Below are 120,382 nucleotides of genomic sequence, written 5' to 3' on the forward strand. Positions count from 1 at the left end.
TAAAGCGTTATAACTCATTAATTATGGGTCAGATCAAACATCGGAAAACACTTTTCCGTATTAGTTTTTCACAAGGAATCATGTGTAATTATTGGGCGGTTGATAGTTACCACCCTGTATACAAAATTGTGCATCCATATGTATCTTAATTTGCAATTAGTGCTTTAAATTAAAATAGAAAGTCAAAATTTATTACAATGAAAAATTATATGATAATTTTCTGTCTGCTTTATTGCAAGAAATAGTTTTGGGGCAGTACATATTATGATGTCTGTGATATATATCTATAAAAGTGTTGAAGCAGTTGCTGATTATTTTCATCTAAAGTCATGTATGAAATCCTCATTTAGTAATCAACTCTGTTCATATTATTTATCACAATGTATAATTTTCAGCCTGAGAGGTATGAAATTCAGAATTTACATTAAAAGCCAATGCCAAATTGTAAATTTTGGTGACAGTCAATGTTCCCTCTTAGCTGCGCATTTGTGTATATGATGTATTGCCATTCTGTGCACAGAAAAAAACAGGTCTGTATATATAAAGTAAAAATGTAAAGGTAAAATTTGTTACAGATCAGAAACATTTTACTATATGCCATTTTTGGTGATGTCATGGAATGGTGTAAATAGCAAATGAAGAAAAGTGCCTGTTGTATGAGATTGTTTATTTTTCTAATAGCCTAAACAAAATCTTTCTTGAAATGAAACTAGTATGGTGCCTTTATATATGATGGGAAAATGTCTGAACATAACCTAATTTTTTTTTTGCACTCACTATGTTTATAAAAATTTTAAATATTAAAATGTCATAGAATAGTTTTGTGGTGTCTGAATATTATTCACACACCTAAATTTACCTAGCCAGTTGAAAAATTTAAATTTAATTTACGAGTACTTGCAGTAGTACCTTTATATATCCAACAGCGTAAAGTTTTGTGTTTTTGAAAACAAATCATTGTTGAAAATACTAAGCAGATTTGTCAGTGTACTTTAAATAAACAGCTACAAGATGCAAATAGAGTACATTGTAAATACAGATAGGATTTTTTAAAATTAAAATGAAAGCAGCATCCAAAAAAGTTTTGCCTTGCAAATATATAACTGACATGCAACTTTACAATGGTTTGGACATGCATAGAAAAATTACAAATTTAATTTTAAAAAACTTAACTTTTTTTTTAAAGATGCATGTCTTCATGCTCAAACATACAAAGGTATTTTTTTTCAAACGGCATTGTGATTACAATTTTTAAAATAACCAGACATGTGAAATGAAATGTTGAACACAGCTGTTCAGAATCTGAAATAAATTTTTGGTGTCAGTCTAATTAGCCCTCGTGTGCAGAAACTGGCAATTGTACAACGAAAAGATCAAATCATGTCTTCCATTTAGAATCTTATTTCTTAACGAAATGTCTTACATTTGTTACTTTCCAGTTATTGCCCTACTTTTAACCAAATCCTGTCAACAGGAGTCATGAAAATTTTCTGAAGTGATTAAGGACCTGTATAAATATCTAAGAATGAACACAAATATGAAAAACTTATAATTCTGCAAAGCATAAAAATCTAAGGGATTTTTGAACTATATAGTCTAAAGGTCATTTTACCCTTTATCTACTGACGGCATTTTAAAGTGTGAGTTTAGGTAATTTTTTATGCACTAACTAATTGTTCAAGTTCAAAAACAGTATTTTCTTTACTTTTTTTTCTTTAATTAGAACTAAAATGACTACCAAATAATTTACATAATTATTATTATACAGGGTATCCTGTAAAGTTCCGATTCAGCCTTTTTTTGTCTCATCAACTGTTAGTTGTAGAGGTATGGTTTCAGTTTAAAAAATGCTCAAAATGTGTTCAGAAATCGCTCTACCAATTTTGAAAATGAAAATACAGTGTGTCACAAAGTAAAAAAATCTAAATTTTTGTACTGTCCCCCTCTGTCTTCTAACTTTTAATTAAAAAGTTGTTGGCCTGTCTCTTCTGAGGCCTACTTACAGGGTCACTCTGTATTTATATTTACATTTTCATTTATTATTATTTTCCTCTTATTCCACTTTTCATAATGTGGTAGAGTAAAGGTTAAAGTGAAGCAAAATTTTTTGGATATTTTTCATGTGGTCTCAAAGAACTTCTCATGAGCAAACCAACTTTATTCAGATTTGGGAAACTTTTTTTCTTTAACTCGTTATCTACCACACTATTGAAAGTAGAATAAGAAGAAAATGATAAGAAACGAAAATATAGATATAATAATATATAATTTAGATAATGGTAAATTATATAATATCTAAAAATGGTGTTAGAACCTTTTTTGAATGTTGCTTTCATTGATATTTTATTCAAAAAAATACTCAGTCTTTATACCTATTAGATACACTATATGTACTTGGTAGGTGCAGCTGCTTTACTTTTCCCATCAACTAAATCAAAATTAATTTGAGATCTGTGTTCTCTACTAGAGATCGGAGGTTTAATGGTAAATATGAGTGAATGTGTGCATATTAAGAGTTGAGACCAATCTTGATATAATGGTGAATGAGATGATCAGCTCATATTAGTGAAACAAGGTTTATTAATGTGCTTAAAATGGAGAATTTTCCTCCAAGCATACATTGTATATATTGTAGTATTGAAATTTGGCTGAAAAGAGATAAACAATTAAATTCTTCAAAATCTTCATAGAAAATAATAAACAGTTGGTGGTGAAACAAGGCCATAACGAGAGGTGGGGTGAATGAAACGTAAGAAAATGACTGATATTTATGGAATAAAATGTTTAAATCTATTATTCTATCACTTTGATCACCCCCCCCCCTTCACCAGTTATCCCCCTCAAAAAGAAATTTCTGGCTAAAACCCTGGTAACTACCTCATATATATGATATACTTTTTCTTAAATGACCACATTTTTGTTTTTTGAAAAAGTTTGCTGTAGCCAATAACCAATACACACACCACACCAATAATATTCTACCATTATATGTATATAACTCCTAACTATGGGAATGATGAAAAGGATTTTTTCTTGTTCACCCAACAGTTTAATTATTTTCAAATTCTCACATTCTCATAGAAATGTCTTGTTTTTAATTTCAGAAATCAAAAGAAAATTACATTTTTATTCAAAATATCTGTAAAAGTGCATATTGGCTGAATTTTGACACAAAGGAATTTAAAAATTATTGAAATTCCTGTAATGTTGGTTTTGTACACATTTCAACCTTTACAGCGGCAATCTCGAGATATCTCGTCAAACTTGATCTACTTTATTTCTGTCACTTTGAAATATCTTGTGTTCTTAACACATTTTTATTTCCAATGTGGCAGTTACTATGCTGATCAGGAAAATTTTAACCCTTAAAAGGTTAATATATATATACAGGGTGAACTATGACTATATATAATCTGCCAAATGAAAGGGGGTGATAGACGAGCCCAAGTGGAACATAAAACACTGTAGCAACCCTGTCTTATCTCTAACTGTTTATGTTATGGTGGATGCAAGGATTTAATGGCGAGCTACAAGCACTAAAAGATTGGTGAAGTGTGAAATTGAATTGTTGCCAAAATCTACTAAAATGTCTGTGTCACCTAATAGGATTTTTTCTGCTCTTTCCAATTGTGCGTTTGGTTTGCATATAGGTCTTTCAGAAACTTCACAAATTTGAGTTTTTTTAAGACCTGATGTATTTCCCTTCCATAGTCCATTTATCCACCATAACTTGCAAACAGTTGGAGATAGGATAGGGTTGCCGTATAATGTTTTATGTTTCTCTTGGGCTTGTCTGTTACTCCCTTTTGTTTGGCATATTAGTCACAGTTTACCCTGTATAGAAGCGGACAAAATTACTGGTGATAATTTTTTTTACATTATCTTATTTGCAATAACTTTTACCTAAATTATATTAGCCTCTTTTAAAGTAATCCCCAAAACTTAATTTTTCATCAAAAGATCTGTTAAAATCTTAAGATCTTCCAGATTTACACAATACTTTTCATAGTTCCTAAAGTCAAAATTTTACCATTGCCAGAATCTTGTACTGTATTTTTGCATTGCACACAAAAATTTAAATATGTAAAAATATGTAAGTTACATTAAAAATAAAACTTGAAACTATAAGCTAATGAAGTTTCAATAATTAAGGCTAACAATAATTAAAAACTAATAAGGAGTTTCAATAGTTAAAACTCCTTATTAGTGAATGTAAAAGGGAAAAAAAATCAACTCATTTCATAGTTGAGTACACCGCCTATCAATCAAAACATAAGAAATGAGACGTGAATATAATAAACATACCATTTGACAGTTTTGAAATGAGATGCTAAAGTGTATATATACTTGGGATAGTTAAGAGGGACATGTGAGTAGGTTATGGAGGTACACTTACGTGTGGTTAGAAATCAAAAAATTTTATTTTTTGTATAGTAAATTTATTTTTCCTGTAACATATTTATTTCAGGTTTTTAGAATAAATTATGTTGCTTAGATTTTTTAGAGACCTTATGAAGTTGCAAAATTTAGGATGAACATTTTTAAAATCATATAGTTTGCTGAGACAGAAGTGATAGAAACTACAAGTTGTCATATCTATATTCTATACATGTATAAAGTTTCTGTGCTCCAGAAGAATTGCATTCAAATTATTTTATTTCTCATGCAGATTACCAAAGATATTGTCTCAAAATAAGATGTATTATTATTATATTTTTTTGTAATTTTTACTGATATGAAGTTATTTTCCACTTTAAATGTAGAGTACTATTGTGAAAATAGTCCTAAAAAAGGATTGCTACATCGGAATGAAAAATTAGACTTAATCATAATAATATTTAATAATAGCTGCTTGAAAGTTTCACAAAAATAAAATGTGTACAAGAATATTTTTAGCAATGAAAAATTTACGTCCAAGATAATTTCAGAAACCGTCATAGTATTTATGCAAGTTCTGTCCACCGTTTCTGCTGCATGGGAAAATGTTTGTCCTTCAGCAGCTTGAACTATCATGAACGTTTTATACAAATATGTAATATACTGTATTTTTTGGTCTTGTTAGTGTGATAACGTTCAATGTTATGTTTGTGAACTCTGTTAAGTGAAGTTTAATTCTTGTGAGTTTTGAAACAATAAAAAAAGTCTGTATTTTTAAATATTGTTCAGACTGAATCCTTGTGTTAGAAATCGAAAAAAAAAAACTGTTTGCAGTGGAATATGTATATACAAGTGGTGATATGCAAGCTAAATTGGAACTCAAAGTGAAGAGGGGTCATGGAAGTATTACGTAATCATCCATGGGGGGGGGGGGTGTTTCTGATTTGCTGACTTTTGATGGTAAGGGGGGGAGGGGGTTTGGATGATGTTTATGAAAATATGACATATTTTAATGCATTTTACTCTGTGCGCCAAAAATGAAAAAAATCTTTCGCTAGTTTGTGGGCATCTGAACTATATATAGTTTAAGAATGTTTGTTATATATATATATATATATATAAAACATTCTTCCCAATCATAAATTCCTTACAGAGCCATTTCAGCGATCTCTAAATGATTCACAGATCCTTCAAGTGCTCAGGAAATGTGTCCAGGCTGCTTAAGTGCTCTGGAAATGTGCAATGCATCACTCACACAAGTGATCCGTAATTATGCCATGGATCACTTAAGTAATCTGGGAATGTTCTGTGGGTAACTTGAGTGATGCAGAACCGCACTGGGGTGCCGTTTAAGTGCTCTAAAATTGTGACATGTCACTCACTAGATCTCTAAATGTGCCACGGATCGTTTAAGTGTTCTGGAACTGTGTTGTGGGTTACTTAAGTGATATTTGAATGTGCCATGGGTCATTTAAGTGATCTGTAAATGTGCCGTTTAGTTCATTTTTACAAAATTGGGTTTGAGGGGCAAGCCACATCAGATAACCTTCAGGGCTACATTTGGTATGCTGGTCAAGGGTTTACCATGCATGGCTAGAAGGGTGGGTCTCAATGAATTTCTTAGAGAGAAATTGAAATTAACAGAAATTGGTTATAACAACATATAAAGGTATTTTCTTTCGAAATTTTAATTTTTTTAAAAATATATTTTACATTTACATTGTTTACATTTTACATCCCTGTCCCTTCCCGTTATCAAACTTTGAACTAAAGCTGACTCTGCCCACTGGCAGTTGATTGACAGGATGGGGGTGAGGAGAAAAACATGTTATCAGGCAGAGCAAGCTGGGTTCGGAATGGCCAAAATGAGAGGGTTTACCGATATGAGACCACAAGATATTTTGGGATTGCCTCTGTAAGGGTTAAGCACAAATTTATTATAAGCATATTTGAGAATAAGTTTATTAGAATCTATATTGCAACTCAATTAGATGTCAGTATCTATTAAAATCATACCTCAGGATGATCACAATCATAAGCGTATGCAGAATTTTCTCAAGGGGAGGGTTTCAATTTTTTTTTCTTCTGGGGGGAGTTTCTTCCTGCAAAATAACACTATAATCTCGACTTGGAACTCTTCTCGGTTAGAACCCCCTTCCTTTGCGTACGCCAATGATCACAATTGCAGTTTTCAGACCTGCTAAAAAAACCTAATTTAGCCTAGACTAATTAGGTTGTACAATTTGGTTGTTATAGTAAAATTATTAGAAATATTGTTAGGGTTCGAACCATGTATTTCATAGATACTATGGAAATAGTGGTGAATATTGTGGAGGGGAAGGGAGCCTCAAGCCTATGGGCCGGATACAAGTTTACCCTTATACATTTGGTACATACAATTTCTGTGAATGAAAACTAGCCATTTCACTCATTTAACCCTTTATATCCTGATGGTAGTTTGAAGTACCAGATTAGAAAATTTGTTTTGAACTAATTTCAAAAACTTTTTTTTTTCTTTGATTAGAACTAAAATGACCAACCTAATAATTTACATGATAACTATTTATTATTATCATTACATTTATATTTTTAATTTATTATAATTTTATTCTTATTCTACTTTTTACAATGTCAGATATAAAGGGTTAAAGGATAAATTTAGTATTACTGTTCCTTTTTTAAACTTGTTTTGATGCTCAGCTGTAGGTTGCTGCAGTGTTTTACAACTTTTTTTACAAATACAAATACAACGCCACAACAGGCAAACCGCCCAACGAGGTGGATGACTTAAGAACACCATGGATCCCCGAGCCCCTACCTACTACTGCTACACCACACATGCACCCCCCCCCCCGCGGAACGCCCTAACGAATCGGTACATGCGGGAATGTGCGTGTACGTGTAGTGCAACCTGACGTAAAGTTTGTTTCTGTGTAATGCTTGTTATGTGTAGTGCTGCCATCTGCCCCCAGTTTTACTAACTATGAGTGAAGTGTTATGGTTGAATGATTTACCGTTGTAGGACTGTTGCTCTCTGTGGCGAGACTTTTTAACGGGGAGATCGGCTCGCATTTGCGCCTCGAAGTTGGGAACCACAGAAAACCAACTTCAGCCGACCACCACTGTGGGGTTCGAACCCGGATCCTCGCATCACGAGTCCGCCACTATAACCATTCGACCACCACAGCGGCAACTGCTCATTCCAGTTTTTTCTTGTTACCCTCCATCTCAACCAGGGCACCCTAACATCTAGGAATTAGATGTTGTACCCTTTCTTTACATATCAAGTTTATTTTTCAGTAAATTTATAGCATATAAAAATTTTGTAAATAAGGTGAGTCTCTGTATTTTCACGGGGTTTGTATCTGTTAGCCACACTCTGATGTAGTTGTAGTTTTTATGGGTAATGTGTTCTAAACAGGGCGGATAATATCAATTGCTCAATATTCACACATGTGATTTCTTGTGAAAAAACTATTTGAAGAACCTCTTTTTCCTAAAATCATTACTTTTTTGCAAAAAAATGTGGTGGTTTCTCTCCATTCTTGAGTCAAATCTTTTGAGGGAAGGTGCATTCAGTGCATATAGTGTTGACTGTGAGATCGTTTTCTTACTCCCGTTGTTTGATAGACCACACGTTTATCAATAAAACGGCAATATTTTTTGAGTAATTTTAAAATTGCATCGAAAGTGTTACAGTTAAAAAGCTTCCATGAAGAATGTAAAAATGGTAGCTTGATATGAAAGTGATTGGTGGAAACAATAGACTAATAAAAACAATTCAATCCGAAACTTTGAATCAAATTGACAATATGAGTTAGCATGTTCAAAATTATCGGTGGTTTTAGATTTTTTCTATCGATTATTCATCTAGTTGAATTTTCATACCAAATTATACATGTTGCAATGAAGATTTTTCATTTTCTTGTGACTGAAATTTTGTCTCTCATGAATCCGTGCTGTCTTGATAAATATATTTCCATTTTTTATAAAATATATTTTGATGACTTCGAAATTATTGCAGCCTACATGATTCATGCAGTACTTGGTCATTTTTTCAGATGAAGTTTCATTTAGAGGCGCATTTATAAGGGAATGGTTGTCCCGAGCCCGACTCAGCACAGATGGACTGGGTGCTCTCTCCACTTTGGGCACCACTAATTTTGCCCCCCTTTCGTAAGATGCACATCTGTTTTGTTTCTTCAATTTTTTTCCGAAAAATCGTGCTACCCCTTAGCTCTCAATTTCATAAATGAAAGCCATTTGTTCTGCTAAATATGGTTTCGAACATTGTTTCATAGATGAGATGCTGTAAAAATTTTAAACTGTATTTTTTAGACGACTTCATGACAATTTGTAGCTGTGATCGATATCAATCAACAAGCTAATTGTGTTAATCAATTATCTCTGATCAAAATCAAACACTCAAAATTAAAGTGGAATCTGGTTATTCAATAATTTCAAACTGGTTAAAATGCAATAAACTAACTATTAAACCAAAAAAAATGAATTCATTTATTTTCAATTATACTCAACTAAAAACAGAGAACCTATCATAATCCATTGTCATACAAATGACTGCCCACAGGAACATTGTGCTTGCAAACAAATTTCAGAAATGGGTGAATTTAATTATCTGGGCATTATTTTCAATAAAAACCTTAAATGGAAATCCCAAGTTGTAGTGATAAGTAGTAAATTAAAATTTATTCAACATCAGAATCCATACATTAAAAAATATTGTTTCCCCAGTCTTTCATCGATCAATTTATTTCGCTTGGTTACTGCCAGTTATACAATATGCTATCACAGCTTGGGGTGGACTACGAGACTAATTTTAACATGGTTAGAAGCTCTTTGCAAAAAGTAATCAATGTATCCCAAAAAATTTTCATGATCCAAGACTGCAATAATGGATTTAATACTCAGAAACTTTACCTTTATAAAACAATATTATTTATCCAGAAAAACCCTGCATGGTTCAAAATAAAACAAAAAGTGAGACAAACAAGACGAACAGGAATCCAATACGAAGTGATAAAACTATAATATAGAAACAGTTTTTATATATCGCACCTAAAGAATATAATCTAAATCATGATATGAAATCCGAAAAATGTATTAAAAAATTTAAATGATTACTAATTAATGATATCAATCAAATCTCTTGAGTAACAAATAGAATGCAATCTGTCTTCCTTATTCTTATTTTTTTGGGTGTCTTATATTTGACTGTATTTGTGTTTTTGTAATCTGATCAATTTTAATTTCAATGAGTACGAAAAGTTTATGGTTACAAATTAATAACATCAATTTCTCAAAGTGCAAGCATAGCATAATTTTTATGTACTCAAGTCAAGATATGAGTGCTGTTTTTCACTTGGTTGGTCTTTTGCCAAGTATTATGAATTAATGAACCCTGGAAGGATCGTATGGTCCCTTGGGTTAATATTGGAATGTAATGTGTGTTTGTGTATTTGTCTTTATGTGTTAACTAAATTTCAATTTCAAGTTAATTGTGTTGCAAAATTACAATCAAAATCCGTGATGCAACATGTAAATCTTCGAAAACTTCTAATTTGGGAGTATAAAAATCTCATCTCGAAATTGTTAGTTTAGTTTAGAACCGAGCACGTCCAGGCTCTGTCGCTTTTGCGATATAAGCTCATTGATCGTGTGTGGGCGTGCCGGAGAAAACTCAATCCGGCCAGGAAAGCACACCCGGTTTGGACCAACACCCCGCTAACCCCCAAGCAGTACAACCACACCCCCAAACTCCCCAATCCCCGGGCACATCACCGCTTGACAAAGTCGGCAGCACCGCGAGTGCAACTCCCCCTCTGTCCCGACACCCGCGACAAGGCCCCGAGCCCCCGCCGGTGCGGTCCACAGTGCCCCAACACCCCCACGCCCGGCGAAGGGAGACCCCCGACCACCCCCACCCACAAGAACCTCTATTGTGGATATGGGAGAACAATATGTTACAAGACGAGAACATCGCTCCTCATCAAGGAAAACATATGGAACGCCTCGCGACAAGGGCCTCAATCGGTGCGTTATTCTTGATTACGTATGAAGTTATTTTATTTGTCGACATGCAATCTTGTTATTGTTATTTCCTGCACCTCCGAACTGCCTGGTCTCCAGTCCTTCTTTTCACTTGAGGAGTTACATGTGGGTGCGACAGTCAAAGTTGCAATTTGCCAAAAGTCATGTGCAGAGAAATGTACGTGTGACACATCAAAAAATTGTTAGTTATTCATTTTAGTTAGTTTATTCATTTAAACGATACAAATCAAATGAACAGGGGCGGTCCTAATTAAATACATCAATTCTCGAACATCTATTTGTCTCTAATGCGTATGCGCTCTCAGAATGGACACCTATAGTGCGCGGCTGCGCGCTATATATAGACGTCAGTTTCTCTCGAATTATCCTTTATAAGCATAAGGGGATGGTAGGTACTCTAGGGCAGTACTATCTGCTCATGCTTATAAAAAATAATCCGAGAGAAACTGACGTCTAGCGCGCACTATAGATGACCATTCTGAGAGCACGTGCGCATTCGAGACAAATAGATGTTCGAGAATTGATGTATTTAATTAGGACCGGCTAGCAGCAACTGTTGGAGCCGTTGGTACGACGCTGAATCGGTGGCATCCGATACGTTCGTGGTACAAATCCCGCCAAGAAGAGAAAAAAAAGTGCCGTATTTTTTCCCCTCTTTTACCTTACATCTACGGATGATTCTTTGAATTTTCCTCTGTACATACGGAGGGAAAACGATGCTTACGAAGGTTTTTAACAGCTGGCTGATGCGAATATGTATTTATGAAAGAGGAAATTCAACTGCCCTGCGGGGAATCAAACCCACGTCCTCTCACCTTTGCCGGTTGAGCGCATTAGACAACAAAGGCAACAAATGTCTCAATCTTTCCTTAGAGCTCGTATACACTGCACGGGACCGTACATGGACGGTCGGATCTGATTGAGCACACAATTGCTGACATTGCCACCAGATGGCGGCTTATCCGAGGATGATGTCACTCTCCGCTATCCATACGAAGGTTTTTAACAGCTAGCTGATGCGAGCATATATTTAGGAAAGAGAGAAAATTCAACTGCCCTTGCGAGGAATCGAACCCACGTCAGTCTAGGGTGCTCACTCGGCATCGTAATTACAATCCTACTTTCTTGGTAACACAGGAAGCATTAGCACGCCAGTGATTGGTTGCTGCGAGCAAAAAAGCTAGCAAGACGTCACGAGAGGCGGAGTTTTCGCCGAAATCATTATTATTGTCTTCTCGATGCACGTGAACTGCATTTGATTGAATCAGAAACAAAAATGGAATTTTTTTGAAAATTTTTTGATTTTCCGATAACTAATGGTTTCAATTTTTCAGACCCGTCTGATTTTTCTGCCAAAAGAACTGTCAAACGATCTTTGTGTTTTTTACATCCTCCACATTTTTCTCCTTTAAAAGCAAGAGTTTGGTTAGGGAAAAACCGAAAAAATAAACCAGTCTCACATTACAATTAAACACATCTGCATCTATACTCTTCTATCATTGGTTTGGGAATATCATTCTTAAAATTTTCAGCAGTTTCTTGAGATGCAGATACGCTCTCTCCACCAAACTTTCCTAAAAACAATCCCATGGCGTTCTTTGAATCGGGTCAACTATCTACTGCTTGCACTAAAATCACCTTCATTGAGACTTGCGAAATTTTTTGCTTCTTGAATTATTGGTCCTGATAAAGGGATTGGGTGAGATCGAACGGATTTGAACCACAAAAAAGTTGCACCTTCTACATCGCTGAAGTCTGATTTCTTATGTGTTTTCTCTGCTTGGTTCATAAGAAGATTCAAATGCTGACAAAACATTTTTTCCTTATTTTTACCAAATGTTGAAATGGTGTTCCATCTTCTTTGGCGAGTTGACACTCTGAGTTTTCCTCTAATGCTATTTTTTTTTCAAAATTTCATCTTTTGATTTTAAAGTTAAAGTATAACGTTCGCGTGGAGCCATTGCGTGCACGGCCGTCGATACTCACGATGAAAACCGAATGATACACTGGTGTAAGAAATTAAGAGAATTTGCAGACTTGGTCGATTATCTCTAGAACTACTGTACCGATTTTAATGAAATTTGATATGTACATACATTGATACAATACAAAACAAATAACCATTCAATAATTATAATACACACGCATGATCGTGCGTAACACTCGTTGGAGTCGGAAGGTATGAAACAGCGGTTGCAGAATAAACAAAAAAATGGGTTAATAGGGGGTATGGTCCCCTCTTACAGATATGCAGGTCTCGCAGCGTGATTTCATACTTGAAATAAGGCAGTTTATCATTTCCTGTGGCAATTGGTCCCACTCTTTCAGCAACGCTGTTTTCATTCCCTGGATGGTTCCCGGAGGGGGGTTGCGATTTGCAATTGCCCTCCCCAGAGCGTCCCAAACATGCTCTATAGGGTTAAGGTCTGGAGATCTGGCTGGCCAATCCATCCGGCGAATATCCTCACTCTCTAGAAAATCACCGAGCAGAAGAGCTCTATGTGGCCTCGCGTTATCGTCCATTAAAATCAACTCAGAGCCAACGCCAACTGCACCCCTGAAAAGGCGAACATAGGGCTCCAAGACCTCATCCCTATACCTCACACCAGTCACAGTGCCTCTTTCAAAGACATGGAGAGGTGTGCGGCCATCCAACATGATGCCTGCCCAGACCATTAAACCTCCTCCGCCATAATGGTCGATTTCGCGGACATTGGAGGGTAGGTAGCGGGTCCCTGGTTCTCTCCATATGAACGTACGGCGAGAATCGGTGCTTAGGCTGAACCGGGACTCATCAGTGAAGAGAACGGTCCTCTATGCTCTCTGCACCATGATAAACGGATTCTCCTGTCCGTAGAAGTGAGCGGGACGCAAACAGCAGGTCTTCTTGAAAACAACCCTCTCTCATGAAGTCTTTTGGAAACAGGCACCCTTGATACACGGGTTCCTGTGGCTGCATACAAGTCACGAGAGAGCTGAGAAGCTGTAGCACTCCTGTTACGCCTCGCTATAATCGACAAATGGCGATCTTCTCTGTCCGTCGTGGCTCTTGGACGACTTTGCCCAGTCTTTCTCTCGATGGATCCGGTATCCTGGAACTGTTTCCATAAGTTACACACGACGCTGGGCGTTGAACTGAACTCTCTAAAATTCTGGACTTGAGATTGGCCTGCTTCTAGCCTCCCCACAATTTGCCACCTCATTCCATCATCTAAACGTTGGTGGTTACTCATTTTTACTGTTACAATTTGAAATTAACCGATTTCTGCAAAATAACACCAAGAAATTCGCCGAGGTGTGCTAGCGAACGAAATGCGTCTTAATTTACGCGCGCTTATAAATCCTGTTTCTCTACTGGCTCCGCCTACACACACGTGTACGCTTACGTATTTGACGTACAAGATTTGCATTTTTGTCTAGAAGCAATGGTTTTACATTCAGTTCAGTTCTGTTCATGAAATTCGATAAAATATGCAAATTCTCTTAATTTATTTCACCAGTGTATATTCAGCGTCTAACCACACAGGCTTTAGCTCTTTTTCTTTTGCTCCTTTTCCAAGTAATCATTCCAAGGACACAACTTTCTAAAACCAAGTTCCACCGAAAACATTCTCCGCAACAGACAATATCAAAACTCCCAATAGATGAAACTTTTATCCCTATTGGATGTTGACAATATCCACACCTTTTTTGAGCATGAAAAGAATGAAAGACATTTCCTATAAACATCACTAAAATGGTAAGCCGGTCAAGAGGTTTCAAACATTCATTCTTCACAAGCATGGCACCCTCTGCCCCAAACACATAAAAGGGACCCATCATAGAGAACAAAGAAACAAAAGATTGTCGAAATACCCACGAACAATGTCGAAAAATTCTTATAACTGGTAACACACGGGCAATTATAAAAACCAGTAAAGGGACAGAAATCGTAGTAGACTAATCTTAGTAGAGTTCTCCCTACATTGAAATTAGTATTGTGCCAACCAAGGGAATAATAGATGTCGCGTTATCCGGATAGTCGAATTATCGAGATTCCACACTATATTAAAACAAATAAATAAAAATTTAAAACTTACCTAAAAAGTCGTTTCGGAAAACGGAGGGCTAGTAGACAAAAAATAGCTAACTGACAGTATGAAAAACTTTCAATGAATATTCACAGCGTCGCAATGCAAATTCAAGGCCCCATCCCCACCCCAGTAGCATTCCATAGTCCTCCAACAAAACGCACCGACCGTGACGCAACGTTCCATCCGGCGAGTTGTCCCACCCACCACTGAGGTGAAAGTGTTAAACGGTCATATCTCAGAAAGTACGCAACGCAAGTCAAAGGTAAAGGTATCGTCAGATGCACATTGCAAAGGTGCATCCAATGATGTTACTTTGGTTTCAATATTTTTCACCGTCTTTGCACCATTCCCGCTGCCTTGATTCATAACAAATTGTTTTACGGGTATATCTAAAAAGTATGCAACGCAAGTCAATAAGCAATAGTATCGCCAGATGCACAGTGCAAGGGCAAATTAAATGATATCACTAATCACTCCGGTTTTATCGGTTTTAATATCTCTTCCTATCTGAGCACCAGGCCAACGTTGACCAGGCCCGCTGCACTGATTCGCAACAAATTGTTTTCCGCTATATATCGAGCAGTTCATAACGAAAATAGACAACATTGGTATCGTTTATTAGCTATGCTAAAGACAAATCCGATGAAAATGACATAGTCAGTACCAGGGTTGGGTTTTTGACGTCAAAAACTGGTTTTTGACATGACAAGCGTCAAAAACTGTCGAAAACCGTCAAAAACCTAAATGAATGCCTTTTGATAATGTTTTGAACATAATAGGTATACAACATGATGAAAAACTTACTTTTTGGCATATTACAATGTTTTATTTTTAAACATTAATTTATTACAATAATTAAAACAAAATATTAATTATAATTTGCAATTTTGAATTCTTCAACATAGGTAGGGGCTCGGGGATCTTTGATGCAGCCACCTCGTTGGGCAATTTGCCTGTTGTGGCTTTGTATTTGTATTGTATTTGTATTGTATTAAGAGTCTAGAACGTATAAAATATAATTTTATGGTTTATTTATCTAAGCTACTCATTACCTGTGTTCAATTTGCTAAGTGGATTAGAGCTGCTTATTCAAAATATGTATGATAGGGCATCAGGGTCAGGTTTTTGACCCCAGAAACTAACTCGGTATTAAAACTATCAAAATCTTACTGTCAATGATGTCAAATAGTTTTTGTTAACTTGATAGATATGTTAAATAACAAAATACTTATTTTTATTTAGATTAAAGGGTTTTATATTCAGAATTATAATTACTGAGGAAAAATATATATTTTGATATTTTAAATTTTCTGATCTGCCCAAAATTTTATTCCATATAAAATTTCTAACGCAGCATCTGTTAATGCACTAACTAAACTCATTTATTTTCTCCTAAAAATTTCTTAGATCAGGGTGATTAGATTCTTAGATTCACACAGCTTTAAAGAGTATTTTCAACCAAAGCAGAGCTGATAAGACTTGATACCCAAAGCATTTGTTTTGCATGTTTGAATACAGCTTCGATTGGAAAACCATTGCATTATAAATACTAGTAAATGTACCATATCATAGTGCAAAAGTAAGAATAAACCAAGTTTGACATATACAAGCTAGCATTGCCAAATTAAATGACATTTTAGTCCTACAATTTAGTATTTTGATCGCTAGATATATTTCAATGTTATGTGCAATAAGAATATTGTTTTAAGTATCAGTGGTTATCTAGATAATTTAATAATAACAGAAATCAACATTACATACATGATGTAATAAACTTTTTTAAACACTTATCTGTTGTAAAAAGAGTACAGCAGATAGTTTATATCAATGCATATATATATAAGCAGTTGAAGAAATTTTGGAAGGTCAAGAATCATGTTGAATCAAAGAATGTCAAATCGTTCCACAGTTTTCCCTTCAATGTTCATGTTATGCTTTATTCAAATTTTATAAGAAAAAAAAAACATATATTGTCCAAAATAATTCTGTCGGGAGTAGAAAATTATTTTAGAATCTTATTAAATATTTATTCTTTGTATAACATAGTCACTTTAAACATTACATGCAATTAACGTGTGCATTTTCATTGGGAATTTTTATATCGAAAAGCAATATTTGAGGTTTTTGACAGTTTTTGACAAAGGTTTTTGACAGAAGGTTTTTGACGTGACAGTTTAAACTGCGGTTTAAACCGTCAAAAACTGCCATGTGTCAAAAACCTGCCAACCCTGGTCAGTAACTACCACTCGATTCCAAGCGCAAAAAACGTATTCACGTCAAAACTTGCGGCCGTGTCTATGACACAGCCTACCTCAATTTTTTATCTCGCTAATCTCTGTGGCCCCCTCTTCCGCTTGATTTTCACCCGTTGCCCCCTTAGAATATGCCAGGGGCGCAAGGGGGAATCAATGGGTCCCAATAAGATCACTGGGTTAATGCATAAACATAGGCACGGAAGTATTTCGGGCCCGTGGGTGCTCAGATTAAGCTTTATGCAGGAAATAATCATTTGTGTGATTTATTTCTGGGGTGCTCAAATGTATTCTACAAAACTATGTAGGCGCTTGAGCACCGTCGGCTTCGACGCCACTGCGCATAGAGCACCGAGCAATTTTTGTCGTTTGACTGAAATGTGTTTTAGCTCCAGGAAGTCGCCAAAAGTGGAATCTTTGTAGTCTTTAGTTTAAACGGTGTAATTTTTACACCGTTGGCGATGGAAGATTTGGAGAAAATGTACAGGGTGTCCTCTTTTATCGGTAGATAATGTGCTAATTCTTAAACGTTAGTCTTAGCGGTAAATTCCAATCGAAAAAATGCTTCAAATATTGTCATGCATCATCATAGAAGGCATTAAAGTAAATAAAAAAAATTCTAAACGGTTGCGATTTCATTTTTTAGACCGATTTTGATTTCGGTAAGTTATATTCAATAAAAAGAAATCTTCACGTTTTCAGACACTTTTTCGTCTGAAACTGACCAAGTTATAAAACATTGAATGTTATGTAGTTTTCCCATCTCAAAACACCTTATTCAGCCAAGCTCTCCATGGGGTCATATAAAAATTCATATTTGGTAACTAATATGATTTTTACAAGAACTTTACAAGAACGAGCTTGGCCTGAGTCTGGTCCGGCCGTCCATGTACGGTCCCTTTCAGTGTACACGAGCTCCAAGGAAAGATTGAGCGATTCGGTGCCTCTGTAGTCTAGTGCGTTCACCCGGCAAGTGACAGGACGTGGGTTCGATTCCCCGCAGCGGCAGTTGCATTTTCTCTCTTTCCAAAATATATCTTCGCAACAGCCAGTTGTTAAAAAACCTTCGTAATATGATTTTCACCAGATTTCATTTGGTGAAATAACATTAGGCATTGTTTAGGTTCTCCAATTAATTGAATTAATCAAAATTATTTGTTTCTGAAATAATTTCGCTCATGACCCTCCATTTCTCAGTAAAAAGAGCGAACTTTTTCTGAGAGCTCCTCTCTGCACCCGTTCAACCAAGTCTATGTCACCCTTGTAGGCACGGTCTCCAAAACCTCACGGCATACTCCAGTCTAGAACGAACTAAGCCTCGGAAAGCGGAAGAAGGTTCTTCACTTGCATCTTGTCGTTTTTTTTAATCGGTTATTTTAGGCTAGTCACTGATTTCGAAACCACTTTCTATCATACTTTTGTTGCTTGTTTTCCTTCATAGAAACTCCTCCCAAATGGTACACGGGAGGAGAGTAACTAATGCCTCCGAGAATACAAAAACTACTACAGTATCCAAATAACGCGCAGGCTTCAGATACACCATCTATATTCCAAGTGGTTGTACAGTAATTAATTTTTAAAAAATTAACTTTTTATTTAGTCATTCTGTCCTAAAATACCCAATTAGAAAGTTGTCGCCCGGTCTCCTGAGCGCAACAAAAAAATTCCATGTTTTTAAGTGCAATATTCGCTAAGACGTTTGAGTTCTAAAGTCACTTGAAAATGAGGGAAAGAACGGTATATGATACGTGGAACGAGCTTGTCTATTAGTTTTTGTGGCTCTTCCTTCATTTTCAGCGATTTTCGAAAATCTTCCCACCGTCCCCCTCCTCCTTCCGTTAAAACATCCCATCAGTGCCGTCTTAACGCACGGGCCCACCTGGGCACGCAAGGGAGCCTCACAATAATGAGATCGGATTGAAATTTTCGAGAGTAAGCATGTAAACTTGCCTGGTAAGGCCTCAGAAAAATCACTTGGCCTGGAGCCCATGATGCTCTTACGACGGCCCTGTTTCCCCCCCCCCCCATCCCAAGGGGCAATATTTATCAAAGTGCAAAGTCCATACCTAATGAGTAGAGCCCGGAAGTTTAGGCGCTAAAAATAGTCGAAATAGGCAGGCAAAAGGCACTAAAAATACTTAAAATAGGCACTAAAAAAAGACTAGTTTTGGGTATTAAGGACCCAAAAACTAGTTGAAAAATTAATTGCATTTAATCCCTCTATCGCTTTAATTATTGTTTATAATAGACACTAAAATAACTGTATTATAATGCTAGTTAAACTAATTTCAAGCCAAAAATAAAATGTGAGACGATCCTCATTATTAGGTCAATTCCAGGGCCACAATTACCAGACGCGGAACCAGTAGAGAAAAGTATCTGTGGGACTCCTTCAAGTTGCGAATAATTCTCGTTTATTTGTTGTGTTAATGATCATTCATATAGTTGAAACATAGCTACTTTGTTCTAATGTAGTGAAAAATTAACTTTTTTTATATTACCACATATGCGGGACTACTTCAAGCGTGGGGGTCCTGTGTGGCTGTCACCGACCCCTGAGGGCGACTGGTAAATTTAATCGAATACTAAATATGTAAAGTATGTGTAAAATAAATAGCCATGATTATTTTGCAGTGCATTTATGGTGTAAAAAAACAAAATCAGCGGAACAACATGGGTCCCAGAGCTCTGTCTACTCCTACGCCACCTTGTGTGAGCCATGACGTCAATTGATGACCTCTTGGGACAGTCATTGGTCGGCTATACAATGCAGTCCAATGCCTGAGCGAGACATGTTCATGTGAAGCATGTGGAGAAACAACAATTTCTAATTTTCCTCTGTTTTTCTAACATGGGCTGCGTTCATCTGAAACTTTTTTGGTAACAAAATCATTCACGTCTAATACCATCCGTCAAAGCAAATTTAATGCATGGCAACCCCGATCTCTCAGATCACTTATTCTCGTTTAAATGGGGCTGGAAGGAGTGGGGTTGGGGCTTTCTGATGATAATGTTGGAAGGAGAGTTGGAAAATCTGAAAATAGCAATTATTTTGTCGTCAATGCTCAAAATATTCAAGCTTTATAGATTATGGCCTCTGAAATTCACTAATAAACTTAAAAATATGTTAAAATAGGCATTTATGGCAGGAAAACTTCAAAAAAGGAATTTTTACCAAAAAAAAGTTTGAAAATAGGCAAAAAAAAAGGCATTTATATTATATATTATATTATGGCATTTTGTGTGCCTGAACTTCCGGGCTCTACTAATGAGATATCTGACAGGAAATCGGAGAATGCGTTCTTGTTACAAATAAATAAATAATTATATTTAATCGATTACTACTTACCATCACACCCAATGAACGGAAATTATCAAATTTTCAGCTTCCATGTTCACGCGGGAAAAGAGAGAGAGAGACTGAAGATGGGAGAAAAAAACCGTACTGCGCCTGCGCAGATAGGGAAAGAGGAGTGACATCCCAGTCGAATCGGTAATTTTTGTCGTCTGTGTGTGTTGTAACCGAAAATCATTAGCTGGAGAATGCTGCTAATGTACGAGGTTCTCGTTCTTTCTGTGCAACGGATCAGTCTTGCGATTATTACAGACCATCTGCGCGCGACTTGTTTATCGCTCGTTTCGAGTCGCTTCCAGTAGACGACCGACAAACAAATGAATTTTAAATGGAACGTGTATGCTTTTTATCAATGCTTTTATTGCCATTAAAACATAATCGCACTACATTCTAATGAACATAATACCATGACCTTGACTTAGTACATACTCCATGTCAAATTTTCTTACGACTAGAATACTCTTTCATCCATATCTCATTGTAGCTAAAGTGGTGTATCTTGTTTCTTCTTCTGTAGTAGATTGCGTTGTCGTTTCCGTTGTAGATTTCGAGTCTTCGTTTGATGCGGCTTTTGATAAAAGTTGCAGAAGTTGTTGAGGTTGAATTGGCGATCCTCTCAATGCTGTTCCAGGCTGTAGACCACCTAGCATAAAACCTTTGAAGAAAGGAGTAAAAAATATATTTATACATACTAAATTATATCAATATTGAATTTTCATTTCACTAATACAGTAACACTGAAGGATCCAGGTTCGAATTTCGCTGAGGGACAGTGGTGGTCGGCTGAAGTTGGTTTTCTACGCTTTTCCAACTTAAAGGCGTGACGTGTCTCCGCAGAGAGCAGGCAGACCTTCAACGAGATACTTACATAACATGAAAATTTAAGCATGTGCCATCTTTATTTGGAAATATGGAACGCAGATGGCAGCGCTAACAAGAACACGAAACGAGTGCAACTTTAACAACAGAAATACGTTAGGGCGTGTAATGATCAACAGGTGTTCAAAAATCTGTATCAGTTTTGAGAATGAAAATACAGTGTTTAACAAAATAAAAAAATCTAAATTTTTATACGGTCCCCGTGTGGTCAAAAACTTAATTCGAAAGTTGCTACCCTATCTCTCCTGATGCCAACAAAAAGAAATTCCATGTTTTTAAGTGCAGTGCAATATTCACAGAGATATAGAGAGAAACGATGTCACTCTCCGCTGTTCATACGAAGTACGAAAGCCTGGATAACCAAGCGGATATCGAGTTGTATATAGTTCGGAAAGAAAATTCACATTCCTCTGTGGGGAATCGAACACTCGCCCCGGACAGTGAGAGATTGGTGATTCGATTCCCCACAGAGGAATGTGAATTTTCTTTCCGAACTATACAACTCGATCTCCGCTTGGTTATCCAGGCTTTCGTACTTCGTATTCACAAAGATATTCGAATTCGAAATACGGAGGAAATTTAGGAAAGAACCGCGTCAGATGCGGGTAAAACGGTTTTTATGCTGTTATCCGCATTCAACGCTGTTCTTTCCTAAATTTCCTTCTTTTTTCGAATTCGAATATCTCTGTGAATATTGCACTTGGAAACATAGTTTTTTGTTGTTGGCATCAGGAGAGGCAGAACAACAACTTTCTAATTGGAAGTTAAATCACGGGGAACCGTATGAAAATTTAGATATTTTTAATTTTGTTACACACTGTATTTTCACTCTCAAAACTGGTACAGGAAAATTTTTGAACGATGTTTAGCAATTTTTAAATTCGAATCATACCTCTACGACGGATGGAGGATGAGATGAAGGCCGTGCTAGCACTTACAGGACACCCTGTATACTACATAATATACTACAGGGTGCATAGCAAACAGGGGGGTATGGCATTTTACTGGTGAACCGTTGATCCTCGGGGTATACTTCCACTTAGAAAAAATTTCCAAATAACGTGTAGTATTCAGATTTGTCATTCATGTTTCAAGAGGTTGTATAGTTATTAAAATGAAAAAAATAACTTTTATATATACTCTCCATGTGCCCCTAAACCCAACTAAAAAATTGTTGCCCTGTCTCTCCTGATGCCAACAAAAAATTCCATGTTTCTAAGTGCAATATTCACTATGATATTCTCGAATTCGAAAAACGAAGGAAATTTGGGGGGGGGGAGCAAAAAACAGCGTTATATATATCTATCTATCTATATATATAAAATTGATTTTCTGTGTGTGTGTCTGTGTGTGTGTGTGTATGTATGTTCTCTATACAAATCTACAATTTTAGATCGATCGTCGCCAAATTTTGCATATATACCAAATGGGACCCGACTTGAACGATAGGCTACTTTAAAATTTCGTCAGACCAGGACAAATGCCCCAAATGGGCAAAAAACTGTCCGGCAACAATGGTTTTTGGGCCTCAACAATCATTTTCCGAACGTTTACTTTGGTTACCGTGGTTCCCTAGCAATGCGTTTCAGACGTGTATATGCCTTTACAACGGTTTGTCACTTCTTTAATCCTGTTAGTATATGTATGATAGTTTATGCCTTTATAATGGTTTGCCACATTTTCAATATAGTCTCAGTAATGAGGCTTTTTGAATAGAAGTCATAATCATCATCAGCATCGCTTTGAGAGTCAGGAAAAGGGTGATCCTCATAGAAATCAGTGCTAAAATTGTCGATTTTACTGTAGAAATGCGGAAATTAGTGGGATTTTCCGCCCCATCAATAATTTTAAAAATTGTATTGAATTCTCGATTTTTGAAATATTCAGTTCGCTTAGAGATATACGAAGCCCAGGAGATTAAATATGAAGTAATAAGCCAAACCTATACTTTTGAGTTGGATATTCGAGCAATATCACTGATTTCATTTATATCTTCTCAAGTATGAAAATTAATGTCTCCATATTGTTTCTTTTGATATTTATTTGCATAAATTCATATGGGTTAGGATATTTTAAAATTAGTTATGAGCCCGTGAAAAGTGCATCGAAAAAATTCCACAGCTTTAACTAAGGATTTTTTGAAGCTGGAACAGACAGATGGATAACTTGAAGTTAAGGAGGTGGGGGGGCGGGATCGAAATACCTAGCGCTCCTTAAAAAAAGAAAAAAATATATTGATTTCTACGTTTCTGTGTAAATCTAGATTTGTTTATTTCATGAATCGCGCAGGTCGCCATATTGGTTAACTTGGACACGGTTTGTATGCCCCTCAAGAAAAAGAGAGGGAGATATCACGTGATCCAAAAAAGCCTCATTGAAGAAAACCCGGGCAGCGCCGGGTATTATAGCTAGTATATATATATAAACGCGGATAAAACGGTTTTTCCGTTATACTTATCACTGTGTTGGCAAGTTTTTATTGGCTCAAAAGTTGTCATTTTTAGTGACTGCACCCAAATAGAATGAACTCAACCATTTTATTTTTTCACAATGAATAACAATTGCATTACTTAACAATTATTTTGAAAATTGAAAATTTTTTACAACTTTGAATTAAACTTACTTTTCGCAATTTGTAAACCACACCCCCAATCATTGGCGATATCTCAAATATCTCCATTAATATTACACAGTCACATTTAAGTTTTAATAATTGGCACGTTTAATTGGGGCTGTATAAAAAGTTAGTTTCTTTATTTTTTCATGTATACGATCCCATGGAAAATTTAATACATTTTAAATAATTGCACGTGATTTGAAAACTTTTTGTAATTGAAAGTATGTTTCTAAAGTCGGTAAATTTTCTTAATTATACTAAACACCTGCACTCATGGTGAGTATCAATTCTCGGCCCTGACTCACAAATTCTCATTCGCTATTTTTCAATAACTTCATGTGCAGTATTTGGCCATATCCCTAGGAAATGTCCTCTGCTCCTTGTCTTTAAAAGGGTATCGCAGATAGAAGCAGCCCCTGCTGCTCATTTATTTAGATATGGTCTATATATATCGTTTGCAGGTACCTCTTGCAGGTATGCTTTTGCAAAACCTCTGGGAAATCTCCACAGAATGATAATTCTTCACATCTACATGACCCACAATTCGTGTTATACAACTTTGTGTCAGAGCAATGGGCAAAAGTGCCTAAGCTCTTCCCACTTGACACACCAAAGAATGATGATGATGCTGTTCCTTAAGTCAACGGTTGCAGAGATATCCGTTGTGCAAACAGAAGCGCATTTATGGTTGTGCCGCCTTTGGGCTACACGAATTTGACGCCCTTCTCCCATTTTATTCTAATTTACTTGACAATTCTTTCCCGAATTCGTCATTCTCTGACATAACTCACTTGTCCTCTCTTTCTACTCCTGCAAGTATACCTGTGTCTTTAAGTGTCTTAAGGGCAGCTGCTAATCAAATGTACTAATTGCACTTCACTCAAAAAAAGAGTTTAAAAACGAAAAATTTGGAAAATGAATTTCAGTCATATATTTATGTCACAGCATAATATAATTCGTAAGTTATGAAAATAGCCTTTATCCTTAGTTTCAATAAAAAACAAAAATTGAAATGAGATTGAAAATACGGGGAAAATAACAGGACATTCTTGGAAATGAGCCTGGACCACTAAAATACAAAAATGTCCCTTTGGCCGGGGCGGCTTAAGAGAGGGTGCACCCAGGCGGCAGGTTGTAAGGGGTGGCAGCTTAGTCTTAGTTGGCACGAAATTTTTGAAAATTTCCAACAGCAAAAACTTCCATGACAATGCTTTTGAGGGTTTTGTAGCTCAGGTCGATAAGATATTCGCCCAAAGTACCAAAGAATGGTTAGAGGTGTCGCGAGTTAGATAGTACCAGATTCGTCCTTGTCAAGAACTTTTCTGACGCGGAGATACAATATAAACGGCGACAACATGGTCATAGAAAAAGATTGCTACCGTAGGGAGTCACACGCCAAAGGGATAGTGCACCGACATCTCTGTATATTCAAAAAAGACGAAATGTCTAACGCTGCCTCTCAGAATCGGCAATAAACTGTAGGTCCCGGTATAATTAGCCCTTAAGCACAGAAAATGACCGTGGTGCGACAAAAATGATCAAATGATCATAACGCTTTTGAGTCATACTTTGACGACGAAGGTCTTGGGATGACTTAATTGACAGGGACTTCGCGTATGGTGACACCACCCGGGCACCCATGAAGCAGAGGGGGGCTTCATGAAAACAAGATCTGATTAAAAACTTCGAGAGAAAGCATGGATATCGGTAGGCATTCATTTCTAATCAGGTTGGGGGTGCTCATGATACTCTTAAGACTGTCTTGGACCTAGGACCGTAATACCAGAAAGAAGAATGCAATGTCGGGCGGGGGGGGGGGGGCAATTGTGCAATGTGGCCCCCACCCAGTAATTTTTTCTGGAATGGTCAAATAAAGGCAAAGTAAAAATTCGGCTTCTTACTTGTCCGGCTCTGGAACACCAGGAAAGAATTTGAAATGATTTTATATAAGTTATATTAAAATATATAAGTGTTGTATAAGTTATTATTTTAATAAAAGTTGCCTTGTTATACTTCCTTTTTACGGGATGAGCAGGGCCGTAGTGTGCCTGCTCGGGGCCCCGGGGCAGACTTTTCATTGGGCCCCGTCTTGAAAGGGTTATTATTCAAAGCAAGTGTAAACTTTTGTAGGGCACTTTCATTCGGCTTGGGGCTCGGGAAGTGTCCCGGTTGTCCCGTCCTGGGCTATAGCCTGCTAAGCCCCCTCTGTAAATACGCCAGTTTTCATCATAGAAGTCGATTGCAATTATAAATACAGAATAAAAAATGATGCTTAGGCCGGAATTACACTATAAAAGTTTGATGAAAATTATTTTATAGAACTTGAAAAATGCAACAAATAAGCCTATATTGATTACATACGCCTATTGATTGCATTTTTCTAGTTTTATAAAAGAACCTTTTATACGTAGTGTATTCCCGGCCTTAAAAAGGAGATTTTCATGAAAAATATTCTTACCACGGGCCAAAGAACAAGGTACGGAGAAAGTCAACGCTGAAATAAGGAGAAACAACACGAATGCGTGTTCCATTTTTCAACCGAAAAATTGATGGCGAATATCAATTATGCTGTGCGAGGGATTCAGACACGATGTCCATTTTTATTTCCACGAGATGAGGAAGAGGATGAGGAGGCAACACTTAGTAGTAAAGAGTAAAAATGGTGGATTATTTGGTCACATTTTTAGATGAAATGAATCGAAAGGGAAAATGTGTTTGATGGAAATGTATTTCGTCTCCATTGTTATATAGAAATCTACAATTATACATGAACTGAGATTAGAAAAGTGAAAGAGCAGGTGTTTCTATTTTGTTACATGGAAACTAATTTTCTGAACATTACCGGGACCAGACTATTTGTTTAGTTTCTTTTGTGATGATTATTTCATTATTATAATTTTTATATGTATTTATTCGTTATATCATTTATGTCATTATTCATATAAATGATGTATTAAGCCGTTTCTTTCGCGTAGTATAACAAATATTAGGCTTATATCTAAATGTTTGATAATGATGTGATAATTATTTTATTCCCGGAATAGAACGGATAACGGGGGAGAACGGGGTAATGCCGAACACTTAAAGGAAATTTCTAATTACTCAATTATTTGCAATAGTTCATTAACAACTTTACTATAGGTAGATACCCCTGTTTCATTAGTACCTACTAAAAAACCACTTTACAGCTTTGACTTATAAGAGCTTATACTGTTCGGAATTATCCCGTGGGTCGGGGCAATACCGAACGGGGTCAAAGTAAGGAATGTCGGATAAATTACGTAGTTTTTTATGAAGTTGATTAAGTTAATCACTTAATTGATATAATAAACTCTAGAGTCAACTGTTCCTGTGAAAATATACACCTAAGGTGAGCTAAATAAATAAATAGCTAAATAGTGAGCTGATAAAGCTAGTAATTATTTTTAATCGATATGAATACTTTTATTATTTTAAAAATTTAAGTAACATTTGTATCTATGTTCTTAAAAAATTGAAAACATAACATCAACAGCAGAGTTGAAACTGGCTTACAACATCTCTACACCATTGAATTCTGAGTGCATCCACCTAACACTACCTATAGAACAAGGTCTCCGCACGAAGCTTGTGACGTCAATGAAGAAGGCAATTTCTTCTATTGTCATTGGATATACTGCAAAAAAGGTAAAGATATCGCATGCTTCGGCCCGCTATATCCAATAGCAATAGATAAAATGGCCTACTTCAGTGACGTCACGGGCTTCGGGCGGAGGCCTTGTTCTATAAGTGGTGTTGATCCACCCTGAACCTTCTTTGTTCTTACCGAATTCACCACACATAAGACAGATGTAGTTTGAGTTAGACCCTTCTCTTGAAGTGCCAGAAGGTTCCATGAAGGTCGTTAGATTGACGTCGTCTAACTCGGTGTCATTACATAATGGTTCATCAATATTATCTTCACCTGATGATGATTCAAAAAAGATACGTTTCTTCTGCACTTTTTCTTTTGAAGTCGTATTGGGTTTGATTTTAGAAACAGTTTTTCCTGGGTTTTTCTTTTCTTCTGGTTCGGCCTTGTTAACCTTTGAATTAGTCTTCCTTAATTTGCTTCTGCCTTTTAGTCCGAGATTCTCTCGTGGTTTACGTTTTTATTTTTATTTTTAGTAATTTCTTTTCCTTAATCTTTCAATGTAGTTCTTTTATTTTGAGCCTTATTTCTCTTTCTTCACGGGTTTTTTTTATTTGGTATCCGTGTAAAAAGCACTTAATGTTGCTGTTTTGAACCAGGTTTTACCACCTTCAAGTTAGGAGTGGGAGAAATTTGTTCAAATGTTTGTTCATTCCAGAAGCAGATGGTGTAGAAATTTCCTCCACATTCAGTAAAATTGATACACCAACTTCAAGTTTTTGATTAAGTGCATTTACACTATAAAGTAGTAGTATATAAGTAATCCATATTTCAGCGACAATGAAATAGTAATATTATTTTATTTATTCACAAAAATTTCCCATTACAGACCATTAAGGACAATACCGAACACCAGTTTACGGCAGGCTGCAACACTGATCGGACGGTTCTAGATTTAAATAGTACCCGAGGACAACAAGTGTTCGGAATTTTCCGGTGTTCGGTATAACCCCGCTCTCCCCTAGCCATTTTTTGGCCAGGTTCTAATCCACGTAGAAACGAAAGTTTCGATGTGTGCAAATACTATATTTGCTATACAGGGTGTCCTGTAAGTGCTAATGCGGCCTTTATCTCATCAACCGTGCGTCGTAGAGGTATGATCCCAATTTAAAAAATTGCTCATAAGGCGTTCAAAAATTACCCCGTACCAGTTTTGAGAGGGAAACAGAATAAAATATCTAAATTTTTATACGATCTCCTCGTCCTCTAACTTCCGGTTAGAAAGTTTTTGCCCAGTCTCTCCTGAGGCCAAAACAAAAAAATACAATGTTTCTAAGTGCACTATTTGCTGAGATATGTGTATTCAAAAATCGTAGAAAAGTTATGAAAGAACAGCAAAAAACTAACGGACACACAACACTCCTTTCCCTCATTTACGCTGTCCTTTTCTCTGATTTTTGAATTCGAATAAATCAGCGAATATTGCATTTAGAAACTTGAATTATTATTTTTTTCTTTTTATTTTTTTTGGGCTCAGGAGAGACAGGGACTTAATCAAAAACCCGAAGTTGGTGGATCAATACCATTGAATGTGGAAATTTCTACACCATCTGCTTCTGGAATGGCGTCATTTAAACGAATTTCTCCCACTCCTAACTTAGAGGGGGTACAACAGGGAACACCTTCTGATAATTTCTTTTAAATTGGACTCATACCTCTACGACGGACGGATGATGAGATAAAGACCACAGTAGTACTTACACACACACAGGACCCTGTAGATACAGTAACTACAAGAAATTCGCATCTGTGTACTCTGTAGACAGGAAATTAATGTACTTATGATCGTTTTTTTAATAGAAATACAGTAGAACCTCGATTATCGTGACCGGAGGGTGTTCGGAAAAGTGAAAAGTTCTGAAAATCTATTTCGAAACAAATTCGATGAAGCAAAGGTATAAATTGAATCAAGATGAATTCGTCAGACAGGTACGACATGTACAATTGTTTGGAAGTGAATTATTGTACAAAGAGTAAAGCTATCGAGTTGGGAGAAAAGAGGATTCACTTTCCAAGAAAATACCGACTGTTGAGCATCAGTGACTATAGAAAACTGGAAATGAGTTAGGTTGAAAAGGTGTTCGGTTGACCGAGTTGTTCGGAAAATTGATGTTCGGATAAACGAAGTTGTACTGTAGTGTACTTTAGCATATTTGTAATTGAATTCGGTACCTAATCTCATACAAAAAATCTCTTCTCTAAACGCTGAGACAGAATCGAATTTTTAATGGTTGAAGTTCCGATTTTACTTCGTTTAAAAAATATTGTTTTGATGGAATTAAAATTATTCACAAAGTAAAATTGTTATGTAAGTAAAATAAAGGTTTTTATCAACACGAGAGTTTGTTTTTTATGAATGTGAAGAGAGCAAGTTGTAATGGGCATTTTGGCCGACGTGATAATTATCAGATAAGATTAAGCCTAGACTTGTTAACTTCTCCAGTTATTCTCCTCGTGGTATGGCGAAAGAAAAAGACCACGATGAATGCGCCTTTACATGGCAATAAATGCGAATTTTTCAGGAAGCCCCTGGATCAACAGATTTATTGAAATGCCATGGTCACGATCACTTACGTACATTGCTGTTCATTTCTACGGTGGTCGGAAATTCCTATTGGAGTTATCGGATTCGAAATCATAAACGACGTCTAACCACAAACAAAAATTGTCTGGTGATAACCATCTTGGATTGGGAAATCGGATATTGCGCACTCGAAATCTAACTAAATAGTGTAATACCATGTGAATATAACTAATACCTTACACCGGAATTGAATGTGAACATGTTTTTCTATTATAAACCTAAATATTAGAAAAAAAAAGATAAAATTAGTATATCGCGAAGTTTGAGAAACCAATTGAGTGTTCACTAATTAGTTCCTGCAATTTATAACCTATTTATTACGGATGGCTTTTCCTCCATGTCTCTCAAGGAGGTAAGCCCAGGGCCGCAACTAGGGGAGGAGCAGGCGGGTCTCATGCCCCGGGCGCTAGACCCCGAGGGGGCGCAAATTTCATTCTTAAACCTCTCCAACATTACAAGGGGGCGTCAAAATGCGCGCTTTCCCCGTGTGACCAAGCATCTAGTTGCGGCCCTGGGTGAGCTAACTCGGTTAGAAGTGCTAACCGACTCTCTTAACCCTTTAAGCGGCTTTTAAAATTTTTCTGATCCACATTATAGCTGTCATATTGGAGAAATCACTAAACCTTCTTGAAATTGCTACCTATTTTCTAGAAGAATTTTTTCCCCGATTGCGACCTGATAAATGCTTCCATCCCCCGAATACTAAACAACACAATAAAAAATCAAGGAAAAAACAAACTATCGACTTCTGTTATATATGCTGTACGTAATGATACTGTACTACACCACGAAGGGAAAAGAAAAACGTCGTCTCTCTTCCCCTTTCTGTTATCAGACTTTGAACAAAAAGCTGACTCCGCCCGCTGGCAGTTGATTGACAGGACGAAAAGGGGGGGGGAAGAAAACATGCCATCAGAAAACTTACGCCGATATGTGAGCTCGGGGTTGCCGTTTTGACAGAGTTTTCAGATTCCGAGATATTTCGGGATTGCCGTTTTGAGAGGGTATTAATAATCCAAGATATCTCGGGTTTGCCGCCCGGCAGTCGAATTTTTAAGGAACGAGCTTCTCACTGTGCAGGTCTGGTTTTTCCGGATACACCCATCCCCCGGGAAAGCTTCGATATCTCTCTGAGATGAGAAGCGGGGTGTGTCCGGTCCTTCAATGTTCAATGTGCAGGTCTGGGTTCGAATCCCGGTTCGGGAATGGATGTCTACTAACGTAACACTAACAAATTCCCTGGATGGATCATGCTGATCCCTTGGGAATAACATAGTGAAGATCACGTAATTTAAAAAAAAGGGGTTAATCATTCCGTTTAGATGAGAGGATACACAGGATGAAAACCTTATATATAGTCCGTATCAGCCAGGGCCGTCTTAAGAGCATCATTGGTCCCATGGCCAAGTGATTTTTCTGAGGCCCTTTTTACCTGGTAAAATTCTCAAAAATTTCAACCGGTTCTCATATTTGTGAGGCCGCCATTCTCTTGAGGCCCCCTGGCCGTGCCCGGGTGGGCCCATGCGTTAAGACGGCACTGGCTTCAGCTTGAATAATTCGTGAACCATTGGTTATAAAAACATACTTTCTATTTGACAAAAGTATTTAAATAAATAACGTGCCATTTATTTTTTTATTTTTATTTTTTCTAGGAGTCGCATGTGCCGATGGGTGGTCGCAGTGGCGTCGGAGCCGGGGGTGCTGTGGGTGCTCGAGCACCCACGGAAGTTTGTAGAACGGGTTCGAGCACCCACAGAATTGATTCAAAAATCGAAATTTCAAAAGACGGGCACCCACAGGTTCGAAACACTTCCGACGCCCCTGGGTGGTCGTGGATGAGGTAGAGGGGGATAGTGATAGGGGTTTAATCATCGGCGATTCTATGGTTAGGGAACTTGGGAACCGAGTGTGTAGGGATTTTCGGGGTTTCGAGCGCTGTTGTCTTCCTGGGGGGAAGATTGGCAACGTTCGAGACGTTTTTCATCGCCGAAAGTTGCCCTTGCTGGTGATTCTGTGGGTGGGAACAAATCAGGTAGGAGCGAATATTACCGAGTCTCTGTCAGAGTACCGGGATTTACTATTATCCGCTAGGGAGGGTGGTTCAGATGTGGCAGTGATTCCAGTGCTGCCAAGGGGTAGTAGGGAATATAGGGATCCACCAATTCAATATAGGCCTGAAGGACATTTGCTCCTCACTTGGGGTCACGTTATTGGAGCTTCCCGCATTTACCGATAGGTGGCTTCGTTCGGATGGGATCCACCTAAATAAGAAGGGGGTCTGGGAGGTTTACGATAGTCTTAGGTCAGGTTTTTTACTCCCAGACCACGTAGTCGGGAATGCAGGTTAGTTAATGATAATCACAACAGTACTGACGGGGAATTACCCACCTCTGACTTGGATGGCTTCTCGATTGACACTAAATCACCGGGCAAATTAAAATGTGTGTTAATAAATGCCAGGAGCTTGGGTAATAAGAAAGATTTTTTAGAAACTATGATAGAACTATGGTTTAGCTTGGATCTTATAGCCATTACAGATTCTTGGGCAAACGATGGGGATGAATCTTTCTCACAAATCTCAGGATACGATACTTTTTTGAGAAATAGATCTGATAGGAAAGGGGGTGGAGTGTTGATATACGTGAAATCGTGTTTGAAGGCTAGAGAGTGTAACGTGCAGAGAAGTGATATTGAAACCATATGGGTTGAACTTGAGAACAAAAGACGTCATAAACTTATTGTTGGGGTTTGTTACAATCCACCGAATAGGGATCAAAACTACATCGCCAAATTGCATGATGAAATTTCCTACATGTGTAAGCGAAAGAAGGTTCTCATACTAGGGGATTTCAATTACCCAGGTATTGATTGGGAGAACCTTTCATCTGAAAATCAGTATGAAAGAGAATTTCTTAAGTTGGTGCTCGAAAATTTTTTGTATCAGAAGCCACTAGGGGTACTGCTATTTTGGATTTAGTTCTTACTAGTTCTGAGGATCTAGTTGAACATGTTTCGGTGGGAGAAGAGTTTTCTTCCAGTGATCATCAGATTTCACTGTAACTTTTCCTCGGGTAAGGTTGATAACAAAAGACTGGTTCCTTGTTTTCGGAGAACTAACTTTGATGTTTTGAGAAGAAGGTTAGCGGAAGTTTTCAAAGACCGGTTGGGATCAGTAGGGGTGGTAAGTCAATGGGAAGAATTTAGTACGAAGCTGTCCTCTGTTTTGCACGACGTCATACCCTTTGTTCGAAAAAAGCGTGTTTGTACATCACACCCTCTATGGTTCACGGATACCGTGCGGAACCTTTATCTTGAAAAGAAAAGAGCATTCAGGGAGTATAAAAGTGGACGAGGTGACATATCATTGTTTACTGATAAAAAAAGACTGTTGAAGAAAGATAAGGGATAGTAAAAAGGAAGTTGAATCTAGGTTGGCAGATAGGGGAAGTTTTCAGGAAGCTAGTTTTCAGGAAGGGGAAGTCATGTGTAACTAACCTCCTTTGCTTCTATGATTACGTGACTAAGGCTTTGGGTAAGAGCAAAAATGTCGACGTTGTTTACCTTGATTTCCAGAAGGCATTCGATCGGGTCCAACATGGCAAACTCTTCAAGCGTTTACACAAGATTGGAATAGGGGGCAACTTGCTGAATTGGATAGAATCGTGGTTAAGAGATAGGTCGCAACGAGTTATGGCATTTTCGAGTATAAGATGACATTAATATTTCATTGAAATATCTGGATTTATTGGCCAGCAACAAGTGCTGAACGATTGGCAAAGTTCAAAATTAAATTGTCGCCAAAATATTTTATCGCCAATTACGCAAACACCCTTCTAGCTACAATCGGTCAAATTTTCCAAATACTTGTCCATTCCACCAGCTTTCAAAAGAGCCTACAATAAAACATATCAGTGTTCTGGTCCAGGAGAAATTCAGCCTCTTTGCTTGTAATACATCACTGAAATCTTCGTTCGTCGAAGTAATTTTAATAGGTTTCGGCGAAAAATCGATTTTTCACTTCACCAATCTCACAGATATCCTGTAAATGTTGATGATCCTGTAATATTACCTTACATGATTTTTCTGCAAAATTTCTGCGAAAATATTGTCGCCAAAATCTGTAACCACCAATTCCGAATTTTCGTCGAATATCTACTTTGACAAACGTTGATTTCATTTCAGTGATGTATTACGAACAAAATTCTAAATTTCACCTGAACCTGAACACCGATATGGTTTATTATAGACTCTTTCTCTCGAAAGCTGGTACAATGCACAAGTTTTAGGTAAATTTGACCGATTGTAGCTAGAAGGGTGTGCGCAATTGGCGATGAAATATTTTGGTGACATTTCAATTTTGAACTTTGCCAATCGTTCAGCGCTTGTAGCTAGCCAGTAAATCCAGATATTTTAATGAAATTGATGTCATCTTGTAAAATTTCTTCTGTTCTTTCTAAATATGAGCTGCACCTCGTCCATATCCCTCTGTGGAACTCCTCTGCCACCCGGCTGCAAAACGTTATGTTCCGCCCCTAAAAGCCCCGTTCACATGTGCAATAAAACATTCCGGGAAGTTCCCGGTAACGGGGATTTTCGCTACAAACCATTCACATGACGTTTAGTCTATGCCGGTAATCCCCCTCTTCTTTCCGGAAGTCGTCACTGGTTACGTGGGTTTAACGGAAGTGGTTCATTCAAGATGGCTGACTAAGGAGCTTACAGTAGCATCGAACTTATATTATAATATAATATATAATATATATAATATAAGCTTATATATAATATAAGCTCGATGTACAGTAGTTTTCACGGCGCAAAGGATTATGGGAGAGAAGGTCGGTGTCGACCACCAATCCACCCCAAGAAAGATGGGCTTTTTTTGTGTGATGAGCTTCTCTCCCACCATTTTTTTCCCTACGAGGGGAAAAAAGTTGCCATACCGGTAATTATCACCAAAGCGATCCCCAATCTTACACATGTGAACGGGGCTAATGACAACCCTGGTGGAAGGACTGATTCCGGGATGAACCTAATTGTTTACCCGTCCGAAGCCGCACAACATTGTCTACCCCGCAAAATGTACTTTACCATACGTCCCGCTTTTTTTGGTCCAGAATTATTTCACTGTTCTTAATTATGACATAACTTATTCCACATTACAGCTTTTATTGATGAGCCATCTTGTAGTTTCCTTCTTTATAGGATTGAGTTTTGTAGCTAATAGAGTTGAACCTTGTTAACGCCAAAATACTTTCTCTAAGGTTCCCAGGGCGGAACTGGGGGAGTATGAAGAATTTCCTGTTGTTCCAGGCCCTGGACAAATGAGAACCCGAATTCTTTTATGCCTGCCTATCTGCCTTTATTTGACTGCTCCCGAAAAATTTCTGAGTATTTATAGGGGGTCTTAGCGGCCTACAGTCAAGGGCGGCAAGTTCGAGGTGGTGGCAAATTTGAGGAATGAGTGGATAAAAAAAACTAGTAAATGGGAGAAGGGCAGCAAAATTAGAGAGGGTGGTACAGCCCTCAGGTTTTAAAACTACAAATCTGCCTCTGGCTAGAGAGTGAGGGACTAAGTCAGTGAGCGGCAAAAACAGTTATCTAGACGGTCTGTGAGAATGGGAATGACCAATTATGTGAATGACAAGGAGAGTAAGTGTGTGAGCATGAGAGTGACGAAGAGAGTGAGTGTGTGAGCATGAGAGTGACCAAGAGAGTGAGTGTGTGAGCATGAAAGTGACCAAGAGAGTGAGTGTGTGAGCATGAGAGTGAGCGAAACAGTACGCAAGCATGTGAGTGACCAAAAGAGTAACTTAGAGACAAGAGCGTATTTATAGGGGTGGGGGCAATGGGGTTATAGGGATAGGAGGCGAATTGAAAGAATGAGTGATCAAGAAAATTAGACTAGAATTATTATTACAGTCGAATACCGTCATAAAGAACTCCAAGAGACCGGAGAAATCACTTCGTTATAATGAAGTTTTGTTATAAAGGAATTCCGGGTTTTTGCATTATTCGTATGTAAACTTATCTGGGAGATTAGAGAAGTGTTCGTTACAACGAGATTTTCACTATAACGGTATTCGTTAAAACGAAATTCGACAGTATTATCAAACTATAAGGGCGGCAAAATTCGTGTAGCCCACAGACGGTTAAACCCTAAATCTGCCTCTGGGTGGGGGAAACAAACTGCCCCATGGGATAGAGTCTATTCTTCTTTCTAAATTTTTCATCTAATCGTCCATTTTTTGTTTTTAAACAAAAGCTTAGGCTGCCGCCCGGGTGCACCGCACCCCTTGCACTCCCGCTTTAACCGTCCCTGGTTATAGTACTACCCTATTTCGACGTGTAGCGAAATAAGACAAACAGCGTTGCTTGACCGAAAATAAAGTGTTTGGACGTCATGTTTACCTGGTGACAAGTTCTTTCTATTGCAGCAGATTTAGAGAAGAACGTCATGCTTAAAAGATAAATAATTATCATTCCCTGCGGTTTTTTGACTTCAAGGAAAACACTATACTTTATTGCGCGTCACCAGGACTGACGCCAGTACTCAGAAGTACGTATTATCCACGACAGTGACAGCAATAAAAATCCCAGTATCACGAGAACTTCTAAACGCGTGTTTTGCCTGTATCTTTTATTTATTCACCTGATGTTCTATCGGCAAAATGATTAATCTAATACTTCGCCTTTTGAAAACGAGATTTTGTACCACGTTTATTTCTTCACAACGAAGCCGTTTTAGATCTTTTTGCGGTTAACATTTAAAATTAGATCATATATACCAGGATTTTAGATACGTCTCGTGCCAGAGGAAAAAACGAAAGTTCGTTCACAGCGAGAATCATAATCTAACAGTTTTAAAGCACTTTGACACGTAAACAAACTCGGGCGTTCTTTATTGTTAGTTGCATTACTAAACCTGAGCTAATATTAGCTTGAGTACACTCAAATTTAAAAAGCTGAGAAATATAGTAAATTGCAAAGTTTTTAAAACGTCTGAAATAAATTGTTATTTATATACAGGGTGATTCGAAACTTAACGTACAAACTTTTAGGGGAGGTAGAAAACACAAAAGCAAAACAGAATCACAAAACAAATTGTGAATAACTGTGGATGATAAGACCTTTGAGCACTTAACGTGTACACGTACTGTCCTCGTGTAAAGTATCGCTAAATAAAGAGTTTTTCCCACCCATTATTGGCTTGTCATTTCTGCATCTTCGTTTATGCTCCAGCTGATCAGGTTGGGGTTTCCGGTTATATATTCCCATGTGATTGTTTTGTTCTTGTGTTTTCTACCTCCCCTAAAAATTTTACGTTGAGTTTTGAATCACTCTATATAAACTCATGGTTTTTCCTGCCTAATTTTGGAGAAAAAAAAACGATTACCAAATCGCGACCCCGGGGTTTGATGGGTTGCCATAACTAACGTGGACATAATTATGACGAAAAAATGAGCCAACTTGACAATGATCCCGAATCATATCTTTTGGTATCGGACTTTGGCCAGGGATCATCGGCCACTTCGCGAACTGGCCGGCCAACATCCGAAATTCGGACATAGGCTGGGTCAATATTTAACGAAATTGGCCAATTTCGGACTTTCGCAGTAACATATACATATATTATGTTACTGCCAAAGCCCGAAGTTGGTCACTTCACGAAGTGGCCAGCCCAGTTGATCCGGCCAATGTCTGAAATTCGGGCTTTGGCCAGCCCCTATATGTCGATCCCTATACATCCCTACATATGGATCACTGAGATATCGATATTCAGATTTCTTTGATCGTTACGGTTGCCATAGCTAACCATAATAACTATGAATAGTTATGGCTAATTATAAATGTGGCCATAATTATCACAAAACAAATACGTAACGCGGCGATGATGACCCCGAATTATGGGGATGGATATAGGGATCGATGTGTAAGAACCGGCTAAAGCCCGAATTTCGGACATTGACCGGGTCAACTGGGCTGGCCATTTCGCGAAGTGGCCGACTTCGGGCTTTGGCAGTAACATATACAATAAAGAATCTAGAATAAAAATTGTGATCATAACATTGTCTACTGTTAATCAGTCCATAATCGTGCCATTGTCCTTATGTAAGGTAACTATGTAGGTAACTGTAAAAGAGGGCCCGTTTCTATGCAACGAAAATTAGTGACGATTTTATGTTACGGAAGTCGGTTACGATTTTGGGTTTTCATTTAACTCCTGAGCATATCGGAAACTGTTTGACCCATCGAGACCAATTTTGTGTATGCACCGAGAGGTATGTATATATCACCAGAGTGCTCCCAATACACAATCCGGGTACCCAGGGCTGGGCATTGGGCAGATACCTTCATGGAGAAGTCGACAAGTTTGATTTCGAAATTCGCGTTGATTAATCTCATTGTTTTCTTGCTTTTCATCGCGTATTGTGCTGTATTGCTGATTGTGGTGCACTCCAAATAGTGGTGCATTACTGATTGTGGTAGTGCATCGCGTGCTCTCTATTGCTTATTGTAATGCTGTGGTTATAGCGTATTGGGGTGCGTTGCGTACTATAGTGCTTTGCTTCTTGCCATGCATCGCGTATTGTGCTGTATTGCGTATTGTGCTGATATATCTTATTGTGGTGCATTGCTGATCGTGGTTCTTGCGTGTGCTTATGCATTACGCGTTGTAGTGCATCATATGCTGTATCGCTTATTAAACTACTTATTACTTATTGTGCTGTATTGCTTATTTTAATGCTTATGTGCATTATGCAGTGCTTATTGTGCATTGCTTATTGTGTTGTATGTTCATTGCGGTGCGTATTGTACTTCATCGCGTGCTGTATTGCTTATTATAATGCAGTTCTTATTGCGATGCGTTTCTTATTATGCTGTACTACTTCACCAAACACCAACTCTGGCCATATCGCTATATTGCAATTTACTGCCATTAGTGAGATGGGTTGGAAGTGAAGGCGCTGTCTATCGGTGGTCGCCTCGAGTTCGTTAGGCAAAATATCTTATCTATATCCTCCCTTGGGTTCGAACCCGGGACCCTGACAACAACCTTCACAATGGTAGACGAGCATCTTACCACCATGCCACTCGGGCACAATTGTTATGCTGTACTAACGATGGTGGTTCATTGCGTATTGTGCTGTATTGCTCATTGTGATTGCAAATAGTGGTGTATTGCTGATTGTAGTGCATTGCGTCTTGTCGTGCACCGCGTGCTGTATTGCTTATTGTGATGCAGTGTTTGTTGCGTATTGTGGTGCATTACGTTTTGTACTGTATTGCTCATTGTGGTGAGCTGCAAATATAGTGGGGCATTACTGATTGCAGCGCATCGTATGATGTATTGTTTATTGTAATGCCGTGCGTATTGCGTATTGTGGTGGGTGCATTGCGTATTGTGATGTATTGCTTATTGTGGCGCATCGCTTATTATGGCGTATTTCTGATTTTTTTTTTTTGGTGCATTGCGTATTGTTATGCATCACGAATTGCAGTGCATCGCTTGCTGTATTGCTTATCAAACTACTTATTGCTTATTGCATTGTGCTGTGTTGCTTATTTTAATGCAGCGTTTATTGCGCATTGTGGTGCATTGCTTATTGTGTTGTATTGCTCATTGCGGTGCGTTGCTTATTATACTGCATCGCATGCTGTATCGATTATTGTAATGCAGTGCTTATGGCGTATTTTGGTGTATTGCTTATTGTACTGCATCGTGTGTTGTATTGATTATCGTAATGCAGTGCTTATTGCTTATTGATTGAGCTGTATTGCTTATTGTAATGCAGTTCTTAAAGATGTTAAACTTGCGCACTAAGGCCTACATCAATATTGTCTTCTATTTTGGTCGCTTTTCACTGTAGGTCAAAACAGTCTTCAAAATTATTTTCTAACGTTTTGCTAGACTTCACTTGGAATATGCAGAGCAGTATAGGAAGATATATTTGCAACGAGACATTGATTTGATCGAAGGAGTAGAGAGACGTGTGTTGGATATGTAGGATAAAATCGATAGATTACCAAATGCCGCCTCGTCAGACTTCCTCTATACGGGGGGGATAAAAGTAAGTAATGATGGCTCATGAGTAAGAGCTGTATGGTGTATCAAGTTATTTGCCGTAATTAAGAACGATAAAATAATCTTTGACCCAAATGCGAGACAATTTTGTTTTTTAAGTGGGACGTATAGGCACGGACATTTTATTTGGTAAACAATGGTGTGCGGGGGGCTTTGTACTAAAAAATCACGTATATCCCAGCAACACCTAAGCGGAAGCCCTATCAGCCTTCCGCCAGGGTAGTCTTTAGAGGCGGCACATGAGGCTTTGCGCCCAAGTGGCAGTTAAGTTTGAGCCGCCCCTGATTACTAGGATGGCCTATAGCAGGGGTGGCCAACAACTCGCCCACGGGATGCATGCCCGTGAGGTAGTTTTGTGCGGCCCCGGACTAGGTAAAAATACCATTTATCGAATTGATTTTCTCATCATTATTTCAACTGCAGATTTCTTGATTACATTCTATTTACATTCATTATTTCTAGTGGCGAAATTAATTTGAATCGTCAGTTTTAAGAAGGGAACAAGTTCATAAATGAAGTTTTTGAGAAATCGAAAAAAAAACTGTATGAGAGCGATACATCAACTTCTTAAACCTTACGCTTTTTTTACGGTTCTATATCTGCCTCTATAGAGACTCGTTTTTTTTCTTACCACTCACGTGTTGAGCAAAAAGCTTGGAGATACTTTAAGAGTACAAAAAGTAATTGTCATTTTTGGTCTTTATTCCCATCTCAAAACTGACAACGATTTATTTATTATATTCTCTTTCACATCACACTGCTTTTTCGAACACACAAATTTCTCTTGAAGATTACTATGGGTATTTTCCCCCATTCCTTTCCGTCACCTCATTGTGTAAGTTGTGTGTTGCGGTCTCTGTATTTGAATCGGAATGCATGTTTGGTGTTCTGCTCACTGTGACGAAACTTTTCCAAAAACGCGACCCCAAGAGAGGCGCAAATGTCCTTCATGCCAGAGGTGAATGCTGGATTATACTCTTAAATGTCCTACTACCCCTTGACAGTACAGGAATCACTGCTACATCTGAATCCCCCTCCCAAGCAGATAATAGTAAGTCCCGATACTCTGACAGACTCACTAATATTCGCTCCTTTTTTACCTGGTTCGTTCCCACACACCAGAATTTCCTTCCAGGGAGTTTTCGCTTACGAAAAAAGTTTCGAACGTCCCTTATACCCCCCGGAAGACAGCGGCACTTGAAACCCCGGAAGTCCCTATGCACCCTGCTCCCCAGTTCCCTGACCATAGAATTCCCGATAATTACACGATAATCACTATCACCCTTTACTTGGGGTCTACAACCACTCATTCCCCATCTGAATTGTCATTTTTCGGAACGAGAGAAAGGAGCGTTTTCCGTTAGTTTATGCTGTTCTTTCCCAACTCCTCCCCGAGAGGTTGGAATTCAAATATCTCAGAGAGTATTATACTTAGAAACGTGTAATTTTTTTTTGGCTTCAGAAGAGCCAGGGCAACAACTTTCTAATTGGATTTTTGAGGACGGTGTCTGTTTAAAAGGTTAATTTTTTTTACGTTAACAACTATACAACCAATTGCAACATAAATCCCGAATTCGAGTTCTACACGTTATTTGGATATTTTTTCCAATTTGAAGTATGCCTCTAGGATTCACGGTTCGCCAGTGAAATGCGGCAAGGGGAATCGTGGAATTACCAGGGGTTTCCCATATAAATGGTTCCGAAAATTCATTTTTTGTTCAGGGTCCGAACTTATACGAAATAGGCCTTGCTGCCTGCATACGTCTAAGCTAAGGACACCAGAAGGGGGAAAACCTAGTTTGGTTCCTTTTCCTTTGTTGAGATGAATAATTTCACAACTTGTAGGAGACACCTTCTTCTGCAGCCGCTTAGATGGGCTAATGGTCTTTTGTGAGTGTCGTGACTGTATTTTATTGAATTCTATCAATATTGTTATTTTGAAAAGTTTTAAAAGCAAGATGTCATTCAAGTGAAAGATATTACGGCAAGTAAAAGAGATTATTTTTGAAAAAAAGAGTCATTATATTTGTGAGCCAACTGCTGTATTTGATCCTTCTCAGCCTAATAGCAGTTCACTGGCTTGATCACGGGTTTATTTCTATCAAGCTCAAGAATTCTTGGCTTCAAAAGGCAAGTCAACGTTGGCGCTAAGTGACATTTCTCTACCATTTGTCGCTATTTATTTTCAGGTCATCACGAGTTAAAATCGTGGACAGAAGCAAATCCAAGCACAAAAAAAGAGATAAAATTGAATCAAATATAGCTCCAAAAATCTAAAACGTTTACCCTTATCGTGTTTCTAAAAAGAAACAAAATAAAACACTTTTTCCGTAAGGAGAAAAGATGTCTTATTTTATCTTGTACTGCTGATACCACCCACTAATGTTTAAGTGTGTGACTTCAAGTTTATTCAGCATGCCACCCGTCTGAACTTTTTTTTTGGAATTGGAGAGATAGATCTGATCTTAGAGTGCTTATGGATATGGCTGTTCCGCTTTTGTTCTCTTCTGGAAACGAATAGGGCTTAATCCCCCGAACGTCGGTATTAATAACAAAAAAAAGGTAGTTTTTCTTTCATTTTGACCTACGGTAAACATCATACTCTCTCTCTAATTACCTATATAATAATGATAACGATACGTCATACGGTATCGCGTTGTCAAGCATTTGTTCACCTGCTACTTTAAGTCTGCTTCGTTGCCGCGATATTCAAATTAAATTGTTTTCAGCCATTCATTTTTCTTAATGACGTTTATCGTAAGGCTTGTTTTTCATCTTCAAAAATACGTTGAGATATTGTATTTGACGTTCTCATCAATTCAAAAATATTATCTGAACCAATGGTACAATCAGATTTTGAGTAAAAAATTACAGGTAACCAAGGATGCCTGAATGGCTGTCCACATTTGATTGTGAAAGACGGTGCATTCAGTCAACCATCGCTGAATGTCACACCTATTGTAGTCCAAATAGTAAACTATCTGGTTTGAAAGTGGAACCCATATCCTGGGGCAGGGCCCTTAGGCTGGGATTTTTCACACTATAAATTTACGTGTGTAGTGAATTTACAGTGTGAAAAACTAAGAAAATTCAAGGATTGTCTCTCTCTCGCGGGCTTAAATATATATGAAACAGCACCAAGCAAAGAGTCACGAAATTAGGACTAAATACATCAGTTTAAAAAACGGTAAACTAATAATAAAAAAAATTAGTTTTCGTTTTATTTATTTATTTATTCAATATATATTGCTTGCCGAGGCCTATACAAGGGAATGCGGTGGTGAAGTTTGACAGAGACGATTGGTGTTACGAAGGAAGTCAGAAACTGTTACACAATCAATAATGTTTGGTGGGAGGTTGTTCCAATCGGTTATTGTTCGAGGGAAAAAGCTAAATTTCAAATAATCAGTGGATGCAAAGATGGGTTTCAATTTATGGGAATGGTTAATTTTATTGGAAAAGTATGAAGCTGGAGTTAAAAAATTGGAAGTGTCGATATGAAAATGGCCATAAAGGATTTTGAAAAGGAAAGTTAATCGAGAGATATGTTTACGGGTGGAGAGCAGTTGACTAATGAGTTGGCCCTTGAGTTCAGTAACGGAGACGGAAGATGACCAACAGTTTAAAATGAAGTGGGCAGATTTATTTTGAATAGATTCTAGTTTGTCTATATTGGAGAGAGTATGGGGGGTCCCAGATTTCACAGGAATATGAGAGTACAGGAAGGATATAGGTTTGAAAGCAGAGATTTCTGATGTGAGAGAGAGAGACGGGTGGAGTTTTTAAGGTTTCGACGAAGAAAGAAGAGTTTTTGGAGACACTTATGAAAGACGTAATCAACGTCTTTTTGATTTGATCAACGTCTTTAATTTTAAACCAAAGAAAGCAGGTGTGAGGCATAAATATCGATATTGATATCCACATTGAAGCTTAAAACAATTAAAACATTTAGTGTTTGATTCATTACGTTGAAAAAAATAAATAAAACAAAGAGATATAATACATATATTTTACACCTAACTTGAAAAATAACAAGTGATCATAGAAATTCTGATACGCCTACGAACTTCAGAAAAATTTGGGAAACCATCTTAAAAATATCAACACAGCTGCTAATTAAATCACTTTTCAAATCGTATTTTATTTCAGTTTCCATCGTCATAAGAGAATAGTTTATTATGCCATCTACACAGGCATCCAAAAAGGATACAATGGAAAAATTCCGAGCTATTATAGAACCTCCTCCCATTCATTTTCTTAATCCTCTGAATGCTAACAAGTTTTCAGCAGAAGTGGTCGACTTGGAGATCAGCCCACCTCTAAACGTCGATGTGGTGCTAAATTTTTACAATTTCTAGTTAATTTTTAGTTTCTTTCCAAGGGAAAGGAATATCCATTCACCTGTTTTGCTTTTCCCCCTTTCTCATCGATGTCAGCTTCATCCCCCCCTCATCTGGCAAACTTAGAATAGCGGCTGCATGCTGCGACCAAATCTCTATTTTACCTCAACTGTATAGCAGAAAGGGTGTAGACTCATCGTGAGGTTCCAGGTATGATAGAGTACTTTTATCAAGATCTTGGCCTGTGTGTTCAACTGCTTAAATAGGGGAAGCCTTCCTTACTAACCGCAGTCAGTTTGTCTTCTTCAAGGGCCAGAACTCCCCATTTTTCCAAGTTAAGTCTGGCACGCCCCAGGTGTCGCGAGTTCGTTTACGCGGTTCGTCCTTGTCAGAAAACTTTCCTGACACAGGGGTACAACAAAAAACGGCGACTTGACCGCAGCAAAAAAAATGCTACCGCAGGGTGTTAGCGCACCAACCTCTCGATGAGTATAAAAAACAAGCTTGCCGTTCGGAATCGGCAATAATTTGTAGGTCCCGGTCTAATTTGCCCTCGTGTGCAAAAAATGACAGTGGTGTGACTCAAATGATCAAACCTATATCCTTCCTGAGTAGTAGGTCAAAACAATAAACAGTCAAAAACAATTTATCATCTTTGACAACAACAATTGAGTTCAAAACCTATCCAATAAACTGATAGGTTTGTGGATTTCTGTTTTTAATGTAGATTAACACTAATGTTTATGGAAATGTTGTAGAGCCGCACAAAAACCCACTACTTTCCTGTAATCTCATATGCCTGTGAAATCTGGGACCCCCCATACTCTCTCCAATATAGACAAACTAGAATCTATTCAAAATAAATCTGCCCACTTCATTTTAAACTGTTGGTCATCTTCCGTCTCCGTTACTGAACTCAAGGGCCAACTCAATAGTCAACTGCTCTCCACCCGTAAACATATCTCTCGATTAACTTTCCTTTTCAAAATCCTTTATGGCCATTTTCATATCGACACTTCCAATTTTTTAACTCCAGCTTCATACTTTTCCAATAAAATTAACCATTCCCATAAATTGAAACCCATCTTTGCATCCACTGATTGTTTGAAATTTAGCTTTTTCCCTCGAACAATAACCGATTGGAACAACCTCCCACCAAACATTATTGATTGTGCAACAGTTTCTGACTTCCTTTGTAACATCAATCGTCTCTGTCAAACTTCACCTTCGCATTCCCTTGTATAAGCTTTGGCCAAGCCATATATTGAATAAATAAATAAATAACTAAATAAATAATCTTATATAACGAATGACTATTTATAACAAGAAACAGCAACTCACCTGACACGTTTCTATGACGACACGATGGGCGTATGAAATGGCTGAGTTTCCCATGAAATAAACATTTTATAATGGTTATCAAAATATTATAATATAAATCAATCACAAGAGAATTGAAAACATCTCAGTTAGGACAGAAGACCTGGTCACAAGATGTCTGATTGAACGAAGTAGTTTCCCCACACTATCAGACCGACTGCAACTTTTCTAAGGAATCGCAGTTTTTTCAGCAGGAAAGTGGTTTGACAATGAGGTGGCCGTCAAAAACTCCTTTGAGGAGTTCCTTGAGGAGGGACTCCTCAAAGTTTGAGAACCGAAAGTCAACTTCTATGAAACTCACATAAATGGATTGATATCTAATCTACTCTATCAGATTAGATGCAATGGTGCCTACTTGGAATAAGTCGTTTTCCAGGGAGGGATTTATATGAAATTTCACTGCTGAATCCACAATTTCGAGTACAATAACCTAATACTGTAGTTAAAACTTTTGATTTACTGATATATACTGCATATAGCTTGAGCAATCGACGTAATTGTCACAAGAGTAATCAATGCATAGTTTAGATCAATAATGTGGAGAATTTTCTAATCTCATGTATCGATGAGCTTTTTGATAATATCCATCTGGAAGGAAATTATACTTCTTTTTATTGAGCGAAAAATGTGCAGTAGTGTTTTTTAGACTGAAATGAACACTTTAGTGGTAATGACATGGACAGTAAACATTGCAAAGCTGAAAATATGTGAAATTGCACATTCCGAAAAATCTACGGCACATCGAATTAATAACTATTTGGTGCATTGGAAAGAATAAATTTGTTTTTGCAAGTTAGGTTCTCAAATTTGTTCTTAAGAATCGTTAGGATCTTATGATCAGTTCTATAACTCGGTCATTTGTTCAATTTGTTGTCCTACATTCATTCATGCATTCTAACCAGAATCGACAGTTCAGGATCTAATTCCAAATGGCTGGAGAAAGGAACCATGCTCCAGCTGGAGAGAAAGCTTGCGAGTCAACCATTCTACTGTAACAACAGGCGGCTATGCAACTCAGTCAGGGATCGTATTTTGATACATGCAAGTACGGCTCTTTGGAGCTCTTATGTGCAATTTCTATTAACTTCGTTGTTAATTTAGCGCATCGACTTGCGGTTCGGACTGAAAAGTAAACTACTCTTTCACCTACTCCACTTCTCTTTGGTGCAATGTATTTTAAATAAAATAATATATTCTCTAAATATTAAAAATGAACTCCCTGTTGTTGTTGTCATGAATCCATAACTTTTTCAGTCGAGAATGTATTCGCCATAAATCCGTATAAAGTATCCACCATGTTAGGTTGCGTTATTCTAAGTTACTTCATGTTCATTCGTTTTATTCGCTTTGCCTTATCGGTCAGCTGCTAATACATTCATGTCCAAGCTGAGATTCGAGTCGAGATTTGTTAATCCAAAAGTTGATTTGAGGCTTTGAGTTTAATCTCTCAACTGCCACGCGGTTATAGGGTGATGATGCAAATTTGTCCCAACTGGATCACGGATGTCTTTATGCAACCGTTCTGACTGCTCTTTAAACTGTAGGTCTCGGTGTAGTAGACCCTTGCAGTTGAGGATGGCCGCGATGTGTCTGTGACTGGAAATTTTTCCATTCATTATCCAATAATTTAATCACACCGTGTCTATGAGCACACGTGATTTTGACAGACTTGCATCGCTCAAAAGAAAACACATGCGAGTATCACGAAGCTCAATATTGTTTGTTTAGTCAACACCATTTCTCATCGGCTACTCCTGCCACACAATTTTTATTTCTCTCTTTATTTTCTTTATGAAATTACGTGACGACCACAAACACTGGTTCACGAAATGAACAACACCATTAACAAGAGTGCGAAGGAGAAAAAAGCGACAGAATGAGGGAAAAGATTTCGCACTTGGGCAGTTCAAAGCATGGCACCTGCTCAAATATTGGAGAAATTCTTAGAAAATGAACTAAATGGAGCCGACGTCATCTAAGCCAGGCAGAGAGTTTTGATATCTAAAATCACTCGCTCCTTTAGTTCATGACATGCGTTGAGTTTGGAAACACTAATCTTGTCTGGAGCGGTGGGAAATTTTTAATCGCGAGCCGACGAGTGAAATGAGTGGTTAACACTTGAACGCGATAAACGTGTCAACGCACAAATCTTGAACGTGGTACATTATAAATTAAGTGTAAAATGGATTTCAACAGCCCTCTTGTTATTCTGGTGTTGCTTTTTACAAGTTCCATGGCTGGCGATTATGGTGATGTGAAAAGTGATGTTGATTATGCTGATGAATTTAATATGTTTGTTCAAACTTTCCTTGCCAATGTTTTAAGTTCGAATGAGTTCACTAAATCTGAAAAAGAGGATTTACATACAATAGTGAATACAGTAGGAACAGTTATAACTGCACCAAGGCGGCGAGGAACCGATTTACTTAGAAAAATGCAAATTTTCAATGTTGCGGTGGTAACTTCTATAGCAGAAACCATTGGTGCAGACAGTGATCAGAACCCGGAAAAAGCCAAAAGAAAGGCAAATGCAATCGCTAAGGCACTGAAATCCGCCTTCAATACCGTATCCAAAGATAACAGCAATAACCAACAACTAATTTCAGAAGTCCGAAACATGGTAAATATGTTTTCTCGCTTGGAAGAGCAAGAAAGTTTGGATTTGGATTTCTTAACCACGATGGCAACAAGAAGCCAAAATGAGGATGTTGGATCTCCTACCGAATCAAATTTTCCGCTTAAATCACCACAAAATCAACCGAATATTCCTTATATAAATTCACCGAATCTTTCGAGTGGTTTGAATGATGGTAACATTAATATGTTAAATATCCCTGTTGTAGGAGAACAGCCACCAATCTTGGAGCCCCAGGGAATGCCACCAGAAAGTATTTCAACGGTTCCTCTAGTTCAGAAACAAAATCCAATTTTGCCACAAGAAGACTCCATACAAACGAATTCAAATAAGGAGACAGTACCAACTACTCGTTCTCCTGGGAATATTAATTGGAACTTTGTTTTTTGCATCTATAATGAACTGTTCTCTTCCAGTGCATTCACCAACGTATTCACTAGCAATCTACCGTATGAAAGAGCTTTAACTTATATACGACGAATATCTGCGTCACTAGCAGGATCATTTTTCTTTGGTCGCATGACAGAGTATGATATTTCTAGTGCCTTCAGCAAAGCTCTCACGTTTCTCAACCCTGTCCCCACAACAGAAGAGTTTGCGTATATGTTCGGTCAGGAGCTGTCAAAAATGATAAGTAACCAAGGAATGTTTGAAAGAAGTAACCCATGCAGATTAGCTTCGTCTGTTGCAAAAGAAATCACAAAGAACTTAAACAATCCTCCTAATCAAAATACTGGTCAAAATATTCCTTTGTCTAAGTCATCGGATGTTGAAGAAAAGCCTCCATTGCCCAACTCATTGGTTATGGCCAAGCCTCCATTGTCCAACTCATTAGGAGTTATGGACAAGCCTCCATTGCCCAACTCATTAAGGGTTATGGACAAGCCTCCACTGCCTTATCTTGTTACTGTTCCTTCATTGAATGATGACTTTAAATTGCGAAGAAAATTAGATTTTGAGCGGAAACTAAGGACACGTCTTCTCTCTTCTGAAATATTCTACACTGCTTTTCCAAATGAAGTTAAGTACAACAAATTGACCGACTATGCCTTTGCTGTGGGAAGTTTCTTACCAGCTACTCCAGAATATAGAAGCTTAAATATTTCCCGTTTGTCCACGGCTCTCACAGATAGCTTACTGTCTGTCAAACCACCAGCAGTTGCTAATCAATACGCGACTGCTGTAGTTACTGTAATAAGTTCATTTATGGAGGACAAGGGCTTATTGAACGATACTAATGTAAACAAGCAAGCTTCACGAGTTGGAACCATTATTCTCAATGCTCTGTGTACTCAAATCACAACAAACTTTCAGATATGTGCAAGGAAACAACGGCTCAGAACACGGGTTGTTCCAAAATTTCCCAATATACCAGAACCTACACCTAACGTAGTTTCACCTTCTACAAACGTGAAAAATGATGAAGGTCCTACTGAATTGTCTTTTCCCAATAATATATATAAGTCAAGTACAGTGTTCGACAACATGGCAGGTGATAATAAAGAGCCGAAAAACCTGATTACTACAACTTTCTCTTCAAGTGATGCGAATGAGCAGACCTCCACGATAACTGATCCAACTACTCCAGACATTCAAAAAAGAAGCGAGACAGAGGATTTTACTGCAACTGAAACTTCGATTTATGAAACTGATAAAGATTACAGTTTTACATACAGACCAAACACAAGTATAATGCAAACGATCGGTACAAAAACTGACAGAGAAGACATTCCGACCACTGAACAATCTCAATCAAATGTTGACGTGAGCTCAGAACCAGTGAACACAGAATATACAACTATGGGGTATGATGGCAGTGAATTTACTGATGAATGTTCCCCTCTATCTACAGAGCCCAACGATATCACTGAAGCGACAACAACTATAGAAGAGCAAAAAGAAGATCTAATAACCCAACTGACAGAGGAAATTCATCGAGCTGAGCAAAGTGGAACAACTGAAGCATTAGTGCGGACTTTAACCGACTTTGTTACAGAATTATACACTAACTATGATGAGAGCACTTCGGAAACTGCATCAACAGAGACGACTACTGAAACAAGCGCTGCGGTTGCCAGCACACAAGAAGGTACAAGTACAGAGAATATTGGAGCAGAAACAGATGAGACAAGCACAGAGATTTCAACTACAGAATGTGACACAACTGATACTACTTTTTCAGAAGTTACTACTTCCATTTCGAAAGATTTAGCAACAACTACATTAGAAGATATCACTGATTTTTCGACAGAAAGTGGAAACAGCACTACAACGGATCCTCAAAGCATTTTTCGAGACAGCCCACCCGGGATGAGAAATAGGAAAAATGTAAGTCAGCTTCCTAAGCCACCAACTTGGCTCTTTGAAAGCGCATTAATTTACTCTCTAATGTCATCTGAAAACTTTATAGCTTTATTTAAACCAGAAACAAGAGTTGCAGATGCAAAATTTTACTCTTTTAAGATGGCAGAGTCAGTGGCATCTTTGCCACAGTTTAATTTCAAAGACAGCGTATTTTATTTTGGACACGCTTACTATTCTGCAGTTCAGAAAGTGCAACCGAATGCCACGACAGAAGCGTACGCTAAAGCCTTCGCCAATACTACGGCAGAAATAGTGCAAGAAAAAGACATATTGACTAAACAAAATCAAGTACCTTTGGCTATAGCTACGGGTAATACTATACACGACAGCCTTTCAGAAGAGAAACCCCTTAAAAAAAATAAAAAATCCGACATGGTTGGTGTAGATGACGGAACATCAACAACACTCGAAAATCTCTTATCAACACTGAGTAACGGCGATGCTAAAACGAAGAAAGAGCTACTCTCCAAAACACTTTCTGACATTGGGGAGGTAATTGGAAATAAAGATTTACAGCCTAGAACGTTATTAATAAAACTCTTAATGGAAACTGTGGTCGCAGCTGTTAACGTGATCGTTTCTGAAAAGATTCAATGATTAAATCCGAAACTATTTCTATCAGCTAGCTTTCAATTCTATCGTCGTTGGAATTAGCATTAAAGCCGTTTTCTAATTGCAGAAAATAAAAGGTTGATCTCTAGTCAAAGTCCCTAATAGTGAAGAGAAGTAACAAACAACCGATTCCGTGTATTTTGAATATTATAAGAATTTCTGAAAACGCACACAAACATTTAATTGCAGATAAAAAGTTTTACGAGTAATTAAAAAAAAAATGCACTTCTCATATAAGTGCTTTTTTCGCTTTTGTAAATTATTAAAGTTGTCAAACACATGCGACATTTATTTTATTGTTCATTATCTACTTGAATAAGAATAGGTATTGAACATCAGTCAATTTTAGCGTACGTGGCGTAATTTCAACCAAACTCAAATCTTTGACAAAAAAAAAACGTAAAATTAAACTAAATTATTCAAACTAACAATTAATCCTACACAAAACAATTAGTATGAAGTGTCTGCATATAAAATACGTATAGAAAATGAGCCAAAAACAACAAAATTTTGATATTGCTTCCCCATAAAATTTGAACTGTATATTTTTGATAACTTTGGCGGAAGAGAGAAAATTTAAAACAACGATATTCAATATGGCGTTGTAATTGTAGAAATTTAAAAACCAAAAATATGAACATAAATTCATATTTTGGATTTGATACATTCAACTTATAGAACGTGAAGATCCCAGATCGCTAAATATCTGAGAATTTTATGAAAAACGAAACGAATATAATTACCTGTAAATGAGGTTTTGAGGATAGATTCTTTTATTTGAATCCGTTGAGAGATACATGAAAATATAACTTTTCGAACAATAACAAATTTAATCTAGGTATGAGATTTATATATACATATATATGTTTTCATTTTATTTTTCTTGCTTATTATCGTCAGGGTGATAGTAAATGCATGTTTCCCGACTTATCAATTTAATATTTCATATTGATAATTCAGTCTCATTTAGATATTTGTGCATGACAAATTTATACGATTGAAAGTATAGATAAATAACAATATGTGTGGAATGATGATAGACTGTATATGTGTACGGTACATGCGTACGAAAATAGTATAAGCATGTCGATGATAGATGTCGATATACCTATACTGTAAATATATGTCTATAATCGGCGATATTTTTTTATGAACTGACAATATCCTACCTCTCTTTAGAAGGCTATTTCTATTTGAAAAATTGAAGTATGGATGTTGGCGCGGTAGGTGTGTGTTTCAATATAATCACGACGTATACCCCTCAGCCCGAAAAACATTTCGAAGTGCTTCTGTTGTAGTGGTTCCCAAACTTTTTGAAGCTCGACCCCCCCCCCCCCCATCTTTTGACAAGAATTTTATAGGCGACCTCTTCCCTTTTTTTCAAGTTCAGTTAAAATTTAATCGATAGATGGGGCTGCACCAATACTATTCATATGATACATACACGTATTCATAAACCTGTGTTTGACAACCAATGAAAGTTGAATGGTGATTGAAGGGCTGGCTTTGTATCATCAAAATCTGCAAGTACAGTACATGATTTCGTCAAACCTAATGACTAAAATTTTATAGGCTGGATGCAAGCATGAAAAAAATTATGATTTTTTTTTTTTTTCATTTACCGTGTGTGTGTTTTCAAGAAATTCAATTTTAATGGGAGTTTTCTTTTCCATACACCCTGTACTTTCTAATTTATTAGTTGTTCACTTTTTACTTTTGACTAGTGTGTGCGTACTTGGATAATAAAAATTTCAGCTAAAGTTAAGGCGTGTGTGTTTTAGATTTCCCATAGATTTATTTATGTTACGAAAGAAAATGAAATTAATTTATATTAAGATGTTTAAATTATGTGAAATTTTTCACGGCCTCCGTAGCTCATTTATGTGCCCCCCCCCCAGGGGGTCGCAATCCACAGTTTGGGAACGACTGCCTTAGATTCGAAATGCTTCGGTTTTCGGGAACCTTAGCTCGAAAAGCATTTCGATGAGGAGATGGTGATGGTTTTGCGTTTTTATCGACGTTCAGAGATTAATATCATCATCAGCGGATGGTTTTCGGCTGATATAGCTTTTTTTTCTTTCATCATTTCAAGACCTACACCAAAAATATATTTTGCCGATGCCCACGGGTCTTACAACCTGCAGCCGGGTCCGTCTATAAGGAATTCGTAGTGTGAAAAAAACCAAAAATTATAGGAATCATCCCGGGCCCTGTCAGTTTTGCCCTTGTAAGGGCCATGCCGATGCCAACCGCTAGGGTTGGAGGGACATCGAAAGACAAATCAAGATGGGAGGAGAAAGGGACCCACAAAACATTCCTTCATTCAAGAACATCGGCATGTGGTTTTATTTTTTAACTTCTTTCCTAAAAATTGATAAACACATTTTATACACAGAGTGCATAGCTACCAGCATGCACCGAATTTTACTGGTGAATCGTTGATCCTAGTGGCTTCATGTTCCAGTTCTACATGTTACTTGGATAGTTTTTCTAATTGGAACTATGCCTCTAGGACAGTGTTTTTCAACCGACGGGCCGTGAGTGATTCGCAGTTTCATTTTCTCATCAATTTCTCGTTAGTTGTGTGTATGACAAGGCCTTTCACTTACGCAAAAGGGATTTACTGGGCCGCGGGCTTCCAAAGTTTGAGAACCACTGCTCTAGGATCACCGGTTCGCCAGTAAAATGCGGTGCGTGCTGGCAGCTATGCACCCTGCATATAAAAAAAAAAGACGTGTTTTTGAAGGATTGAATCTAACTAAATATATATTTTATAATTGTATTCTTGGATTTGAATGTTACTGTTCACACTAAGTTGACTTTCTCTATTTGACATCATCAAGACACGCATCAGTCAGTGTCTGACGTCAAAGAAATGAAGTTTTTAGTGTTTCCTGAATTCGTAATAAGAATTTCGTCATCAGCGTCAAGTGTTAAAAAGATGTTTTCCCCTATTTTATTATGGCAAACATCTGTTATCTATCATTTTATCTAAACCAACCGTCACACACGTAAATAACTTGATTACCTTCATTTATTAAAAGCTTGTCATTATAGATACGAAAATTGTCTCATAAATGCCTTATAAATCAAATATACAATAATATCAAAATTATACATGTGATTGAAGAAGAACAGTACATTATTAAACCAAGACTAATATGAAGCGTCATTTGTTTTCTTTCTATATTTATATTTCATTTTTAAGAAATTCAAAAATTAAAATTTTCCAGTTGCGAATATAGCTATATTCATTGAAATTATTATTATGAAATTTTATGAGAATTTAATTGAAAACAATCGTCTTTAGAGTGAAAAATAATAATTTTTGAAAAACATTTCAAGATATGTGTTACTTAATGAGCTTTACAAAAAAATATATTTTTGATTCACTCTGTTGAATTTGAATTTATTTTATATAGCCTATATATATATACATACACGTTGTGTTATATTCCATATTTATCCATCTTGAAGTTGCAATTATTATAATTATATTATTCAGCAATGTACAAAAATAGTTAAGAAATAAAAGTAGTTAAAGTTTCAAATAGTTGAAAAATAAATTTCTAAATGAGATTTCCAAATGCATGTGTTGGCACGAATATTATTCAATTTTCATTCTGCTCTACGGGGTCGGACATCATAAAAACTTATGACAGTATCATCCTTTGCTTTAATGTATCTTATCAGGATCTTTGACCGTCATGGTTTTTCTATTTGGAATGTCCGCTGCATACCATGCCTCTTTGAATGACAATTTTTTTAATTTTTTTTAAATCAAAAACAGCAGGTTTTACATCTAAATGCGCGACTGTACTTTTGATAACATCACATTTCGGTGCTAAGAAGAAGAATTTGAGCATCTTTCGTGCTAGAAGTTCCCATTGTAGCAGCTGTGTAGGCAACGATTCTGCGATGTAAATGATAATGAGCTGCTGTTCTATTAGTTAACTCCCGTTACCAGCACAGAACTCCATCAAGCGACAATTTTAGAATTCGCAAAAGAATAATGACAATAAATTCAGACGAATTTTTTAACATCAATTAAAAAATTTAAATAACATCACATTACATGCTCAATATACGACGAGAATTAAAAGAACTATCGGCACTAAAACTTGATCGTTTTCTGTGAAAAAAAAAAAGAATTTTCGAAAGCGTTTATCCTTTATTTGCCATTGCGAAATTTTTTTTCTGGAATGCTGTTCTTGTTTGAGCATTTGCTCGAAAGCTGACGTCTAGCCTGCGTATTTCTGTTTCGTTCTAAGATTTTCTGTTTTAAAGACAATTCGAGACTAAAATTATGTTTCTGATCAGTGGCGTCTTAACGAATGGGCCAATGGTGCCCTCCCAAACCAATCGAGATTTTTATTCCATTTAGTCTGAATTTATGTAGATGATGACACTCTTCACATTTTTACGAACGATTTACACACCATCGACAAACCAGTACGTGACTCGCACTTTGTCGCAAGATTTACAGAAAATTGGATGTTATGCTGATTTTTGGAAAGAAAAATTCACTTGCCTCTACGGGAAATCGAACTCACGTTCTCCCGCATTCCGGACAAAGCGAACTCGTCCGAAATCTCTCGAACGTGTTTCCTTTTATTTTCCCCACGAATACGAGTAATTTCAGTTTGAAGAGGCCTTTTAGGCGGGTCCCCTAAAGTAAATCAATAATGCGAAAAAAATGAATAAGTAAAATTCTTCCCGAACCCTGTCAGCCTCTCTCATGATCGTGGGTCTTCGCAATCCCAAGTTAGTGATTAATTGGGGATAAAAGTGGTAAAAGTGAGTACGAATACATCATAAAAACACTATACGGAATTTCTAAGCTTTAAACCGTAATGAAATGACTAACTGTAGACATAATCAAATAAGAAACCGAATCCTAAAATTCAAAGTTAATTTCGGGAGGCCGGACACACTACAGGCATTCGGTCTTTATAGTGGGAGTGGGGGGTGTATGTACAAACTGGCACTACTCAAAGTCATCTGTAGCTCGATCTAACAATCGGAGTGACACGAAATTTCGTATGGGGACTAATTAATATAGGAACGATTCCACGAAAACAATAGTTCGGAAATTCACCGATAAGGAAAATATAATGCGTTACAATATGTTAACCCTTCCAATGTTCATTTTATTGCTCCCTTTTTTCAATGAAATTCATTTTTCCCCTTTGAGATTCACCAAAGATTCACTGAAAAGGTTAAAAAGTATAATTCATGAATACAGGAGAAAAGAGATAGTTCTAGTTAGATTATTTATTTTTGCATGACTTGTTCCGTAACAGATTTTAGCGATTTCATAGCAATAGACGATATGGCATATGGAGATCAGGGAACGTCTTCACTGTGTGTGATTAATTATGCGGATACCATACGAGCGTGATTATCCCCGTACGACAGTGGCTCTCAAACTTTTGTCACCTGATGCCAACAAAAAGAACTCCATGTTATTAATTGAAATATTCACTGAGATATTTAAATTTGAAAATGGGAAAATTTGGGAAAAAACAGCGTTAAATGAGGGTAAAACGGTTTTACCCAACTTTTCTCCGTTTTTCGAATTTGAATATCTCAGTGAATATTGCACTTAGAAACATTGTGTTTTTTGTTTACACCAGGAAAGACAAGAGTTTTTTTAACTCTGAAAGTAACTAACTCTTAACTTTCTAATTGAGTTTTTGGGCACACGGGGACTATATAAAAAGTTAATCTTCTTATTTTAATAACTATACCACCCCTTGCAACATGAATGACATATCTGAGTATTACAAGATATTTGAAAACTTTTTCTAATTAAAAGTATACCTCTAGGATCCACGGCTCGATAGTAAAAGGCAATACGCCCTGTTTGCTATGCACCCTGTATAGGATTCCCAATGCTAAAATAAGAGTCTTTTGAGAGGTGAGATATCTCATCAATGCCACTTAAAGGGTTAAACAGGCTTCATGCTTTTTTTTTTTTAACCAAAGATCAGCGTCATTATACAGGGTACATTGGTAACAGGGTGCATGACATTTTACCGGTGAACCGTTGATGCTAGAGGCATTCTTCCAATTGAAGGGTCGGGGGAAAAATGGTTTCAGTCCATAAAACCAAATTTTCTGGAGAACGGAAAAGAAAAATTTTCTTTAGAAATCTGGTGTACTTTCTGCGCATGTCAAAAATTCCTTTTCTACTGCGCATGTGGTGGACTCTGATTGTTTTTCCATCTGCGCACTGTAACTAAAATCATTGTTCCCCGCAATACGAAATGAATTCGCAACCGTAATATCATGTCCAAAGAACTATTGAGTTTTATAAACTATATAGTTTTATAGCAACCCTATTTACTAAGAAAGTTGCCTTTTCTTTCCCTCCTTTCTTTATAATGTATGTTTCTGCTATATATGCATGTAAGAATGAAAGGGAGCACGTAGGTTGAGGGTGAAAAGAGAACTCTAAAAGAAAAACTCTCTTATATATGTATCTATTATACGTTTACCTTTTATATATTTTTGCTTTTCCTGTTCTTCCTTTTCCTAACGTGCAAGCTAACGTTCCTAAACTAGGTCACCATGTTTATCGCCGATTCGTTAAATGAAGATAATCCAAATTTCTTGCTAAAACCTTGTACGTGAAGTCATAAGCGTACGCAGAATTTTCTCAAGGACGGGGGGGTTTAAATTTTTTTTCCTTCTCAAGGGGGGGGGGTTACGTTTTTTCCTGTAAAATAACACTAATCTGGACTTGGGGGGGGGGGGGGCTAGAACACCAAATCCCCTGTGCGTACGCCAATGCGTGAAGTGGTTAATAATGCCGAACAGTCAACCTTCTTCCATTCATCAAGTGTATAATTTCGGAGTTTTCTAGTCCGTAAAAGCCGTTTTCTTCGGTTTTGCAGAGAAATCAAAGGAACTCTTGTTGGTCACCGGCTATCAAAACCAATTCGTTTTAAGATCCGTCTTGTAGAGCGTACGGATATGTTTTGTGATGATCCTGAGTTGCATTGCGCTGCACTTTGTTGCGTTATAGCACTTCTGTTGCTGCACACAATGCGTGTCAGTCGCCTGGCACCTCTTTCGTTCACAACTGATTTCCGCTCACTATTCCACTTTCCGCTCGAAGTTTTTGGCTTAGCTGCTGTTCTATGAAGACTCGACATACTTTTGTGAGAGAAAAACCAAGAAGGTTAGCGGCTTCGGAGATACTGGAACCTCCCCTTCTGGCGCCCACAATCATGCCACGTTCAAAGTCACTCAAATCTCTTGTTTTTCCCATGAACAGGCAAATTACAACGTTAATTGGTGCTTCTGACCAGGCGAAAGCTTTTTATTAGCAAATCCGATTTATTACGTCGGCGCATGTGCTGCACGGACGAGTCGAACTTTGAGTGAGGGTGTTCCTAATTTTTTGTCCACTGAGTGTATAACCTACTTCAGTTATGTACATCATAGCCAGAGTGTTGAATCATTTTAAAACGTTGCCAGTTTCGGGACACCGTCAAGATAGACCTTAAACTTCAGACATCTCCAAAGCCAAACGTCGCACTTAGTTGGATCCGGGGAGCAAGGCGGCCATTCAATGAGGCAGAAACAATGTTTGTGTGTGGGGAACTTCTCCAGACATCGTCTTAGTGGGTTGTGGAATGGCAAAACTGTTCAGCATTTCGCGGTACTTCTTTTTTATTAGCAGAATAGAGTGACTTGACCTGTCGGAGTGAAATTCTCAAAAAAGAATTTTCCAATGATGAAATATGCTGTAGAGGAATTTCCTACAGCGCAGTAGCTATGTTTCGAATATCGTTCGCAATCCTCTCCAGCAGCACATGTACAAGACTCTAAAAACACTCTGGATGCAGAGATTACCTTTGCACTCCCAGCAAATATTACAAGCTTCTAGTGAACCGTTAATTGGGTTGACGAAAATAGATGACAAAATCTGTGAGTTTTCTCATGTGTCATCTAATACCTCAGCAGTGTCTCACACTTCAGAGTTTGATGATTTGAAAAACGAAATTGCTTCGCTGCGGCAATCATTTGAAAGGCTTTCGCGATCTCCTAGACGATCTCGTGGTTATCGCAAACGATCTCAATCTCGTGACCGAAGTAAATTCGGCGATGCATTGAAAAAAGTAAGGCTTTGCTGGTATCACTAGTAGTTTGGAGAAAAAGCTCATAAATGTATTCCTCCATGTCAGTTTCAGGAAAACTAGTGGGCTCGTCTGTTTCGGCGACAGCCGACGAAAGCCTTCTCCACAGTCCATAGGCGGAGATAGACTTGGAAGTCTGGGGGGAACGGTGATTATTGCTGGGGGCTGGGGCACGATGATGATGTCAATTCATATATACATTTATACATTAGATCAGTCGACTCCATCTTTGACGCTGGGGGGGCAATGACCCCTACACCCCCCCCCTCCCGTATCTCCGCCCATGCCACAGTCGCCTATTTGTTATCAACGTCAATACGGGTTTCCGATTTCTAATTGACAATGGCGCATCAATAAGTTGTTTTCCAAGAAACGTCTAATTTGACAAAACCTCACAAACTCTCACTATATGATGCAAATGAATCCCAAGTTCAAACGTTTGGCACCAAAAACCTCGTTCTGAATCTTGGATTAAAATCTTGGAGACTTTCCTTTCCTTTCGTTTTCACTGTGGTAGATTTTTCACATCCCATTATTGGAGCCGATTTTTTGAACGGCTCGATTTTTTTATGGATGTTAAAAATCCTCGTTTGATCGATAATGGAACCACGCTATCAGAGAATGCTATAGAATCCTGCCTCTTTTGGTTTTAAAGCTGCTCTCTGGCGATTCCCTAAGCCACCGTCTATTCACTTTCGGGTCTGCGCTATTTCGACTATGTTTGTCCCTGTGGACTGAGGGTTTTTGACACTTTTCATGATTTTTTAAAAAATACTTAGAATATATATATCTTAACCGTTTTTTTAGCTAGAAATTGCACTCTTTTCTTTCATAATATAGCAATTATTTAAAGGTACTAATAATTAATATTTAATGAGAAATAGTTAAAAAAAAGGATGTTTTAGAGTTTTAAAAAAGTTCCGCATAAGAAAACATTATTTTTCAACATAAAATTTCAAATAATTCTAAATAAAAACTTACCCAAATGTTGCACAAATATCTATATATATATATAAATAGTTTTTATTTAAAAAAATATATCATCTTGTAAAATTTGATTTGGTATGGTACACTTCCAAGTACACATTTACGCACAAAGCAACACCACAAGGTTCGTAATAAGTTCGAGTTTCTTTCCTCAATCTTTTTCCAGTTTCTGCCTTTGATTTGCTCCGTTGCTCTTTTTCAACAGCTAAAATGAATAATAATTTTTTAAAATATACGTCCTAAAACATTTGAAAAAATAAGTAATATACACAAAATTGTTCAAAAGCAAAATATTTACCGGTGCCAAATCATCGGCATATAATAAGTCTAAAAATCGTTTATGAGACATCGCGAAACACAACAAACATGGCTACCTTACCTAGGAAGACAAATATGTTTCAACTATACTTACTTCTACATCGTTTCATAAAGCTACATTCGTTGGCTGCTGCCATCTATATTTTTTTTTGGAACTAGAAGATTTATAGATTGTTTAAAAAAACTGGGAACACACACACACATATTTTTTTTTTCAGCCATTTTATAGCCACGAGAGTTAAAAGTACTCGGGCTTAGTTCCCTTGAACAAAAACGCCATCCACCATAATTACGCCCATTGGGCTATACGAATACGTTTATACGGCCTGAAAAATACAGTTCGAACGTTTCAGCGTTTTATTGACGAGCGCTTTGAGACTTAAATTGTTGTTACGCATATCGCGATGATTTGTTAATTGCTTCCATTGACGAAAAATTGCATGAAGCTGACTTAAAACACGTCTTTCAATGACTGAATGACTATGGTATCGTAATCAAAAAAGGAAGAAAGGGAAGTAAAGAAAGAAAGAAAAAGAGCAGTACATAGATGATTGTATAAGAGAGTTTTTCATCCTCACCTACAAACTTGTTTTGTAGTCTTTTTACTTGTGTGCGTTCCCTTTCTCACTTTTATGTGCAGTATATAATAGAAGGATTCGTTTTGAGAAAGATACATATATATTATAGCCCCGTTCACATGTGCAAGATTGGGGGTCGCTTTGGTAATAATTACCGGCATGGCAACTTTTTTCCCCTCGCAGGGAAAGAAAAGGTGGAAGAGGAGCTCATATCAAAAAAAGTCCATCTTTCTTGGGGTCGATACCGACCTTCTCTCCCATAATCCTTTGAGCCGCGATAACTACTGCAAGTTCCTTCGTCAGCCATCTTGAATCAACCACTTCCGTTAAACCCACGTAACCAGTGACGACTTCCGGAAAGAAGAGGGGGATTACCGGAATAAACTAAACGTCATGTGAATGGTTTGTAGCGAAAATCCCCGTTACCGGAAACTTCCCGGGATGTTTTATTGGACATGTGAACGGGGCTCATGTGTGAATGGGGGGGGGGAAGCTGAGGAGAACCGCCACTATCGTTATCTCGTTAAAATATCACGATGGTGGTGAGAGAACAGAGGGTTTTGGGGAACACACACAACTTTGTTCCATATGGTTACAATAAACCTTCGCGATGAGGAAAAAGAGATTGAGGGCACAGTCAGATGGATTGAATTTATTCCACTCGCGTTTAGACGCAATATTACGTCCCTGATCGTAAAGGGATTAAAGATGCCGCCAGAGAGCTCCTTTATACGAATTAGTGAAGAGCAAGATAAAAAAAAATAAAACTGAAATAGTTTGGTCCGAAGAGCTCAAATCCGCTTTTCTGTCATGCAAGCAATCAATTGCCAACGCTACCCTTCTGGCCCATCCTGTTCCGAACACAAAATTGTTTTTGACTGCTGATGCTTCTGATACCTCATTGGGTGCAATCCTTCAACACACATCAAATAGGAACCAAAACCATGTCATTTTTTTCACGCAAGCTCAGTTCGACTGAAAAAATACAGTACATATGTGAGAGCTTAGCAATATATTCATTTTTCTTTTTCGGTGGAAAGAGTTTATTAACTAAGGACTGTTACTAATTTGTGTTCTACGGAAAATTTGTTCCAGTAAGATAAAGTCTACGGACGCACTGTGCCAATAAAATGAAAAAAAGTAAAGACCACGAACACCTTTAAAAAATAATGTTCTGTATATAGCAATGTGAAAATAGAATTTTGTTTTCTAATCCAAGCTCCTGGACCTCCTGAAGTCTTTCCGAAGATCCCTATTGAAATCACTGCTTTCGACCAAGTAAAAATGGAGGGGGGCAAAGACACCTGGTTTTAAAATTTAAGGAGGTAAAACAAAAGTAAAGGTTCTTACATTTTTGAAAAAAACAAAACAAACTTTGTTATGAAGTTTTTCACCGTGGGGAGGCGGAAGAGACATCAGGATTTAAGAGATGCTTTGGTGGGGCATGGCATAAAAAAGGTTGAAAACTACTGCTCTAAAGGATACGCGTATCTCGACATGCGTTGATCATTACACACGATGGCCCGAAGCGGTTTCAATATCTAACCAAACCGCCGAAACTACAGCTGAGACATTCTTTTTTTACCTGGGTATGTAGGTTTGGAGTGCCTGAAAAGCTGACCACAGATCAGGGTCAAAATTCGAGAACGATCTATTTCGCTTTCTTGCTCGGCTCCGGCATCGAAAAATCTCGCACCACTGCCTACAGCCCAAAGTGCAACGGCGAGATCGAGAGATTTCACCGCGATATCAAAGCCTGTCGGATGCAAAGGTGACGAGCACTGGACAGAGGTTCTACGGACAGTACTGTTGAGGTTACGTTCCAGTATCACCTCCTAGCATCAACCGCTGAGTTGGTATACGGCACAGCTCTACGCCTTCCTGGGAACTCTTCCGGCACTCGGATGAGAAAGACGTCCTACTTAGATACGGCTTCCTGCAGAGGATGAGAGACCATTTCTCTCGTGCAAGGCCAATACCAACCTCTCATCATAATTCATCCAAGCCCTTCGTCTCGAAAGGTTTGCCAACTATTCCATCAGCATTCGTCCGGCAAGACTGTACGCCATGGGTGGAGATACGGGGGGGGGGGGGAATACCCCCTCCCCAGAGTCAAAGGTGGAGTCGACTGATCTAATGTATATATGAATTGACATCATCATCGTGTCTCCCCCCCCCCCGACTTCCAAGTCAATCTCCGCCTATGCTGTACGCAAACCGTTACAGCAACTACACACCGGACCATTTGAAGTTATTTCAAGAACTGAGATAAGTATTTTATGTTGAACATTGATGGTAATCATAAAAATGTATCCATAGATCGCTTTAAGCCATGTTTTATGTTGAATAATAATTTATGCGACACATTTTCAAAAATCGGTATATTCCCAGATCTGGCCGAAGAATAAGATTTCTGATTGACCCTTCAAAGTTATGAGATTCATAATAATGTATAATATACAGAGTGTTGCCTTGAAGTGGTGACAAACTCAGAGGTGCGATATTAGGCATCAAGAGGAACAAAAATTGCCATAGAACATGGTATCGCAAACCACGTTTAGTCGGTGAAAATCGCAAAAATACTTATAGTGTGATGTCGAGTGGGACAAAAAGGCAAATAAGTGTAAAAAACATTTCACAGCATAATTACGACACAGCCTCTGTTGTACAAAGTACAAAAAAGTAAAAAATAAGTGCAAAAGATAAAAAAGTACAAAACCCATTTATTTGACAGCACAATGACAATATAGCGCAGTAGTCTTCAAACTTTTTCTAGTCGCGAGCACTGCCTGTACCCATCATCAAAAGAGCACCCTTACGAAAAGTTTGACATGTGAATGTATGAAATCAGGATGATTCCAATCCTTGAATGCAATTTGCACAAAGCATTTGATTCGAAAATTGATGAAGTACGCGTGAGCATTAAATCGAATACGAGCATCGAGCACTCTGGGTGCTTCGGGGCGCTCGCGAGCAACGGGTTGAAGATACCTGCAATACAGCACACTTCAATGTCAGAAAGTAGACGAAGAGAAATGATTACAAGAGCTGTTGACACCACAGGCTGAGTTGTAATCTCTCATGCTGTCAAATGTTTTTTCTACTTATTAGGCCGGTTAATATCAAAAACTTACTACAATATAAAAGTTTGATATAAAATCCCTCTTATAAAACTTAAAAAATCCAACCAATAAAGCTCATAGGTAACATTCGAACAAATGCAACTGATAAGCTTATTGATTGAATTTTTCATGTTTTATAAAACTTTTATAATTTAATAACGGCCTTATAGACCTTTTTGTCCCATCCTTCATAATTTTTTTTGAGATTTTCACCGACTAACGTGCGATACCATGTTTTACGGCAATTTTTGTTTCTCGATGTCTGATATCACCCGAGTTTGCCGCCACTTTAAGGCAACACCCTGTATACAGGGTGCATAGCAAACAGGAGGGGTATGGCATTTTACTGGCGAACCGTTGATCCTCTAAAAGTATAACTTCCAATTAGAAAAACTTTCCAAATAACGTAGTACTCAGATATGCCATTCAGATTTCAAGGGGTTTGTATAGAATTATTAAAATAAAAATAACTTTCTATACAGTCCCAGTGCGCCAAAAACCCAATTAGAAAGTTGTTGCTCTCTCTCCTGACGCAAAAAAAATCCATGTTTCTAAGTTGCAATATTCAACGAGATTTTTGAATTAAAAAACAGGAAAGTTAGGAAAAACCGTTTCACCAGCATCTAATGCTGTTTTTCCACAAATTCCTTCGTTTTTCAAATATCTCAGTGAATATTGCACTTAGAGACATGGAGTTTTTTTGTTGGCATCAGGAGGGACAGGACTGACAACTTTTTAATTGGGTTTTGGGGCACATGGGAACTGCATAAAAAGTTAATGCGTTTATTTTAAAAATACAAGGCCACAACAGGTAAAATGCCCATAACAAATGTGGATGTTGTATTCCTTCCCAACTACCCAATTTAAAATGCAATATTAAAAACTAAAAATATATATATATATGCATGATAAAATATATTTATGGTTGTCTTATTTTAAAAGTACGGATAGCTTCTCGCTTTACCCCAACATGTTTATACAAATACAAATACAACACCACAACAGGCAAAATGCCCAACGAGGTGGCTGATAAAAAGATGCCCATAAAAATATGGTTGTCATATGTTTCAAAAATACAGCAACCCAATTAAAAATGCAATTAACACAAATTACAAACAATATATACACATGATAAAATATTATACAATGCCCATAAAGAATACTTATGGTTGTCTTATTCTAAGAATGGATAGCTTCCCGATTTACCCCAACATGTTTATCGTATTTCTTTTTAAACGTGTCAATTGTGTTACAATTTACTACCTCCGGGGGTAAGCTATTCCATTTATTAACAACCCTATTGGAGAAAAATTCCCTGCGACACCATAACCTTGCATTGTCCCTCACCAATCGATACTGGTGTCCCCTTGTAAAAGCAGTCGATTGGCGGTGTACTAAAAGTTCATGGTCCATCCTATCCATCCCATTGAAAATTTTGAACACTTCGATCATATCTCGTAATGTAACTTCTCGTTTATCGTACTTCTTTTTAAATGTGTCAATTGTGTTAGAATTTACTACCGCCGGGGGTTAACTTCCATTTATTAACAACCCAACCAACTGTTATAGATGAGGAATTACCAACCTCTGACTTGGGTTGCTTCTCAATTGACACAGGGCAAATTAAAATGTGTACTAAGAAATGCCCGGAGCTTTGTGTAATAAATAACTATACAATCCCTTGCAACATGAATGACATATCAGAATACTATAAGTTATACTTTCCCTAATTGGAAGTATGCCTCTAGGATCAACGGTTTGCTAGTAAAATGCCATATGCTCTGTTTGCTATGCACCCTGTATATTACTAAAAAAATTATATGTTTAATCTTATTACAAAGACCAGTGCCGCAACTAGATGTTTGGTCACTTGGGGCAAGTGTGCATTTTGGCGCCCCTTTGTAATGTTGAAGGACAGGCTTGAGAATAAAATTTGCGCCCCCTCTGGTCCAGCGCCCGGGGCACGAGACCCACCTGCTCCTCCTTAGTTGCGGCCCGACGAAGACACCAGCTTAATGTGATTTATGGATATAAAATAAAATGAACCTCATTCTTACGTATAAAATTTTTTATTGTGCCAATCAGCAATGGGAGAAATTTTTTTTTTTTTTTTTTTGCAGCAAAGGCGTAAAATTACATTTCTAAAAAAAATAGTTAAAATAATTTTTAAAGAGCAAACAATTTGATCAAAAGAATGTAATGACCTTGAACTGACGAAATGCATTTTTTCTTATGCTATTGCGGGCTCTTTCAGATGCCTGCCTAACCATAAAAAACTTCAATTTTTTTTCAAGATCACACCTCTATTGACACTTATAGCAGAACTTGACACACTTTGAAGCGGTAATGAGGATTGCTTCTCTAGTGTTACAGCACAACAAATATAAACTTCTTTCAAACTGACCTAAATGGTTCTGCACACAACAATGCAAAATGCACGTGAAAGTTTTACATATGAATAGCACTTTTAAAACAGTTTGAAAAAAAATCAAAACATCCATTTTCATTCAAGAATGTTCTTAATTTTGTGCGGTAGAAGTAGTTATGAAAAATGAATACAATGAATTTAAGATGAGAAAAACTGATTTTTAAAGGCACAATTAAACATGTTCACTTATATCAATTTTAAACCCCACATTCTCTTCTATAAATCTTGGTCAAACAATATTACAAATACTATATAACTTAGTATTTACTTTACTAGACAGTTTTGAAACTTACATGTCAAGTCTGTCATTTTTTTTTACTTTTAATACTTAGAGATAGTTTGCCGATTGATTTGAAACAACTATTCTCTGTTCCAAGTGTATAAGATATGTTGACCAGTGCTATATAAGCAGTGATGATCAATATGTTGAAGACACAAAGAAAAACTACTAGCAATATTTCCAAAAAAAGAAGCATAATTTACAGATGGCAAATGCATATGATCCATTGTATTTCCAATTTTTTTTCTTAGTTTATAAGATTAAGTTTGTACTGGTACGAAATTAGACTACAAATTGAGCTTCTAGTTGAAAAAAAATTGAACAGTGGAGGAGGAAAAAAACATTTCTCTGAATCACCAGAAATCATACCGGCAACCATTGTAAGTATCCGCTATATAAGTATGGGGGTAAGCTATTACAGAAGATTTTTAAATGTGTCTTTGGTATTAAAATTGATGGATCAATAAATGATAACATACTTTTGAATATTCAATTAACTAAATCAATAATCCATAAATAAGTTCCTTGCTTAAAAATGCTTTATCTTAAGTAAAAATATCTAGTTTTATAGTTTGTTTTTCAATGAAAATTTCCTACAGTGCTCTTCTTGCAGACTTACTAATAATTACTTAAAGTATTATTCAATCCTAAGTATTCGCGAATTCGCAAAGAGGATTCTCACATTCGCGATGATTTTGCATAATTCATGATCACATACAGAAGAGAAAAATTTCTTGGACCAGACCTAATGGTATGCTAGATTTTTCTAAAAGCATCCTATAAATTAGCTTTTTCCCAAATTCTAGATAAATGTAGAATTGAATCAATTTCAGTAATTAAAAATAACATAGCAACAGTAAGAATAAATTATATAATTTCAAGCATCAAAAATTCTAATTCCCTTCCCATGTCAATATTGGTATACATTTACTTTTGAGTATTTTCTGCATTTTTTGCATGTAAATGCAGTCATGAATACCAAAAAACTTACTGTATACAACTTTGAAAACTATTTCAATAGAATAATTGAAAAATACCTTTATCTGGAGTTACTCTAAAGCATTTACTTTTTTCTTGAATAATTCAAGATTATGCAAATGTGAAATTTACATAGACATGAATGAGCAGCAAAAACAAGTCACTAGAGTTCTGCAGAACAATTTGCACCACACAGGATCTCAAATGCTCTCAAAAATGTAAGCATAATATATGATGTAAAAAACGACGGAACATTTTGCACAGTTGTCACAAATATAAGGAAATTCAGCTTTGAGTATTTAAAATATGCATTTGAGCATTATATGTGAAAATAAAAATTAGTTCTATGTGAGAATTGAAAACTTAGCTCCATGTGAAACAAATTCATCATGGATTAATGAAAACATTCATTTAAAAAAAACTGATTATAATAATGCTCATTCTAAGGTAAACAAAGAAAATAGGTACAAGATGAAAAATATTGGTTTATCCCAGCTGCAAAAATTTGTTGCACATGCACGTTACATTGCACTTAAGACAATTACACGATTCACTATTCTAATACACAGATACATATAAAAGAAAATATTACACAAGCATTCAAAATATAAAATAACTTCATCAACTGCACATACATCAGAACAGTACCAAGAAAGTATTTACACTAGCTTTTCACAAATCACATGAAGTTTCTGATAAAGAAATTCAAATATATAAATAAAGCTCTGAAGGGGGGAAATATCCATTTGCACAAAAAATATCCAAAAATAAGAAAAAACCCTGAGAAAAAAGAAAAATTGGCAAATTTTAATATAAATTCCTTTACTCATTTATTTTTTCAACACTTTCTTACCCCGTTTTTTTTAAATAAAAAAAACCAAAACCAGATCTATAGAAAAGTATCAAATATTACTGGTGAAAAACCAACCAAAAAAAAGTAACACATTGTAATAAATATATTCACAAAACAGCAGGCACACACAAAAACAAGACAATTACTGCAGTAAAACAAAACACCAAAAACAACTTTTTAAATTGAAAATAATCATAAAAGCGAAAAATAAAGCTATATTTATATATAGAGGTCAAAATAAAATTAATCTATCCAAACCTTGATAAATGCACGTGAACCTTATCTGAACAATTAAAATAAAACAAAAATATACATATAAAATAAAAATAAACAGATATGTAAAATAGTTGTGGGAAAATGACTGGAAATATCCTCCATCCTAATATTTTTAGTTTGTGTACACTAATTTCCAATTATTATTCTGCCAGACATATTCACCAGTCTTCAACTGATATGAGTAACAGAAAGAATGGACTTTGGTCTATAATCATTTTTTTGAAATAATGTTGTAAAGATATTTTTAAAAATTTGACTAGCAGTGTTTTTGATAGTCCAATTTTAATGCAGTGACAAACATAAAAGGCATTGACAGTCATTACAAAATTAAGTATACATGTATATATCACAACTAATGAGCAAACTTTAATGAGAAAAAAATAAAAAATCTGAATTGTTATGTCCCAAAAGTTCCATCTCCAATAAATGACTCAGAAATAGTACAAATGCTAATTAGAGTTCAGTGATGTTATAATAAAACTTGATTTTTAGCATTTAATTGCAGCTATAAATTGTGCATTTGCACTGTACAAGCTGAAAAGATTGTTAAAAAGTGTAAACTTTGTACAAATAGCGCAGCAAAAATATAAAAACTGCTATCAAAGTATATATATATATATCTTGTGTGCATAATAATGATTTGAAAAGTCATTGTTACAATGCACACTGATGAGAAAATGGTTTCAATGCATTGTAAAGATAGTAAGCCCCATGTACATTTAAATAAGGATTTATTAGAAAACCATCATGGATGCATATGGCCCAAATCAAATTAACTCAAAATAAATAATTATATAAAAGTTGCATGCTCAACATAAAGATAGAAAAAATTGACATAAAAAAAGTGAACATCATAAAAGAGCTTATGTAAAATGAGCACACATGAAAAAAACCGAAGACAAAATATATATATGGTATTACATGAGCTGGGATTTGCTGCTGCTTTGATTGAGGAGCCTTGAACACTATCAATCCTTCACATTAATGCAAGAGAATAATATAAAATATTTTTCACACAAAAACTGAAATTATAAACATTGTGTCTATAAGACGACAGTATTTTGGTATTGTAATACACATATGCAAAACAATGGATCATTACAAGTAGCCAAAAAACCCTCCTTTCCATGCAAATGAAACAATTAAATCCAAAAGTTCAAGCTAGATTATTATTTTCATTTTTAGTTTAGAAGACTGAAGACATGTTATGAAATTGTGTCCAAAAACATTTAAAAAAGAATTTTATGAGTAAAAATAATGCACTAATAAGTCAAGTATATTAATAAATTAAATATTCTAATATGAAAAGTAAGTATACTTGAGAAAATAAACTTCATGACAAAGCTGCCAATCTAATACTTGACAAAGTTATTGATTTGAAAGAAATCTGTCTCAGATCCTGCATATATATATATATTTTGTATACAATCTTTCACTATTCTGCGGTAATTTGAAGAAATTTACCTCAGCAATTGTTTTGAGCATAATACAACAAGCATATGCATCTGAAAGGATTTTAACTATTTGAAAAATTATATACATAATTTTTAAGAACACATACAAATTTGTAATAGGTTCGTAAAAGATATTGATCAGTTTGGAGAATTAAAATATTAATGGGGAAAACTATAGATAAACTGTTTAAATAGTTTATGCCCACATTCCATTCCAGTGGCAGTCATTTTGGTACAAATGACCATCATTAAACACTGAAGAAAGACTCGTAAGCAGCAGCAAAGCAGCTTGAAACAAAGCTACTATCAAAATATGACAGTGAACATAGCAAAAGCTAATAAGACATTGAACCATCATACTAATTTGTCACTTCTTGTGATTTCTGCTCACTTTCACCATTAATAATTTTTTCAGGCTTATCTTCTGGCTCTAATTCTTTGATTTCCTCAGGTTTTGCGTCTTCAGCTTCTTCAGTTTTTTCAACCGCTGCCTCTCCTAAAAATTATAAATTCACGATTATGAATACAAGTTAATATTAATTCAACTATATATGAATACAAGCAAATGGTTATATGCTCAATATAAAATTAATATATTATTTACCAATAATTTCAAAAATTTAAAAAAAAAAGCAAGCATTTAGACAATAGTGCACCAGAGATGCCATTGACGCGTTATAGCACGGTAAATACCCAAAATTTCAGAAAAGGGCGCATAAAAATTTTGTTTAAGTGCCCTCCGGGACGCGTTTTCCTAGTTCTAAGAAAAAAGTAGAGAAAAACCTTCCTAACTTTTATCCCCTTTTTGTTTTTCTGTTTACCGTGTATCATGATCGCGCCAGCTTGAAAAAGTGCTTATACTACTTTGTACACTGTACTGTATTGATATACATGCAGGTTTTTAAAGAATAAAAGAGGGATATTTAGTTGCTTCCCTGAATGAGGGGCCGTCAAATTTTGGAGTTTTTATTCCCCTGCGGATTTTCTCCCTTCCGGTTACATACCGAAAATACAGTACTTTCATGGCTATCTGCCGGCATTCAAAGACAGCATCTATATGACGGAAATTTGCCCTGTTCCTACAATATTGCGAATGCAAATTTTTTTAAAATCTTAAAGGATTGGAACGCCCATTGAAATTGTAAAACTTTCTAGAGATCGGGGAAAAAAGCCAAATCTGTAAAAATTTGACCTTAAATATCCAGTTTTGCCATCTAGTTGCTATGTGGTAGTCACCGTTTTGCATCGCAAAAATCCCGGGTGGGTACACAGAATCAGCTTTTGGAGGGGCACAATGATCTAATTATTCACAAAGTTTGGGTCACTAACACTCAAAAACAATTTTAAATTAAAAGATAGTGTAAAATAAATTATTTTATTCTAATATTTTAGTTCCGTACAAAAATATTTTCAATTTTCGATCTTCGGCGGGGGGGGGGGGGGCCCGGCACCACCTACTGAACACAAAACACGACAAATGCTGGGAGCACACACATAAGCACACTGTTAAGTTTCTCCAACACAAATCTGACATAGCTCCCATGTTCAGGTGTGAAAATATGTGGCAGTTAAATGGTGACAGATCAGAGTGGTGGAACATCAGAGAGGGAAAATAAAATCATTTTGCCAGGAAAACCAAAGTATGAATAGGGAATCAGCAGATAAGTGTCAGAGAGAGAGAATCTAATTTGCTTTAAATTTGACCAGAGGATATTGAAAGTGCTAATATTCTTGTGCTTCTTAATAAAAATAAGTTTTTGTGAAAAGAGCAAAATTTGAGTTTGCAAAAGGATTTTTGCTAGTGATCAAGATATGCAAATTCATCACAAATGACGTCCCTGCTGGTCAGTATTTATGTTCTCCATATAATCGCATCAGCTGTTTGAGATTGCACGAGCTATGGAGAACAAACAGTTCTGAAGAAGTAAGCCCAAATGGAAGTTGAAATAAGAAGGAAAGGCTGTTTTGGAAATTTCGGCTCTCTTACAATACTCCAAAATTTCTATTTACCGAATATTGTGCGTAGGTGATATCTCCAGAGCAAAACACTTATCAGGAAGTCCATGCGTTACAGAGATAAAACAGATGAAAGAAAAATCGAAAGACTGGCATCCATCCAAAGGATTACTGCTTGACAAATTAGAAGCTCAAGCTAAAAGAACCACTGAATAATTTTAGTCACAGACAGGGTTCACTGATGATTTGGGCTGCATTCTGCTGCAATGGACAGGTATCAATAACCTTTCTTAAAGGTCGCCAAAATGCTCAGCAGTACATACAGACACTAGAGGATGATTTATTACTATTTGATGAACCTCCCACATACAGTTCCTAGTGGGAGTTTCAGGCAGGTCATAGTAGTAGGCATACCATGCACATGACAGGTCATGTAAAAGACTATAGTTTGATATGCAAAATATTGAAGTTCTTGATTGGCTAGCATGTAGCCTAAAAACCTGTTGAGAATCTTTGAGGCATTTTGCCAAGAGGTTCATAGAAATAATCAATAATTGCCTGTAAAAGATCTTAGAGCTTCTACTGAGAGTTATTGGAATTATTTCGAGCCACAAATAACTTAAGACTTAATTTATTTGACACAAATCTTCATTAACAAACTTATTAGGGGAAAAAAGGACATCTGCTCAGATTTTAAATAATTTTTATTTTGCTATAAATGCGACTTTGTCTAAACGTTTGCTTCAATTGTTTACACGTTTTTTCTTTTTTTTGTGATTATATTGCATAAAGCGTATATTTGCAAAATGATCAAATCAGACTAAAGTACATGTTCACCACAATAAGTGGTAATTAATTTGTGGATGTTGCAATTATTTCTCAGATATTGCGTGATCTCAACTAGTGTCTAAACTTTTTCTGCACATTGCACATAACCATAAAACAGAACAGACCTGTTGATTCTGTCTGATCAGCCTGAGAATCTTTCTTCAATAGCTTGCCATACTTTTTTGATTTTTTTACAAAGCCTTTCTCTATTAAGCTATGAGCTGTATCCAAGAGAGTTTGGTGCAGTTCTCTTGGTGCAATATCAAGCTCTTCCCGCATCTATGAACAAGATAAGTAAAATATTATTTCACATGGTGGATACAATAAAAATAAAAGAAATAAATTCATTAATTTTTAAACACCAACAGTGTGAACAAAGTTTTATTATACAAGAGTTGGGTTTTTGATAGTGGCAAAACTGCTGAAGAGGTATAATGTAATGTCCTTTGTATCCTCTTCGCTCCAGAGATTCACATATTTGTACCTCGTTTTAAATGGTTTTTTAATGTAGAAGACCAAAAATATTAACATGATGACGCCAAATAACTATTTAAAAAACACATAGTTGTTGCCAACTACTATGATGCAGGCCTCCCACTCAAAAAAATAGAAAAAGCAGGAGGATTAAAAAGTAGGATGGTGGAGGGTAGACAACCTCTTAGACTCTCCTTAGACAACATAATCATAGCATAATAATAAAAAAATCCCTAAAATTTTTTTTTAAGTTTTAAATTAATTTTTGTAATGCATAATTTCAGTATCCTGTAAGATTGACTTGAGCCAAAGCAAAATGACTTAGTAAAAAACAATTTTTGGCCAAAACAGTGTACTAGCAACCACAGAAAATCCTTTTCTGTCACTCCTTACAATATATATATATTACATTCTTTTTTTTTAAATTCTTCCACATTCCAGCTTGTCAACTCTCTTCAACAAAGCACAGCAAATTATGAAGCCATGTAGGTTTCTTTAAGAATGTCACTCCTTCCAGACCACTTTCAAAAGCACAGTGCAAAATGTGTAAATTACAAGAACTGCTGTAAACAGGCCAAGGTGAACCGGATGGTTTTACTGTGCTCTCCATCTTTTTTTTTTTTAAGGGATTTTTTTACATTTTTCTGATCAATACTTGTGCAATCATTTTTGACAAATGAAACACCTTCATTCTAGTTCTTTGTTGAACATTGTCAGGGGCGGTTCGAGCTTATCTGCCCCCCGAGTGCTAAGCCTCATATGCTGCCCCTAATGGTAACCCTGGCAGGAGGCTGACAGGGCTTCAGTGAAAGGAACCACCAAATGAACCTGATTTTTTTCCATAAGAAAGCTGCACACCACTGTTTACCATGAAAAATGCTTGTGACCATGTCCTGCTTTTTTTTAAGTAGGGAATTTTTTTTCCATTCTAGAATTATTTTGCCATTCTTAATAATAATTAAATCCTTGAAACAGCACTTATTTTTGTGAGCCATCATCACTTATCCTGTAAAGATGTATAACGAGGTTATTTCTATTAAGAAATTTTTTTCAAAAGGTGTTTCTAATACTCCAGGGACTGGAGAAGTAAGAAGTCAAATTTTTCCTTTGCTTTCATTTGACTATTCTGGAACAAATTCTTTGTGAGGGAACCAAAATGCACACTTGTCCATGTGACCCATTGCGGCTGCACTTGGCACTGCTCAAGAAGGATGTTATGCTAAATCTGAGGCGAATAGGTAAAAAATTCCATTGGCTGAAAAAAATCAAAGAAAATGTTTTCTGTCTGCTCTGGAAGGAGGTGCGGATCTATGGGAGGGGGTGATGATCACCCCGATCACACCCCCCCCCCCCCATCAAGTGAAGTATATAATATTGCCCTCAATGCGATGAATTATCATAACTTCTATGTGATAATATTGCATTAAATCAATTACTTGAAAATTACCTGTATCAACATCTTTGATTAAATAACAAATTCAAGAAAACTTCGACTAAAAAATTGGAAATCTAAATGGAGAAACAATGAGAACTGTCCCAGAAAATACGGAACTTATGGTCACTGCATATGTAACAATTTGTAAAATTACCCCTCCCAACAGCGAGCTCTAGATCCACCCGTCAGGAGGGACACAAAATCTGAGACAAGAGGGTGGAAAATTTTTTTGAAAAAAAAAGTTTTTGTTAGGAATTATGTGGATAAGTTGTCAGGGAGGGGCATGACCCCCACTGGTAGGGCTAACAGGACTCCAGCTTGGGAGGCCCCGGACCAAATCCTTATTTTTTCCCGCTATAAATTAACTGTAGAAGGGGCTCCGTGGAAAATCTGGCTTGGATCCCACGAAAGATTCCAGCCAAGGTGCCCTCATGCAGGATGTAGGGCTATGGGGAAGAAGAGGCAGGAAGTGCAAAAAGTAAGTCCCACACAGGTACAGATTTTGTCCTGAGCTGCCCCGATAGCTTACATTCTTGTTTCTAGTCAGAGGCTCTGTGTATTTTCTCATTTTTGCTGTTTCCATTGTCAACGTATGACTCAAAAGCGTGATGTCATGTGAATTTTTACTGTATTAAATTTTGGTCTCTTAACTAAAGTCTACACTGCAGCCCCTTACAACCTGCTGCTTGGGTGCACCACACCCCTTGCACTGAACATTGTAAATATTGGTTATGCCTCTCTCTTTATGCATTAAAAATACAGAAGACAATTGGATGCTATTGGGTAGCATCAGAATTACCAAACCTAGAATAGGCCTATGTATCCAACTGCTTTGTAATGCAAATTTTTGCTTCACCTACACACAAAATCTGCACCATAATTTTGGATGATGAATGTTAGTAACTGTCCAAGATTTCAAGACCATGAAGTAGTAAATACAAAATTATTTTTTCCATCCAGACTGAAGTTTTTAATCACTACTCTACTTGTTGAACAGTCAAACTAAGCAAATGAAAAATAAAACCAAATGATCCACATGCACCCCATAATTAACTTTGAAAATGATACAATTTCCGCTTTGGCAGAATCATTAATTGCAATCGACAACATTTGTAATATTTGGCTATATATTGATTTACTGCTCAATTAAGAACCAATTACATGGACTTGGTTGATAGGATTTGGTAAAAAAAGTATAGGAAAAGTAGGGCAAAACTGAGAAAGTAGGACAAAGGTAAGACATTTTACCAAAAAGTAGGAAAAGTAGGATGAGTGAGAGTCCTGATGATGTCAAAACTGCGAATAATAAAAATACTGAAGTGAAGGAAACAACTCTGACTACCAGATGCTCCCTCATTCTGAAGTTTTTCATTGGGACAGAACACCTTTGTTTTTCCACCTTGATAACGACACCCATGAGTGCAGAAACATATCTGGGTTCTGTAAATAGTTATTTATCCTTATCATGTTGTTAATGTTTTTGGTCTTCTATAGTTTTCAGCAAAGTTATACAAATACAACGCCACAACAGGCAAAATGCCCAACGAGGTGGCTGAGAAAAAGATGCCCATAAAAATATGGATGTCATATATTTCAAAAATATAGCAACCCAATTAAAAAAGCAATTAACAAAAATTGTAAACAATATATACACATGATAAAATAATCCATTTTTATTATTTTTAATGATTTTTTTTTTTTTTAAGTTAAGAGCCAAGGTACACATATGGTACCTCACTTAAATGGTCCTAGTAAAGATATTGATCCAAATAAATTAAATTTTTAAAAGGCATTTTGACACACTATTAAAAAAAAATTGTTTTTCATTGCAAGTTTTAGCTCAGGCATAAAGAGGATAACAGTGGTTCTCAACCTTATTGACACAAGAGGCCGGTAAATTAAACCTAATAGAATAAATAAAAAAAATTTTGCTGTATCAACTGCATCTCATTTACATGATTATTGAGCAACATCACATTAATTAAAAATGGTCAACTAATTGTTACAGACACCTTAGTCCAAGAGATTTTTTATCATGTCAATGTTTATTATCTTACAGTATGATTGATGTCACTGCTCGGTACTGAGGGCATGACGGGCAGTTGAGAAATGTTACTTTATACCATAGATTAGTTCCATACCTATTTTTCCTCAGAGAAAATGGACTGTGTGATGGTTATGACCTTTACCATCTACTTCTTGGACCACCCACAGTTGGGAGAAAGAAAAGAAGTGGGGAAGCAGAAAGGGAAACGAAGAAAAAGAAGTTCTGGAGCTAAAGAAAAAAAAAGATATCATGAAGGGAGAGAGATTTGAACAAGAGTGACCGTGGAGACTTTGGTAGTCCTTATGAAACATGCATATATTTTATCAATGCGTAACCCAGTAAAATTTACACACGTATGACAAAAACTTATTATAAAGTATATGTACTTGAACACCATGTCTGTGTCCAGCACCTATCATATTCAAATTGAACCAATGATTTTGGGGTTGAGATGGCTTCACAGACTATCTTGCCACTCTATACACAATAATGAAAATAACAGATACTATTGTGAGCAAGCAATCAAATGTGGTACAGTCATGATGTTTTTGAAACAGAAGCAGAGGAGAATAAAAATTGAATGTGCTAGATATAATACAGCATAGTGTCACAAAGGACTCCAAGACCCTTTCTGGATATCTGCATTACCTTACATCAGATGTCTTCAACCTTTTCCTAGCAGCGAGCGCTGCCCGTACTCATTAAAAGAGCACCCTTACTGAAAGTTTGACATACTAATGCATTAAAATGAGGATGATTTCAATCCTTGAATACCTTGTTACAAAAAGTTTCACTCCAGTGACTTCTACCACTTTGATTCCCAGCCTTCATATATAAATTATGATATATTATTGCTAACTACTTAGGGTGGTATTCACTGACATGGTTTAATCTATAGTCACGATTTTTGGATAGGAGATTGACATGGTTGAACCTGAATTGAACCAATCCATGTCTCAATCTCCTATGCAAAAAATTGTGACCATAGTTTAAACCATGTCAGTGAATATCACCCTTAGCTGAGCAATATGCTCAGAACTGAACAACAAAAAAAGCTAAACACATTTTTGTATTAAATCAGTACCAAATCTTCAATCTCGGTTGCTCAGTGAAATGAAAAATGATGTCTACAATCACCACATGGAATAATTAGTGATTGCCCGTTTGGCTGCATAAGACAAACACAGAGACCCATAAAAACTAGATTAAATGAACATGCTTGCTGTGTTAAATATCAAGAATGTGAAAAAAAAAATCGACCATCACAGCTCACTACTGGCAAGAGGGCCATAGATTCAAATTTCAGGAAGCGAGAGTTTTGCACGAAGCGAAATCCATGGCTGATTTAGACTTTTAAGAAGGCACATACATCCGGGCCTTCAGAAAAAAGTAAACAACAATAAATCGACACCACCAATCGCGGCACTATGGCTCAAGTTCATTACGAGCGGGAATTTAAAGAAAATTTGAATAGACCAATCGGATAGCTCCATTTTGCAAGCAGTCAATCAGGTTGTTGCAAAAGACTTACACACAGGTGCTTTGCTTTATTCTTGCCATGACGTTTGACTTGAACAGACGTATAGTATTATCATTCCAATCCAAGTGGGAAACTCCATCAGTGTGATACTCTTATCCTCTGAAGACGACACCCATAGTGTGCCAAAATGCATTAGGAATTTTTTAGTATTTCCTGGTATTTGCCTTATTTGTTGACGATTTTGTGAGTATTCTTAAGCAAAGTCATCTACTCTTCCAGAAACAAAGAGGTCACAATACCCTATTAACATAATTTTTATTTACACAGTAAATTTTCCCAGGAAGAAATATTTAATGATTGAAAACTACTCAGTTCTAAGAATGAAACTAGCCAGAGTAATTGATTTAGTGAAAAGAAACTATTTTTGTAAGAAAAATTATAATAAACTTAATTATTGTAAGTAAAATCTACCTAGGCTAAATCTAGACAGGTGGAATGGTGTTTGCTCATGATGAAATATGCTGGTTTTATGTAACACAAATTGTTAAACACTAATTACACACTGTTTGTGTTACATTTTGTGTTATGCTAATTTCTTGGTTTTACATCTCCACTTATGAGTGAAATTTAAACTTTTTTAATTTATCAAAATAAAAACCCTAGGCCAGGGGATCTGAAACTTTTCCCTCCGTGGTGCCCCTTTCCCTAATCAACGTTTATCTGCAGCTCTCTTGAGCAGTATAACAAAGAATCTCTCCAAAAAACCTTTGTCAAGGACATCGTTCCACAGTGCACATTGGGTAGGCACACAGTTTGAGAACTCTTGCCCTAGGTCATAAGTATTTTAGTGCAAACTGCACCTTTTTATGTCAATTGGTTGATTTGTTATTAATTTTTGAAACATGTTTAGGACTTATCATCCACCCTGAATAATTGTTTCTTTTAAAAATGGTAATGCAGTGAATTTTGCATTGCATTAAACAGAAAATGATAACCATTGCCACCAAATCAACCATGTCGAGCTGAGACTGCTGCTTCATAACCTCATGCCTTTGAAAAAGCCATGGTGTACTCTGTTCTATCTGGCGCAGATGATTACGTACTTAAAAATTAGAAAATACATAAAGAAAGAAGAAAGATCCAACAAAAAGCTTAGATCAGTGGATTTGAATTCTTCTGAGTATTTATGCACCTCCTCTGAAGAAGCATTCAAGGTGGTGTGGTATGACATTTCTGTTCTGCCCAAAGCTAAGGCTGCTCTCCTGCTGTCTGTACAGGAGAAGGGAAAAATATAACTAGAATTTCTTCAAAGAGTTCTTTCACTCAAAATGAGGAATTTTTTCCAGTACTTTTGCGACAATACCTTGAGCCTTTTCTAAGTAAGTTTTTGCTATACCCCAAAACCCTGAGTTGGTGAAGGCAGAATACACTGCTTTCTTTACATCATCGACATATTAGCTGTGCCAGCAGTAACCAATGACATCACTGGCAATGTTTTACAAAATACAGATGACTACATCAAATCAAATACCAGTAAAACTTAAAACAATCTATGTATTCTTTGTGCATAGTAAATAAATATACAGTGTGTATATGTGGTATTTTACTGGTGACCCATTGATCCTAGAGGCATACTTCCAATTAGAAAAGGTATTTAACTAATGTGCAGCACTCGTATATGTTATTCATGTTGCAAGGGGTTTTGTAGTTATTAAAAAAAAATTTAACTTTTTATGTAGTTGTGCGCGCCCAAAAACCCAATTAGAAAGTTGTTGCCCTGTCTCCCTGATCCCAAAAAAAATTCCACATTTTTAAGGGTGGTATTCACTGACATGGTTTAAACTAGTCATAATTTTTTGATAAGAGATCAACACGGATTCGTTAAATTCAGGTTTTTAACCCATCTATGTTGATCTCTTATCCAAAAATTGAGACTGCAGTTTAAACTATGCCTGTGAATATGGCCTCAAGTGCAACATTCACGGAGATATTTGAATTCAAAAAATAAAGCAAAGTCTGAAAAAAGTGTTAAATACAGATAAACCGTTTTACCTGCATTTAACGTTCTTTTCCTCAACTTTCCACATTTCTAAATGCAATATTCACTAAGATATTTGAATTTAATAAACAGAGGAATCTTTTTTTTTGTTGGCATTAGGAAAGATAGGGCAACACCTTTCCAATTGGGTTTTTGGGCACACAGGGACTGTGTGAAAGTTAATTATTTCATTTAAATAACTATACAATCCCTTGCAACATGAATTTCATACCTGAGTACTATACGTTATTTGGATACTTTTTTCATTTGGAAGTATGCCTCCAGCCTCAGTGGTTTGCCAGTAAAATACCATACACCCTTTTCCTATGCACCCTGTACAGTTGTCATTATTAGAAAAACAAACTCTTATATAACAAGATACATTTCTTAAACAAAAATTAGCTTTGTACAAAATCTTTCACCCAACTTGTACCAATGCAAAAAGATTCTTATTGAAATACATTCACATAAGGAAAAATGTATGTTGACTTTGCTAAAATGAAACACCATTTTTCAGAATGCACACACACAGGGCTCTTTCAAAAATTAAATATCTATTGATAGTTCTAAAAGTTTATTACTTTCATGTGTTTGAGAAAACACATGCAGAAGAGATCAGTTTCTCTGAAATAATGTAATTTACTGGCCATAAATTATAAATACAAAAATAAGTGAAATGGAAATAAGTTCAATTAATAGATATGAAATTGGTTGTGCCATTATATGTGGAGGGAGATTCCCTACATATGAACCAACATGCTTTGGGCAAGCTTTACCAAGTTTTATTGATACCAAACAAAACCCAAATAAAATACAAATTTTAATATATATATTTTGTTTATGTTAAATACTTGTCAAATGTCAAAATCTTTGTTTTAGTTCAGTTATGAATGTTGATCCAAATAAAGATTCAAAGTGCTGGTATATAAAATATATGGCTCCATCAATATGGTTTTTTTCCTTTTCAGTGAATCATAAGGGAAACTATTTGCATGAAACACAAGAAACAAGTTTGTCAATAAAGATTGGAAAACAGCTAAAATACAGAAATCCTAAAATTTATTTAAAATTTAATCCATAATATATATACACAGGGTGGTATCAACTGGATGGCTAAAGCATCAGACAGAGCAGAATGGAAAAATTTAGAGACCTTCATCCAGCAGTAAATTGAAAATGGTTGTTGATGATATACAGGGTGGGCAAAAAGTCAGTAGAAACTTTAAAAATGAATAAAAACTGGGAAAATAACTTTATGGGAAATAAAAAAAATGTTTGCAGGGTTAGCATCGCTAGGTCAAGGGAATTTTTTTTAAGACAGGAAAAGAAAAACTTGAAAAACCAGCCGATAGGTGGCGCTGACGTACACAAGTCAAAGAAAAGATATGCAAATAACAAATAGAATGCCTTCAAATCATTTATTACAGCAGTATGTGTTCCACATGACCACCACCACAGGGGATAGCACATTGAAGGCGAGTCACAAATCCAGCAACAGCAGAGTGCAGCAGGTCCACATACATGGAAACTGGTGGGAAAACCACATACATGAATACAATGGTGAACTGGTTGTGGATTAAGAGCGCAGGTTCTTATAACTGTCTCATTTGCATATTTCCACGGAAGTCGCTTGTACCAGCGCCACCTTATCTGCTGTTTTTGATTTATTATTTTCAGTCTTAAAAAAATTACCATGACCTGGCGATGCTAACCCTACAAACAGTTTTTTATTTCAGTTATTTCCCGGTTTTTATTCATTTTTAAAGTTTCTACGTACTTTTTGCCCACACTGTACAAATTAACTAAAACAAATTTTTAAACTGGGAGAAACAAAAACAGGAGAGGAAAATGAAAGATTTTTCTCTTACCCTTTTGTTATCAAATCTGAATTCACGTCCAATACGAGGTAGAATAGTTCTAGACATTTTATCAAAAAATGTGCTCAGCCAAACAGCAAAATATGGAGCCACAAATGAGGGCACGCTGTAACCTTTAAATGAATAAATTCACATGTCAACTTTACAAAGAAAAAAACAAAACAAATACTAAATAACTACAGAAGATTTTATATACTATCAGAATAAATATTTCAATGTATAAGATGGAAAAAGTATAAAATTTTGCCCTTGAACTGTGAACTATTAAATCAGTTTTTCATTTCAAATATTCCCTGAATCATGTAGGTACAAGTCACAAAACGGCTGTATCTAAAACAAATTAATACTGTAATAATCACTTCCTCTTGAAATAAAAATAGAAATTATTTTTACAAAGCGAGATAATTCTTGCACTTACAGTAACACTCAAAGAATAAAACACCTTATATCATTGGAATGGAATTGATAAAAATTTACTAGAATCAGTAAATGATGTAAAAAGAATTATAAAATTATGAAACATGAAATGTAGCAAAACATAATACTATTTATCAGAAGAAAAAAAAATGTACTCATGCATTTAGTTTCACAAAAAATATCATACATTTTTGATGATACAAACTTTGATAAAATTCAATAAATTTGATTTGCAAAATACAGAAATTTAGCAAACATACACATTGATAAAAATTGTTTTTTCGGGTTCGAAGACCATCGTCCATTTGAGTTGGTTCTCAACGTTTCCCCAACACTAGTGGTTGGCATCATCAGGAGAATTGATAAACTGGATCAAAGTCAAGTTTTCCGGAGTCTCAGGTTGTATTTATGCACATAAGTGGCTTGAACTACACTATTGTTTTGCGATTGGTCAGTTGATTCTATGGCTGGCAGCGTATTGTAAACAGTTGTTATGCTGGTAGAACCTGATTGGCCGAGAGATGTGGAGTTATCTGATTGGCTGTTGTCGTCATTCTGTTGCTGGACCTTGAAGGGGAAGGTTCTTGTTCTTCTGAGAGCTGGTGTCCAGGATCCGCTCAATTTCAAAGTTTCTTCTCTTCTATTATAGCTGTTTTTGTGCTTGTATATTTCAATAGCCTCTCTGTAGATTCGTGGGAAGAAGTGGTCAACATTAGCTATTACCTATGTTTCGCTGAACTGTACACTGTGGTTGTCGTAAAGCGTATGCTCTGCCACCGCCGACTTTTCTGTTTGGCCCATTCTGCGTGCTCTTTTATTCTCGTGGCCACAGATCTTTTTGTGGTTCCAATATATACCTGACCACAGGTGCACGGTATTCGATAGATCCCCGGTGTTGATAGAGGGTCACGGTGGTCTTTTGCAGATCGCAGCATTTCACATATTTTTCTGGTTGGTTTGAAAATGGTCTTTATATGATGTTTTTTCATGACCTTGCTGATTCTTGCCGTCACTCTGGGGATAAAAGGCAGCACAGCTTTTCCAATTGATTGTGGCTGCTCATTTTCCGTTGGTGATTCCTTGATGGAGCGTAAGGCTTTCTTGATGTCGTCTTTCGTGTACCCATTAGAGCGGAAAACTGATTTTAAGTGCTCTTTACCTAGATCTTTTCCTTCACATAGTCTTCTTGCAATTGTTCACCAAGGTGCCACTGAAAGACGTCTTAGCACTACTCGATGAAATATTCCAAAAAGATATAGTAGGCCTTTTCCAGCTTTGCCTTACTACAACCTATTTCACCTGGAACAACATCATCTATGAACAGACGGATGGAGTAGCTATGGGAAGCCCCTTGAGCCCGGTAGTTGCCAACTTCTTTATGGAAAAATTCGAGGAGCAGGCAGTAACAACAGCGCCTCTCAAACCAACAATTTGGCTCCGCTACGTTGAGGATACATTCATTGTTTGGGGGCATGGTGAAGAAAATCTTCACCGATTCTTGGACCATCTCAACCGAATTCATGAGAACATCAAGTTCACTATGGAAATAGAGAAAGAAGGACAGATCCCGTTCTTGGACGTTCTGGTCAGCCATCAAGGTCAACGTTTAGGCCACAGCATTTATCGTAAGCCTACTCACACCAACAGATATGTTCATAAGCTCTCCAATCATCATCCTCACCAAAAACGAGGCGTACTGAAAACCTTGATCAAGAGGGCAAGAAGACTATGTGAAGGAAAAGATCTAGGTAACGAGATTGAGCACTTAAAATCAGTTTTCCGCTCTAATGGGTACACAAAAGATGACATCAAGAAAGCCTTACGCTCCATCAAGGAATCACCAACGGAAAACGAGCAGCCACAATCAATTAGAAAAGCTGTGCTGCCTTTTATCCCCGGAGTGACGGCAAGAATCAGCAAGGTCATGAAAAAAAATCATATAAAGACCATTTTCAAACCAACCAGAAAAATATGTGAAATGCTGCGATCAGCAAAAGACCCCCGTGACCCTCTATCAACACCGGAATCTATTGAATACCGTGCACCTGTGGTCAGGTATATATTGGAACCACAAAAAGATCTGTGGCCACGAGAATAGAAGAGCACGAACGATGCTGCAGAATGGGCCAAACAGAAAAGTCGGCGGTGGCAGAGCATACGCTTTACGACAACCACAGTGTACAGTTCAGCGAAACACGGGTAATAGCTAATGTTGACCACTTCTTCCCACAAATCTACAGAGAGGCTATTGAAATATACAAGCACAAAAACAGCTATAATAGAAGAGAAGAAACTTTGAAATTGAGCAGATCCTGGACACCAGCTCTCAGAAGAACAAGAACCTTCCCCTTCAAGGTCCAGCAACAGAATGACGACAACAGCCAATCAGGTTCTACCAGCATAACAACTGTTTACAATACGCTGCCAGCCATAGAATCAACTGACCAATCGCAAAACAATAGTGTAGTTCAAGCCACTTATGTGCATGAATACAACCTGAGACTCCGGAAAACTTGACTTTGATCCAGTTTATCAATTCTCCTGATGATGCCAACCACTAGTGTTGGGGAAACGTTGAGAACCAACTCAAACGGACGACGGTCTTCGAACCCGAAAAAACAATTTTTATCAAATGATGGCCGCGAAAACCTTATCAACTATAAACATACACATTGTTTATATTCATTGTTCTCTGGATATTGGGCTAATGCTGTTAAAAGATTTTTTGACATTTTGATCACCTAAGTGGCAAGCATTGTCAAGAAATATCTTACTATGCTTGGTGGGAGCAAAGCTTGTACTTGCACATTCTCCCTGCTTGACTTGCACTGCTTCATTTGGATTGGTTAGCTGAGCAAGAGTTGTTTGATTAACTAATGTCACCATGAGCTCTGGACAGGATGGTGTTTTCCCCCATCTTATTATTGAACTTGAAGAACCAGATGCATCTAGGTTCCTATCACTTATAAAATTTCAAAATTATTATTGGGGACCAAACATTGCAGTTTTTGTTTTTCAATCACTTCCCTGAAAACTAGTGCTACCCACATGTTTTCACCGGATAATACTTGGATAATTGCCAAAGAAAATATCATGATCCTTGGTCAAGGCATGGCAAGACTTTCAACCATGTTAGCCTAATACCCTGAGAGCTATGAATTGTTCATTAAATGATGGCCAGGCAAAACTTGTTTCATCAGCTGACATACTTGTGTTATTGTCATTGAGAAAAAATATCTTTTGCACCAACCATTCAAGTTTCTTATGAAGGCTCACAACTATCAAACTAATGTTTCAACTTTTTTTTTTATTTAGTTAACAATCATAAGATATTTTTTCCCCTATCTCTTTCAGTTGTTAGTATTGCTAACAGCTTGCAGGTGCTTCACCCTGTAAAAGAGTTTATTGTATAATACTTTCATGTCTAACACAAAAAATAACAAAGGCAACTACATAATCACTTTTGGGGGACAGGAGGTAGGAAATACCAATGTTACTAGATACTCTGAAGAACAAAAACTAGTAAGAAGTTAAAAATATACTGCTGATTTTTAACAAGATTTAAAAAGAAGTTTGATAGTATCAAAGTCAAAAAGTTCTGAAAAAATATAATTATATAGAGAAAATATCATATTACATTTATCTTAGTAAAGTTGGAAATTATATCAAAGAGTTTTTAACATTATATTAAAGGCAATTCGAAACAAAATATAAGATATATTATTGCAAAGAGAGTTATTATTGTATCGAGTTTCATTGTAACAAGATTTTACTGTATAACGATGTGACAAAAATTCTGTGATTTTGCTATTTTGATTAAAAAGTACCCCTGGCAGATGTCCTGTGTTGGGTGGTTGTGGATTTTCAGATACATCCACCCTTTAGGGAGGTTCAAAATTTCACCAAGTGATGAGAACCTGTCTGATTATTCAGGTCCGCTAAATGAGAATAGTTTTAGCTTGCAGAGCGATAGACATTGTCTATCACTATAAGAAAGAACATGCACTCTGCTACCATCAATGAAAGATTCATTCAGAGGAAGTAGGGACTGTGTTTGGAGAAAGTACATTTAGGAAAGCATATATACCTCTGTTTTTCTATGAAGAACCCCGATTAATCATGTCTAACGAGACGATTCTTTGATATTTAGGTTATGACATTGCCCTTATGCAAGTATAATTGGTAACAGAGTACAAGAGGACAGTGCTAGACTATAAAGAGCTTTTATCATGGAAGAGTATCTGCAGCAATAATTCAGTGCTAAAAGCTTGTGAAAAGAAACAGATAACCTGAATAACAATCAATTTGAAATTTCAATTGAAAGTCCTTTGCTTTGTCTATGAAGAGAAAATTTCTGAAAAATGTTCATCTTGTCTCCAACCATCAGTATAACGAAGTAATATTAATATAAAGAGAGAGAGAGAGAGCATTGTTTTATTTCATTCAAAGGCACTAAATAAAATAGAGCATTTAACATGTGACAAGTTATTTGTTAGAAGATTTTGCACAAAAAAATTACAATGGAAATAGAAAATGTTTTAAAAATTCTACAATAACTAATTTCTGAAAAATTGTATAGCCAAATACCATGGCTGGACCAATTACCTTGAGGTTTAAATTCTTTGGCCAGAGCAAGTGCTATGTCTTTAAACCATGCATTTTGAGTACTTATAATGTGCCGATGATTAGCAGCATTGGAAAGAGTCATTGCTTTAAGATGAGCAAGAGCAACATCCCTTACATCACAAACAGCAAAATTAGCTTTTGGAACCATTGGCATAGATCTTTCCATCAATTTCTTCACAATCTACAAAATTGTATATTATTAATTAATGTCACACTTTATTACAAAAATTATACTTACTAAGGCTGAAAAAAAGTCATCCTTTATTGTAGATAAAATTACAATAACACTATTACACACTTTCCAATTTATTTTCTACAAAAAGGAATAACTTCCATAGATATACCTCTACACTTGTAGAAATTGTGCTATTTATAACAGGTCCAAGAACAAGGCCAGGATTCACAGCAGACAATTCAAATTTTTTATCCTCTGAAAAGATGTAATCACTCAATGTTACACTCAAAAATGGGGATAAATAAGCTAAACAAATAAAAAAAAGAATAATTAAATGCAAATCAATCAGCCTGACTACAAAAGACAAGTTTTTAATTTGACACCAAAATGCACACATACAAGTGTCATAACAGGTGAATTGCTTAACAAAAAAATAAGAGGTGGGAAAGTTTCACGTTTCTTTTCAACTTTTGCCTCTGAAGATGGTGCCACAGTTGTAGATGGAACATCAGAATTTATTAGATAATTGTCAAACAGCATAGTAAATTCTAGTTTTTCATTGGATGTTAGCTGTGTAAGCACCCATGAAAGGTATGTATGCCTGAATAGAATTATAAGGCCTTTTGCAATATCTTTCTGAATCAAGGTAAAATATAATCCAAAATTTTTTTTTTACAAAAATATTGCTACTGAAATTTAACAATGTATTTCGTAATTTTATAACTAGGCAATGATCTAATATTTTGATACGAAAAAAAATCTAAATTCACATAGTTTTGCTTTAAAAATTCAAGAAAATTATTAAAAATTATAATGTACCAGGAAGTTCTTTGACAAAGTTCCAAGCTTCTCTTTCTGCTAAGGTTTTACTTTTTGAATATGCATCAAGTGAAGCTGCTTCTGTATTAGTCCAATCACCTTCTGTGTAGGTTTTCCCTTCTTCCATTACCATCTCCCCTTAATTATGAGATAGAACATTAATATCTCTAGACAGTGAGAAAAATTAAAGAGAACGTGATGACCAAAAAAAAAAGATTACATGCAAAATATGTACTGAGCCACTGATACATACATTTTCGCTTAACAAGGAAAGTTTTAAATATTTTACACTTTTTTTACTCTAAAACTTTTTTTTCCCATAACTTTAAAAAAAAAAAAAACGAAATGTGCGCAAAATTTTTAGATTGCAGTGGAACACTACTATATTGTAGGTGTCTAGAACTATGGTTTAACCTAGAGCTCCTTACAATACTAGGTGGACTCATCTGCCATCTTTGAACTAAAGTGTGATGTCAGTATTATATTATATATATCACTGTAGCCAATCTCTGTTTCATATCCTGCTTTCATTTCAAATGATTTCCAAGACATCACATTGAACATCTATTTCCAAAAAATTTGATGAATAGTCAAGCTTTGTATTCCGAGCTATAGCCCACTTTGCTTCTCCCCTTCTTGTAAATACAGCTCCGATCTGGTTATTGAAGAAATACCAGGAAAACCTTAAAAAAAGACTATTGCATAAATAAAATTATGTAAATGGGCATTCACTTATTTAAATAAGTCTTGTAATTCTTTCCCTGGTTATTTATATATACAACTCTAGAATCAATCAATCCTAAAATTGTGGGTAGAGAAGGGGGGGGGGCATTCTCACAAACATAAAATCATGTATATTAGTACTTGTCAGAATAGGAAAATACCTGATGCCAAGTAGATAAACTGATCATGGATTTTATTTATCTATGGCATTTATTTATACTGGTGTGGTGTTAAAATCGATGGATAAATGTTTACATTTCTTTATATATATATTTATTTAGTTGATTTTCTGCCATTTTATACATCTGCATTTCTGGAGACATTCGAGCCAGGCAACCACACACAGGTGGACGCTGCTGTTCTTTACTCTCTTCTACATAAAACAATATAGCATCTGCTTTTCTTTCCCCATCAACATCTCGTCATTCTTTTACATGCCTTTTCATCATACACACCTCGAATTCCTGTCTCCGCCGATGACATGTCCTTAACCTTGTGAGGGACCCTTACCCTTGGAAGTCTACACACTCTTTTTAACCAATAGACTGCAGTCCTGCCTTTTTCTTTCCCCTTTTTTTTCTTACAGACAACACTAAGCATTTCTGCTTGTTCTGGGCAGTTTCCTGGCATGTCTCCCACAAAGAGTTCTCAATCATGTAGTGGTAAGAGCTTAAGCTCCTTCAGGAGTTGTAATCCATAAGAGAGGGTAAACCATCTTAATTTATTCTGTGTCATAATCTATGAAAAACAAAGAGTGATTTAGTTATTAAATAGCCAGCCTTAACTGTTGATCACATGTTCTTATGAACCCTCCATGTCTGGTTGGATCTCCTGACGTCTTTTATTATTGCTAGGGCATCCATGAGAACACTACAAAAGGCCTACCATCACTGTGGACTTTCCAAGGTCCAGATCTGCCGATAGCGCATTCAAGAACCTGGGTATGTGAAACCCTCCCCCTCTCTTCACGGCCGCCCCTAGTCAATTCCCAATTAATGTATAAATGGGTTAAAAGTAACTAATTAAAAATCAAATATCAACATAACACTGGCACCAAGTTGCTAAATTTCTGGTATATTATCATGAGAACCTTATCTGCGGAGTTTACAGCTACATTTGTAAATTGGTGTTTGTCTGTAAGCTGGCACCAATAGTATGCTAGCTCTAGCTTTTTCTCTAAGATGATGCCACAATATCTCAAAATGATTAGAATCAGGTACCATCATCAGATATCATAAAACTACCAAAACATTAGAGATTCATAGGCATAGCAAAATTCTTGATGGAAACTGTTTTTCTATCTCTAAACAAAATCTTTTACTGATAGAAAGTATAGAGCAACTGCAATCTGCATCACAATAGTCTATATATAAAATATTTTAATTATGGTTTTTCTGATTTTCAGGTATTTTGATTTATAGAAACTCCAATTTTATGAATGAAAAAAAAAGAAAAAAAAAAAAAAAAAAAGAGTCTTATTAGCATTTGAATCCAGCTCTATATACTGGACATATTTTTCATTTTACACAAGAAAAAATACATCTTTTTGAAAAACCTAACCTTTTTATTGTGTTTAATAACTGTTTTATTTCAAATTTTCAAGAGAATGTCCCGCTAATATTTTAATCAATGTATAAATATATAACTAACCGTGAATAGCAGCGACAGAGGATGTGATTACCACTCGCTTAACAGTTCCAGCTTCAGCACAAGCAGAAAGGATATTTCGGGTGCCATCTACTGCTGGCTTAATCAAGTCATCTTCATTAGAAGGTGGTGTGCTTGGGAATGGAGATGCGGTGTGTATAACATATGTGCAATCTTTAACTGCCCTACATAAAAAATAATTACATTACATAAGCCTTACTATTAGTACATGAAGCTGATCAAGTAAAAATATACAAACACCAAAACTAAATTTTTAAATTTTGAATGTTTTTAAGAGTTACGAAATATATTGTTGATCTGGCTTATATAATCAATTAAGTTTCACCAAAAAAAACCAGGCCCTAAGGCTCAAATTAGGAAAGATACACCTTATATGCAATGTACTATTATTATATGTAGGATTAGATATTTCTAAGATAAATAGCACTAGAAATCTATTGTACCAAGTAATTAATGAAGGGAATAAACTCCAACCCATGGCAAATATTGTATGTAATTGAACAGCCTTTTTTTTAATCACCTTGAATACTAACAAAACTTTTATTGAACACATACATATTTTTATAAAATTCATTCAAATTTCATTTTTGCAAAAATAAATTTTAGACCAAAATCAATTATTACCTTAAGTTAAACATGCATATAAATTAGTTACATAAGAACTCTTACATTAATTGAGAGCACTAATAAAGACACACCGGAAGCTTGATAAGTGAGTTCTTGCTGCAAAAAACGAAGTGTCTATTGGAAGTTTGGAGCTTTGCACTGCTCTGCTTCCCAGAACAGAACATTCTCGAGCAAAGTGACATGATTTAAATAAAGGATATAACACAAAGGTTGTTGGCGATCTCCATAATAGCTAGATGCTGATGAGGCCCCAAAAATACATGCTGAAACCAACTCTTCATATCAACAAGGAAGTGGTGACTGTTTGGTGTGATGTGTAACTGGTAGTATTGTCACCACAGAGAGCAACAGACCTCACAAAGGTACAAGTATTCAATCATTACACTTCACTTACAATTTGAAATATAGATGGCAGAACCAATTGTCTTAGGTACACACACAATTCAGGCAGAACTCTCATTAATGGTGATAAACTTTGGTTGTGCTTGGTTTAGAAGCTGGTATTATTTCCTACTTTTTCTTGAGATCAGATGAGAGTATTAATGCACAGAAATACTGTACTCAGCTAGGTGAATTATATTTAAATTTTTGAATTAAGTTTAGATCAGTCAATAGAAATGTTTTACTATTTCTTAATAAAGTGGGACCATGCGTGTGTGTCAAAAACAACCATAAAAAAATTATGCAGTTTGCAATAGGACTCTTTCCAACAATAATCTCAAGAGTACTCACCAACAAATTAATTAATTTTTAAGCATTTGAACTATTTTTGGCAAAGACAAGGTTAAGCAACAAACAGGACCTGTTTCTTGAATGGGCAAACGATGCACATGCCCAGGGCCTACAAATTTTCAAGGCACCAAATTTGACTGCTTTCTGTATTTTAGGCATACACACAGCCCAAGTGATCTCCCTCCCTCTACATACGCCTTTGCCTAAAAGAGTATCATATATAAAATGGGTCACCAAAAATTCATATTTGCCTAGGGCCCGAACTTATGAAGAACAGGCCCTTGATAATGAAATCGCCATGCAAAATGCCTTTGCTTATTTTTTCAGGCCAAAACATCACATCAAACATCTATGAAAAAAATTGGCATAAATGTACTGATATCTTCATGAGACACAGTTCATTGCACTATTTTGAATGATAAAAGTTACTGCTTCGCTATTAAATATGGCATTTCATGCATAAAAATCTAATACATATATAAGGTAAGCCAAAAATGACATTTTAACAGTTATATACATTCAACCAATTAACATAATAGTTTGCAGTAAAATGTTTTTCATGGTCAAGAATTTCATAAACAAAATAGTTTAAAACTTTTGCTGCTGTTTAAATACTTAATGGCACCTATGAAATATTTAAAAAAAATTTATTGGTATCCTACTGGTCTGTTCTTGAGACAACCACTAATTAGCAATGAAGAAAATCAGACAGGGAATGACAATTCCTATGTGGTGGTGATCACCTGCAATCGCTTAGGCGGAAAGTATTTCGTAGCCACTTATCAAACACAGAATAACTAATGGAGTCAACATGAGTCCTCCAGATCTATCTAGGCATCAGCGTGAAATCAGGTTGGACAATCTTTAGGAGACATTCTTGGGAAATCAATCATTTATTCCCCACAGGTACATCTTACAAGGAAAGGGTCATAAGGTGCAGGGGCGTAGCCAGAAATTTTGTTCAGGGGGGTGGGGGGGCAAGAAACTGATAGAACAATAGATTTGGCCATCTTTTTCCCTTTTTTCTGTCTTTTTCTCACATTTCGAGGGGGATCAGACCCCCAAGTCCCCCCCCCCCCGCTACGCCCTTGACAAGGTGTCATCCTTAAAAAATTATGAATTTGATCTTTTTTATCACACCACAGTCATTGTCTGCACACGAGGGCCAATTAGACTGGGACCTACAATTTATTGTCAATTCCAAACACACACAGCAGCTCCTTTTTATACTTACTGAGAGGTTAGTGCGCTAACCCCTCAGTGTGGGATGCCCTGCTGAAGCAATCTTTTTCTGTGGTCATGTCGCTGTTTCCGATGTACCCCTGCATCAGGAAAGTTTCTGAAAAGGACTAACTGGGTATCAAACTGTCACCTCTAAACATCCTTTGGTACTTAAGGCGAGTATCTTATAGACCTGGGCTACCACACCCAAAAATTGTTTTTTTCCAAAAATTATGAAAAAATTTAAGTACATTCATCTCACCCGGAAACACAAAAAAAATTAGCAACGGAATGCAATTATTGAAGCCAGAAAAATGTTATTAAAAATAACAGTGAACTACTCATTGCCTCTTGCGCTTCTTGGTGGTGGTGGTGTCTCCACAAAAACTTCTTTTCACTTTCTTTTCTCCAGCTTCTCTGCTCTAGAAACTAGTTATTTCTCTTTTTTTCCTCTTTCTTCATCTGTGCTGCACTTCATCATGTGTTTGAACAATGTCACTCAAACACTCCAGGGTTGCAGGATTTTTAATTCATTCTTGGCCTCTTATTGGTGTTCAAAATATTTACTTTTTTTCAATAACCCATAATAATTTCACTTTTTATATTTTTGTGCATAGTTAAATGAATAGAATCAGTGGTAATTTTTCAAAAATTTTTTGAAGATGTCACCTTGGGATCCTTTCCTTGTGAATCAATTCATGAATACTGAAACAATGTTACAATAAAAGGATCAGTTTCATTTCAATAATAAAAGTCCAGACCTGAAGAGAGACAGAGTTAAACATACTAGTTAAACGTAAATCGAGAAACCTCTTTACAGCCAATGGCCAATTAGGCTTTGCTGCATGTCAAACAGGAGACAAGTGGAGTGGGATGAAATATGCAATGCATCTCTCTCAGCAAACAGTATTTATACACGATGAAATATAGTTTTTACTCATATGTTCCACGAGATCCTTCCACCTCAAACAAACATATATTACATCACTGTTGGCAATTTACATATACAAATGGAAAAACAATTCAAGTTATATTTCACAATGGCAACACCAAAAATAACAATATAAAGGGAACTGGCTAGGTTTCCCCCAACATGTTAACAAGGCCTATTGTATGTGTGTGATGAATAGAATAATATTTTATTGGCACCAACGGAAGTAGTCTACGGGCCTCCACTAGCAAAACAAGGTATTTATATTAACATTTCAAAAACATAAGTAATACTGATCGGCCATCATCTTCAATCATGCAACCAATCCAATTATTATCAACCAAGCATCAATTATTATCTCAATAACCAACCAATACCAATTTGTTCTCAAAAAACTTTCTTGGCCATGAAAAGAATTTTAATGCAAACTCGCCCTCTCATATGACAATCAGTTACTACTGTATATTCATTTTTTTAATTTGTAAAGGACTTTTGGCCTACCGTGTATAATAAGTAGCTTCTATATTATCCAAGCATATACAACAGCTGGTGTATTTATTTCTCAATCTATATTTTACATACATTTCTAAAAAATGAACTAAAAACATTTTTAAAAAGAAGCCATCAAATATAATCTGAATGGCAAATGGTGAGAAAAATATGATTAAACCCATTTTAAATTTTGCATAGAATGTATTTTTAAAAAACAACCGATTCAAATGATAAAATATTTTAAACATTAAGAACAATACATTCTAAATGACATGACTGAACAGAAGCAAAACATACTCTTTCCATGAATCTTCTTTTAGAAGATCAGCTTCAACAAGTTCCAGAGGATAACGTGCATCTGGACATAATTCTTTCAGAGGTTTCACCTTAGATTCATTTTCCAAACTTCGAACTGTTCCACGTACTCTGTAGCCTTCTTCTAGCAACAACTTGACAATGTGCGAGGCAATATAACCTGATGCTCCAGTAACCAGTACCACTAAAAAGATTTGAAAATAAATGTAACCAAAGTGAAAATTAAAATGCAAAAAAATAATATTCTGAATGTGAAACAATCATTGAATATGTGTTGGAGTAAATTAATAGTATTTACTCTTAAAACTGTTTGACCTATATTGCAGTGTGTAATCATGAGAATTAGTTTTAAACACTTGCATGAAACATTTAAACTAAGTTTTGATTTTAACTTCAGTTCACAAAGACCTGTAAGATCATACTGCATCCATAAGAATGTAATGAGAATAAGAAATGTTAAAATGTTTTTTAGCAGGGGCATAGCCTTGGGAAGTGAAAGCAGGAGCAATTATTGCTTTCCTAATCAGAATTTTGGCATTTGGCACCTATTCTCTTAAAAAAATGGGATACCAGCTAGCATTTAAAAAAATCTATTCGCAGGGAGCAGGCAGACCTACAACATGATACTAATAGAACATGAAATTTAAAGATGTATTACCTTTACTTCAAAATATGGAAGACAGATGACCCCAGAAAGAACACCACAAAACAAGCACACAATTCTGACAACATGAATATGTTCCAGCATTCACCAATTCATTAGAAATTTCATAGAGGAATGTGTTTGAGGTGCACGTACAATTAAGTGGTAGTAGACTCTAGGCTTTACAAATTTTTCTACACACTTACTCGCTCTACATGAATTTTCTTGACTGTCCATTCAAAAACATCCTTCTCAAAACCTTATCTAGCATCAGAAAGACCCTCATGATGCCCGATTGGGTGTTTCACTTTTAAGCCACAAATGCCAGCTGTCCTCCCATTTAAAAAGTTTCTCCACAGAGAGCCAAAAGCAAAACAACCAACACAAACTATTTTGGTTGAATCACTGTACTTCATATATCTGCACTTTTGCTTCATATTTGGAAGATAGATGGCATCACTTTGAACACAACACACACCTCAGATACTTTTAAATACCTTCCACACACATATAGGCTACATACAACGGTCTGTAACAGCCCTTTTTAAGCTGTTGGTAAAGTCTGACTTGTATCTGGCATCAAATCATTCTAATTACGTATGCACTTGAGAGCTTCCTGACATGCATAAATTTGTTAAGGTTGCTGTACCTGTGCACCATGAGCAGAGATACGGGGGGCATGGTATCAGTGTCAAAGGTGAAGTCGACTGAGCTAATGTATATAAGAATTGACAACATCGTGCCCCCCTCCCCAGACTTCCAAGTTGATCTCTGCCTATGCTGTGCAGGTAATCTTGAATGTATGCAAGGGCCATCCGATACACCTGGGCAGTTTTTTGTTAACTAAACAGGAGACCTGACTAGATTGGTTTCTTCATTTGACATATCTGTTTAGGCATACCTCTGCAGATAAACCTGAATATGTGTAGCTGGCTTCAGGTTTTCCGCTGGAGAATGTTTGCATAGATACATGTGCAGTCTAATAGTATCTCAGCTAAAAATAAATTTAAATAAACATCAAAAAGGTCAAACAGTTCTCAGAAAAGGTCTCTTCGTGATCTCCTGAAGTCATTCTTCCGCTTTTCCATGGCTTAGTTCGTCCTGGACTAGAGTATGCTGTAAGGTTTTGGAGACCATACCTACAGAGGGACACAGTCTTGGTTGAAGGGATGCAGAGAAGAGCTACGCGTGAAGTTCCCAGTTGGCTCGGCCAATGCCCAAAAATTTGGGCTTTGCCTAGCCCCTATATGTCGATTCCTATGCATCCCTATATATGGATCACTAAGATATCAATATTCCGATTCCTTTGATCATTAAGGTTGCCATAGCTAACCATAATAATTATGCTTAGCAATGACTTTATAAATAGTCATAATTATCACAAAAAATACGGCAACGTGGCGATGACCCCGAATCATAAGGGTTGATATATAGGGAGTGGCGAAAGTCTGAATTTCGGACATTGGCTGGGTCAACTGGGCTGGCCACTTTCGGGCTTTGGCATTAACATATATAACAAAAACAAAAAAAAATGTTTTACACAATAACTATTTTTTGAAAAAAAGTAACATTTTGAAATCTATAAAACAATTTTCAAAGGACCAGAGAAAATTGTTAAATGGATTCATTGTTATAGATAAAATATGATTTAACCTTTTAACAATCAGGGATGAGAGATTTTATACAATAGATATTATACGCAAATGGAAGAAATTCATTCCAACCTTTTTCTTTTTTTATTTCTTTTCGCATGGAAACTTCATTGTAACCCTATGAACACAAGTCTTTCTTCTCCATTTTTTCTATCTGAATGTGTTTAGTATCCCCCCCCCCATACAATAATGCATCTTTTTACAATCCTATATACGAGTGAGAAAGAGCATGTAGGGGAGGGTGAGAAATAAATATACTAAATAAATTTTACTTTCTTCAATTCCTAACATGCAAACAAGAAAACCAGTGTTTTGAGATTTATCTCACATACTTCAAATATAGATCATCCAAATTTGTTGCCAAAAGCCTGTATGTGAAAGGGTTAACCTAGGCTATATTATGTCCATGTGAGAGTACTATTTTCATATGAAAAATGATCAGCACATGAAAATTTCACTGTATACAATCAGGAGTCTATCTAGAAATTCAGGTCCGTTATTTTTGACCTGTCACAAAATTTTGAATCTCAAAAAGGGTCCCTTCACAAAATACGAAAATTAAAAAAACTTAATTTTTAATTTAATTTCTTTCCTACAAAATTAACTAAATTGTTTTGCTTCCCACAAAATTATGAATCATTTTCACAAAAATGGGACCCTATGAAAAATGTCTGGACAGACCCCCCCTCCCCAATGGTAAAGGCAAATGGCTCTTACGTGTGAAAATTACTAGGGGCAAAAATTTAAACAGCGTTGTGCACATGCATCATCAGTCAAAAACAGATTGAGGAGGACTCCCACAACTGGGACATTTGGCAGGCTCCCAGATCCGGATTTTCCCACAATGGACCTTTTTAATAATTTTATAGTGTGAAACAAAAATACTAAGATTGATCCTGGGCCATGACTTTTATTTCTCAATTCCAACTCTCATAAAAAAAAAAGAGCAATTTTTTGGACAATTTCGGATTTGAAACATACAGCTGCGATGAAAGTTCGATACTTTTTCTAATTAATTAATTATTTCAAACATTCATTGTATTCGTGTACTTCATTATTGCAATTACACCTTGAGAAAATTTGTGAGCAGACATGCGTGCGTGTATACACATATACAATATTCGTCCGAACTCCCACGTGCCGTTCCGCCAGCTTTATCGACACTCAGACAGAAAGGAGCCGTACAATGCGGTATTTGGGTGTGTCTGAGAATCGCCTGGAAACGCTCTGCGCACAAACGGCCACGCGCCGGGAAGTGGAACAAACTACAGTATTTAGTATAGTATCTTCGGCAAAAAGAAATAAATACACATCACGCAAATGCTTTCTCGTTAGGATGGAGTGCACCATTGAAACCAAACACACAAAACGGGCAAATGTAGGTTATTCATTTCTTTTCCATCAATGCGCTGGAAATTATTACAACCGAATCCTGTGATATATGCCGTTGCTTTCCGATGAGGTAAAAATACAAAAAGGATGCATAAAAGATTATTTTTAAAGCTTTCGTATATCATCTTTTTGTCACGCTACGATCGTTTTATGAGCATGACCGGTTATGTATTTCCATGCGTCTCGTCGGGATTCACATCCAGACCTGTCGAAAGTGGTGTTGGTGGCGTTAATTACGCGGTAACTGTTGAATCAATTCATAAAATAGATATAATCAAATTTTTCCGAGATTACACACATTTAGATTCCAATATATTTACTGAATTCCGTTTGATCCTTCAAAATGTTTTTTTAAGCATAATTTCATACATAAATATAATTTCTTCAAATTAACGACATGAAAAATATTCATGTTATCCAGAATTTGTGAAAAAAACGTTATTTTGCGAACGTTTTTCTCATTCCAATTATAGTGAAGCAAACATTTTATTCACCTAGCAACTAAAAAAAGTACGACATGGTCCAAATTTTTAAGATTAAATTTCGTCATCGCATTAACATGAGCTATATTTTAGACAAGAATTTTCGTAATTACCAAGTTTAAAATTTAAGTTTGTTGAAACATAATGTTCCGTTCATTTTTTTGCACATTAAGGATGGTTGAGACTGCAAGTTACAAATGGTTCGGAATATAATTATTCATCGAAGCCTTTTTTTACCACGTTAACTGATGGGGTTTATTTGGCCCACCAGTGAAGAAAAAATGTTCACTCGTGGGCTATATGACCTATTGTTTTCTGTCAATGGTTATGACTCCCGCCACACTGTTGGATGCCCTTTCTTCAAAGTGGCCCACCGGCTTGAATTTTCTTACAAAATTTCTTGTGTGTGTGTATTTAGCTTATTTAAGTTCTAAAAACTTATCGGGTTTTTAACCAGAAGAACCAAACTATATATATATTTTTATTTATTTATTTATCACACAACTCAGTAGGCAGATTGCACTATTGCATATTAATTTAAAGAAAGCGTATAGCCTAAAATATTAGGCTTTCGTGGCGATGAGCAAGTGAGGTGAAGCCAACGACGAAAGTCTATATATATGTAGCATACTACACATGTACAGTAAAACCTCCTCTAACGGTAACGGCCACATCCAAACAACGGTCACATTTTGTTGGAGCCGAACGCGTCCCATAGACTTAACATTACAGGTAACCTCCGAACGATTTCTGAACAACGGCCACTTTGGACATGAAGTCAGAAAAAAAAATACGCATATGGCTATGAAAAAAATAATTTTCAAGGCAGTAGAGGAGAAAAAGAGCCACTTAAGTGATCTATTTGTTATGCCCCACGGGGTCAATGGCTCATATCCTACAGCAGGGCCCCTAGTCTGGGATCTTTCGGGGTCCCGGATAGAATTTTCACGGGCCCTTTTTTGGAATTTATAGTGTGAAAAGACAAAAAGTAGTGAGAATTTTCCCCGGCCCAGGGCTGGAGCCCTGTTAGCACCACCCTTGGAGGCATGCGCGGGCCACTTAAGCGATCCGGAACGCGGCCAATCTTACTAAAGTGATCTCTAAATGTGCTGCGGGTCGCTGATGTGATCTGAGAATGTGCCACTTGGCTCATTCTTACAAAATTAGATTAAATTTACAGATGGCTCCGTGAGTCATGGGTAAAGCATATATATATATATATATATGGTCTAGTTCAGTGGTTCTCAACCGGTGCTCCGGCCGCTCGAGAGAAATAAAAAACAGTAAATTTGAAAAAAATTAATATTTTTAAATAATAAAAATAAATCAATCTGATGAATAAATAAAAAATGAGCCTACGGGGTTCTACCATACAAATTATAGACCACAAAGGGCTCCGCGAGCCAAAAAAGGTTAAGAACAGCTGGTCTAGTTTTGGTGGAACTTTTTATTCCATCGCCCCCTTCTTCAGAAATTTTTTCTCATCGCTCCCCACTCAAGTGAACCCATAGGATTCTATGTTAAATCTAACTTCTATCGGCTCCGTGCACCATTCCATCGCCCACCAGGAGGCGATATTGCCCACTTTGGGAAACACTGTTCTAGTTGATCATGGGTGGGAATAAATAACAATTCGGGGGTTGCTGGTACACCGTCTTTTGGTCCATATCAGTTTTGCTCATCAAGTCGTTTCTGTTGTGTAAGCTACCTTAGCACTGCAAACCTAAATTTTATGAATTCAACGAATGCCAAAATAACGTTATACTGCAGATCGATTAACAGAGCTACAAATAAATGCTTGGTCAGTCGGGGCAAACACACATTTTGGCGCCGCCTTGCAATATTGAAGGAGAATTTAAAGGGTGAAATTCGCGGCCCCCTCTCCGTGGTCCGGCGCCTGATCAGATCCCCCTGATTCTTTCTAGTTGCGGCCCTCAATCAATTATTATAATATTAAAGTGTCAATATAATCATAGATTCTAATACAATCAGAAACACTGTGATTTGTCATCATATAATCTAGCTTCACCGATCTGTCATCCATTTTCCAAAACTATGAATTCAAAATTGATCACTCTGGACTAGCATTTGATTTTTATTTAATCACACTATACTTCAAAACCATTAATGTCAGTAAATTGCAATATAGTGATATGGCCAGAGTTGATGTAATGGATGGTGTTCTCCAAATTTTTTCTGAATTTGCTAATAATTGCTTAGAAAATGGGATTTTTCCATACTCACTCAAAAATGTAATAACCCCTATCTATAAAACAGGCGATAATAATGATTTAAATAATTACAGACCGGTGACGGTCCTTAGCACTGCTATCAAAATCCTGGAGACCATCATCAGGGACAGACTTTTCTCTTTTTAAACGCCAATCAATTTTTCTCAAATAAGCAACACGATAATAAATCACACAAATAAGCAAACACACGGAATTAGAGGAAACGCATATAATCCTTTCAAAAATCTTACTTTACTAATAGAACTCAGTCAAATGTGGGAAAAGTGAGTAGTCCAATAACCAAAAGGGGCATTCCTCAGGGAACTCTGGGACCTCTAATTTTCACAATATTTATCAATGACTTTTGTAACCTCAGTTTAAATGGCAAAATAATCACATTCGCCGATGACACAGTACTTTTATATTCATCAACAGACCGCCACTTACTGTCTAACCCAATCATGATTTAATTAGAGTTCGTGAATGGTTTTTGGCAAATGACCTTCAAAATTAACACATCTAAAACAAAATATATGAATTTCTCTCTGCAGGATAATACGGAGATTCTAACTACCACCTCGTTTTCCATAACTGCCTTCCCAACTCACTATACCTGCTCACCATTAGTGCAAACATCCACCATCAAATATCTCGGTGTCTAAATTGACAAAAATTTTAAATGGAAATCACAAGTGAAGTATATTTAGTCAAAACGTTTCAGTCTCTACAAATTTTATCACAACAAAGACAAAATAAACCTTTCTTTCCTACTATCATTTTACTATTCGTTTTTTCACTCACATTTATTGTATGGCCTCGCTATCTGGGGCAGTGATTAGTACGATTCACCCTACTGCGCAAATACAAAAGAGAATAATTAGATCTATTACTAGAGATTACACAACCCCTACACATGAACTTTTTCATCATTTAAATATACTTCTACTGAGATATTTGTTCTTTTATAAATCTATAATTCTCCTTGAAAAAAAAAATCAGATTTGCCTACCTTTAAATACATCGAGATCATTAACCAGGTTCAGTAATACCCTACAAATTCCTCTGTGATACATAAAACCGTAAAGAAAAACAATTTGACTTCTCATTTCAAAATTTTATAACCATCTCTCTCTCTCAAACAACGTCCTCAGTTCTATATCTTTTCCTCTGTTAAAAGGAAGAGAAGGCTCAACAATTACCTATTTACCATAAACAACATCGAAGGCCATTTTGGAAATCCCAGTATTTAGATATGTGTGCGCATATATATACGTATATACACACAATTTTTGAGCTCTATATAGATAATATATTTACGATAATTCATACATTTATATTCCCTCCGGTCATCCTACCTAATAAAATATTATTTTTATTGTTTTTCCTAATCATGATTACACACTAATTTCATTGCATACACCAGATTCACTAATAAATATCAATATCTGCAAATCATGACATTATATATATATATCAACCTATTTGTTTATATATATTACCTACTGTTTTCGTCCCCCTTTCTTTGTTTCTGTGTTTACAATTCTTTTTTTCTCTCGTTGGCTTTTAATTTGAATGGATGTATAATACATAAATTATATATGTGATTCAACTATTGAAAATGACTACCCTTATGAAATTTGTGTGTCCACCAGTATGGATCCTATAGGATCCCTTGATGGATTTTTTTTTTTATTTATGTTTTGTAACAATAATAATGACAATAAAATTGAAAAAAAATCAACTATATAATTATCGTAATCAATTACAGAACGGATTATCATTTTGCATATTACATAAATCGAAATTTTTTTTTTTGCCAGAAATAAAACGGCTACACTTTCACGGTCCCGTTAGTGGTCGTTGTTTTATTTTACTGTATGTAAATAAGGCTTCGACTTCGTATCACTTGACTACTGCCTCCTAAAGATGCTCGTCACTCGTATAAGCGAAATGTTGAGTTTTACCTCTTATTCACGATAGCCAAACAGTCCGAAATCTTTCCATCGCAGTGCAAAGTGTATAGTGTTTGTTCTGTAAACATTTTTCTCACAGTAAAACACGTGCGCAGTGGTTTGAAGAAAAAAAAAATACGGGCGCCATAACGATTGATCATTTTTAGAAATAAAAATGAGATGAATATTGGAGACAGAAAAGCTTCCTTTACTGCTTCTCTCATGAACTTTTTGGCAGATGATCAAATCGAACATTTTTCGCATTTTAAGGAATCGCAGCAGGACCGCAACTAGATGCTTCGTCAGCCAGGGCAAGCACGCATTTTGGTGCTCCCTTGTAATGTTGAAGGAGGAATAACGCTGTGAAATTCACGCCCCCCCCCCTCTGGTCCTGAGCCAACACCCCCTATAGATAAGTCTTATCTATAGGGGTGTTGCCTGAGCCCGGGAAACTAGACCTGCCTGCTCCTTCCGAGTTGCGGCCCTGAATCACAGTGGAGGAAAAAAAATCAACACAATGATGAAAGACAGTGATCTAAGACATCGTAGCGTTTTAGGGTTTTTTACAAATAAAAATACGTGGTATTCATCAAGTGTATAAACATTTGCATTATGCCCGATATTATGAATTTTGCATTCTTAATACGTCTCCTAATGAAAGAGCTGTCCATCCTGGAACAGAGGGTGAGAGATGGTACGAGCCGGCCTAAACGAAAAGGTTCTTGATAGAAGCGATACGAAACATTGATCATTCTGTAATTCAATTGTAATGTTACAATCGGAAGAAATAACGATATCTATATTCGTGCTAAATTTTACTTGAATCATGAGCCTTAAGAGCTCGTAGATATAACCATACATCGTAAGCTCATATGGACAGAGAAATACAAAATTTACGTTATAAAAACTTTTATGAAAAATAATTTATTTTCTTTATAACAGTTTTTCCCACCACCTAAAAATTACGATTTAAAAATAATTTTACTTGCTATATCCAGTGGCGGATCATGATTTTGGGAGGCCCCAGGCGCAACCTGATCTGGAGGCCCCCTATCAGGGGCGGATTAAAGGTAGGGGCTGTCACCCCCCCCCCCCCCGAGAGCAGAAAAATTAAATGGAAAAAAAAAATATTTTCTACGTTTTTGACTGAATAACAAACCAAGAAAATAAATTTGCTTAAAAAAGGGGGAAAATTCAGAATTTTTTCCAAAAAAAATCAGAACCGTCCTGAAAAATTGAACACATTGTCACAACCACCGCCCCCACCCACAAATTTGCGTTTATCCACCACTGCACCCTTTTGGCCCTAATAAGAACGAGATGGTTCACTAAAATGAACAGTATTATGAAAATCATAACTTTTTTTTAATTTTTGCATCACCAAAACCATAAACACAAAAATAAGATAAGGAAATATAATGATATTCTCTGGTACTAGATGAAAAATAATCACACTCCCATTAAAAAAAAAGTCACAGTAAAATTCTGCATCATATTTTTAGTAATCTAAGATGTCCGCCCTGGTGCCTTCAGCCACACGGCAAAAATGGAGATCCGTCATAGTTTTAGTAATTTAATATTACTGATTAATAAAGATTTGATAATATCTCAAATATAATATATTTGATTTGATATAAAGATACTGATAATATTTAATAGAAAAACATTTCTTCAATAGAGGGAAGAAATTATATCAGAGTAAATATAAGAATTATATTTTTAATGGAAGAAATTAGGTCAGAATGAATAAAATTTAATGAAAGAAATTATTTCATAATGAATTAAAATTATTGTCAATGAAAGAAATTATTTAAAAAAAATTTTTTAGAAATTATTATTTTTTATTTGTTTATTCTATTTTATTTTTACTATTATTATATTAATTATTATTATTTTCTCTTTCAGCCACCTCGTTGGGCACTCTGCCTGTTGTGGCCTTTGCCTTTGTATTATTTGTATTCAGAGTGAATAAAAATCTTCTATATTATGCCCCCCCCCGTTTCGTTTAATAACGAAAAATGCCACAGTATAACATTGTGGCCCGCGTACTTTATAAAATGTTTCAATATGGCCTGCTATGCCTCAAAGGTTGAAGACCCCTGCAGTAGACTCTCGCTAATCCGGTACGTATTAGACCACGGTGTGCCAGATTTTACCGAAATTGCTGGATTAACTTTGAAGAAACCCATTGAAATAATATATGAAATTTCGTGCAAAGACATAGTCAGGACTTGATCAGCAATTAAGAAATATTAGAACGTGTTAAGGGGTTAGGGCATCAGGAGAAAAGTGACACCACACCACCTAAATATCCTGGACTACTGGACGTGCTGGATTAGAGCACGATCGAATTCTCGAGAGACTACTGTAGTTGAAATGCTCAAATAAAAATTTATCAGATAATTTATATATTTTTAGTTTTGCTTACCGTTATTTTTGAAGACTCTGCAATCTATATCCTAAAGGAAATCTTGAGGATCGGCATGGAAATTTTTTTCATTACAATAACACACATTACAATTACATTAACAATAAACACTTTTCGGTCTGACACAAAGATGTTGTCTACCCAAGCCTCCTTGACCAATCCAAAAATGTAGCTCTTTTTTTTTAGAAAGAAGGAAAAGAAACCCCCTTGATTTTTTTCAGCCGGGGAGGGAGTGTTAAAAGAGAAACAGAAAAATCACGTGATTCAGAATGCATGTCATTCAGCATTCATTTCAAACCCCACTTTTTTTTTGTCATATGGTCGTATGATTCCAGTCATAGATTGCAAATGTATATGTTGTTTGAACCAGCTTATAGTATTTCATTCAAACAAGTGGGAGATAAAATCACAATAAGAGCTCTACTACATTCATTTTAATTAGTACGAGTGTCTCTTCCTGTGGATGTCTCTGCTTGCCGATAGCCATCTTGCCATCCATTATACTGTATACAAAAGCTTACACCAAAGCTGTCGTATTATCGGCGCCCATAAAAGCATTTCATACTGTGGAATGAGACATCTGTTTATGCCTTCACTCCAATTTTCATTTCGGACAGACATTAGGACCTGCTGTTCTCACCCCTCCTCCTGCTTGTGCCCTTAGGGAAATACTGTTTGAAAATGACCCTCCCTGAATGATCGCTTTACAATGTCTCTTTTTTCTTTGTCGGGGAAGAACTGGCCCTTGAGAGCTGCGTCTTGTAAATTCTTTTCTTTCAGTTCCCGTTTTTCTTCCATAACTCTTATAGGTACAGTATACATTAAAAAAAAAAAAAATTGCGGTTAAAAAAAAAAAAAGGTAGAGCAGATACTGTACTTAGTTCAAGAGATTTGTTGATGCGCATGTAAATTCATATGTAGGATGAAGCACACAACTATTTGGAGGCCCCCCGCTCTGCCGGCGCCTCATGCGCCTGTGCGGTAATCCGCCACTGGCTATATCCATTAACAAAAATCAACTTCCTGAATGAGACGTTTATTAAATTTATAGTGAAGATTTAAATCTTTCGATTATCCATTATAACTGGAGACTACGAAGTTATTCAAGATTAGACTACCTTACCATTAAAGATAAAACCCATAAAATCGATTAGAAAAAGAAAATAAGGTTGATATTGTGTGTTATACCAACGTCTTTCAGAATCAAGTGTATGACATTTCAAGAATCAGTCATTGCCCTCGCTGACCCTTTCGGATGCGATCCAAATTCACTAATTGGAAAGACGTGCTTAACACGCAGTTAATGCTCTAATAAAAAAAAAAAAAAAAAAAAAAAAAAAAAAATCAAGAGAAACATTTGCTTCAAAAAAAAAAAACTACCATTTTGTTAACGAGCTCCTTAATAAAAACCGAAACATTCCAGTCATCTCATGTAACGAGATAGAAAGCTCGGAATAGGTCTCTTCATTCATTTTTCTCTGATCTAAGTTTTTATCCAAGAAAATTCGTAGGAGGCCAGACAGAGAGCTAGAGCCACATATCGATCGATCTCACGCTGACATCGTATATCATTTGAAGGTTTTCTAGTGCATTAGACCCTGGCGGTAAAGGATGCACATCAAACGACCGTGTCTGGTTCCGACAAACTATAAAGTGTTGTCTCAATCACTCAGCAGGGATCCGTCTACGTACTACGCCCAACAAGAATATTCTTAATTGAAAATAAATTTTAATAAAAAAAAAACAAAATAAAACCTACACGCAATATTTTAGGATGACACGAAATACCAAACATTTTCTAAGGTTATGCTAATTTTTAAACTGGAGGCTATATCGAGTTTTATTTTTCAGAGTAGTTTTACTTTTGTTGAATAACAAAACTGTTAACAACTCTCAAAAACATCCATTTCAAAAATGCGAAGATATAAATGGCGTATCACTCATGTAGAACTTGAAAATAAAATCAATGAGTCTACGATATAATCATATCGATAATGTTCAATGAACCTAAAATATATAGTAGGAATTTTTTTAAAACAAATAAATAGAAGAATATTACAGAAACGAAAAATTGTTTAGAAATGAATAATCGCAAATTTCATCGCTGATTGATTTGTACATTTCAGCATTGCAAGCGATTTTATGGATCGGTCGTTTTTCAACAATAGCTGTCGAATTTTGATTTCGATCAAATGCATTACCGACGAGAAGTGAAATGGATGAGAAAAATACTAGTCTGGTGATATTTATCGATTGGTCTTGTTCTTAAAAATAGGTATGACGACTCGATGGGACGAAAACTACTCGTACTTCGTCTATTTTGAAAATAGGAACGTATACATAATTAATAGGTTTTGCTTGTTAAGGATTATTTTAAAAAATGGCGAGAGATGTTTTTAGAGTCTATTGAAAGAATCTATACCAGTTTCCCAAACTTTTTGTTCCACATCGCCCCCCTTCAACATTGTTTTGTTCTCGTCGCTCCCAAAATCAAGCCAATCTAGAGCCGTCTTAAAAACATCATAGGCCCCGGGCCAAGTGATTTTTCTGAGGCCCTACCAAACGAATTCTGGAAAATTTCAACTGGTTCCATTTCGGGCCTTTGTGAGGACCGAGTAAGCCCATGCGTTAACTATGATACAAAAACACCTACCATGACGTGTGTGGCTTTGCATAAGAATAGAAAAAGAAACCTTTTTGTATTATTTATAATGAGTGTGTATTTCTTTATTGTGCTAAAAGAAAGGGGAAAAGCACGCAATCTCTTTTTCTCTTATCTAACCTTGAACAAGAACCAACTCCACCCCACTAGCAGTTGATTGGTTGGGGCGGGATGGAAAACGTGTTTTTCGTTAAAAAATACCTTCAACGCGTTTTTAGAAAACGAAATATTTCGGGGTTGCTGCAATAAAGCAGATCAAGTTTGACGAGATATCTCGGGATTGCCGCTGAAAGGTGTTAAGGAGGTCTATCCGGACATATGCATTTCGCCTATTTTTACTTGCAATTGCTAGCAAAATACTTCGACAGTATGAAGTTTTCCCAGCAAAATTTCAGTCAAATTGTTTCCAATTCCTCTGTGGGATTTAACTTTATTGTAAAAACGGAAGACTTTATAAGCTATCGCTCAATATCTGTCTCGCCTTGATTGGACTCGCAGTTCTTTTCACAAAAACGGCAAAAAAACAACTTCTTTCACTCTCTTGTGCGGAGTGTGTAATAGGGGTTCGGGCTTTACCAGTTTGGTCAAATGTAATGCGAGTGACTAAAGGCTATCTGATGACACTAGTCATTCTCATTTTATTTAGTCTAATAAATGTTATATAGCGACAAAACTCGCCTATTATGTGTATCGGGGGGGGGGGGGCGCTCAGTGTCGTCGGAAGTGTTTTAGACTTATGTATGTCCGGGTTGAGCTTCGACTGTTTACAGCAGGGCATGACAAATCGCAAATTAATCTAAGCCTCAGCCAAACTGCTTATGAGCTAAGCATGGATTTTTCTCAAGAAAAAATGGTCAAAAATAATGTTTTTTCGACTATATTGAGACTTATGACGACTTCCCACGTAGGAAGATACGCTGTCATGAAATAAAAAGTTTGTGAGTTCAATTTACCCCAATCGCGTATGGAAAATTTTAGTCACCGATACAAATTATTTAAGGGCCGTTGCGATCTGGGATTTGTTAAGACCAGATTTATAGGATATCACCGATACAGGATATAACATAGAACACACATTGATACTAAGGTGACCAACTTTCGAACGAGACATGAGAGATCGGATAAAATAAAGATTTGGCCATGGATGATCAAATGGGTCGCAACAAATTTTTAACAAATGTTAAATAGTACTTCTAACATATGCTTGCATAGCGCGAGTATGTAGCCGTACCTTTAGGGACACGGATCATACCTGAGTTGAGTTTGCTAGATGGTTTGTTTGAAGTACATAAATAGCGCATTGTGTTCGACATTCACCACAGAATTATGTTTCCTCTGATGCTGCGCGCATTATCTGCAATATAAAGTGACATTTTTGGAAGATAAATATTGGGAAATTCTAATTTGTGTCAAACAAGATCATGCTATATAACAAGCACCTCCAACCTGTTGCTAATAACCTGTTTTAGATGATTATGTTCGACTTTTGTACTTATTTTTGACTGTCCAATTTAACACCTCATCTAAGCTGCATCAACGATTAGCACCATGCTGATTTGAGTATGAGCACATATCAAGAGTCCAGAGGCTCTGACACAAGAAAACCTCTCCTTTACATTGGATTGTACATTCATGAATTATCGGGAGGGGGGGACGCTTCCTTAAAAAAATAAATTATTAAGGAGGGTGAGAAATATTCCAGAGTTACCATCTGGATGCTGCTCTAAAAGTTTAGAGACTAAAATTGAAAATACATATTGAAAAATTGGCGACTACTTTTATATGAAAAATATACGGGAAGTATATTAACTGAGATATTTAAATTCAAAAATCTGAGAAAAGTTAGGAAAGAGCATCTCCTAACGGAAAACGCTTCTTTCCCTCGTTTATGCTGTTCGTTCCCAGATTTTTAAATTCAAATATCTCAGTGAGTCCTGTACTTAGAAAAGTGGAATTGTTTTGTTGGCCTCAGGAGAAACAGGGCTTTCTAACTGGGTCTGAGGACAGGGTAGGGTGTCCATATAAAAAGTTATTTTATTTATTTATTTACAACCCCTTGCAACACAGCACGACAGCAACACGAATGACGTATCTGAGGTATACGCGTTATTTGAGTACTTTTTCTGATTGGAAGTATTCCTCTAGGATCCACAGTTCGCTAGTAAAATGCGGCACGGGAAAATGTGTCTCACCCTGTACAGTGATACCTTGGCTAACGATGATTTTTTTCACGCTATAGTTAACGAATACGGATTTGGCTAACAAAAGTTTTAGTTGGCATGAACAAAGGCATACGCAGGGCACAAGGGGCTTGTGCTCCCTCCCACTAAAAGATAATCAGAAATTACAATATTTTTGAATATTATTGTAAACGAAAACAAATTTAAAAAAAAAAAACCTTCACTCTAGAGCTGGAAAATCAAAAATTCCAAAGATTTTGTGCTGCTCTCAGCCTGCAATTTAGTAATTACAAAGAAAATTTTAGGCACCAATGCCAATTTTTTAGTTGCCGTAGAGACATGGCGCCTGGTCCAGCCCTGCTTTACGCTATTTTCATCAATATCTCTGGTAATTTAAATTCTTTTGAAAATTGGTAAATTCTCTAGAAGAAATTACTTTGGCCTAGCTTCGAAGGTCGATCCCCGTACGTCCCTGGACATAGATGCATGCACTCATATCACTAAACAGCGTTATGAGCTGAATTTTTCACACTAACATCATAAGAATTACTGTCACTCGAGCATGATTAATTTATGTCCGTACTCAGATTCACTTTCCAAAAACACTTCTATTTCTCTTTCAGAAAGCTTTAAGAACCATTCCATATGCAATGAAAGATTAAGCTAAAAGAAAAAAAAAGCCTAAACTAATGTTCTTAGTGCAAGACCTATCGACTAAGCCCCAAACCGAACGGTTCTTATCGTTTCCATCTCAATGTATGAGATACGGAAATGAGCTGACCCCCCCCCCCCCCCCACGTCACATAAGAGGACACCTAAGAATCCGATTGGGTGGTATAAATAGGGTAAAACAGCGTTTCTCAACCTGTGGTCCATGACGATGACACACGTGGTCCCCCAATACGAGATTTGATAATTAAATTCTAACTAAATGAAAAATTATTCAACTGTTGCATCTCTCTCCCAAAACAGAATATGCTGAAATCTGCGTCGCAGAACAATCTGGAAGGATTTTAAGAGTGCAGGAAACACTATTTTTACCGCAGGGGTATTTTTACCCATTTTAGGGGATTTTTACCGCAGAACATTTAGTCGGCCGGGGACTCGGCAGAGAACAATACAAAACATTCTGCTTTGTTAAATTGATATTGGTATATCTTTGTGGGTTCAAATAAAAAAATTTGACCTTTATATCTGGGGTAACCTTATACAGAACATGATTAATTCGAATTTTTTACCATTCGAACTCTTACGAACTCCCTTGAGTTTTCTATCTGATTTATATATATAGTTAAAAATTTCTTGTTTAATTGAATTATCCAAAACATTCGAAAAAAAATTGAAAGTTGGGGAAAAAAATCATGATTTTTGCATGAGAAAATTCAGTTTGGAAAAATTCTACAAGTCAGACTGCTTTTCTCGACCAAGTTGTTAAAAAACAAATCTTTGAAGACAAATAAAAAGATTGAAAAAATTCTGGTTTTTCTTTACTCTTTCTTCGAGATAATTTAATACACATTTTAACATTATTCAGGTGATTGGAGTGCATCGAGAATGTGTACTACTAAGCACCGATTATTTTTTTCAACCTATGGGTGGGGGAGATCAAGGTGTATCATTCAAAATCTGAATGTTTTTTGTCATTAAGAGTATGGATGGTATCGAAAAAAATTCAGACTATAATACGTCAATAAAAGTATACTTCCTTGATAGCATAAGAATGATAGGAAAAATTTAGAAAACAGTTTCGTAACTGATGATCATGAACTGTTTCCGAAAATCAGGCTTTGAGCATGGTCAAGAAATTCCGCAGTGATGCTGATTTTAGAATAGTAGAATGATGTAGCAGTTAAGATCAATTCTGTGCTCAAATAGCCAAATTTCATGTCACTTTTTCAAAATTTGTAAACAATATTTTGCCAAAATGCGATAATATGGTTTTTTGACTTATTAAAATTTGCCTCCGTTGTTTCCTCATAAACTGAAAAAAGAGAAAGACGAAATTTTGCCAACTTTCAAAATTTTGACGAACGAGACTCCGGAATGCGAACTCAATTTTTTTTTAGAAAAGTGACTTATGACATTTTGCCATCTGAGCACAGAATTATTATAATTATAAATGATTAAAATTGGGGAAACAGTTTCGTAACTGATGATAAAATTTTAACAACTGATTACTTTCCTATGTGAATGTTGTGATGATTCAGTTGCGATTTGTATAGTCATTTTTCAGATCCAGGGCAGATTAATTGTATAATTAGAATTTTTGAAAATTCGAGCGTTTTTCAGTGACTTTGGACTTCGAATTAATGAAGTTTGACTGTATCATCGAGAAAAATACTGAAAATTGTGATCCTAAATTAGGGATATGACTAATTGTAGCTAACAAAACCAATTTATGACAAATTTGAAAAGTAGCGCAAAATAGAAGGGGAGTGGGGAGTAAACGGCTGCTGCAAATCGAAGTGAACAAAAATGAATTTCATGAAAAGAAAGAATTCGTCATGGTAACTATATGTATCTCACTGAGAAAATAAGAACAAATGGGATCTTAAATATGGCAGAATCGTCCGGGAAATGAATGGCAACTGGGACTTGCAGTTACTAAAGATTACAAATTCAAATAAGCTTCGAAGAGATTATCAACTTTGCCCAAGAATATTAAGACACCAACGAATAAGGTAAACATACAAAAAATCATTTTTTCAGGATTTTTCGTGTATTTGCCTTATTTGTTGGTGTCTTCTTAACAACTAAGCTTCGTTGAAAAAAACGGGACTATTATATAAAGTCGGAACGCCCAAAAATACAGGAATGCCACGTAAAATACGGAACATACCGGAATTTATATGCGCAACTGTTTACTAGAGATACGGTCACACTGCTCATGCTGGAAGTTCGGGGGTCCGTTGAATTTATTCAGATACTTTAATGGTCCTTGGGTTCAGAAAGGTTGAGAAACACTGGTGTAAAATGAAAATATCTTCGGTATCGCATCTTCCTTCAAATTCTTTTTCCAATCCGATTGCGAAACGAATTACAGTCGACACTCGATATAACGACCCCTTCGTCCCGTCGAAAACGGACGTTATATTGTTAGGGTGATTATATCGGAAGTAAAACATATATGATAGACGTTCAATGAAAACATTTGGGACTTATCCTACCGGTCGTTGTAATGGAATGGTCGCTATAATGTGGGGTCGTTATAACGAGCGTCGACTAGCTTCGTTAGCCGAGGTATGACTGTATTGTTCACACTTTGGTTCTTCTCCCCTGAAAAACCAGTCGTCTCCACGACCGTTTTAAGAGCATCGTGCCCCCCTCCCGGGGCAGAATGATTCTTCTGAGGCCCCCACCTGACTATAAATGCCTATTTACTAATTTATATACTTAATCTCGAAAATCTTGACCATATCGAAATACAACAAGGCCCCTCTGCACTTAAGGTGTCCGAGTGGCCCGATTCGTGAAGACGGCAGTAGTTCTCCCTCCAAAATGTATTTATTAAATTTATGGCTACGGCCATGCCTGAATTGATGCATTTGCGATAAATTTATGCATTTTAAAAATTCTCAGTGCAATAAAAATTTTAACTTTTTCCAATTTGGAAGCTAAACATGTCACTAGTGCCGTCTCAACGCATGGGCCCACCCGGGCACGGCCCGGGGGCCTCAAGAGATAAAGGGGCCTTACAAAAATATGATCCGGTTGAAATTTTCTAAAATTTACCAGGAAGAGCCTCACAAAAATCACTTGACCCGGCGGTCCATGATGCTCTTAAGACGGCCCTGCATGTCACTGTTTGTTAATTTTTAAGACGAGCGAGAATCAGACTTTTTCGCAAAGATAGCTCAGACTTTTTTATAGATCTCTACAAAACATTTCTGTCCATGAAATATAATTTCGATCCCTTAAAAATTAAATTTAAGATGCATTCCGTATCTTTGATGCAACAGTATCAAAACTACACACACATAGCTACATTTATAGGACTCTTTCAAACATAACCAATAAAGTCAGAAAAAATTTATAATCATTTCAACCACGGCCGCAACTAGGAGGGAGCAGGCGGATCTGGTGCCCCGGGCGCTGGACCAGAGGGGGCGCAAATTTCATTCTGAAACCTCTCCTTAGACATTACAAGGGGGCGCCAAAATGCGCACTTGCCCCGGGTGACCCAAACATCTAGTCGCGGCCCTGATTTCAACCATTAAAATAAAACCCTGGGTCGTGACTAGATGCTTTGTCAGCCGGGATAAGCACACATTTTTGCGCCCCCTTGTAATGTTGAAGAGGTTAAAGCAGTGTTTCCCCAAAGTGGGCAATATCGCCCCGTGGTGGGCGATGGAATGATCCAGGGGGGCGATAGAAGCTACGGATTTAACATGTAATCCTATGGGTTCACTTGAGTTGGGGGCAATGAGGAGTAAAAAATTTCTTAAGAAGGGGGCAATGGAATGAAAAGTTTGGGAAACCATGGGTTAAAGGGTTAAATTTACGCCCCATTTGGTTCGGCACCCGGTTCACCAGACCCGCGCTGCTCCTCCCCCCCCCCCCCCCTAGTTGCGGCCCTGACAAAACCGCCAAGTAGAACATTTTTTCAGGTTTAACTGTTCAACTACAAATATGATTATAAAATGTTTTTTCACATAAATTTTAAATAGATTGCACGTCGGGAAAAAAACCGATATTTTTGAAAAAAAAGAATACATAATGAGAAATTGAGAAAAATTTGTTAAGATGATTCAGATTTTTTTTATCAAAGATAAATAGGCCAAAATTTTTTTTTTTTTTTAGTTTTGAGTGTTACAGCCATAAATTTCAAATTAAATGACATTTTTTTTCCTCCAAATTTTTAATGATTGATAAACATCCAGTCTTAAAACAAAATGTTTCCAGACTAGAAAAATTATGTATAAATACAAGCATTAGCCTAGAAGTCGAAGTTATGCAGACTACAGCAACGACCATTTTCAAAACTGTTCAGATGCAATTAGATCTGTTGAAATAAACCTAAGGCAAGCTCCAGATGACTTTGAAATACTTCGAAGCACCATTAAAAGCAAACTTGATGTGTTTTCTAGCAAACCAGGCCATTCCAAGGTTTTTAGTGCTGCCGGAGAACTAGCATTTGCTAGTCACATCGACAAAATGTGTCATTATGGGTTCCTAATAATCAAGGCTTAAAGACTTTTTTTTTTGGTCAATTGTAATTTGAATTTGTAAGGCATAAGGTTAAGTAAAAATTAAAAAAATGTAAATATTGCTATTTTTATTATCAATACAAGTTGATAATCAATCAATACAAATTTCAAGTCCAGGTTCAAGAAATACCCTAGCTTTTCATTTAATGCTTTAAGGTAGGAAAAAGTGAACTGGACCAAAATTACCCACATACAAGGATAACATTGGCCCAAAAATTTAACTCAAGCTAATTAAAAAAATAAAAACATGTTTATTTACATAATATAAGATAGTTTATGGAATATAAAAAAGGTTGCCAGAACTTGAAAGTAGTAGTAATATTGGGTATATTGGAAAGTGAATTTGAAATTTTTTAAAATGAGTCGCCTGCATTTACTGTAGTAAAAATATGAAATGCAAAAAAGTAAATATATATCTCGAGAGAGAAAACTTTTTTTTGTTATTACAACATTTAATCTAGGAAACCATTAAAAAAACTAGAATCATTATTCATGATCAAAAATATGGAGGGTTGCAAATATGAGCAATAATTTTTTTAATTTTTTTGATTTTTGATGAAAGTCAATGGTAAAATTTTTTTCATCACCGAAATGAATTAACAGTAAAATTTATTTTTTTCATCACAAAAATGAATTAAAATTATTTCCAAGCATCGAAAATGAGATATAATCTATTGGAAAATCAAATTATTTTAATGAAATTATTCTTCAGTATACAGTGGACGTTCGTTTTTATGCACCTGTAGACATGAAAAACTAGTTTATAAAATAGAAAGTTCATAAATATGAAAGACATTTAAAGGAATAGTATATTATTTGGGACCAGATTTTTTAGTTCACAAAAACATAGTTTGTAAAATTGAGGGTTGACTGTATGGAAAAATTATTTTCCAGGTGTCAAAGATTTGATGAAATTTTTTATTATAATGAAATTATGCTTATTTTGAAAAATCATAATTTCATTATATTTCATTATATATATTGAAAAATCATACTACGATAAAATTATGATTTTTCCAAGCATCAAAAATAAGATATTTTAAAATGTATGTTAGATTTGTTCTTTGATAAATAATAAAATTATGCTTTTAGATGTTTAATAAAATTATGCTTTTAGATGTTTAATAAAATTATGCTTTTAGATGTTTAATAAAATTATGCTTTTAGATGTTTAATAAAATTATGCTTTTAGATGTTTAATAAAATTATGCTTTTAGATGTTTAATAAAATTATGCTTTTAGATGTTTAATAAAATTATGCTTTTAGATGTTTAATAAAATTATACTCTTCAACGTATAATAAAATTATAGTTTTGTATATATAATAAAATGCTTTTACAGTACAGCATATAATAAAATTATAATTTTTTCTGTACAAAAGATTACTACAATAAAATTATGATTTTTCAATATAAGCTGATTGAAATAAAATGATTTTCCCAGCATCAAAAATAAGATAAAATTGAGCTTTTTCATAAAATTATAGATTTTAATGCTTAATAAAATTACATGCTTAATAGATTTTAATGCTTAATAAATTAGGTTCTTAATGCCATTAAAATTATTTTTTTCAATAATATTTTTTTACGTATAATAAAATGCATTTTCAACATATAATAAAAAAATTATGATTTTTAAGCCCATAACAAAATAACAAAATTAGGATTTTCCACGACAAAACATTTTTGAGAAACAAAAATATTAAAATATGATAATTCATTCAGTGAGAAATCAAATTACTTAATTTCTCAATAATAAATAATTTGTTTGATAAACATAAAATTATAATTTTTCAGCCCACAACAAAATTATGATTTCCCACGAAAACAAATCGTGATAAATCAGAAACAAAAATAAAATATTAGGAACAGAAATTCTCGTTAATCAATAGACATTTAAATTCTCAAAAAATTACATAGTATAGAATTAATTATATTTTTTTTTAAATACATATAACAATAACTTACAATCAGATTCGTTTCCACCGGATGCCATAATTCCAAAACTTGCAGTAGGCCGCAGTAGTATTAGCCGCTGGACGCAGAAGCAAAGCCAAGAAGAGAATCGGCAAGAAAAGGTCTGGCTGGAATGTTACGGTGCCGGCAAATCCAAGCGAATTCCACCAAAGATTCAACTTGAAAAAGGATAGCTGCGATCAGAAAAGCCCGACGCCAAGTGACTCTTGACAATTGTTTTCGTTTTAAAAAGGCAGCGATAGAATGTGTACGATTATTATTCAAAGATTAAATTTGTCTGAAAAAATGTCTACCATCTAGTAAATACGGACGGTGCAATTGCAATTGGCTTCTGATTTACCTTGAACGATCGGGGAGGGGGGGGGGGCAAGAAAAAAACGGCACCAAATTCGTAGCATGAAACGATGTTATAAAGTGCCGCAATAGCTTTCGCTGTCAAAAATGGAACTATCCCGCACGATGTAGCCAAAGTATGCCAACACCCCAAATCCAATGCAGGTTAAAATATAAGTACATATTAGGTATTTTCTTTACCTCGCGTAATGCCATCTAGTGGGATGTACGGAAAGTAGACGATAACTTGGAAGAAAGCGTTTCTCAACCTAGGATCCGCGGACCACGACGATGGCCCATGGGCGGATATACGGGGGGGGGGGGGCAATGCCCCCCAGCGTCGAAGTTGGAGTCGACTGATCTAATGTATATATGAACTGACATCATCATCGTGGCCCCCAGAATTCTAAGTCTATCTCCGCTTATGCGATGGTCCAGGTGGTCCGTAGGAAGACTTGATAGACCTAATTAAATTTTAATTGAATGGAAAAATTTCTCGGTTGTTGTAACTAAAAAAAATATGAGATATTGGTCATTCAAGTATTACGTCAGCATCGATGTGGGGGGAGGGAGTTTCGGGTTTGCTGACTTTTGATGGCAAGGGGGGGCAAGGCCGCAGTCAAAATCCCGACACCGTCGAATTTAAAGATTTAATTTCGTCATATAAACCGCACTTGGCGATTTGCTGTCGGGATTTGCATTTCTCGCGGCGAGGAGCGTTGGGGCGCCGATAAGAATGATAAATTGCGATCAAATAAATTTTCAAATTTTAATTTCGTGTATAAGCCGCACTTCGCGATTTATGCCGGGACTTGCATTTCTCGCGGCGAGGGGCGTTGGGTCCTGTTATTCTGCAAGCCTATTCAACTTGTTTACGCCGAATGGGCGCTTTTCATTGCTAAGCGGCCTTACACCTTGCTGATTTACTTTTTTCTCCATGATTACAAAAAGGAAATGCGGTTAAACCTGTCGTCTCTCTCAACGGAAAAATTTCGTGGTCCCATGATTTCTGCCAAAATATACACATTAAAAACCTGCATTAAACTATTTGCATCATAAGCGCATGTATGCTCGGAATTTTCCTGGTCATTACCACCAAAGCGCAGATATGCGCGATAGTTTTTTATTCATAAGAACAAAACACTATAGTACTATCATACTGTATGAAACTATTAAATTTCATTTTTCAAATTATTTTCAATGCATATCTTCATTGAACTAAGTAAAATTATAAATTTTTTGGGTACGCCATTTTGTTTTTCGCTTTTTATCATTTTGAAATATTTCTAACTTTATACAATGAAAACACTGGTGAGATATGGACCAATTTTCCACTTTTTCGAATGATGCAAATGGGTTAAACGCAAAGCTGCATTAAAAGTTTACTTAACTTTCAAGCGGCTTTGGTTAAACGGAACCTGTCTAACACACGTGAAAACGGAAAGAAAAATTGCACCCTTTAACGGAAAATTTCACACACGGCGATCAATGGACGATAATCATCAGAATGATATAAAAATGGTATCGGAGGACAAATCTATGAGGTAGTAGTAAAAATGTTTGAGTAGGTAAAATTTTTCATCTCAATCTATGCTCGCAATTGATCTACATTATCGACAACTTAGATTAGCATAAACCTTTTCTGTACTTG

General features: G+C 36.2%; 2 protein-coding genes and 1 long non-coding RNA gene across 3 annotated transcripts; 1 reads left to right on the forward strand and 2 right to left on the reverse strand.

Annotated features, from left to right (window-relative positions):
* Positions 1-20,466: 20,466 nt before the first annotated feature.
* Positions 20,467-26,256, reverse strand: LOC149085031 (uncharacterized). The gene is made up of 2 exons (XR_016192788.1): positions 26,081-26,256; positions 20,467-20,781 (listed from the first exon to the last, which is right to left on the reverse strand). It is a non-coding gene; the product is annotated as an uncharacterized LOC149085031 (long non-coding RNA).
* A 21,427-nt stretch (positions 26,257-47,683) lies between these two features.
* On the forward strand, positions 47,684-53,052 carry LOC149085032 (uncharacterized). The gene has a single exon (XM_089232793.1). The coding sequence runs from the start codon at positions 47,863-47,865 to the stop codon at positions 51,274-51,276; it is 3,414 nt and encodes a 1,137-aa protein (XP_089088919.1). The 5' UTR covers positions 47,684-47,862; the 3' UTR covers positions 51,277-53,052.
* A 15,542-nt stretch (positions 53,053-68,594) lies between these two features.
* Positions 68,595-118,875, reverse strand: LOC149085033 (uncharacterized). The gene is made up of 9 exons (XM_089232795.1): positions 118,390-118,875; positions 95,576-95,777; positions 91,258-91,439; positions 88,885-89,022; positions 88,235-88,320; positions 87,870-88,071; positions 82,839-82,960; positions 73,622-73,775; positions 68,595-71,208 (listed from the first exon to the last, which is right to left on the reverse strand). The coding sequence occupies exons 1-9, from the start codon at positions 118,415-118,417 to the stop codon at positions 71,072-71,074; spliced, it is 1,251 nt and encodes a 416-aa protein (XP_089088921.1). The 5' UTR covers positions 118,418-118,875; the 3' UTR covers positions 68,595-71,071.
* Between the last annotated feature and the right edge of the window lie 1,507 nt (positions 118,876-120,382).

This window comes from Pholcus phalangioides, unplaced genomic scaffold (assembly GCF_987345545.1).
Source record: "Pholcus phalangioides strain wild (caught in Gottingen) unplaced genomic scaffold, Ppha-v1.0 ptg000007l_1, whole genome shotgun sequence".
Lineage (NCBI taxonomy): Eukaryota > Metazoa > Arthropoda > Arachnida > Araneae > Pholcidae > Pholcus > Pholcus phalangioides.

Coding starts and splice junctions, on each gene's coding strand:
- LOC149085032 (XM_089232793.1), top strand. CDS start 47,863: ATGGATTTCAACAGCCCTCTTGTTATTCTGGTGTTGCTTTTTACAAGT.
- LOC149085033 (XM_089232795.1), bottom strand. CDS start 118,417: ATGGCATCCGGTGGAAACGAATCTGATT. Junction 89,023..91,257: donor CTCTGTCGCTGCTATTCACG/GTTAGTTATATA, acceptor CTCATAATTAAG/GGGAGATGGTAATGGAAGAA. Junction 88,072..88,234: donor CAATTTCTACAAGTGTAGAG/GTATATCTATGG, acceptor ACAATTTTGTAG/ATTGTGAAGAAATTGATGGA.